This window comes from Balaenoptera ricei, chromosome 11 (genome assembly GCF_028023285.1).
Source record: "Balaenoptera ricei isolate mBalRic1 chromosome 11, mBalRic1.hap2, whole genome shotgun sequence".
Lineage (NCBI taxonomy): Eukaryota > Metazoa > Chordata > Mammalia > Artiodactyla > Balaenopteridae > Balaenoptera > Balaenoptera ricei.
This window is the reverse complement of record NC_082649.1, coordinates 87938094-88082272: the sequence shown is the minus strand read 5'-3', so window position 1 is coordinate 88082272 and position 144179 is coordinate 87938094. Positions and strand designations below refer to the sequence as shown.

Sequence of the window (144179 nt, the reverse complement as noted above, 5' to 3'; positions counted from 1 at the left end):
AGATCAGGACACATGCACGTGTGCACGTACACACACCTATATTTATGAAACGATAATTACAATTATTACTCTAAATCTGATGTTTTCCATTCTATTCTATTTAATTTTAAAAATGCCAATCTTGACCTCTAACTTTACTTCATAACCCAGTGGATCACAGACCACAGTTTAAAAACCTTTGGTCTAGACCCAAGTCCTTGAACTAGAATGTCATGTGCACTTTTGCAGCCGCTCAGATAAGAGTGAAATAGTCACTGTCTGTCGACACTTTCCTGCTTCATAAATACATGCGTGGTTTGAGGAACGAATATGATATAAATATGAATGTATTTCTAAGACCTTTTATTTCCAGGAGAGAGATGTTACACTGCACATTATGAGATATTTTCGTAGAATAATTAAAAATAATTATGCTACCAGGTAAAACGTTAAATGTATGGCATATCCCTTCAACATATGAGCAGTTTCCAAAGCCTGCACTCTTGTAAACATGTTACTGGATGCCTTTCACTCCATACTAAGTGAATTTACTGAATGCATGATTCCTTTCTCTCTGTCTCATGCACACACACACACACACACGCACACGCACACACACACATGCACACATCTTGTCTACCCCAGCTCTCAGAACTCAGGCACTACATTGCAATAGTACTTGCTATGATACTTTGTAAATTAAATGCCAATCCCTGTAACAGTGAATTACCTACTGAAAAAGTGGTGATACCTACTGACAAAAATGCTCTAGAGTTGGGGAGCTTTTGACAAGTTTACAAATTTCATATCAGATCATGCAGACAAAACCCGGTGCCTTTGAAAGGCTGCAGCCTGGCTTGAGGGGGGCTTTCTCTCAAGGGTCCTCCTGATTCTAGAACCACCACATCATTTGCATATGCTGGCTCAGCCCATCCTTATATGGATGTCTGAAGGAAGGAGGACAGACGTTGTGATTCTCAACGTGCAATTGTGGAAACTGGGCCGCAAAGGAGTTAGTCAATCTGGGTGAAACATCCTGTTTTCCATTTCCAGTTGCAGGAAGGAATCTAGCCTCAGTGCTGTGTGTGCAGTGACACTGATTGCATCATGGTTTGGACTGGAAATAAGGTGGGGTCAATCTGGAGGGAAATGGTTGAACAAATATTCGTGCCTATACTATCTATACTATAAAATATTATGTAACTATTTTAAATCTGAACGGTGGCTTAGGTGTAAAGTTACTCACAAAAAAAGGTTGAAGAAAAATTTGTTTAATATAATCCCATTTTTTAATTTAAAAAGAAAGGAGTACAGTGTATTGGGGTAAAATTACTTGCAGGTGTTCACAGGAGGCTGGTGAAAAATAAAGACAGATATATACGAAATGGTGAATATTAGTTATTTGAAGAGGGATGGGCTGTAGAGATGGTCAAGGAGATGTAGGGGTGAATAATTGTTTTGTTGTATAATTTCATTTCTTTCAAAGAGCACTACTTTTAGAATTTGAAAAATCTGGCAAAGAATATTTAAAACAATGAAAGAAAATTATCTTTCATCTAGTTCTATTTTAGGTAAAGTGACCTTCCCAAGGTCACCTAGGTTGAAAGGGGCAGCCTGAGGACTAGAGCGCATGTTTTTTAATCCAATGCTGTACCCTCAATGCTCCAGCTGTCTCTCGGAAATCAAGTGTGTGTAAAAGTTTAATCAAGTGTGTGTAAAAGTTTAATCAAGTGTGTTTATCCCCTTAAAACTAGTGTTGGGGGACTTCCCTGGTGACGCAGTGGTTAAGAATCTGCCTGCCAATGCAGGGGGACATGGGTTCGAGCCCTGGTCCGTGAGGATCCCACACGGTGCGGAGCAGCTAAGCCGTGCGCCACAACTACTGAGCCCATATGCCACAACTACTGAAGCCCGTGGGCCTAGAGCCCGTGCTCCACAACAAGAGAAGCCACCACGATGAGAAACCCGTGCACTTCAACGAAGAGTAGCTCCCACTCGCCGCAACTAGAGAAAGCCCGCACGCAGTTACGAAGACCCAACACAGCCAATAAATAAATAAATTAAACTAACAAACAAACAAACAAAAACTAGTGTTGGGTGAATACACAGAGTAAAGCACAGAATAATGCCCTATAAGAAAACACGGCCCAAATTGTTGTTGTTATCACACAGTGTTTAATGCAATGTAAGCATGCGAGTCAGGTATCACAGTAGCTCTTGAAGAAATGTAATGCTGACAGTATTTGGCAATAAAATAATAATCACTGTGTGTATCTCTGATGAAATGAGATTTAATCCATTTGAGCTCCTAATTGTCTGCCACACTACATTAAAGATGGATACAAACATTGTCTCCACTGCTCAGAAATATGAAATTCAAAGCAATATGCGCAATGTCTTGGAATCAGCTAGCTTAATGAAGCAGCAAATTAGACCTTTCTATCTCTTTATTTAACATCCAGTTCCATGAATTTATCAGAGTTCATTACAGAGGTGCAAAATTTAAAGAAATGCCGCGAAATTCATTTATGATTAGAACTAATGACTTTGAAAAAGGCTTCTCATATTTTTAGAGAGCCATTATTTATTATTGAATTTATATGGCTTTGGGTAATAAATGTTCAGTCTTCTCACTTCTGTTATTTATAGTTTGGATTTTATAATACAGCCACACATACAAAAATCTCATATAAAGAAATCAACTTTTTCCCCCAAACGCAGCAGTGACATTCAGAAGAGCAATGGCAAAACCTTCTTGTTGACCTGTTAGTGGTTTTAATTTCTGCGGGGAGGGATTGCCCCTAGGGTACATTTGGCAATGTCTGGAGACATTTTTGGTTGTCACAACTCGGGGAAGGTGCTACTTGCATCTAGTGGATAGAGAGACCAGGGAGGCTGCTAAACTTCCCATAATGCACAGACAGCCCCACAGCAAAGACTTACCCAGGCCTAAATGTCAGTAGTGCCAAGACTGAGAAATCCTAACCTATATCAGTGTGTTTCATTAAATAATGCCCCGTTTAATCCAATGTTTTCTTTTTATTTTATTTTATTTATTTATTTATTTATTTTTGGCTGCGTTGGGTCTTCGTTGCTGCGCGCAGGCTTTCTCTGGTTGCGGCGAGCGGGGGTTACTCTTCGTTGTGGTGCATGGGCTTCTCATTGCAGTGGCTTCTCTTGTTGCAGAGCATGGGCTCTAGGCATGTGGGCTTCAGTAGTTGTGGCTCACAGGCTCAGTAGTTGCAGCACGCAAGATCTAGAGCACAGACTCAGTAGTTGTGGTGCACGGGCTTAGTTGCTCCGCGGCATGTGGGATCTTCCCGGACCAGGGCTCGAACCATGTCCCCTGCATTGGCAGGCGGATTCTTAACCACTGTGCCACCAGGGAAGTCCCTAATCCAATGTTTTCTTAAAAGAGATCACTTTCCATCTTGTCCCATAGATTGAGAGCAAGACCAATGGAAAGCATGAATCTGGCTCACATGATTTGTTCCCTAATAGTTATAGTAATAATGACTTTAGCATCTGTAATAAAGATGATAGAGTTGAAGGCTAAAGTGGGACCCTTGAATGTAGATTAAGGAAATTAATTTGCACAAGCATTTATATTATTTTCAAGCAGATATCTTTTCCATTTTAAACCAAAAGCATCTGATTATCTAATAGGTTTTCAAGAGGTTAGCAGTTTGGTTCAAAGTGTTTAAAAGAAATCTGCTTGGGATTCTGATTTAGATAAGAAGAGTCTATTTCTAGAGTAAAAAATGATGGCAAACAGCAGGAAGATCTAAGGGTCTGATTCACTGTAACATGCATTTGCCTAGGACATTATTTATGGTCAGGTTCAAGGTAGAAATTCCACACTTTTGATAGAGATAGTTTTGATTTGAATTTCTTTTTTAATATTAGACTTACCTCTTGTTTTAATCTGTCTCTCGTATGCATGCATGGGGAAATCTGGTTAATTGAATGTAACTCGGTACTTTTATAATCCCTATGATAACAATCATCAAAGTTTTTATGGGTCTTATTTATTTAAAGGAAAATCTAATCATTATGAAGTGACCCAAAGAAGAAGAATGAAACTGAAATTCTTCTCATCCAAAGAAAATGACAATTAAATACCAAAAAAACCAAGAAGATTAGAATCTCAATTTGCTAAACTTCTTGAGAACTAGAGTGTTCTGAAGGAAACGTGGTTTAATATCTAACATATTCACTCTACTTAATGAGATCGAAGAATAAATGAACATATAATTGAAGCATTCATAATTTAAGGATTGTGTAATGCACTATTTCTTATGGTGAGAGGACTGGTTTAGTGGTTATGTGTTTATTGTCATTTATTTTTAGGAAAACAAATGTTACTAGCATAGCAAATGCATGATTTCACTAATATTACTGCTCTCAAAAATAATGAAGTAGTTCTAGGTGTTAGGCCCAACTAGATTTAAAGACAAATATTGGGACTTCCCTGATGGCACAGTGGTTAAGAATCCACCCGCCAATGCAGGGGACACGGGGTTCGAGCCCTGGTCTGGGAAGATCCCACACGCCACGGAACAGCGAATCCCACAAGCCACAGCTACTGAACCCTGGGCGCCTAGAGCCTGTGTTCCGCAACAAGAGAAGACACGACAATGAGAAGCCCGCGCACCACAAGGAAGAGTAGCCCCAGCTCGCCGCATCTAGAGAAAGCCCACATGCAGCAACCAAGACCCAACGCAGCCAAAAAATAAATAAATAAATTTATTTTTTAAAAAAAGACAAATATTAAGTAAGTAACAGTACAGATGGTACTCAGATGTGGTAAAAATTGTGATGGGTATGCAGATGAATGTAATCCTGGGGCAGTATTTCAAAGTCATCATTCTGAACATTTATTGTATCGCATTTTGGGTGAGCAGAGAAATAGGGGTGGAGGCATAATGACCTCAGCATAGGTCATTACATTGGCTTTTACAATTAACACTTAATGTTGATTGGGCCCTTGTGATCAAGCCCCGTAACATTTATATAGTGCTTACTACATGCCACGACGTTACTTGTTTGTTTGTTTTTTTAAATTCATTTAATCCACGTAACAATTCCATCAATTCAGTTACAGCTAGTACATGGTAAAACTGAGATTTGCACCCAAGTGTCTGCCTCTAAAATCTGTACTCTTAACATATATGCAATACTGCGTCTCTCGTGACCAAAACAAGTGCCACACGCTGTGTCAAGGGCTTTCACGTATTATCTCATTTAATCCTCACTGTTTTCTTCTGCCGAGCCCCATTATCTTATTGGATACATGAGGCTGGTGGGGAGAGCCGACTCTTTTCTTACTAAGTTGTGCAGATGGATAAATTTCCAATTACCTGAGATTCTTAAGTCAGTGAAAACCAAAGTGGGGAGGATACAAGACAAGCCACTGAGATGTGAGAAGGAAAAAAAAAGGTAGAATTTAGTTAACATTTATTTCTTATATCACTCGTTTAAAGTTCATTCTTTGTGATGGTTATAATGTCTTTATCCATCAATGCAATAGCGTGCAGCGTAATTTATAAATAGGTATACATATATTAGGAATGCTTGAGCAAAAATTTTATACTGATGAGTAAATATTTTTCAGTAATTCCAGATTTTCTCCCTACCTGGGCCATTCCCTTGGCATACACAAGTCCACTTGGAAACTTACACGGTCTCCTTAAAGCCTATATGTATGTATGAGTTCACTTACTCTGCACATTTAAATTCATTTACTCAGCACATTGTCACTAATTGCTGGGGATTATCTCAGGCATGAAAGAATATGTCATTTTAAGCTTTCATCCACAAGACAAAACCAAGCAAAATACCTAATCAATTCAGAGAAAATATCCCATTGCCTAAAGGAATCCAAGAGGGTAGATGAATGAGCCATTTGGGTATCTGTTGAACAAATATTCGTATAGACTTGTGCTAGATGTGGTGGGTGCCACACCCATGTGGCTCTGTTCTCATGTGGCTGATAGTCTAGCCCAGCCATTAAGAGCTCAAATTCCTGGCTCTTTGACCTTGGGCAGGTTACACAGCCTCTCTCTGTTCAGGCATTCTCATTTGTACAATGGATATAATAACAGTGCCCACCTCAAAGGATTGTGGTGAAGGAGTAACTAAATTAATATGCTTCAAATACTTACCAAAGTGGCATCCACAAGGCACCATATTCTCATTACTGTGTGTGGTGGCTCATTTTATGTGTCAACTTGGCTAAGCCCTGGTGCCCAGATTATTTGGTCCATCATTATTCTAGATGTGAAGGTATTTTTGATGAGATTAACATTTAAATCAATAGACCTTGAGTAAAGCAGATTATTCACAATGTGGATGAGTCTCACCCAATCATTTAAAAGCCTCAGTAGAGAAAGACTGACCTCCCCCAGGGAGGAGGAATTCTGCCAGCAGATTGCCTTTGGTCTCTAACTGCAGCTCTTCCCTGGATCTCCAGCCTGCTATTCTACCCTACCGATTTTGGATTTGCCAGCTTCCGCCATCATGTAAGCCAATTCCTTAAAATCAATCTCACAATCAACATACATACACGATATATACATGCATATACATACAACATATACATACAGTCCGTTGGCTCTGTTTCTCTGGAGACCCTGGCTAATACACCATGGGATAATGGTAGCTACCATTTATTAAGCCCTTCCTACATATTATTCAGCACTTCAAATATGATCTCACTTAATTCTTCATAAAAACCGTATGACCCCCATTTTACAAACGAGAAAACAGCCTAAGAGAGGGAAGTGTCTTGCCCAAGGTCATCCCAGCGAATCTGTGACAGAGGCAGAATTCATTGCCCTCCCCAACTCCTCTCCTCAAGTAAATGCCATCAGAGTTTAATTTAGGATTAAAAGGTTAGGACAGCTGGTTCTGGGTGGAGTGATTTGTCTTCAGCCTGCCCACAAGGCTGGGTGACAGGAATAATTACATGGCTGTTTTACAATACTTTTCAAGCTATTGAGAGATACTAAATGCCCAATAATAAATGCAAAATGATTTTTGCCCGTCACTAATTGTAATTCTTGCCAGAATTGAACTGCGGAACTACTTTAGCGAAGGCATTCACGATACCATAGAAGCCAACTAGACCTCAGAGAACATGGAGACCATCAAATCCCCCGTATTACGAGGGCTGCCTCGCAGAGGGGAGGAATGTTAGCATCTTAAGTGAAATTACGCAAGGTTTTAAGAAGACCAACTGTGGTTTTCGAGGGGAAGAAATACCTTTTTTGAGTTAGACGAAGGGATTGGGTATTTGATAATGAACTTTCAACACCTCCCCTCCACATCAGTGGAGCACATTATGGATTTAGCAAATCCAATCAGGCCTCTCCAGTAAGTAAGTCTGATTATTGAATGAAGCTTATCAGAGGGTTCACCAAGGGCATTTAAACCAGTGCTAGTACCATCAGGCAAAACCAAATTAGCTAGCATTCACAAACAATTTCCTTTTATGTGCAAAGCTGTTTCTAAAAAGAAACTTCAGAGTTCAAAAGAGCTGTGAGGGAATATTTTTACAATCTGTTCCACTGGGTAACAGATTGAATTTAGCCTCAGCTGGTGATTTTGGTCTCCTTAATTATTGGCAATAACAACACTTTAAATTGATATGGTGCTTTTAGCTTTGCAAAAGATGGTCAGGTTCATTTATCAACTGATCTACTTTGTTGTCCTGTGCTATAATTTTCAACTGATAGTCCAAGACTGCAGGCTAACACATTATAAAGAAGGCCATGCTAAGAAGTGTTGTTAGTGTCTCTTTTTTTTCTAAGCATAATTTAGGTGATGATGACATGATCTAAAGAAAATGTTGGAGGACTTCTCTGGTGATTCAGCATTTAAGACTCCATGCTCCCAATGTAGGGGACCTGGGTTCAATCCCTGGTCAGGGAACTAGATCCCACATGTCACAACTAAAAGATCCCACATGCCACAACTGAGACACAGCATAGCCAAATAAATAAATAAATAGATAGATATTTTAAAAAAAAAGAAAATGTTGGTATCTGGTACAACTTATCTAGTCCCCAGTGACATAAAATATGAAAGTAAATGAATATAGTATACTTGATAATGTAATAAAAATTTTTTAAAAATTTCACAGCACTTTCTAAGTATAAAAATGAAAACCAAAGCCAACTAGGAATGACTGAGGTACTTTCTTTGCTGTACATTTCTCTCTGAGTCTAAAGAATTGAGAATTTACTGTACTCTACCGCTTCCCTAAAATACTAGAACAGGATTAAGAGCAAGGGGCTTAAAATTGGCTTTTGAAAGGTTCAGGCTGTGCCTGGGTATAGAAGCATCTTTGGTTTATAAAAAATATTCATATACTCACCATAATAAGAAAGTGATAGTTAGGTCTGCAAACCCTTCAACTATAAAACTTGCTAAATGGTGTTTAAAACCGCAGGAGAGCCTTGGTCTATATATCTTGTATTACTGGTTTGTTTTTTTTTTTAATTTTTTTTTATTATTATTATTTTTTATTTTTTTACTTTATTTTATTTATTTATTTATGGCTGTGTTGGGTCTTCATTTCTGTGCGAGGGCTTTGTCTAATTGCGGCAAGTGGGGACCACTCTTCATCGCGGTGCACGGGCCTCTCACTATCGCGGCCTCTCTTGTTGCAGGAGCACAGGCTCCAGACACGCAGGCTCAGTAATTGTGGCTCACGGGCCCAGTTGCTCCGCGGCATGTGGGATCTTCCCAGACCAGGGCTCGAACCCGTGTCCCCTGCATTGGCAGGCAGGTTCTCAACCACTGCGCCACCAGGGAAGCCCTTGTATTACTGTTTTGAATTGTATGAGATAAGATTATATGGTATAGTTCTACATTATGTGACAAAAGAAGGCAAAATTTCTTAAAATATATGAGGCTCTGAACTTATATTTAGATATTTCACTATATAAAAAGACAAGTTTGCAAAATGAAATTAGTAGAGATATGCTTATGCAATTTTTAAAGGTAAATCAAGGAACTAAGGCTATGTGATGTGGATTTCCTATCAGGAATAAGACATGAAGATAAATTAGTCCTTGAAAGGTACCTGTATACATAAAATATGTACTGGATTATATCCTTCCATGTTTGAAAAGAAAAAGGCATTATCAAATAACTATAAATGACATATGGCTACGTCAGAATCAATTTTTATAGTACAACATTTTATACCAAAATTGCAAAAACTTCTGTCTATAATTACTGGTTTTGTGTAGTCCACTTAGCAAGAGAAAGAATCTCTGAGAAAGGGGTATAGATCAAGCAGAAGGTTGGCTACTGAGTTATCTGTGGTCACATAGATCATATTGGATTTGTCAGGAGAGTTTATATTTTCTAAGAACATTTCCATTATGTAGGAGTCATTGACCCTAAGATACTTACTCTTTCATAATAGTAAACATGTCTTCATGAGTAGATTTTATTATTTATTTTAACATATCAGCTTCCCCTCTGTGTGAGTGAATTACAGTTTCCTGCCCCATTGAAGCCAAGCGTGGTCCTGTGGCTTGCCTTAGCCAATAAAATGCTGGTGAAAATGATGGCTGTTACTTCTGAGCAGAATCTCTGAGTCATCATGTACTTTCCCCATTGCTCTTTTCTTTCTGCCATCATAGAAGCTGCATTTTAGAAAGGTCTTCCTGTAGCTTAGGTTACAGAGTGACGAGCCAGAACCAGATGTGATCATCTCTGCCATCTGAAGGGACTGTTTATCCATTAATATTTAATGTAGTTATCCACATGATTTCATTTAGTTATAGCATCTTATTATTTTTTTTCTGTTTTCCCCTCTGCCTTCTGTTCCTCTTTTTCTCTTTCCTGCCTTCTTTCTGGTTATGTTGTGGAAGCTCTTGATTCTCTCATATTCTTACAAAGAGTGTTGATGATTTTGTTTTAGCAGGCAGTGAACTTGGACAGACTCAGACTCTGAACTCTGTGTTGCCTGTGAAGGACAGAAGCTCAGATTTCAATTTTCTTCTCTTAGCCGTCCTCCAAGCTATTTTGAGTCTGCCCCATGCATACATTGTTCAGAGCTCAGAGACTTGGCCAAAGTTTATGCAGAGAATTTGAGGCTCCTTTGCTCTGGCTCTCTCTTTTCTGGGATTCCCTCCTCACTCTCCAGCGCCAGAACCTTTGGTTCTTCAGGCCAGAAAGACAGCAGATTTTCTAGTGAAGCTAAATTTAGGCCACCTGTGCTGTGACTGCAGCCTGTTGTCAGATGAAGCCATAAAAAGGGGAAACTCGTGCTCTGATGGTGCCTCTTCCAAATTTTGACTCCTTTCGAAATCTGCCTGCTTTGCTCACTCTCCACGTAGTTGCTTTTTTATGTATCTTGTTCAGGCTTCAGCCTTGTTATCTGTGGGAAGAGCAGTCAATTAGGAACCTACTCTGCCGTCCTGGAGATAGAATTCTCTAAAGCCTGTTCTGAGATAGGTATATAATGAGAATTAGAATTAAGCTTTTCTGATTGAAAGCTATTGAGATTTGAGGGTATATTTGTTTCTTCAACGTAAGTTACCCTAAACATACTAATTAGCCAGCTAGGGCAATCTGGAATATTACCAGCCATTTCACTCTTGTAAAATCTATTCAAGGACAAATGAATTTCCCCAAATCATTCTGACTTTATGAGTTCTGCTTTTTACTTATACTGTAAAGGTATTTTAAGTGGAACTCTTTCCTTCTTAATTTCCTCTGTAGTCATGAAGAATAACGTCCATAATATTTGAAAGACGTTCTTTATCCCACTTCTCTGCACTCCATCCTTATCACTGTAATCACAGGGTTTGGAAACCAGGATTCAGTATCTAACTTGAATGCATATCTACCATACCGAGTCACTCACTGGTAGAATTGGGCCTGGTAAAATTATGAAATATTTCATTTAAAATTATTGTATAATTAATTGATTTCTGCTAAAACATCTAACATAAAGAAAGCTGTAGAAAGCAGAGATACAAGCAAATTAGGCAAAGGAAAGTGCTTTTCTTGGGATTGCCATTTCAATGTTTATCTCCCCTAAAAATGATTCAGTAGAAAGTAGGTCTTTCTTCCTACAATGAAGCCAAACATGTCTTTGGCATAGATGTTGTATATTATATATGATAGTACCTTCAGTAAAAATGCAAGCTTCTGATATTCAAGCTTCAAAGTTAGACATACTTCTTCTCTCTCTTACTTGATTAAAACCATGAAGAAAAAATATATGTACCTGTACATACACACAAACACACACATACATTTATTTATTTTTTTCCCTAAGCTGATTACTTTGCAGTGTAGGATCTAATTGGTAATAAAATTTCTTCATAAAAGTCTATAGGAGAGCTGTAGATTAGAAAAGTCTTTTTGAAATGCGTCACAGTCTCTGAGCATTGTCGATTTCCATTTAAATTACAAGTCTGGGAGGCTGACCACAGGAGATGTCTTATAGTCATCCTTACAACTTGCTTCGTATTTGAACCCTCATCTATAATTATTTCATAACTAGTCTGAACTCATGTCCCTGCAGCTCAATGTACTATTTCTATTTTATTATTTTTCCTTTACATATTTTCATCAGATTCTTTCAACCCTTTATTCAACCAATATTTTTTGAATGGCAACTTTGTGCCAAGCTCTGAAAATGCAGGAATGAACAAGACAGAGTTTCAGCCTTCATGGTGCGTCCATTCTGGAGGGGAGACAGATGACAAATAAGCACACAAATTACATCATTTCAAGTTTGCAAAAGATCCTGTAAAGAAACGTAAAGCAGAGTAAAACCCACTGGAACATCTCCTTTGCCCTATAATTTCTTTATCTTTGCATCATCACTAATCACAGTGACTTTCTGAATTGTAAGTAACCCCTGCACAAGAGATTGGTGGTTTACCCACAGGTTGCTTCTACACACCCCAAACCCAACCTGCTCCATGGACATGGCTCTCCACAGGGACACCGTTTTTAAATCCGTTGAACACTTCATGCTCATTTTCTGAGTTGACTTCTCTGCAGCCTGTGACACTGTTCCCCCTTTCCTTAGAAAGCCCTCCTGCCCTGGGGGCGTCTCTGATCATGCTTTCTCAGCTTTCTTGGGAGACTCCTGTTGTCTGGCCAGCCAGTCATTATACACTGGCACCACATTTACATTCTCCCATGGGGCAGGCACTGTGTTTTCCCCTATGAAAGTGCTTGTCACGCAGCATGGTGATTGCTGTTTGTCTATCTTTCCCACTAGACAGGAAGTTATTCACTATTGTATCTCCAGCACCGGGCACATGGCTGACACAAAAGGGTCCAATAAATATTTGATGAATGATTGAGTAAATGAATACATGTTTTCAAAAGGGGATGATTTTATGAAACAGTGTACACCAGCAATAAAATTGTGCTAGTGTTCAAATATTTCCTAAGAAAGATTTAGTATATATATATATATTTTTTTAAAAACTGAAGCATGTTCCATTCTGGTTTTTTTTCTCTTCATTGTGAACCTTCATAGCAGTAAATACTATATAGTTTAATGGTTAGGTTTTATGGCTAGGCATAATTTTGGCTCCAGAGCCAGACTGCCTGTGTTTAAATCCCAGCTCTCCCATTGACCTGTTTTGGAGTGTTGTATTTGTGTGTAACTTTGACATGTACCTGGACATCGGTTTCCTCATCTGAAAAATGAGGTTAATAATACTCTCTACCTCATAAGATTGTTAAGAAGAATAAATAAGTAGAATAATTCAAGGTATTGGTACAAGGTTTGACACACAGTGGTGAGTAATTGTTGCCACTGTTACCATTATTATTTGAAGAAGGCACTTTTAGTATCACCTCCTAAATAATTTTGTAGTCCATTAGGTAGGATGTTTCTGGCTTCAGGGTAGCAAGAAGTCCATCCTAAATGACTTAAACAATAAGGAAATATATTATCTGACATTAGAGGAAAGGGTGGAACCATCAGTAGTTCAAAGATACCGGGACGGATGGCATGTGATTGGCTCAAATGGCTCAGGATTCACTCTCAGAGCCTAGTCTTGGGTTACATTCCCCTAAGTCAGGGGACATGTAAGATGGTGAATACTTGACCAGAATGTGGCTTCTGTTAGGAAGAAACATAAGAGGGAATATTGGCTAACTGGACAACCATCTATGTTTACCACATGTACTACTGCTGTCAGAAAATATGGAGATGCCCTATTAATCAAGAGGATTAATTCTAACATGTTGCACTGTGCTTAGAAATTAAGTTTCCAGATGTAAAAAACAACAACAAAAAAAAACAAGTGAAAGTATATATATATTTGTAACTATAATTTATTGAGAGATTATTTTGCACCAGACACTATGTTAAGTTCTTTACATTCACGGTTTCTTTAAACCTTCACCAACACCCTCACTCATTTAATCAGCAAATATTGAGCACTATCTGTAATCGAGGCACTGTCTAGTCACTGGGAATATAGTAATGGTCAAAAAAAGACCAAGACCTGGCCTTCAAATGCCCCACAGTCTATAAACAGGAAAGTGCAACCAAAAAGGATTGAGTGAATTGCCCTGGATCACAGAGCTTGAATGTGGCAGAGCTGGAATTTGAATGTAGGGAGTTCAACGCCAAAGCCAAGAATGGCTTGTGGCAGGAAAATATTTACTTGGCCCTAAGGGGAAATAATATAAATGTGAGGTAAGAGGTTAACTGAAATTCAGACACAGTACTTAGCCAGTGCTGGGCTCCCTTCTTTAAGCCTGTGCTTCTGAGGGAGGGCTTTCTGTGGCTTCAAGGAGATTTGGTGGAGGAGGCAGGCACCATGACCTGAAGCAGCATCACCACGGACGAGTACCCAGAACGATGAAGGGCAGACAGCAGGCCAGGGGCGGGCCCACCCACACCAGGGCTTATGTACGTGAGCAGACCCCATGAGCCCTGAGGCCCTGAGAGCTCTGCACGGGAAATGAAGGCGCCCTGTAGGGGTTCATCCTTCTTCCCTGACCCCCAGCTCTCACGTGTAGTAACTTCAGTCAACCTTCCCTGGAGCTTTGCTCTGTGATAACCGGTGCAGCCAGCCTGCTTACAAAAGAGAGAGTTTTGTGGCATCTTGGTAGGGTGAGACTTCCAGACTTCTGAGTGGGAACTTAAACTAATGGAAGAATGATACACATTTTAAAAACTTCGTCTTTCTCATAGTATATTGATCCATGCCCTCAAATTTAAGTGAGAATTGTGATAACCAACTTTGGTCATTATTTTCAATTTGTTTCACTCCACAGAATCAAACCTCCACAGAGATGAGATGCTAATTGTTACTGACTCATATGAACTTGACTGAATTCAAATGTGTCTTTTCTCTAGGACTGGTGGCTTGATCAAGTTTAATGCTGTATTCTTTTTAATTAATTAATTACTTTATTTATTTATTTATTTTTGGCTGTGTTGGGTTTTCGTTTCTGTGCGAGGGCTTTCTCTAGTTGTGGCAAGCGGGGGCCACTCTTCATCGCGGTGTGCGGGCCTCTCACTATCGTGGCCTCTCTTGTTGCGGAGCGCAGTCTCAGTAGTTGTGGCTCATGGGCCTAGTTGCTCCGCGGCATGTGGGATCTTCCCAGACCAGGGCTCGAACCCGCGTCCCCTGCATTGGCAGGCAGATTCTCAACCGCTGCACCACCAGGGAAGCCCAATGCTGTATTTTTTTAACCAGTCCTGCAGAGGTCGTCAAGTACCCACTATATGTCAGGCACTGTTCTAGGTGCCAGGTGAATAAAAGCAACATGGTTTGTTCCTCAGAAGGGGACTCTGAGACCAAAAGCCTTGTGGAAATGACTTCCTAAGGCAGTGTTCCCAGGAAAGAGGGGTGAGGAAGGGAGGGGTGTGTGGGGCTAGAGCAATGAAAGGAAGGAGGCAAGCCAGGTGGTGCCGTCAGGCAAAGCCCCGCCTCAACCTGCCCCTGCAGGGTGCTCTGGAGTATAAAGGACACCTCTGAGTTTTTCCTGACTCAAGGTAAGGGAGCTGGGCTTCCATAGTCCTGCGTTAGCAGGTCATTGGCTCCAGGTCACCCCACGGGGAAGGAGACATTCCGGCACTCCTGGCTCCATGCACAGGTAGAACTCCCTTCCAGTAGCCTGAGAGGAGCTCCACCATTCACAGCAAAGGGAGGAAAGCACAGAAACGGTACAAGTGATGCCAGGGTGGGTGGGCAGAGCCTCAGCAAGGCGGCTACCTTCTCCTTACAAAGTGTATCATCTAGTGGGGGGCTGAGACAGACCGAGAGCAGGAAACCAGATAAAAATTGTTGTCAAACATGATAAGTGCTGCATAGGAAATGAACAGAGTGCTCTATTAGAGACTAACGGATGAGTACCTAGTTGGGCTGGTTACCCGAGGCGGACATTCTCAGCCTGTCGGCACTCTTTACCCTCGGCTCCCCCCGCCTCTCCCCGGGCTGTTGGTGGAGCAGCCATCCTGCCACCATGCGGGGACATGCATGAGGACCACGGTGCTAAGGATAACTGAGCGGAAGGGGGAGGAAGCCCCTGTCTCTGATGGCATCATGGATCCAGTCCACCAGCCCTGGACAGCCATCTCCACATTCTTTTAAGTGAGGAGAACAAGACCCCCACTGGTGAAGCCAGAGGAAGTTGGATTTTTCTGTTATATGCAGCTGAATTTAGTCCTAAGCAGCTTTCAAGCCTTGGCGGAGAGTTGACCTCAGAGAGGTGAAGTGCAATTTCACAGGAAGGAAGAAACAGAGAATAAGTACAAAAGGGGGTCAAAAGTCTTCTCAAACAGGTACAGGGTTCCTATGACACTTGGACACGGGGCCAACAAAATAAGTAAAAAGACAGGGTTTATTATCTTTGCGGAAGTCTTTACCTGCAGTAATGGGTTCATTTAAATCAGGGTTTGTCAACCTCGGCATTATTCACATTTGGGGCTGGATCATTCTTTGCTGCGGGGGCTGTCTTGTGTGTTGTAGGACTTTTTTTTATATGTATATAAATTTATTTATTTATTTTTGGCTGCGTTGGGTCTTCGTTGCTGCGTGTGGGCTTTCTCTAGCTGCAGCGAGCGGGGGCTACTCTTCGTTGCGGTGCGTGGGCTTCTCATGGTGGTGGCTTCTCTTATTGCGGAGCACGGGCTCTAGGCGTGTGGGCTTCAGTAGTTGTGGCGCACGGGCTCAGTAGTTGTGGCGCACGGGCTTAGTTGCTTCAGGGCATGTGGGATCTTCCAGGACCAGGGCTCGAACCCGTGTCCCCTGCATTGGCAGGTGCATTCTCAACCACTGTGCCACCAGGAAAGTCCTGTTGTAAGACGTTTACCAGCATCCCTGACCTCTACCAACTAGAGGCCAGGTGCACCCCCTCCCCCAAGTTCTGACAACAAAAATATCTCCAGACATTGCTAATATATCCTGCGGGGCAAAATCGCCCCCGGTTGCAAAGCACTGGTGATGTGACCTTTTTCATTCAAAAAGCCATTTTTAAATCTATAAGTTTTATCTTAATTATCTACCAAGTTTATAATTAATGATAAATTATATCCAAACTACAAGAGAGTGGTGAAGAAAATAATCTTCTTTTGGTCCTGTAGACCGACCTTCTTTTAAGTAAACATTGAAAACAAAATCTGCAATTACATATACACACGCACACACACACACATATACACACACATACATATGTACATACATATCAATATATACATACATATACATACATATGTAATCTATACAGATATACACACATATATATACACACATGTATATATACACACGTATATGTGTACATATATATGTACAAATCACAGAAGAAACTCGCTCTAAGTGTACTTTAGGTAAGTCATTTCTCACTGTATATCTCAGTTTCCACATCTACAAATGGAGAAACTTATGTAAGATAAGTCATGTAAGATATCTTATGTAGTGAGCTTGTGCAAGATAGCTCAGAAGTATTTTTCTCTTTTAAAATTAGAATTATTCCATGATTCACTGAAAAAATTTCTGAGTTACCCTGGACCTTAACCAGTGATTCAGTTTACAAAAGTGGGATTTGCTTGCAAATTTTAGGTAAATAGGTCTATAGAATGAAGCATACTGTTTTTCTTTCCAAAAGTCTTGTTGAGAAATGTAATTATTTGAAGGTAGAAGAATCATCGTTGATGTATGTATTTTAAAATTCTGCAAAGTGATTGTGCCATCATTGATTCAAGGTCAGACTGGACATCGTTATCTTCTGGAAGCATTCATGATCAGGTTCTTTGCATTCTTTTACAACTGGCCACAGTCAAAGGGAATATGTCAAGAAAAGGTCAGAAAATGCTGAGGTGAATCCATTTGCAGAGAAGAAAGAAACGGAGGGGGCTACTTCCATGGCTTCTAAGAGAAACAAAGAGAAAAATGTGAAAAATGAAAACTAGTTCACAGTGGCAAACAAAATGAACTAGTCTATAAATATTTCATAATTTTAGCCCCATAAAGTCTCATTGTTTGGTGGTTATCTTTATTATGAGTAATCATGGGTTGCTTTGTGTTTGTTTCTAGCTTTTTCTGCTGATCTCTGTACCATCCGTCTCTGAAATAGCACCCACCAATTTCTTTTTCATTTACCTCATTCTGGTATAGAGAGAATATATGTAGTCATCAAGTAGGAAGTTAGAGACATTCTATCCAATTTAAACGTATAAAGTACATTTTTAGAGTCAAGGAGTATGGTCTATAAAAATGAAAAGCCAAAGATAAAGACTTTGGTAATGTCTTCCTTTAGAAATAGAATAATTTTGGAGATAGCGTCTGTTTTCCCAAGAGGTCGAGAAGGTTCTCATAGGAGCAGTTACGTTGCTTCCTGTGTCTTGGGAAGGTGCGTATAGCTCATCAGTAGCTGAGACGTGTACAAAGTATTCCTCTTGGCTCAGAAGTGGGGCACCCGTCTCTTGCCTTTACCTGTGCATATCCATCCTCTCTTCCTTTGTTACCATCACCTTTATCTTCCTTAGGAGAACCACCTGTTTCTCACCTTAAGTTCAAGTGGTCTGGTGGGACTACCCTCACACGTGTACCATCATCACCCCACCACCCCCATATCACAAGCCTGTGCAACAATGCAGTCCGTCCCTGTGGCTATAGTGATGGGTTCAGAGCTGAACACCTAACCCAGAATGGTCCACCGAGACTCAACCCTGGGATCTCTGTTGGAATTATTGGAGAGGAAGGTTTAGCCCCTGCTTTCGGTAAATGAGAAACAGAGACGGTGTCAGCCTGGAGCTGCAGGGGCCACCTCGTTCAAGAGAGCCCGACAGAGGAGACCAACTCAACCCAAAACATGACGAAGACCAGCCTGGACCCACCCCTGGTCCTTCCACTTTCTAGAGTACATAAAATCTTTCTCTTTGCTTAAGCCAGCATGAATGGGGTTTCATTAGTACTTGCAACTTAAAGCTTCCTGAGGAATTCAGAAGTCAAGTTCTGTAGAACCTGGAACTGAATAAGAACTGAGAGATGCTTGTGAAATGAAGTGGAAGAAGAGCCCATGTTTGTTTAGGGATCTGTACATCACTGGCAGAACTACAAAACACAAGCTAGGAAGTGGTTAACAAAAAAATCAGGGTGTGCATTTGGGGAGGGACACACAGGGGCTTCAGAAGCACATGCGGTGTTCAAATGCTGAAGCTGAATGATGGCCACACAGGCCCTTGGTTTATTAGTATTTTTTAATGTACATATATATTTTATACTTTTATGTTTAGATTCTATGTTTCCATTTTTCTGAAGTTAAGAAACTTGCACAAAGCCACAGGGCTTACAAGTGGGGTAATATTACTCCTTAGCTCGCAGGGTTGGGAGGATTAAATGAGACAAAGCAAGTAAGGCTTTAGAATCACGCATGACACATGAGAAGCGCTCGAGATGTTAGATGTTGGTCTAATAATAACTGTTTGGGGATGTTGGGAGGATTATAGAAGGTAGTACATACTAAACACTTAGCACAATCTCTGGCATCTAGTAAGTGCTTATTTTAATATTTGCTATTATCACTTTTATCAGAGCTGGTTCATATGTTTTCCTGACAGACACATCTTCCATAGAAGTGGGTCATCCATGGTATTTGTGGGCTGTGTATTTTTCTTCTGCCATCAGGCTCTCGTAGCTTAAGACATTTTGCTCAAAAAGGATATGGGTAGAGATATTGGTACATTTTTTGAATTCTTGTCCAGCCTTATGTTTCAAACATCTTCACAGCAGTGTAGAAAAATTGTAATTTGTGTCTGTATCATACGAAGCAGTAGTCACGAGCCACGTGTGGCTATTTAAATTTAAGTTAAATTGAAAATTTCATTCCTCACTTGCACCAGCCACATTTCAAGTGCTTTGTAAGCATATGTGACTAGTCGTACTGTCCTGGACTGCATGGATATGGGATATTTCCATCACTGGGGAAAGCTCTATTGGACTGCACTGTGCTGTATCGGGAGTGATTAAAACCAGAACTGGAAAAGCCCCAAACCCTCCATTTGCAGAACTGGGAGGGGAGGCATTTTGGGGGGAAGGCTTCCTGGCTGTGTCCCAAAAGAGGTCACAAGTTGACCTCACCTTGATTCACTGATGATCGTCCAAGGTCTCCCTGGACCTTGCAGACTCAGAGCCTGACCTATCCGCACCTCCAGAGAGGGAGCAGGGCACTTGTGATAACCAGGTCTCCTTGGTGTGGGTCATGAAGTCAGAATGCCAATCTGTTGATGTAGGATGTAAACCCTCACTGCCCAAGGACCAGCGCTCAGGCCCTCTGGCTCCCAGAGTCTCTCCTCCCCTGTTCAAGCAGAGGGCTGCAGGGATCCAGAGTGAGAGCAAGGGCAGTGGCTTGTGTGGTCTGAATGTGCTTTTTGCCAAGTTTAAGGGAGACCTGCCTGTCACTGGAGACAGACAGGCACATTCTCAGGCCGGGCGCCCTCAGGAATGATGATGGTCAGCATTGCTGAACTGTACTCTGGGGCTGTTCCTTTTCTTTTTTCCTTCCTTCCTTCCTTCCTTCCTTCCTTCCTTCCTTCCTTCCTTCCTTCCTCCTTCCTTCCCTCCCTCCCTCCCTTCCTTTTCTTCTTCCTTTCTTTTAACACCTTGTTTTGAAATAATTTTAGACTCACGAGACATTGCAAAAATAATGCAAAGGGTTCCCTACTACCCTTCACCCACTTCCCCCAACAATAGCATCTTAAATAATCAGAGTCCATTGTCGAGACCAGGACACTGAGGCTGGCGTGTTACCCTTTGCTTCTGATAATAGCAAATGTTTTATTGGGTCCTTGCAGTGCATCAGGCATATGGTTTATTTCTCGTAACCACCTTCTACTGCAAGTATTATTATTATTAGCTTCATTTTATTGATAAGAGGACTGAAGCTCTGAGAACTTCACTATCTTTCCCAAGGCTAGTCAGGTCGGAAGTGGCAGAGCTGGGACTGGACTTCATCAAGTCTGACTGCAGAGCAAACACTCTTTAAATACAAATCAATGTTAAAAAACTTGAACAAGCAGGCCTCAAAGGTCAGACCGGAAAGCCTTTTTACCTTTCACAGCCTACGTCTCTGAGTTGATTCAGTATCTTTAAATCTGCCCTGCCTCAGGAGGGGAAAAGGGGAGCTGTTGACTAGAGCCCCCAAATTTTGACAGCACATTACTAAACCCAAAATTTGCCCCAACTTTTAATAAATGTATAATGACATTTAATAAAAGTAAATAATAGCATTCAAAATATAAAGTGTACTGCAGGGTAGTTGTACATTTCAGGCTCTTTGACTTCACAAGCTCACCAGTTGATACTCCATGACTCATTATAATTGGGACATACATCCAAAAGTTAAAAAAAAACCAAAACACTAGAGGCCTAACACTAGAGGAAAACAGAAAAATTCAAAACACATTTAGTAAATAGGTAAATAATAATACAGAAGGATATGCAATGGTAATAGCTGACATTTTCAAAGACTCTTATATATGCCAGGCACTGTGCTAGGCACATAGATATTTAGATATGTCACTTCCTTTTTTTCTTACTCTGTGACATTAGCATCGTTATCATCTTTGTAATATAATAGCTAACAAACAAAGATTGGGGGCGTACTGTATGCCACGCAATCTGCTAAACACTTTACATGGTCTCACTTAATACTTTCAGTTCTTCTTGTTACTACCTACCAGTCATTTCCTACCTATTAGGTAGGTATAAGGATGCTCATAGCTTACATTTATTGAGCTCTTACAGTGATGCAGTTGATGGATCACATGTATTCCTTATTTCATTTAATTCTCATAGCAAGCCTCTGAGGAGGGAGCCATCATTATCCCCATTTTACAGATGAGGAAGCTGAGGCTCAGAGACATGAAGTAAAAGAGAGCAGGTGAAGGAGCCCTGATTCAGACGTAGACGTGTCTCTCAAGTGGTCGGGGGCTACACTCCACATGCTCTCAGATTTTAGAAGAGAAAGTTAAAGGTTGACTGCCGTCCTTTGGAAGGGAGACCATGCACAGCTTTGACCTTGAAGAGTGAATAAGTAGCAAGACAGGAGAGGGACCACCCTGCAGGAGTGAAGGCGGAAGCAGGGATGCTGATGGACGTTCCTGGCTTGTGTGACTCCAGGAAGGAAACCTGCTTGCTTAGAATTCAAAGGTGAGACTACTGAACAGGAAGGCTGGGTTCAAATCACAGGGAATCTTCCATGCTTTTCAGAGGAGTGTGGTCTTAATGAGATGAGCTCTTCGTTTAGGAAACAGTTTAGGGCTTTGAACATGGTAGTGGTGAAACTGGCTCCACAAAGAACCATCTGGTAGCAACATGCAGTGGTTGCTGGTTCTCACTGCACTTTTCTCCCTACAGGCATATAGCAGGGCCTCTGGTGAATAAAATTGCCTCTGCTTTCCCTTCACAGTTCCCACTGCCCTCTCTGCATATAAAAGAAAGGAAATCAGGAAGAATTTCATCTGACAGGATTCTGATCAAAACTTGGCTGTTCCACTAGAAAAAAAAAATTGAAATCTACTCTTTTACACAAACAGTGTATCGGAGATCAATGTACAAATCAGACTGGCAATTAATTAATTTAAAAATAACAGCTGGAAGCACTTGGTGCTGGGATAAAATTTGGGGGTTTTCATCAGCTTTGAGGACTGTGAGCCCCTCAGACAAGGCGGGGTTCTGGAGCCCCACCCACTGTACAAGGAAAACGCTTTGAAGCACCCATAACTCATCTGACCACACTCCCTGTCTGCTCCTCCATCTCCACCTGTTATGATGGCGGTCTGTTAAACAGCCCAACCCAGGAGAAAACGGGGGGGAGATTGCGGTAATGAGATCATAAAAGCGCCATTACTATGGATCATTGCTATGGCTTGGAAATACTTTCGTTATGGTGAATTGCATCTATCAACTCAAAAACATCTTAGAAGTAAACAAGTGAGTTACCAATTTACCACCTAGGATTCTCCAAGTGAGAGTTTATCCCACCAAAAGTAATTTTCCAACAAACACCCTCCCCCCATCAGCCCATGCTATCCTTTTTGCAAATTCATGGAACAAATGTTGAATATACTTATGTATACATTTAGCAAACCCAAACTCTGCCAAACTGGGTGAAGGGCAAGTGACACCAGTGGATAGAGAACCAGGGTGCTTTAACATGAATGCACAATTTGCTGGCCATCTCTCTTACTGTAGGAACGATAGTACCAATGACTGCCATGACTCAACCTACAGGGCAGGAATATCTACAACATAGTCTCCTGTTTTTGGAAAATGTGTTTATAACTGCTTTGTCGATGGGTACCCATACCTCAAAGAGGTGCATGTGTAGTCAAAAAACGAAATAAAACAAAACAAAGCACCCTGAACTAGGAAGCAAGAGAAGCATGCCCTACTCCCAGCTCTGTCTCCTTTTTCCTATGAGATGAAATCTTTTGGATTCTCAGTTTCCTCGTCTATAAAGCAAGTTAGATGAATCAGAGTAACTGAACATTCCTTGTATTTGATTGATGAGCTCATCTAAGACTGTCTACATATTCAAAACACTTATTCTAAAGTTAGTGGATTTTTTGTTAAGGCTGGCATGTGGTCAAGATAGGGGATTTAGATTTGCCTAAAATTTTATCTCTGATACGTGGGAAAAGGGCTCTATCCCCACATGTTTTGGAAATGCTCTGTTGCACCATGTTGGGCTGGTATCTTTTTGCAGGACTTCTCAGGGCCTTTAATGTGTTGATATGAATTGTGAGTCCTTAAGAAGTCTCCAAAATCATTTGATCATAAAGCTCAGTATTTTTCTAAGAAGGAACACTCACAGGCAAATGCTGTGTTAGAGCCCTCAGCCTCCAACCTTAAGCTCACTCTGCTGACCTTTCTGCCTAAAAATACAAGCAGGATGCCTTTGATAGGCTTCCTGTGAGACCAGAGGTACCAGTCTTGTCTTAGAACTCTGACAAATGAAACTGCAGAACAGAAATGTTGATTGCCTCTTTCCTTTTTAAAAAAAAATAATAGCTCTTCTGAATCTGTTTTTTAGGGAACCCTCTGGAAAAATTCCCCCTAAACACAAAGTCCAGAATTGTACCTGTTATCTGCCATTTTGTTTTTAAGTCTTGATCTCTTATTTGAGAGAGAAGAGGTTTTAAGATGAGTTTGAGGAAAATTCATAGCATAGTGATTGCTTCTTCTGGTTATTGGTACCTAAATTTTTTATGGCAATATTTAAGTAAAGCATATAAATGGGAAGGGAAGCTATAATATTGAAGTTTTGGGCATCAAACCAACTTGGGTTGAAACCCAGCTCTACTACTTAGAAGTTACTGTGATTCCATGTAACATAATTATTGTCTCCAAATCTCACTTCCCTTGTCTGTAAAATGGGGAATGTGATAGCTGCCCCATAGGGTAACTGCGGCTATTATAGAAGATGTATTGAGAATTACTGAGTGCCATCCATATGCAAAGCATGGAGAGAGCTGGCTTTACGTTTAGGAATGAAGACTGTGTTAAACTGGTTTGTGCCTAAAACTCCTCTACCTAAGATTGGTTCAAGATGGCAGAGTAGAAGGACATGTGCTTCCTCTTGCAAGAGCACCGGAATCACAACTAACTGCTGAACAATCATTGACAGGAAGACACTGGAACTCACCAGAAAAGATACTCCACATCCAAAGACAAAGGAGAAGCCGCAATGAGATGGTAGGAGGGGCGCAATCACAATAAAATCAAATCCCGTAACTGCTAGGTGGGTGACTCATAAACTGGAGAACACTTTTACCACAGAAGTCCACCCACTGGAGTGAAGGTTCTGAGCTCCACGTCAGGCTTCCTAACCTGGGGGTCCGGCAATGGGAGGAGGAATTCCCAGAGAATCAGACTTTGAAGGCTAGCAGGATTTGACTGCAGGACTTTGACAGGACTAGGGGAAACAGAGACTCCACTCTTGGAGGGCACACACAAAGTAGTGTGTGCATCAGGACCCAGGGGGGAGGAGCAGTGACCCCATAGGAGACTGAACCAGACCTACCTGCTGGTGTTGGAGGGTCTCCTGCAGAGGCAGGGGGTGGCTGTGGCTCACTGCAGGGATAGGGACACTGGCAGCAGAAGTTCTGGGAAGTACTCCTCGGCATGAGCCCCTTGGAGTCCACCATTAGCCCCACCAAAGATCCTCTAGGCCCCAGTGCTGGGTTGCCTCAGGCCAAACAACCAACAGGGAGAGAACCCAGCCCCACCCATCAGCAGACAAGTGGATTAAAGTTTTACTGAGCTCTTCCCACCATAGCAACACCCAGCTCTACCCACCACAAGTCCCTCCCATCAGGGAGCTTGCACAAGCCTCTTAGATAGCCTCATCTAACAGAGGACAGACAGCAGAAACAAGAAGAACTACAATCCTTCAGCCTGTGGAATGAAAACCACATTCACAGAGAGATAGACAAAATGAAAAGGCAGAGGACCATGTACCAGATGAAGGAACAAGATAAAACCCCAGAAAAACAAGGACATGAAGTGGAGATAGGCAACCTTCCAGAAAAAGAATTCAGAATAAGGATAGTGAAGATGATCCAGGACCTTGGAAAAAGAATGGAGGCAAAGATCGAGAATATGCAAGAAATGTTTCACAAAGACCTAGAAAAATTAAAGAACAAGCACCTAGAAGAATTAAAGAACAAACAAACAGAGATGAACAATCCCATAACTGAAATGAAAAATACACTAGAAGGAATCAATAGCAGAATAACTGAGGCAGAAGAACGGATAAATGACCTGGAAGACAGAATGGTGGAAATCACTGCCACAGAACAGAGTAAAGAAAAAGGAAGGAAAAGAAATGAAGACAGCCTAAGAGACTTCTGGGACAACATTAAATGGAACAACATTCACATTATAGGGGTCCCAGGAGGAGAAGAGAGAGAGAAAGGACCCAAAAAAATATTTGAAGAGATTATAGTTGAAAACTTCCCTAATATGGGAAAGGAAATAGCCACCCAAGTCCAGGAAGCACAGAGAGTCCCAGGCAGGATAAACCCAAGGAGAAACATGCCGAAACACATACTAATCAAATTGACAAAAATTAAAGACAAAGAAAAATTATTAAAAGCAACAAGGGAAAAATGACAACACACAAGGGAACTCCCATAAGGTTAATAGCTGATTTCTCAGCAGAAACTCTACAAGCCAGAAGGGAGTGGCACGATATATTTAAAGTGATGAAAGGGCAGAATCTACAACCAAGATTACTCTGCACAGCAAGGATCTCATTCAGATTTGACGGAGAAATGAAAAGCTTTAAAGACAAGCAAAAGCTAAGAGAATCCAACACCACCAAACCAGCTGTACAACAAATGCTAAAGGAACTTCTCTAAGTGGGAAACACAAGAGAAGAAAAGGACCTACCAAAAAAACCCCGCAACAGTTAAGAAAATGGTAATAGGAACATACGTATCAATAATTACCTTAAATGTGAATGGATTAAATGTCCAACTAAAAGACACAGGCTTGCTGAATGGATACAAAAACAAGACCCATATATATGCTGTCTACAAGAGACCCACTTCAGACCTAGGGACACATACAAACTGAAAGTGAGGAGATGGAAAAAGATATTCCATGCAAATGGAAATCAAAAGAAAGCTGGAGTAGCAATACTCATATCAGATAAAAGAGACTTTAAAATAAAGAACATTACAAGAGACAAGGAAGGACACTACATAATGATCAAGAGATCAATTCAAGAAGAAGATGTAACAATTATAAATATATATGCACCCACCATAGGAGCACCTCAATACATAAGGCAAATGCTAACAGCTATCAAAGAGGAAATCGACAGTAACACAATAATAGTGGGGGACTTTAACATCTCACTTACACCAATGGACAGATCATCCAGATAGAAAATTAATAAGGAAACACAAGCTTGAAATGACACAACAGACCAGATAGATTGAATTGATATTTATAGGACATTCCATCCAAAAACAGCAGATTACATTTTCTTTTCAAGTGCACACGGAACATTCTCCCGGATAGATCACATCTTGGGTCACAAATCAATTTTGTGACCCTCAGTAAATTTAAGAAAATTGGAATCATATCAAGCATCTTTTCTGACCACAACGTTATGAAATTAGAAATAAATCACAGGGAAAAAAACGTAAAAAACACAAATGCATGGAGGCTAAACAATACGTTACCAAATAACCAAGAGATCACTGAAGAAATCAAAGAGGAAATCAAAAAATACCTAGAGACAAATGACAACAAAAACACGGCGATCCAAAACCTATGGGATGCAGCAAAAGCAGTTCTAAGAGGGAAGTTTATAGCTATACAAGCCTACCTCAAGAAAAAAGAAAAATCTCAAATAAACAATGTAACCTTACACCTAAAGGAACTAGAGAAAGAAGAACAAACAAAATGCAAAGTTAGTAGAAGGAAAGAAATCATAAAGATGAGAGCAGAAATAAACAGAAACAAAGAAAACAATAGCAAAGATCAATAAAACTAAAAGCTGGTTCTTTGAGAAGATAAACAAAATTGATAAACCTTTAGCCAGACTCATCAAGAAAAAGAGGGAGAGGACTCAAATCAATAAAATTAGAAATGAAGAAGAAGTTACAACGGACACTGCAGAAATACAAAGCATCCTAAGAGACTACTACAAGCAACTGTGTGCCAATAAAATGGAGAACCTGGAAGAAATGGACAAATTTTTAGAAAGGTATAACCTTCCAAGACTGAACCAGGAAGGATCAGAAAATATGAACAGACCAATCACAAGTAATGAAACTGAAACTGTGATTAAAAATCTTCCAACAAACAAAAGTCCAGGACCAGATGGCTTCACAGGTGAATTCTGTCAAACATTTAGAGAAGAGCTAACACCCATCCTTCTCAAACTCTGTCAAAAAATTGCAGAGGAAGGAACACTCCCAAACTCATTCTATGAGGTCACCATCACCCTGATACCAAAACCAGACAAAGATACTACAAAAAAAGAAAATTACAGACCAATATCACTGATGAATATAGATGCAGAAATTCTCAACAAAATATTAGCAAATAGAATCCAACAACACATTAAAAGGATCATACACCATGATCAAGTGGGATTTATCCCAGGTATGCAAGCGTTCTTCAATATACGCAAATCAATTGATGTGATACACCATATTAACAAACTGAAGAATAAAAACCGTATGATCATCTCAACAGATACAGAAAAATCTTTTGACAAAATTCAACACCCATTTATGATAAAAACTCTCCAGAAAGTGGGCATAGAGGGAACCTATCTCAACATAATAAAGGCCATATATGACAAACCCCCAGCAAACATCATTCTTAATGGTGAAAAAATGAAAGCATTTCCTCTAAGCTCAGGAACGAGACAAGGGTGTCCGCTCTCACCACTATTATTCAACATAGTTTTGGAAGTCCTGGCCACGGCAATCAAAGAAGCAAAAGAAATAAAAGCAATACAAATTGGAAAAGAAGAAGTAAAACTGTCACTGTCTGCAGATGACATGATACTATACATAGAGAATCCTAAAGATGCAATCAGAAAACTACTAGAGCTAATCAATGAATTTGGCAAAGTTGCAGGATACAAAATTAATGCACAGAAATCTCTGGCATTCTTATACACTAACAATGAAAGATCAGAAAGAGAAATTAAGGAAATAATTCCATTCACCACTGCAAAAAAAGAATAAAATACCCAGGAAGAAACCTACCTAAGGAGGTAAAAGACCTGTACTCAGAAAACTATAAGACATTGATGAAAGAAATCAAAGATGACACAAACAGATGGAGAGATATACCATGTTCTTGGATTGGAAGAATCAGTATTGTGAAAAAGACTACCCTACACAAAGCAATCTACAAATTCAATGCAATCCCTATCAAATTACCAATGGCATTTTTTACAGAACGAGAACAAAAAATCTTAAAATTTGTATGCAGACACAAAAGACCCTGAATAGCCAAATAATCTTGAGGGAAAGTGGAGCTGGAGGAATCAGACTCCCTGACTTCAGACTATCCTACAAAACTACAGTAATGAAGACAATATGGTACTCACAGAAAAACAAATATAGATCAATGGAACAGGATAGAAAGCCCAGAGATAAACCCACACACCTGTGGTCAACTAATCTATGACAAAGGAGACAAGGATATACAATGGAGAAAAGACCGTCTCTTTAGTAAGTGGTGCTGGGAGAACTGGACAGTTACATGTAAAAGAATGAAATTAGAATACTCCCTAACACCATACACAAAAATAAACTCAAAATGGATTAAAGACCTAAATGTAAGACCAGACACTATAAAACTCTTAGAGGAGAACATAGGAAGAACACTCTTTGACATAAATCACAGCAAGATCTTTTTTGACCCACCTCCTAGAGAAATGGAAATAAAAACAAAAATAAACAAATGGGACCTAATGAAAGTTAAAAGGTTTTGCCTAGCAAAGGAAACTATAAAGAAGACAAAAAGACAACCCTCAGAATGGAGAAAATATTTGCAAACGAATCAACAGGCAAAGGATTACTCTCCAAAATATATAGACAGCTCATGCAGCTCAATATTAAAAAAACAAACAACCCAATCAAATAATGGCCAGAAGACCTAAACAGACATTTCTCCAAAGAAGATATACAGATTGCCAAGAGGCACATGAAAAGCTGCTCAACATCACTAATTATTAGAGAAATGCAAATCAAAACTACAATGAGGTATCACCTCACACCAGTTAGACTGGACATCATCAGAAAATCTACAAACCACAAATGCTGGAGAGGGTGTGGAGAAAAGGGAACCCTCTTGCACTGTTTGTGGGAATGTACATTGATACAGCCACTATGGAGAACAGTATAGAGGTTCCTTAAAAAACTAAAAATAGAATTACCATATGACCCAGCAATCCCACTCCTGGGCATAGACCCAGAGAAACCATAATTCAAAAAGACACATGCACCCCAATGTTTGTTGCAGCACTATTCACAATAGCCAGGTTATGGAAGCAGCCTAAATGCCCATCAACAGACGAATGGATAAAGAAGATGTGATACGTGTATACAATGGAATATTACTAAGCCATAAAAAGGAATGAAACTGAGTCATTTGCAGACATGTGGATGGACCTAGAGACTGTCCTACAGAGTGAAGTAAGTCAGAAAGAGAAAAACAAATATTGTATATTAACGCATATATGTGGAATCTACAAAAATGGTAGAGATGAACCAGTTTGCAAGCAGAAATAGAGACACAGATGTAGAGAACAAACCTATGGACACCAAGGAGGGAAGTGGGGGTGGATAAATTAGGAGATTGGGGTTGACATGTATACACTAATATGTATAAAATAGATAAGTAATAAGAAACTGCTGCATAAAAAATAAATAAAATTCAAAAAAAATGTCCTCTACCCAGATGCCTTATTATTTCACATCCTTTCCCTCAGAAGAAAAATAAATATGATTCACATTTAGGGGAGAAAAACAAATTGCTAAATGAAATTTAGTGTGGGGTAATGAATAAATGTTGATCTAGAATAATAAAGAAGTAATGACCTAGCTCTGTCTTTTATCTTTAAAAAAAAACTCTTTACTCTATGAGACTTTCTCTTTCACTCTGGAAAGTTACCAAATATGCTACAGATGTGCATAACGATCCCTCCCTTTTGATGAAATACATGATATATAAGCTTTAGCCTTAGGCCCCTCTTCAAGCTAAAAATGAATTTTAAAGACATTCAGCATTATAATGAATAAAACCTAAATCTTTTAGAAGCAAATGATCATCCTGACCCCTCATATTATTTCAAATGTATTCTATACTAATTGTTTTAAGAAAACTCTTTCTCCTGGATTAATATTTCAACTATTTAAAAATAGGTTAACTTTATTGTACATTATCACTTGAATAGACCAAATAATTTTAGTGCCTCCGTAGACAATTGGCTTTCAAATTGAAGCATAGTGATTTATTTTTAAAAATAAAGAGAAATCATCAGCATTGAAATAGATTAAAATAGATGTCTTACTTAGAATTGTAAAAGCAATTCCATTTTTCTTATGTCACATTTAAAGCATGGTTATTATTTTTTAAAGATATTTCAGTCTGATATTATGGGTTTATTAACAAGAAAAGCCACCGTGTAATAGTACAATGATAAAGGATGAAGGGTGAAAAAACAAGCAGAATACCTATTTTACTTTTTTTGAATGCATCTCAATGAAAATCATTTACACAAAGAAAAATGGGAACAGCTATTAAATTATCAGGCCCACCTATTATGCTGTGATAATTAGAAGTCATACGAAGATGATACAAAAAAAAGTAAGTTGTCAAGCAAGTTGGAATCACTTTTAAAAGTAGAACTTCATGTACAAGAGTAATGAAAGTGCTCTTCGTTTATATACGTGAGAAAAGGTTTCAGGCTCCCAGTTCAAGATGGCAGACCAAACACACATTTATTGCCCTTCTACCTCAAGTTCTACCGACAAATATATATTGAGCACCTACTATGTAACAGGCAACTGAGATGAAATTACATCTAACAAGGTGAACATGGTAGGGGTCCATCAGGAAGCTAGCACTTGGGGAAAATTCCCAAACTCAGGAAGCAGATGAATTAAACTGAAAAACCAGAGAGATCATCAAAAGTACAGCCCATAACAAGCCCAGGACAATATGGTGGTAATGAATTTGCCCTAAAATAAAAGAAAAAGGAAGAGAAATAAATTTGCCCTGAGGACCCGTAGAGAAACTCCAGACTCCTCTTCTTTATGACCTAAAGCAGGAGTCAGCAGGATCTATAAAGGACCAGATAACAAATGTTTTTAGCTTTGTGGGCCATACAATCTTCCTCTCAAAAGCACTCCACTCTTCCCTTGTAGTCTAAAAGCAGTCACAGACAACACAAAATCGTGGTGTAGCTGTGTTCCAATAAAACATTATTTACGAAAACAGGTAGTAGATCACAGTTTGCCAACCCCTGGCTATATTGTGTGAAATGGACAAATAAAAAATAATTTAAAGGGAATATATCTGGCCCGAATTTTATCTCCAGCCCAGCCTCTTCTCTGCACCCCAGGCCTGTCTGGCTGCCCTTCCCCACATCCAGGTAATTTCCTGCACCCCAGCATACCTGTCGTTGATCAGTTATACAAGGTGAATCCTGGTGGTGAATCTTGACCTTTCCTTTTCCACTGTTTATCTCGATCAATAGGAGGCTCTGCCTGTTCACTGCTTGAGTGAATCAGTTCACTTCTCTCCCTCTTTCCTGCCAATAACAGTAGCAGAAGCCCCTTGGACCACTACAGTAGCCTCCCATCAGATGCATCTTCTTCCACCCATCCATCCATCCATCCATCCGTCCATCCATCTACCCGCCCACCCACCCGTCCATCCAATCTCTTCTCCACATTTTCAGTAATTTGTTCACCAAATGTTTATCGAGTGCCTGCCATGTGCCAGCCACTCTTCCAGGCACTGGACTTAAATTGGTGAACAAAAGATATTTTTTAAAAATCCCCAATTTTGTGGAGCTTCTATTCCGGTAATGTGTGAGGGGGGCGGAGCAAGACAGTAAATATAATATATAAGTAAATAACAGCGCCAGAAGGTGTTAAGTGCCAGAGGAGAAAGCAAAATGTGAAAAGGAGTAGAGTGAGGGGCATCTGGGGAGCTGAGGCAGTTGCACGTTTATCAGGGTGGTTGGGAGAAGCCTCTGAGGTCAGGGTGGAAGGAGGGAGGGATTCAGTCATGTTCCTATCTGTTGTGGGGAAGAGCAGTCCTGACAAAGAGAAGTTTCAGAACAAAGTTCCCAGTGTGGGGGCCTGCCTGTGTGTTTTGGAGCCTCCAGGAGGCTGGTATGGCTGGAGTGGAAGAGCTGAGGCAGCTGGAGGGATGATAGGATGTAGAGGGCAAGGGTGAGACCAGGGGGCCAGTAAGGAGGCGATGCTAGTAATCCAGGCTGGAGATGATCATGGCTTCAAATGAGAAGAGTGGCCCTGACAGAGGGAAAAGTGGTCGGATTCCAGATGGATTGGACAGGGGGTGTGGGAGAAAGAGAAGGTCAAGGGTGGCTCCAAGGTCATCCTCAGAAGGTTGGAGTTGCCTTCACCCAAAGAGGTTCGGGGTAGGGGCACGAGGAGTTTGGTACTGGAGAAGGGTCTCCTTTTCAAAAGCTACTTGCGTCATGCCTGGTCCATCCTTAATGTTTTCTCTCTTCTCCAGCCATAGTAAGACTAAGATCCTCAGCGTGCCCTACAAAAGGCTCTGTATTGGGTCCCTACCACTGCTCTGGCTTCACATTTGTACCAGACTTCCCTTTAGACTCATTCTTTGGGCAACACTGGCCTCTCTTCAGCTCCTTGAACATGGATGCTCTTTCCAGTCTCCAGTACAAGCAATTCCCCTGCCTGGAATAATGCCCAGCCACCCCGCATTCCCGCTGCCCTCATTTATCTCAATTAAATCCTGTTCAAGCTTCAGATCTCAGCTTTGACACCATTACCTTAAGGAAACCTCCAGGTCTCCCCACATGCTCTCTCCTAGTGCTCTACCTGTTTCCTATAATTACATAATTGTATGATTATTTGATTCATGTCCTTCTTCCCACTAGACTGTAAAATCCCAGGGGGCTGGATTCACATGCTTTGCTCACCACTGTACCTCCAGTGCCTTACACAATATCTGCGTATAGTAAGTACTTAGTAGATGTCTGTTGAATAAATGAATTTCAGTTTACCACCCACCTAAAAGAAAATAGTTTTTACATTTACTTTTTTTTCAGAGTCTTTGTACAATTCTAGTATAGGGAATACCGAACTGGGAAAAAAACAAAGGAAAGAATACATTATCATTTATAATAATAACTAGTATCCTTCAAAGTTCATTAAGCTTATTACCAAGTCCAAAGTTGTACTGCTCGCCGCACAACAGGTCAATAAATCAAGAGACGCGTTGTTAGGGCAAGGAACAGTGACTTTATTCAGAAAGCCAGCAAACCGCGAAGATGGTGGACTTGTATCCCAAAGAACCCTCTTGCCTGAGTTAGAATTCAGGCTTCTTTTATACTAAAAGGGGAGGGAGTAAAGTCAAACATCTCCTGGTTCCGGTCAGACTCCAGAGGGGATGTGTTAATTTCTTCCTCCTTGCAGTCATTCACGGGTGGGCCTGGTCAGGATGTTCCCTGAGAGCTAAACAAAGGTATTTCAGCTTAATGCTCATTACCTGGCAGGCAGGGTTCCCAGAGAAGGGCCATCATGGATAATTTAAGCTTATAGGCAACATCCCTTTAGTGATGAACTTGTAATAGAATACAAAGGTTCTTCCCTATTACGTGCTCATTAAGGAGTCCAAGCCATGCATGACTTCTTTCCTGTAAAATATGGTGCTGCTCCCCGGATTTCTGGTTCTCCTCAGAAACCAGAGTGTATTACAGACTTGCATTGTCTGTCACCTTGAAGACAGACTAAGTCCTTTGACTTCTTCTTGGCCATTAAAACGTGAGCAGAAGTGACAGGTGTCAATTCCAGGCAGAGGCATTCGAGAGCTGGTGTGCAACCCTCCAGCTCCATTCACCTGGATTAGTTTCCTGTGGCTGCCATGAGAAATTACCACCACTGGGGGGCTTAAAACAACAAAAACTTAATCTCTCACAGTTTTGGAGGCTAAAAATCCAAAATCAAGGTGTCAACAAGGCCATGCTTCTTCTGCTTCTTTGGAAGGCTCTTTGGAAGGCTCTAGGGAAGAAACTTTCCTTGACTCTTCCACGTTCTGGTGGTTGTTGGCAATCCTTGGGGCTCCTTGGCTTGTAGATGCATCACTCCAATCTCTGCCTCCATCTTCACTTAGCCTTCTCTTTGTGTGTCTTTGTGCCCAAGTATCCCTCTTCTTTCTCTTATAAGGACACCAGTCATTGGATTTAGGCCCACCCTAATTCGGTAGGACCTCGTCTTAAATTGATTACATCTGCAAAGGACCCTACTTCCAAATAGGGTCATATTTACAGGTACTGTGGGGTAAGAACTTGAAAACTGCTTTCGGTGGGGACATAATTTAACCCATTAACACCACCCTACACTGGCAATCATGAAGCACATGTTGAGATGGAGGCTTCGTCAGCCTGAGTCCCAGAGTGACTGTAATGAGAGGTTTGTATCTCCTAGTTCACCTCATTTCAGTCACATGTCCCCTGAGTAGAGTGGCAGGCTGAATCAACGGCCCCAGGTAAAGCATGTATCCCTCTAGCTTTTTGATGACTGTATTTAATTGATTCATGTAAATTAAATGTGTCCACACTGTATATCTCTTTCTTGTAACCCGTCTCCAGACTATCCTCCATGGGATATATTCTCAGTGATCATCAGTTCCTGAGGGCCTGCCACATGCCTATGTGCCAAGAGGGGTGTGTGCTAAATTAGACACAAGGATCCTTATCCCAATGAGTGTATAATCTAGTCTGGTGAGCAAGACAGAAAAAACTATCAGTGTTGGCTGACATTATCAGAGGACACCAAAGGAAGAGACTTAATAAGAGGCAGTGCTTAACAGGGCTCCCCGTATGTTTTAAGGACGGTGCTAAGTACTTTAAGGTATTATAATCTTTAAACCCCGTGGAGGTTGTATACCTTGAGGTTGGTATTTTTTATCCATTTTACAACTAAGAAAACAGAGGCTTAAAAAGATTTAAGCAACTTGTCCGCTGGTCACTGAGAATTCCAATCCAGGTCAGTCTGATTCACAAACCTGGGGTCTGTGGACTTTCCTGTACTGCCCCTTTCAATTCAGCTGAGCCTTGATGGTCTGCTAGAACACGGGAGGCTACACTCTGAACTACACAAAGTTTGCTTCTCCTTCTATAGTTATCCCACGGCTGCATTGATCATGTGGCACAATTAACAGTAAGGAAGAGAACAGAATAGTTAAACTACTCATCAATTTCTATTTCAGTAATGGCCTTCCTAGCTGATATTTGTGAACTAATTAAACTCAACCTTTCATCTTTCTAAGATGGTACTAACTTTCAGACTTCAATTTTATAACTTGGCCATGGATGCAAAGATCTGTCATATCAGAGGCCTTCATTTCTCATCTAAAGCATTAAAACAATTAAAAGAAACAGCAGGATCAAAAGAATCAATATGAAACCAAACCAACCCTATTGTTAAGTGTTTCCAACCTTGTTTCAAAACAGCCTTATGAGGATTGTTTTCCAAACAGCAATGTATGAAGCCATCTACTTTTGAAAACTGATTTTCCTATGAATACGTATCCGGTTTTCTATGCTTGGAGAAGCAGGGAATACCCAAGCTGGCGTTCAGTAGTAACACATATGAAATAGACCATTAAAAAAAAAAGTTGTAGGAATGTTAAAATCCATGTTGACTGGTTTTTACGTTTACCCGGCAGCATTCCAATGCTAGCATTGGCATGGAGACTGGAAAAGGAAACTTTCCACCAATCTGTCACTTGCTACTGTTCCCACTTATTTTACTGTGAATCCAATTTTAACAGTTTTTTAAAACATAAAAAAAAAAAGTTTGATGCTTTTTTGCTTTCTCTTTAAAGACGTTTCTCAAACATAAAAACACGCATGAAAAAGCTTTTTAAAATCAAAGATCTAGTTTTCTAAATACTCAGCTGTTTTCATTTGGATAATTGCCTGTTTGTTTGTTTGTTTTGTTTTGTTTTGTTTTTACACGTTTAGTCTGAATGCTTTGCCATGGGGGAGCCCCACAGACTGAAAGTAACTTTGTCCCCACTCTCCTCACTGCATTTATTACAGAGACTGGAAGACGCATCTGCTTTTCAACAGTTTGTGGTCCTTTTGAGACCAGGGAAAGCTGAGGTTTCAGGAAGAAAGTTGGGCTTCCCAAAACTTCAGTGGCAGCAAGTTTGGTGTGGTCACACCTAGGTATTCTTGAAATCAATTTCGTTGAGGAAGAACAGTCTGAGATTCTTGGAGCTAGGCTCGAGGTCACAGGTGGAAGGCAAATCTGTCACTGGTCCTCTCGTAGGTGGCCTAGAACCCAGTAGGCACTCAAGTCATGTTGACACGAATGAACGAATCCCAGTACCGCCGTATTGCATCTTATAAAGACTGAAGGGTGATTATCTTGGGCTAGAAAGTAAAAGAGAGAGCTGCCTACCTAGAGCTTAAGGGGCCTCAGGCTGGCATCCGAAGCCTGGCGATCTCATTCCGCTTTGGCATCATTCTGAACTGCTCTGCCTGAAGCTGGCGCGATGTTAAAGAGAGGAAATGCATGCGAGGAAAATCAGAGAGCAGAGGGTCGGGAACAGATGTGAGCAGAAAGGAACAGCATTTGAAATGAAAGAAAGAAATTGGCCTCCCACAGCTGGAAGGACAGACCCCCTCAGTGTCGTCAGGGATGTGGGATAATTTTGCCCTCCCTTTGTTCTTCCCCCCCCTCCCCCCCCCCCGTCTTCCACGTTCCCAGGGTGTTTGTTTGATGTCTTTTTCTGTTCGGTTACTGGACCCTAAGGACGGACACAGGGGCAGTAGGTGACATACAAAAATGAACGAATTGAGCGGCTCTTATCACCTCCCTTGCTCCCCCCGTGTGTCCACAGCGCCTAGCACGTAGTAGGCGCTCCCTAAACATCTGGAGAGCAAATGAGCTGCAAGTTTGCGGCGCTGAGCACGTGGAACTGGGGAAACCAGGACAGCAGAGGAGGGTGTCCCCGACCACAAAAGCCATGCGGGCGCGTGCGGAAGGCAGCGGCGGGCGCTGCCTGCGTGGCGCCCGGGGCGGGGGCGCGGGGGCCCGCGGCAGCACATGCGCGGGGGGGCACGCGGGCCGGGTCGGGCCGGGTGGGCGCGGGAGGTGCGCCCGCGCCGTGGCCCCCGCGCGTGCGGCTGCCCGGGCGGCGGCGTGAGTCACGGCGGGACTCGCCTTTATAGCCGCCGGCAGGCTCGCGCGAGACGCCCGCCCGCCCGCTGCTCCGCGCTCCAGCCCGCGCGCCCCCAACGGCCCCCCAACCGCCGCCCAGGCCCGAGGGCGCCATGAGTAGCCCGCGCTGCGCCCCGCTGCTGCTCCTGCTGCTTCTGCCGCCGCTGCTGCCCAAGCCCCCCGCGGGGGACGCCGCCGTCATCACCGGGGTAAGCGGCCCCCGGTGCACCTGTCCGCCCGGGATGCGCGCCCGCCTCGCGCGCGCCCGAGAGGCACCGGGTGGGGGACGGGGGGGGGGGCGACCGCCACGGGGAGGCGGGGGCCACCGGGAGGGTCATCCCGGGCGGGGACTCCTGCTCCAGTCGCCCTTTGGCGCACTTGGAAAAGTGCCCTGCTCCCAAAGCCGCGGACGGCCAGGACATCGGGCGCTCCCTGGAAGAAAAAGTGACCACAGTCTCACCTCACCACCTTCATCACCACCTTCTCCCGCTTGCTTCCCCCTCTCTCCTCGTGTTTGGTCTGTTTTTCTCTTAAGCTGAAAGAAGTTTCTTTTCGCGGTTTTCTCAAGCACTTTCCCCAGACATTCCAGCCCCTATCCTTAAAATTTTAGTGTCCTGAAATGCAGAGGGGCAAGCCCAGTACCCCCAGATCCCGGGAGCCTTAATTCTGTAGTCAAGGAGTTTGCTCCCCGAAGCATCCTCCGCAAAAACGCTTGGAAATAACTTGGTCCGAGGACATATGTGCACTTTGAAAAGCAATGTGGACGCTGCCTTCTGGGTTCCAGGTTTTTTGCTTTGTTTGTTTTTGTTTTTCCAGCGTCCCGAGGTTCTCCCTGTAAAAGTTTTCCACTTCCAGTTATTGATAAAGCACCTCCAGTGCTCCGGCTTAATTATGGAATAGGTTGCCATGTAGATGTTGCAGTTTAGAGAGATGTCTTCATCATTTGTAGAAGTAGGAACTAGTTCAGTTCTCTTCTGCGTCCACCAACAATTTTCTTTGTGTGGATCCGAAGGATGAGTTTACAGCACCAGATAAAAATGTCTAGTCTACGTCAACAACGCAAAATCGCTACCATTTCCTGATTGTTAAATGCTTTACTCTTCTTTTTTAAGTCTGAAATTATTTTACACCTCCATTAAATTATTTCAAATATCTAAGTGCACACAATAGGGTTTAAATAAAACTTCTGTGTTTGAAATGATGATATACAGATAATGAAATAACATTTAAATTTAAGGGAAATGTCATTGTCTTGAGAAAATTAAGCTCTATTGTCTCCATGTTAGTTAATAGGCTTATAGCACATTGAAAGTCCTCATACTAGAACAGTATTTGGTTACAGCCAATAGAGAGTTGGGTTACAGCCAAGAGATGCTTAATTATAAGCATTGTGATATTTATTAGAATGGTTTGTAGAGATTTTTACAAATGTATTTGAATAGCTTTGTCAGTCCCTGTGGTTGAAAAAAAGTTTTCACAGGTCTTTCTAATACATGAGAATTGAAACCTGATGAGTTTTTTTTCCCCCTCTTCCCCTGCTGGCTCATTTTAAATTTCTCCTAATCCTCTGAGTCCCAGATTCCTTTGTGATATAAGTATCTTTTTGTTCCATTCACAAGACAACAACACTATTTGAATAGATCAGCAGTGGGTTAAATATGAAGGGCATTAGGAAACAGCTGTCTAATTAAAAATATATAAACCTATGCAATTCTTTGTATTTCTGAGAACTGAAGCTTTTTGTGTTACACAATGAAATTTTATCACATTGAATGTTTATCTGTTAAGGTTTAGACTGGGCTTATTATATAATTATGTGTGCTGTTTTTCTTGTTGTTTTAAATCAGTGCTACAAAAAAAAAAAAGAATTTAAAAAATTTCTCTAAAACAGCATGGCAATAAAGAAATGTAGTTATGTTTCCATGACAGGAACCATCTGGAGTCAAATAAAAAACTCAATAACTTATCTAGATACGTCATCTCTAGGATGTTAAACATCCAAGTGATTGATTGAATTTTAAGAGATTTTGGCTGAATTTTGATTGTCTTATTAAAAGAGCTAGTGGGGCTTCAGAATTCCTGCTCTTGACAAGTCACATCTGTTGAAATAAAATATTGCCTGAAACCTCCACCTTAAATATTTACTTTTTTGGGGGTAGTATATGTAGTTCTTTTTAAATTGATTTATATGGCCACATGAATTTGTTAAAACAGTATTGGAAAAGATCGTGTATTGAATGTCTCATTTATGGAATGTAATGGCTACCTATGTGTGATTTCTGGCATTCAAATAAAAATTGGAAAAGTGGGAATGTTTATATATTTTCCTATAAATGTTCAAACACCCCAAGATGAAAACTGTAGTTTAAATCCAGATATTTGTTTTAAATAGCTCGAGAAAAAATTCTTATGGAGGAAGGAAAACCAATTCTAAAGCAAGATAGTTGATCACTTTTAATGAAAAAATAGTGAATAAGAGTGTGCCCATATATTTCCATTTTGAGAAGTTATAGCTGTCCCCCAAACCAACAACTCTGAAGAAGTGTTTTAGTTGTTTCCATTAAATCTACATTTAAAATTTGTGTCTAAATTATACACTTTTTAGCTTCTTACGTATATAGTACAGGATGCTTTTACCTTATCACTAGCGAAACATTACTGCACACCATTCAAACCAAGCATCCTATTTATGGTTGGTTCTAGGAAAGAAGAATAGTTCTTCAGATCTATTTTCATGCAAATAAGTTTAGACTTCATTATTTACTTCTATTTAGTCAAGTATGGAAACTCTTCCATAGTTAATTCTTTGATTATATGTATTTACAATTTTTTATATCAGGAACAACGGTCTTGAGTAATCACTGTTGATAATTGCATCTGTCGCTTGCATTTCTAAATCTGATGGATCTTATAGGATAGTTCAGGTAACTTTGTAATGCACACATATGTATATCCTAAGCCAATAATTTCCTTTTTGCAGGTTACTTACCCGGAAAAGAGTAATATAAGGCAAAAAGTCTTGGTGTGTCCATTCTCAACCTGTGAGATTTCTTTCTTTCGAAAGGAAATGGTGCAAATCAAGTCAATGGTGTGAGAAACATCAAATCTCGTGAACCAAAATGCAAATATTTGAAGGAAAATGAGCAGTATTTTAAAAATCTACATCAGTGCCTTTATGGGTCTGGAGCATTTCATGCTAGATTTAGAGACCATTTAAATCCTTTTTAAAATTGGGCCCAATGTGTTCTGCAGTTAATAGTCATAAAATCTTGTGATTCAATTTATGTAGTTCCTAATGGCCATGTGTGGTAAAAGACTAATATAGACACGTTCTTCAAATTCAAAGCCGATTCATCCATAAAGCACAAGAAAAAGAGAGCTGATTTTGTTTTTTTAAAATCTTGTGGTTTAAGATTTTCATCATGTGTGAGCCATTATTTAGGCGATTTTTTTTTTTTTTACCCAAGTGGGAAAATCACTTCTGATCAGATTTTGTTGTAAATATGTTCAAGCAAATGAAGATAACAGTTCTTTTTTTATATGTAAGATTATTAAAATCATAGTGGTTGGATATTAAAAGGGCATTTTTTTTTTTTTACTGCTAATTTTAGATCCCCTTAGCCTGAGTCATTCCTGTTATCTGTATTTATCTGTGTGCTTATTACATTTCAGGCCTGCGACAAGGACCCCCAGTGTGGTGGAGCCATGTGCTGTGCTGTTAGTATCTGGGTTAAGAGCATACGGATTTGCACACCGATGGGCAAAGTGGGAGACAGCTGCCATCCGCTGACTCGTAAAGTTAGTATATATGTTTGTGTTCTTGGTGGTTCTCTTACATTGCAGTAACTCAACTCTGAGCAAGGCCTGTGTGACATGAAACCCCGGGTAATGTGCTAGAAGTTGGGAATCAGAGAAGTTGAAGTGGAAAACCACTTCCTCACTCCTTTCCCTTTCCATTTGAGAGAATTGTATCCTTTACCATCCTTATTCTATTCATCATTTACATATCATGCTTCTCGTGGCATTAGAAACATTTCATGAAAATAATTTCAAACACTTAAATTTGCTTAAAAAATTTTAGGATATATATATATATGTGTGTGTGTGTGTGTGTGTGTGTGTGTGTGTACTGTGTATGCTTCTTTGCAGAAATCAGAGTATGAAAGCTCTTGAAAAGACTTTTAACGTCAGACCTACCGAAAAGGCAGAAGTAAATAAGTTTGTGTTTTGGTTTTTGCAGAAACTCATCCATGATGCAATCACTCTTGTATCTTAACTTGAAAGTCCTATATTTTGACTGTCTCCACAGGATGCATTGTTCACAACCATGGAGGTTCACGATATTTAACTTGCCAATTTATTATCTAACAGCTCAATATCACAATGCCCTGAACACCACTTTTGAAAAGTTATTGCCAAGAAGTGGCAGGACCAGTGGCAGGGCTAGACAGCGCTTTAGAGGTTGTGTCCCCAGGGGTTGCAGACTCTCCTGACTGCAGGGGTCGGGCAGCTGTACGTGACTTCTGGAAGGGGGTGGGTGGCAGGCAGGAGAGAGCAGAGAAGTTTGTGGAGCCTGGAGAATCCTTGCCCTTCAGATTCAAAACGTTTGAAATACAGTATGAGTACAGCCAGATCCCCCAGGGATGCCAGCTTGCAGGTGCCTTGCTCTTCTAGTGGTACATCTTCATTTACCCAGCAGTTACGTGGGGTGCAGGGGCAGGGATGTGTGCTGAAGGACAAGTCCCAGGCCTGGTGGCTTGTTGGCGGCGAGTTCAGTCCCCTGCAGTGTTCTCTCTACACGTGGTATCCTCTCGTCTTAAAATAGGTTGAACGTTTTCAAAGCAAGCTGGATTCCACCTTCTGCTTTTTTTTTTTTTTTCCACACGTGGCTTAGGGTTTAAAACTGTAGTAGTGCCAAACATCTTTCCCGTCCTCCAGAGTTACAGATAACAGCTAATATTTTGACTCTCTTGGAATGAAATAAGGAAGGACGTATATTGGCTTGGGCTTCGCTCTGTGCGCTGTAATGGGGACCCTGGTTGATTGGACCCACCTGAAGACGGCATTGGGCTCTCCTGTGGTTTCCTTGAGAAACACTTCCTGTTGTGTTTAGACCTTTCCTCCCCGTGAGCCGGTCTTGTCGTTTGTAAGCATGATATGCACCTTTTATTCTTGGCCATTTTGAGACAGGAAATGTTTTAAACCGTTAGTTGTCTGGCTCCGTGCCAGACTCCACCCCTCCCCACCCCGGGTGGGCGGCAGGGGGGTGGGGAGGGGTGGTGAAGCCGGCCCAGCCGCCTTTGACCTTGCTCTCAGTTTTTATCATCAGCCTTATCCAATGAGAGTCATCTTTTGTCCATTGGAGTCGCTGTCGCTGAAAAGTTGACTCTTAACTCACCCTCCTTTAAGACTTACGTTGTCTTCGTACAGGATTAGTATAACCTCACGTGCCCCGGGTACTAGAATCTCGGGGCCAGTTTGCTAGAGCGAGTGAAGAGTGACACATTCTGGGGAACTATTTTTGTATGAATCGCAGTACTAGTTGCCACTCGTTGGATGCAGTCTTGTACCGGACGCTGGATCCTAAGTGTTGTGGATGTGTTTCTCATGTAATACTCCCAAGAAGCCTGTGAAGTAAGATTTAGTTTTGTCCTATTTTCCGTGCAACAACATTCAGCCTCAGAGGGGCTCAGTAAGTGGCTGAGGTCCCAAGGTGATAGGTCAGAGGGCAGGCTCTGGATTTCACTTCTGTCTGATGCTCCATTGTCTGTGTCGTCTTAACCACTATATTCTCCTACTTCCGTGAAAGCTGTCGTCATGTTTAATTTGAACATGTTTTTCAGCGCAATTAACCCAAACTGGTTTGTGTGGGGAAGATGCTCACAGAGATGAAGGATGATGGTCCAGAGTTGGCACCTGTCTCGTCCTGTAGTTCCAATGAGTTTTCCAAATCTGAGATATTTTGACAAGAGAACCAGATTCTGCCTCCCCGGTTCCTCTAGTTTCTAGTTGAGGTTTAGTGCAACGTCAGTTCTGAAAGGAAACAAAGTCATTCTCCTGCCGTAAACCCAGGTACATCTCTGTGCTGTGTTTTTATCACACTTAATAACAAAGTCTATAATAACAGAGTAGGGTTTTCCTAATAGAATTAAGTGATAAAAGAAGTGAAGTACTGAAAAAATAAGATTTTAATGTCAGATCTGAACTTACCCCCTATTCAAATGCCCACTTGAAATGTGTTTCTAGACCTCAATGTTACAGCTTTTCATACTGGTTATTTTTCTGTCTTGAAAACACATTTTCATAGGTCATTTCGATGACTGAGTTCTAGTCCCAGAGTTGTTACTTGTCTTGGGCGAAATTAATTTATGCCGATGAAAATCTAGTTCTTCCAGAGTATCTTTCAATTATATTCTATTCAAAACAACTCAAGAAAAAAAAAAGTTTTTAATAAACATGTCCTGGTGAAACTCCACTCTGAAGTTTTACAGCTCATTAGTAGATGGTAAAAACGCAGACAGAAAATTCTTTTTAATGCAATGTGTTTATTACTTTTACCTCCCTGTTTTCTTTTTGTTTGGTTAAAAAAAAAAAGTGGATTAACTCTGACTGTGGTCCCAGGTATTGGTGCTTTAAAAACACAGGCTACGAATAGGTGAGGACTATACCTGCTCAAATTTTAAACTTTCCATTCTGGTTTGGTCTTGACATTAGCCACAGATGTTTGTTTATTTTGATAAAGTGAACAGTATTTGATGAATAAAACTGAGACCTGTAAGTAGAAACTGGTGGCCCCTGAGTTTATTTTACTGTTTTGTTTCAGATGTATCAATTAACTTGTAGAGTTTACAGTCACTGCTAGGCTACGATTTTGTAACTGTAAAGTTTTTAACTTCACATTTGATAATTCAAAAATAGAATAAAATATGTCTACTTAAAAAGAATAAGATGCACATCAGATGAATGGATAAAGAAGATGTGGCACATATATACAATGGAATATTACTCAGCCATAAAACGAAATGAAATTGAGTTATTTGTAGTGAGGTGGATGGACCTAGAGACTGTCATACAGACTGAAGTAAATCAGAAAGAGAAAAATAAATACCGTATGCTAACACATATATATGGAACCTAAAGAAAAAAAAAAGTTTCTGAAGAACCTAGGGGCAGGACAGGAATAAAGACGCAGATGTAGAGAATGGACTTGAAGACGGGGTGGGGGAAGGGTAAGCTGGGACAAAGTGAGAGAGTGGCATGAACATATATACACTACCAAATGTAAAATAGCTAGTGGGAAGCAGCCGCATAGCACAGGGAGATCAGCTCTGTGCTTTGTGACCACCTAGAGGGGTGGGATAGGGAGGATGGGAGGGAGGGAGACGCAAGAGGGAAGAGATATGGGAACATATGTATATGTATAACTGATTCACTTTGTTATAAAGCAGAAAGTAACACACCATTGTAAAGCAGTTATACTCCAATAAAGATGTTAAAAAAAAAAAAAAAGAATAGGATGCATGTTTTCTAAACACATTTTTAGGCAAATAATAGTTTTAACATGTATTGATTTTTAACAATTAGTTTTTTAACAATTAAGAATGCATTACTAAATCATATGTCTACTAGGAATACTTTGCTGTTTAAGAAACATTCATTTCTATTAATACCCACACTTCTAGAGTTTATAAAGATTAGCCATGTCCATCCCATTCTGATTACCCATTGGCTTTGGAAGTTTAGAATTATGTGACTAGTACTTTTATTCTTATTGCTTATTATTTTATCAAAAAATTTTAAATTTAAACAACTATGTTTCCTTCAAAAAATTAATCTTGTTTTTAAATTTCATTCCATTTTTTATGTTAACATTTTTAGCCCTCATTTTGGTTTTCTATTTTTATTTTTGAGCTGCACTTTAAAACTTGACTAATACATTTTCCTTTCCTGAAGCAAAAAATTTCTGATTAAAACCTGGGTCTTGTTCATGTAAAAAAAAAAAAAAGAAAAAGAGGAAGAATTAAAAAGTTATTAGCTGTTTCTATTTCAGAACCAACTTATGGTGAAACATTATAGACCTAATTTCCAAATAGAGTATAAAATTTTTTAAAATACTGACTGAAATATAACTAATATAAGTGCAAAATTTAGCGAAAGATGGGTGGAAGAATACAAAGTATGCTCATTTGCTGTCACAGATGTCAAGAGCCACTGTCTGCATTTGCTCTCTCAGGACAGCTTCATGGCCATGATTACAGGTTCAGATTGGCAGAGAGACTCACAAGACATGAATATGCTTTAGTTTAATACGGGGTTTCTCAACCTGGGCTCTTTTGACATTTTAGGCTGGATGACTCTTTGTTGTAGGAGCCGCCGTGTGCATTGTAGGATGTTTATTAGCAGCATCTCTGACCTCTACCCCCTAGATGACAGTAGCACCCCGTCCCAGTTGTGCCCGCCGAAAGTGCCGCCAGACGTTGCCACGTGTTCCCTGGGCGGGGAGGACGGGGGTGTGGGAGGAGGCTGGAATCACCCCGGTTGAGCACCCTGTGTAATACTTCATTCACTGCGCCTTACAGGACACAGCGTAGGAGGTACAGCATCTTCGCCTCCTTGGGAACTCATCAGCTCCCCGAGCACACAGCTTCTTTTGCCCTCTCGTCCACACAGGTGCTGTGGCTGCCATACATGATTGCCAGGGTGTGTGTGTGTGTGTGTGTGTGTGTGTGTGTGTGTGTGTGTGTCGGGGGGTCCCCTTGACTCATAGAAACTACCACTCATTTCCTGCAAATCTTCTATGAGCCCCCTAGTCCCAGAGGCTCAAGGCTCCCCCAACTCAAGTGCAGTTTCACCCAACCAATGAGGCTGACCCACCATTCCCTGCTTTTCTTTACTTCCTCTGGGGACACACTGCAGTGGGAGGCCCAGGTCCGTGTCAGGTCGACCTCCATCAACCCAGGCCCCAGGTTACCCCTCTCCTCACAGGATGGGAGCAGATAAAGTACTGCATGATTTCGGGTTATGTGAGTATATACCTACTCCAAAAAAATTAGAAGAAACAATTTAGAACTTCACCAAATTAAGATACAGTGGCACTCTTCATAGCTATTAAAACCAGAAGCTGTGGGACTTGTCATTTTAATTTTATGCACTGTTATACCATTTGAATTTTTTGGAGCTGTGTACTTCTATTGAAAAAGTTGTAACAAGCCTGGTTTTATTAAGATTAAAATTATAAGAGAGCCAGTGCTTTTTATGTCGCGTGACTAGGCTTTTCTGCACGTATCCCATTATGTTTCCTTCTTTAACACAATTGACTCTGTTGTGAGAGGCAGCACGAATAATACTTCTGTTTCGTATCAGGACTGTTTTCTCTTTAAAGGTGCTGCGAATGTATTGGGAATCATGCCTTCTCAAGAGTGCTGAAGGTTCTGCCTCGGTAACTTCTAGAATTTGCTGGTTGGAAACCTAGACTATTAGAAACATTAGCTTGAGTGTATAGTTGATTCTAAAGTAAACCATCACGTTGGTACTGAGTGATGAGCTCCTTGGCTTTATTTGTACATCTGAAGATGCATCTTCCATGAACACTTGCTCATGCATGTGTGACTGTCAGACACCTATTAGGTTTGTCATACAGTGAATGTAGAACTAGCAGTGAATGGACCCGTCAAGAAACGGGCAAGTTATCTATGGGGTGTATCGTGTCAGAAATCGTGGTGTGTGTGGTTAAGAGCTCATAGATGGAGGAGAAAACTGCTACAGGCTGGTCCAGTGAAGAAAGGTTCAGAGGAAGGAGGGAGAAACACAGACTGGATCTTGAAAAAGCATAAAAATAGGAAAAGGGCATTCAGGTATAAAGGGACCTGCAGGACAGTCTAATCATTATGTTAATAAGTTCAGTTGGAGGAGATCTAGGTTGACGCTTCCACAATCTTGGTGCTCCCAGTAAGAAACAGAATAACACAAAGATATTTTTGAAGGTTTCACAAAGACACACGACCTAGTGAGCACGTTGCCAGGGCCCCTCCTAGACCCTGGAGGGACCCTATGTAAACGAGAGCCTTTGGCTTCCGAGTTTGGTGGCATTGATCAGTGCCAGGCAGGGGGGCTCGGGGCAAAGGGGGAGCTCCAGGACCTGAGAATGTCACAGGGAGGTCACAGCCTATGGTGGGCGCAGGAGATAGGACACACTCGAGAAAATATTTCTTAAATGCCTATGTGCCAGGCAGAGTGTTGTGTCCTCATAAACAAGAGTCCCTTTCTTCCCAGAGCCTCGAGTCTGGGCCTGGTGGTATTTGGAAGAAGATGGAGCTGGGTTTGACTGTGACACGTTCCTTTTCTAGCTAGGTGACCTCAGTCAGGTGCGTTACTTCACCTCAAGAGGAGGCCACTTGGCTTGTGTCAAAACGAGGCAGAAATCTGGCTCCCGCTTTGGTGTGACATTCATACGTGATGCCTTGATGTGGCCCGTGGCGGGCCGCCAGCGTTATTTCTTTTTTCTGCTGCTTTTGCTGAGGACGACCCACGTGACAGGCCAAAGAGTGACCATGGTGTCGAGATGCGCAGAGCACCGCACTGAAACCATGAGGGCACTTCTTAGTACCCGAAACTATGTTACTGGGTATCTGTCATTAAAGTTTAAGTTCCATGAAGGGCAGAGGCCTTTCCTGTGTGGTTCGTCACTGTATCTGCAGCACCTAAAATAGGGTCTGATATGCTGGTGACACGCGGTAAATGCCTGTTGAATGAATGAATAACAGACACATGCTCGGTGTTCTCCATGTATACAGTTTGACACCCTTATTACAGTTGGAGCTCACTTGTTCCAGGCTCCTTGGGTATCGCTGTCTGTGTTCATTTTTCTCAACCTCAGCACCGTTGACATTTTTTTGACATTTTTTTAGACCAGATAATCCTTTGCTGTGGATACTGTCCCCTGAGTTGTGGGATGTTTAGCAACATCCTTGGCCTGTACCCACTGGCTGCCGGCAGTGCTGCCTCCTCCCCTCATTTGTGACACACAAAAATGTCTCTGGACCTTACCAGATGTCCCCTGGGGGGCTGGGGGCAGAATCACCCCAAATTGAGAACCATTGGTTCGTGTAGTAGTCTGGGGCTCGGTGAAAGGAATCTCTTAGATCTCAGGGTCAAGAAAGGATCATAAAGGTCATGAGTTATAACGTCTCATACCATCCACTTGTAATTGTCCATGCCATTCCTGCTGCCTCCACCTCCTGTGACATAGTCTCGGTGGCAACAAATGAGCCAGCTATCTGTGGGCCTTTTTTTTTTAAAATAAATTTATTTATTTATTTATTTATTTATTTTTGGCTGTGTTGGGTCTTCGTTTCTGTGCGAGGGCTTTCTCCAGTTGCGGTGAGTGGGGGCCACTCTTCATCGCGGTGTGTGGGCCTCTCACTGTCGCAGCCTCTCTTGCTGCGGAGCACAGACTCCAGACGCGCAGGCTCAGCAGTTGTGGCTCACGGGCTTAGTTGCTCCGCGGCATGTGGGATCTTCCCAGACCAGGGCTCGAACCTGTGTCCCCTGCATTGGCAGGAAGATTCTTAACCACTGCGCCACCAGGGAAGCCCTCCGTGGGCCTTTTGACACACACAGTGACAGAACCATTCTAGCATGCGTCTGCATGGAGCCGATGGCCAAGGTGCCCCCAAGTAGACACTGTCATTAGAGCCTTGAAAATAATGCTCTTGCAGAAAGACAAAGGAACTGGAATGGCTCTGCCTGTTCACCACATACCTCCCCTGCCGTCCTACTGCTTCCCTTTCTTCCCTTTGTATTTATTGATCTCAACCATCTCCCTGGCCCTTCCAGAACCATTTTGGAAATGGAAGGCAGGAAAGAAGAAAGAGGAAGAGAAGAAAAAGGAAAAAGGAGGTAAGAAGAACACGAGCATGGGAGCACCCAAAGATAATGCCCAGAGTAATTAGCCTTGACCGTTGTTGGACACCCATAGAATTGGGTCCATCCAATCAGTTCAACCTAAAAATAAGGTTAGAATGGTTCTGCCACTGTCTGCAGACAGCCTTTTGTTTGATGTATAAAGAAACGATTTAGAAGGCATCTGGAAGATGCATCTCAGATTTTCTCCTAAGGACAGATCACTGGTGTGGGGCGGCCTCTTTTGGTGGAAAGAATAGGAAATATGGCTAGAATGATACCGAAGGAAGCATTTGAGTTGGGAGGCAGGAAGGATGCATTTCCATGCCTTGCGGAAACTGTAGAAGGATCCCGGAGGCATGAGTCTGTAAGAGCTGGCCTCTCTCATATTACCCTGGATCGGGTAATTTGCCATCCCATTTCATTGAATATCGATTGCCTCCAGGCCTGGGGTTAAACTTTCTCCCTGTCACTTGCAAAGCATGCAGGTTCTCAAGAGGGCACCACTCCTACAGGGGGAAGAATGGTTTTTGCTCTTTGCCTCTAGAAAGCATACGTGTTTTGAGGGTCCTCCACTTGCCGCGGCACAGAGAACCACCACACCAGTTGCTGGTTGACCCTCCTCAACCCAGCTTCACCCAAGACATGAGCAGGACTCTTAGAAATAGCCATTGAACGGCTCTTGGAATGAAGCTGACCTTTCACTGCTGGTTCTCCCTAAGCCCAGGTTTGCTTTATTGCATTTCTGCAAATCGAGCTTGCCTCGTTCCCTAATTTTCCTCTTAGTACTCCCCTTGCCCCACCCAGAATTTTGACTTCATCTCACATCTTTTTTTTGGAGGGGGGAGGAATGGTTTCTGGGGTTTTTTTATAGATTTTTTTTTTTTCTTTTTGGCCGCGCTGCGCGGCTTGCAGAATCTCAGTTCCTTGAGCAGGGATTGAACCCATGCCACAGCAGTGAAAGCACCGAATCCATCCTAACCACTAGACCACCAGGGAACTCCCTCACATATTTGCACAAATGTATGAATTTATATATTTCTCATTATCAGTGAATTTTTATTTGCTCACTGTATACATGTGGTCGTGCCCATAACGTTATGTTCTCCTCAAGGAGCTTCAGTCACAGGACGCTCTAAAAAGAATTAAAATGAGAACAAGTAGAAGGCAGTGTAGCTTGCTGGTTAAAAGCTTGGTCCCTCTGGTCCACCTGCCAGCCAGGCTTCAAGTTCTGGATATGTGACCTTTGGCAAGCTCCTAATCTCTCTGTGCCTCAGTCTCTCGTCTGTAAAATGGGTAAATTAAAGTATTTGCCATCTTCACAGAGTGGTCGTAAGGATGGAAAAGGATAATACATAAAAAAAGTGCTGAGCCTGTCGTTTGATGAATAGTTAATACTCAATAAACACTAGCTATTATTATTCAAAGAGATTTCTCAACCAAGTTGTTTTTGTTTTTGTTTTTTTAACATTTCCTGCTCTGACTCAGTTTTCTTTTTTATTTTAGGTTCCATTTTTTGGACGGAGAATGCATCACACGTGTCCATGCATGCCCGGCTTAGCCTGTTCACGGACTTCGTTTAACCGATATACTTGTTTAGTCCGAAAGTAACCACTTTAGAGGAGAAACTTTAAACGTGAACAGCCACACGATGTCCGTAGAGTCTGTTTACCTGTGATTGTACCAAACAAATAATATGCCAGAAAGAAATGCTATTGCTTCCTCAACTTTCCAAGTAACATTTTCCTCTTTGATTTTTAAGTGATGTGTTACTTTTCTTTTTTTTTTAATCGAAAGCGGACTTATGTTTTGAATAGAAATGTAAAGTGCAAGGCATTATGGAACCAGTTTCACTTCCCTGTTTGTGTTTTGGTTTGGCTTTTTTTTAATGCCAGTAACTTGTCCATTTTCACAAAAGTGCGGAGAATAGGAATTTGATATTTTGTTACAGAAACTTTTTTTTTCTTAAAACACCCCCTGCCCCACTGCGTGTGCACGCATGCACACACACACACACACACACACACACACACACACACCTTGGTCTCTTTCCCTCACTCCTCAGTGAGTTTTAAGACTCTCATTTTATTGTTTGGCATTTCCCTCTGACCCTCTAGCATTTTAAAGTGGGGATCCACATCCTTGAGCTTGCTGGCAGAATCACTGATGAGAATCAAGCTTTTTGCCTGATACTTAAACAGTGAAAAGAATGTGTACTTGAACTAGACCCCAAACTTCTCTTATATGGAGTGGAGGCAGGGGTGCTTCTGAACTTTAACTGAACCTGCTTATGCAAGTGGGTTTCAGGTCTGTGGTTTGACTAGTGTGAGGACAGAAAGAATGGGAAGTCAAAGTAATTTAGTCCAGATTTCTAGATTTGGGATTTTTTTAAAAGACTTTTCCAGTACAATATTACATTTATTTCTTTTCCTTTTTATAAAGTTTTTTTTTTTTTTTTTTTTTAACGAAAGTCTCCTAGTTAGAGATGTTCTAGAAAATGTCACTTGAAGAGGAAGTATTGATTTTAATCTGGCGTAACACTAGTTATCATTTTTAAATCGGTATTAAGTTGTCATTTAAACTTTATTTGTAACCCAAAGATCTGTTGTAATGGATTGCCTGATATCCCGTCATTTGTACCTGTATCAATATTGCTGTGTAAAAATTCTGTATCAGAATAATGACAGTAGTATATATCATTTGATTTATTTTTAATATCATATCCTTATTTTTGTCACAGCTGTCAGTTTTTATTACAAGCGGATTTCTATATAGCCCACGTTCTAAAATGGGTAAAGACTCCAAAGTTGGTAATATAGCACTAACAGTGTGTAAGTTTTCATTTTATGGACAGAAAAGTTCTGTTTGCATGAGTTTTAAGGTAGTATGAAAATAATGTGTTAAATCAGTGAGGTTTTGGAGCATGCAGGAAAATCATGACATGCAAAACTGACTGTTGTCAGGAATGGACTCACGGGATTTCACTGTCTTGATTCAGCAGATAGTAACAGGGTGTTGATCACGGGTGGTTAGGCAGGGTGCTAGGTGCTGGCCGTACAGCGATGCCAATGTAGCCTGGCCTTGAAAAACCCACCAAGTGTTGTAAATGGATTCAACGTTGCAAATAAACAACTTCTGGAATGTGTTTAACTGACTAAAGTGGCCGTGCTAACCCACTAAGAGTTGCAAAAAAAAATTGTCCATTTTGTAGTTATTTATTCAGCCAGGGCTTACAAATGCGCATTATGTGTAACTTTACCTCTGGAGTAACGTGTCCCATAAGTGTATGGGATTTTGCCGTACTAAGTACCATACTTGGTCATAGAAGGATTATTTTTGGTTCAGTTTAGTTTGGGTTCAAGAAACATTCCTTGGTCAGTTTGTTGGAAAAGAAAAATAGACTTCAAGTGGAATTATGGGTAATTTTGCTCAATGCTCTTTTTATATAATGTTCAACATGTCCTTTTTCGTAAGTGGTGAAAACTTGATTGGGTCCATCATCCGTTTCCCCCCAGGATAAAAAACATACAACTTTTATAAAATTTTGCTTTTACATATACCAACTTAATATTTTAAATCACTACCTAAAAACTTAGACTACATGTACACAGCCAAGAGAACAAATGTGGAGCTTGTGTAGAAAACTTAGAACTGTACCTACTGACTCACTACGATCCAAAGAAAAACAGAACTTTGTCATTTGTCACCTCTCTCCTTCGTTATTATTTTTATTGAGGAGTGTACCCTTCTATTTGGTTATTATTTTTTAACTTGTTACCAGAGTTAGCACCTATCAAACCATTGTTTCAAAACCCTTGTGATCATGCTTCATGGCAAGTCTTTAAAATAATTCTGTGCAAAGCACACAAAGTCTTGGGCCATAAAGATGGTGGTGCCGTTTCTTCCAGTCTCTAGGACAATCTCTCACTGAAGCTGGAACTTTGTAGGCCGGAATTTCTAAAAGTAAGGTAAAGTGAGAATTTATGCAAGAAAACTTAAGTCAACTATCTAGTCTGATATAAATATTGTGAATGGATTCCATCCTTTCTAAGGTAGAAATAGACCTTATGCCAGAAGCTACTGACCAAACTCAAATGGACCTTTGGATTTCTTGGCAAACATTGATTTTCATGAAAACTGTCATGTCTGACTTGAGCCTTTTTTTAAGAGCAGCATTTTTTTTTAACTGTAGATAAGTGTGTGCCAAAACTGTGCCCTTACAAACCCGGTTATCTAACTGAAGACCTTCATCCGTCCCAGCGTATCCCTGTAGTCTTTTGTTGGAGCTTTACCAAACGAGACCAGTGATAGATGAAACACATAGACAGACTTTACTCATCATTGGTTCTCTCATCAGAAATCTCACCCCACTCTTCTCTCACTTCATTTTTCAGAAGATTATAAAGTCAGGGACCATTTTAATGGTTTTCACAAGTGGCGTTTTCTCACGAGACTGGGAACAGGCCTGTCCCCTAGAGACAGTACTGAGGCTGGCATGAGTGTGTGTGGTTCATTCTCCAAAGCAAACAAGCAAAACAGTAACTTCTTCTTATGGACATTTTTAAACATCCACAAAACTAAACAAAATTGTATGAGGAAGCCTCTGTCTCCATCATGCAGCATCTTATCAATAATGATCATCTCAATGCCAGTCTTGTTCCTCCTCTACCCACCTCCCACCCCATCCTCAAACCTTCAGCTCTCCTGTCCTGTCTCGAATCAAATCAGTTTGGTCCCTTCTCCATAGGGTCCACTGTGAGATGGACAGGCACAGCCTTGTGTGTTGGTAGTAACATCAATCCTTCTTCTTTTATGATGGCTCTCTGCTTAGATGTTGCCAAGGCCCTTTCACTGATCAGTCTGTCCTCCTAAACATTTCCTCTTAAGACATATTTTTGAAATCCCAAGTTGGAGTTCAAAATGGAGGAGCGAAATATTTTCAGACCCAGGATGTGCGTATATGAATGAATATTTACTCTTGTATAAAATTTTAAAAGAAAATATTTGCTGCTCAAAGTAAGAAATTTTCACAATAATATTGCTAACTATGTATTGTGATTGGGTTCTGGGAGTTAAATGTAGTCTGCTATCGTTAGTCCGTTGGACAACTGATGTTAAATATTCTCTGTTAATTCTGCTGGATTCGGTTAAGGAGGGGGAAAATCCCTGAATGGAAGGTATGGCTGGTAGACTCCAATTGTCTTCCACAATTCATTCATTCATTCTCAAATTCTCTCTCTCCGCCCCTCCCCCGTCCCTCTCTCTTTTCTCTCTTTCCTCCCTCCCCCCTCCTCCCTCTTTTCTCCCTTCTTTCTCTCCCTCCCCTTGCCCCTCCCCCAAAAGGTTTTACCTGGGTACCCGGTCACTCATCCAGACATCTAGAGACTGCATTTACCAGCAACCCTTAGCCAGATGTGACTTAGCAATGGAGCGTGGGCAGAAGTGATATGCCTCGCTGCCTTAAAAGTAAATTGCACTCCCCTTCCTCTCCAGCAGGGAGATGCAGCAATGAATCTGGCTCCTTTGGACCCAGAGAGTGAAGGTAGGGCTAATCCACCAGTGGGTCACTGAACGACTTCCTGAAGCAGTCACCCAGCAGCCCAGAGAAGCAGTTCAGCCACTCCGATTCGAGGGCTCTGTTAAAACACTTCCGCTTCTCCCCTAATCAATACGAATGGAATCATTCTTTTCAAAAGTGCATCATTTGGTTAATACTTCTTTCTGTGATCTTAAAAACTTTGTCTTGGTGTTCTTGCACAGTGGTTGCCCTGCAGAAGGTGGACTCAACCCCCCATCCCCCAAATTGGTTTGGATGTTGGGACAGATGCTGCCACACACACTGGGAAGACGTGACAACATGGATGACTCACGTCGTGGGATTTTCTGGTGAGAACAGAGCAGGTGTGCGTCAGCCCAAGTGGCAACAGCGAGGCAGTTTGGTTGGTTTTAGTTTTTGGTATGGTCAGGAGGCAGGGCTGGGTGAGAATTCCTACCTGCTGGGGCTGTGGGGAGGAACAGAGAAGAGAGTGTGAGGCTGGAGCGTGGTCAGTGCTCAAACATCCAGAATGGAGTTTTCATCTTTATTGCAGTCCTGAAAAAATATCATAATGAGAAACTGATAACCAAATGGAAGAAGAATCTTCAAATCAGAAATGGTTAAATTCACATTCTTTGGTTACAAGAGCATTCCTGTTCCATACACTAGGAAAACGTGTAAATGTTTTTTTAATTTATTTATTTTGGCTGCGTTGGGTCTTTGTTGCGGAGCGCGGGCTTTCGCTAGTTGTGGCGAGCGGGGGCTACTCTTCGTTGCGGTGCGCGGTGCAGTGGCTTCTCTTGTTGCGGAGCACGGGCTCCAGGCACGTGGGCTTCAGTAGTTGTGGCGCACGGGCTCAGTAGTTGTGGTGCGCGGGCTCAAGAGCGCAGGCTCAGTAGTTGTGGCGCACGGGCTTAATTGCTCCGCGGCATGCGGGATCTTCCCGGACCAGGGATCAAACCCGTGTCCCTTGCCTTGGCAGGCGGACTCCCAACCATTGCACCACGAGGGAAGTCGCTAAATGTATTTCTTGCTTCTACTGTTTCAAACTCAAATATGTCATCTACCCACGAATTAAGAAATTTGGGAGACAGGGAGAGTCACTGAGGCTCATTACAACCGCACGTTTTCTTATGACGTTTAAATGAATTTTAATCTCACCAAGAGGTGCTAGAAAAAAAAGAATAAACTTCAAAAGACAGACTTTCAGTGAACGAAGGTGTTTTTCCAACTAGCAAAAAGTAAAGTAACATGCCGTTAGCAGAAGACTAATCACGCCTTTGTATAATTGTGTTCCTTTTAATAGAGGCAGGTATTAAATATATATCTAAAGGTGTTTAATTCTAATATCTTTATAAAACTTATACAGTAACTTACAAATTAAAAAAAAAATCTTTTGTCAGACCACATGTCACCCTACTCATAAAGGATTAGAACAATTATGCAAATCAAATTCTAGAAATAGCTTTGGTATCCCATAATTCCTCAAGATAGATATGCAAATGAACTGGATCGTGCCTGTGGGTTAAAAGAATTACACACTATACAGTTAAACTCTTTAGTATGTCACTCTCCAGAATGAATACCTGTGACAGGGGTTCTTTCCTATCTGTTCTGCCTTTTTTCTTCTACTAAGCACATTGCAATGCAAATTGGTCAGGACTCAGGGACTATAGGGGGAAAATATAACGGGGTGGGGGGGGGTAAAAGGAAAAAAATAAATACGTTAAATGAAAAAGGCGAGGACAAGTTTCATCCCCTCATGCATTTTAAATTTTATGATCGCTAGAGAATATTTTAATAAGGCATGTATTAAGTCAGCGTTGCAACTTTAATAAGTTTTCAAAGCCTTTCAAAATTACAGCACATCTACGTATCTTCAAGAAAGTGAAACCATTTATTTCACCCTCCAGGTTCCAACACAGATTCTAACCGAAAAACAGTGTGTGCTTCTCAGATATCACATCCTGGCAGAAAGCAAGATTTCCATCCCAGAAAGCTATGCAGACTGGCATAACTCAGGTAATAAAAATATCTCGAGTGATGTTTTCAAATATACACTTTCCTACCAGTTTACATCTTCTCTACCGTAGAATTGGCTGGCCAGTTAAAACTTCATTTGTAAACGACTAAATTATTCCTCCTAGAAGCCAAGTGGTAAAATAGCTTTAATTTACCTGTCTCCTTAATGTTACTGAGAAATAAGACAGTTGCATTTATGCCTTGACATTGCAGCTTAAAACATTTGTGCATGTTTTCTCTGTGTAATTTGAAGTGACTTTGAGTCTTCAGGCTTTCAGATATAAATTTCAAGCTATTTATTTATCTTAAATGCCTGCAACCAGTATTTAGGGTGAATCGAATACTTACTAAGACTTTTCTTCTCCTTTTCCCTTGAACAAAAGCACAAAATACCTTTTTCTGTAGCGTTAAGCCTGCTACTCCTCCTTTCTTTGAAAAGCGAGGAGAGTGGTCTCCTGGAGAGCTACCTGTTTGATTTCTGTTCGGTTCTGACATTTCTAATCTGATTTGCTGGCTCTCCCTGCAAAAAGATTTTAGGTAACAAACTTTCTCCATTAAAACGACCATATCCCTTACTGGCACTTGAGCATTCGCATAGAGTTGGAACAGAAAACTTTGAAGAGAGAATTATGTGGTTTTATTTCCCTTAGAAACACTTATTTTGAAAATGGACCCCAGAGTGAGGAGAATGTGGGAATCAGAAAGATGGGGAAGATGGAAACTGGACAATTTTTTGTTCCGTCTTCTGGTTTTTCCTGCTTCCCTCAGTAGGGCAACCAGAGATAGTCTGCCTAAGGGCCCTTTCTGGGCAATCGGCTGTGAGGTCTGTTCTCCTCATTATCCCGAGCTCTTTTTCTCGATCTCTCTTCTGGCGTATCTCATGTTCTGCCTTGATTTATGGTTTGGGGCACATTTGCCAGGTTTCTCCAATTACCTTGCTAACTCATCAGCAGGAGAACTGGACCTTTCTTATCCTCTGTGTTCCCCTGCACTTCCCAACATAGAAACTGGCTTCTTATTCACTTAAATACCTATGGATTAGATGGATTCATTCAAGTGGTTTTCCAGATTCCTATAACTAAATTTATCATACTAAAAGCTTAAAAATACACTGATCATGATAACAGTTTTTATAAAGTGCAATTAAATAGAACCAGCCTTGTAATAGTTATTTTTTAAAATCTTCTAGATTTATTTCAATCTAAGAAATCAAGTCAAATTTATTTTATTATTTTTTTCCAGAGCCAGGTTAATCTAACAGTTAACAGCAGGCTGAATGATCTGATAACTGGAAATGTGAATTGAATTAAATAAGTCTAATTTTTAAAAATTTGTGACTACAGTTCCAGGATATCAGGCATATCTGTCAAGGGAGTGGAGAGGATGGACTTGTTTTAAGTATTGTTGCAGTTAATTGTTGCTTCAAATAACAGGCTTTCTGAAAATATTAGTGGCTGAAGCAATAGCAGTTTTTATTTCAAGACCAGAAATCTAAAATCTAGAGATATGAGGTTGCATATTTGGGTAAGTAGATCAACAATGTTAAAACAGATGTCTGCTCTTTTCATCTTTCTGGTCTGCTATTTTCACCATGTTGACAGTATCTCTTCTCATGGTTGCAAGATGGCTGCTGTGGCTCCAAGCATTACAACCTCATCAAAAATATCCCAAAAGGAAGGAAAAGGGAGGGCAAGAGGGCTCTGTTCTTAGGCTGAGGTAGATCCCAAAAGTCTTGTCCAAGTTGGAGAAAAAGCATAAAGAACCCCGTGGACTCAGATCAAGTTTGCTTTTAATTTTGTTTACTCCAGAAACAGCTAATAAACAATGCAAAAGATAACGATATGGGTCTAGAATATGGATGGGTGGAGACAGTTTCCCATTACCTCCTTTGCCCCTCACAGAGCGGGTCTTGAAGTCCAGTGGTCTTGGAGGGTCACACAGAGTGGCACGTCTACCAGGTGAATGGAGAACAGTGTTTTGAGTCCACTGCATTCTACAACCTCAGCCATCTCAATTCACGGACAACTTGAAATGCCAGTAAGCCGGCTACTCAGCCCACCGTGGCACTCAGATCTAATGACTGTGTTTGGAGACTTGGAAAATTTTCAGGACCTGCACGGGGACAATCTCCCCTTCTCTGTAGAGGTTAGTTCACCCTTTATGTCTAAGAGTTCAGCCTGCATGTTTGAAAGCTTAACAGCAGTTGAGTTGGGAAAAGAGGAAGTAAGGACTTCGGACACAAGAAACAACGCAGCAAAGGCATGTTGGTGTGACCCAGTATGGTCTGTTCAGGGCACTGCCAGTGACTTGGAGTGGCTGGAGCACAGAGCCTGAGTAGGGAGAGGGAGGATGTGAGACCAGCGGGGGAGCCAGGAGCCCAGGTGTGCACCATGAGAGCCCAGCAGAGGGGTGACTGGGCCAAGAAGGCCTTCCAGAAGTCTTGGATCTGAGTCCAGCACAAACCTGATGTTCAGCCAAGACCCAGGGGTATGGCTGTACAGGTTAGTTATGCCCGTGCCATCCCAGTTATTACATATTGTGAATATTGCCTCTGCTCTAGAGGAGCTGGTGAGGGATTCCCCAGGCAGAGGAGGGGGACGGGCTTTCCAGGGAGAGCTTATACAAAGGTAACCAGAGAAGGGAGAGATGGAAATACAAGGGGAAGATGAGGCCAGGGTGGTGGAGGGGCCAGACCATAAAAGGCCTTCTGTGGCAAACCAGAAATTTGCACTTGTATGGGTCATGGAAAGACAGTGAAGGGTAGAACCAATCCTGCCAACCCAATGATCCATCCTGACTCAGCCCCAGGACCTGGGACCCTGTTAACCTCTTAGGGGCAGGGCATTTGAAAATGTAGATGGCTGATGGTGAGCCCAAAGCCTTGGCAGAAATGATTGTGTTGTATTTTCTTTCTTTCAAAAAGAGGAAGAAAGAGAAAGGGAAGGAAGAAAATAAAGAGAAGGAGGGAAGGAGGGAGAGAAGGAATAAGAGAGGGAGGAAGGGAAGAAAGAAGAGGAAAAAGGGAAGAAAGGAAAAGGAAAGAAAAGAGGAAAGGTAGAAACCAATATGGCAAGACTGACAAGATCTGGCAAGGCTGAATGGTGCATATGGAGGTTATTCTTCATCATTATGGTTATTGATTTGTTATTCGCTTCCCCACTTTGAGATATTTCAATTTGTAAAAAATGAACATGGTCAGGTGGAAATCTAAAAGTAGATATGTCTTTCTGCAAAGCGATTTAACATATGGTGTCAAAAGACCTAAAAATGCTCATTTTTCACCCAATAATTCCATGCCAGGACATGCAGAGATTTATAGACAAGCAATCTATTTTCTTTTGCTTCAAGTATAGACATAACCCATTTATTTCACCTGGGGAGGAGTGGCGGGGGAGTTGTGCTAAATTAACTTTTCAATGACAGAAAATGAGCTATTTTAATGGAAGTCTTCCCCAAATACATTGTTCCTGTCCTGGTACAAGGAGTAGAGTATTCTGAAATACAAGTAACCTTCTCTTGATGATTCTTTATTAATATAATTAACAATCAAAGTACAGGCTAATAAATTCAGTGATGAAAGTAGCTGTTGAGGTGCAAGGGGAGTTTTGCTCCTGCACAGTATTCCTCTGGACAGCTAGTTCCTCTGCATCTCTTGGTTCTTCTTTTTCCTTTACAGTTGGCCGTCATTTCTCATTACTTGTCACTTGAATTCTCATTAGAAATCTCCCATCCAGTCAGAACAAAGCAAAACAAAAAACAGGAGTTAGCCCTGACAGCCTAGTTACTATGCCATGGCAGGTGCTAAAAATTCTGCTGATCACATAGGCTTAGTGACTTCTGTTTTTTGAACTTCGATCACTTGTGGCCGGTGGGGGGATGTTGGATGAGGAGAGATTTACTTCCTGGGCCTGTCTTTAGATAAGATTTCTGATGGGTGGCCCTTGGATAATTAATGTCTACCCGGTCCTATGATCTGGGAAGAAACAGGCTGATAGTTACTCGTATTTTCCAAATAGGAGACTGTCTGCATAGACAGATTGACATTTACGGACAAAATAAAATAATGCTGACCATTCACCTGTGATAAATTGGCCACACCCTCTTATTATGACTTATCCATCTTGGACTGAATATTTAATAGTTTATATTCTGCGCAACTCAAACTTCAATATATTTACTGTACCCACTTTAATTATTATTTTATCAAAATGGTTACTTTGCTTACATTCATGTTTTATGTGTTCATAAAAAAGTTTTGAAGCAGTATATATATATATATACTGCTTCTTCCCTTGAAGAGAAGATCTGCAGATTTTTTATCTTGCATTTTAAGTTAACAAGCCTCCAAATGTCTTAGAAATTATGGTCAGCTAAACAGCATGCACTAAAAGGATAATAAAAACGTGAGTACCTTACTTAGACGCATATTACCACCTGTCACAGCCTCAAACAACAGGAACAAAAACCCACTCCAGAATGAAAATACTGGTATATTTATATAATGCAAAGAGAAATACAGATATAAATCCTCAAAACGGAAGATACGTTAATAAAAATGTAGCATTATAAGCGAAAAAATACAGTACTTGCAGAATTTAGTCTTTCAACTTAAGGTTACAATGCGTCTAACAAAGAAATAGTATTTAAAATTATAGTTCTCATTATTAATTTAAAATAACCATCAGGAGAACAGCACAGCTTAACCTAGCAAACATTTTAAGGAAATGCTTTGTCTCATAGAAGTAGAGTATCATTATATTCCATCCATTTATACCATGAACAAAAGAAAAACAATTTTCAAAATGGCAATTAGTTTCATAAGACAGAATAAAACTGGGCTCTTCAAAGCACAAACTGTTCCCCTAAAATTATTTTAATTTTTATTGGCAAAAAATACCTAAACAGTTTTGATTTAGTACTCTGCTTGTCTCCGAGCCCTCCCAATCCGTGAACCACCACAATACGAAAACATGCAATACTGTATCTTCTCCACACCATTACTAACCAAAACACTTTTTACTCTTTTGAAAGGTACAGTTTTACAGAAATGTTTCCACTCAAGATTGGTATGATACAAAGAGCAGTTGTTGCTGACGGGCATTTCCTAGTAGTATGAAGCAAGGTAGGAAACAAATCTTGTGTTACTTGTTACTGACTAAAAATGACTGCCTTGCTACTCGTTCCCATTTCTGCTCTTTAAATTCAATATCAATACTGAACAAAATTCTCAGCGCCTTCAAAGAACCAGAGCAGTCCAACTGACCCCACCGATGGCAATTCAGAGGGAACTTGAGACAACTTTCCCTCTTTCTCCTGCTGCCAACAGAAGACCCTCAAGAAATCGAACTTGTGAAGTCCCCCTGGGTTCCTCTACCTCACTGCAAAATGTAATGCCACTTGAGGTTGTCAAAAATAGCTTCTGTAGAAAACTGGCCATGGTCTTTAGGAAAGGTTGCATGAAGAAAATTAGTTTAGCCTTTATTGAAAAAAAAAAAGAAAAAAAAAGTAACTCATGGAATAAAAGACATCAGTGCCAGTACCAAGACTCCAGGGCCTACTGTCAGGATGAAAATATATTTAGGAGGACAATCGCAAGGAGCGGGGGTGGGGCTGGGACTTCAAAACCCTGCCCAAAAGGGGTCTGTACAATCCTAGTGATGATGCACTTCGAGAGCCGTTTTGAAGGCAGCTCAGAAAATTAAACAGGGGGCAGAAGGGGGAGAAAAGACGTCACTGTCCAAGCCAAAGGGAGAGGCCGGGTTGGGGTGCAGGTGGCGGGAGAGCCACTTACAAACCGATGCCTTTCAAGTCGCAGGGGAGGGTGGCCTGGGTGGCCTGGGGGCTCTGGCAGCAGGGGAACTGGGCCCGGAAGCAGTCCCTGAGCTCTCTGTTGAAGAGGAAGCACACGACGGGGTTGATGCCGGCCTGCGCGAAGGTCAGCCACACGGAGGCCGTCAGGTAGGCCTGGGGGACAGCGCCGGGCCGCACCAGGACCCGCAGGTAACTGGCCACGACGTAGGGCCCCCAGAGGAGCAGGAAGAGCAGCGTGATGGCATAGAACATCTTGCACAGCCTCTTCTCTGTCTTGAACTCCTCGAGCACGAGGAGGCGGCGCGCGCCGCGGCCGGGCCCGGCCGGCCGGATGCCCACGAGCGCGGGCGGCGTGGGCCCGCGGCCGAAGCCCGCCGTCCAGTTGGCGGCCGCCTGGCCGGTGGCGCCGGGGCCGTGGAAGGTCCAGTCGTGGCTGACGGCGGGCACGAGGCGCGCGGGCCGCATCTTGCGGCGATCGTGGATGAAGAAGAGCAGGCGGAGGTAGACGAGGTGCGTGGCGCCCACCACCACGGCCAGCAGCAGCAGGAAGCCCAGCGCGCCGGGGGCGCCGTCGGGCCGCTGCTCCAGGGCGCACGGCGCGTCCTCGTCGTCGCCGCCGCCGCCGCCGTCCAGCACGGGCGGGAAGGCCGCGGCCAGCGCCAGCGCCCAGGCGGCGCACACTAGCATGGCGGCGCACGGCCAGCCGGCCAGGCGCTCGGCGTAGAAGCGGTGATGCGCTATGGCCAGGTAGCGGGTGACGCCCACGCCGAGCAGCAGGAAGGCGGCGTGGAAGCAGAAGAGCGCGGCCAAGAAGGCGAGCAGCTTGCAGCCCAGCGCGCCCGGCGGCGCCCCCGCGGCGGCCGCTGCCCGCCGCGCCGCCAGCATGACGGCCGGGAGGCAGGCGAGCGCGCGCAGCCCGTCGGCCAGGCACAGGTCGAGCAGCAGGTAGTAAGGGGCGCGGTGCAGGCTGCGCTCCCGCACGATCAGCAGCGCGAACAGCACGTTGCCCGCGAGGCTCACGCACAGCAGCAGGCTGAGCGTGGCCAGCTTGAGGCCCAGGGCGGCCGCCTCACCGCCGCCGCCGCCCGGCTCGCTCGCGTTCGCCATCGCGGCCTCCCCGGGCCGGGCGCCGCGCTCCGCTCCGGGGCCGCCCCCGGCCTCGCCGCTCCGCAGGCCTGCCGGCCGGCTGGAACCCCACCAAGCGCGCGGGTCCCCGGCGAGCTCCCGGGCCGGCGGAGCTCAGCCCGCGCCCGGCTGACCCCTCCTCGGCTCCCCGAGCTGCCGCCGCGTCGCCGCCATCTCAGGAATGGTGCGCGCAGAAGGCGACGGCCACTCCCTGCGCCTCGGGCGCCGCGGGCTTCACTGCGGACCGGGCCGCGCCGCCGCCCGCAGCCCCTGCATCCTCCTCCTCCTCCTCTTCCTCTGCCGCCGCCGCCGCGCCTCTGGGCTCTGCCCCACGCCGGGCCAGCCGCCGCCGCTGCCGCCGCCGCTGCCGCCGCCGCTGCCGCCGCCGCCGCCGCCGCGGAGCCCCCTCCCCTCCGCCGGAGCGCGCCGCGTGGCCGCCGCCGCCAGCCCCGCCGAGGCATCCCGCGCCGCCCGGGCCGGGCTGGGCTGGGGGCGCCGCCGCCGCATCTGCGGGGCCGGGAGGCGGCCGGGAGGGAGGCAGGGCCCAGGACGCGAGGTGGCGGCAGGTCGCGTTTGGCCCCAGGTAACGGGGGTCCGGCGGCGGTGCCCGGCGCCCGCCCTGGGGTCACTGAGGTGGCCGTGCGCGGGGGGAGGTTGCCTGGGATGGCAGGGTCGGGAGGCCTAGGGGCGTGGGGGCGGGGTGTGGGACCGGAGGATCTGGGATGAGCCCTCTGCCCGCAAGCTCATAGTAATTCAGTCATCGTCGTGATCACAGCCTCGTAACCTCTAGTATTCAGGTCAGCACTGATGTGGGTGGCAGTGTTCTGGGGAGCTTTACGCCCTCAGCGTTCACAGTAATGACAAAGTTGGTTCTATACTTAAACCCGCTTTATATCTGAGGAAGCAGAGGCTTGGAGGTCAGGGGAGTTGAGAGCCGGTAAGTGGTAGAGCTGAGATTCAAATTTCACTCGGTCTGATTTCCACGGCTGGACTCACAGCGACCCTGAAGCATACCCTGCTCTCTGCCCCTTTCGTGGTCCCAGTGAAGGCATCTGTCAGGGAGAAGAAATTCAGCATTTTCCCTTGATTTCGAAGGTGAATCCCATGTCACCTTCCTCCCAGGCTGTCAATTTTCTGGGTAAGCCTGAAAGGGCAGCCCCTGTTCTGAACTTCAGACGCACCAAGTTCTCTCTAGGCTTTGCGTGTGCTGTTCCCTCTGCCTGGACCAGCCCCTCAACTGGCTCCGCAGCCTCTGGGCCACTCTTCTGACCAGTCTAGCTAACTCTGTACCATTGCCCATTCATTTCCTTCTTAGCACTTAATATTTACTATTATGTATTTTTATTGCTTTTGGAGATCCTGTCCTTTCAACTGATCTCTAAGCTCCAGGAAGGCAAGGGACTGTGTCTGGTTTTTCCTAACACTGTATCCCCAATTCCTAGGATGGAGAAGCCAGACTTAAGAAATATGTTCTTTCTCAGGTACACTCATTTTTTGCTTTGTTTTATGCAGAATATTATTTATTGGCATGGCAGGCCCTTTGATGGGCATTTTTAGGATGACACAAGATCATAGAAAGACTTGTCAGGCTGAGGAGTCTAAACTTTAGTCTATAGGCAGTCAGGAGCCCTTGGAGGTTTCTGAGGAAAGTGCTGTGATTAGAAAACTACTGATGTGCGTCAGGAAGATTATTTTGACAGTAGTGCTTAAGAGGAATGACAGAGCAGAGTCTGGAAGTCTAGTCCAGAGCCTTAGCCTTTAATGTGCACAGAAATCACTGGGGATCCTGATTCAGTAGGTCTGGATGTGGCTGGAGATGCTGGCTTTCTAATAATTTCCTAGGTGACACTAATGCCTCTGGTCTACAGACCACACTTGGAATAGCAAGGACCTTGAGGGCATTTGGACATTTTGTAAAACTCTAAGTGATGGCCAATGAGGGCCTGACTTAGGGCCCCTAAGTGGCCAGGGACAAGTGGCTGACCAGGCAAGTCTACAGATATTTGTTGACAGAAAAGAGAAGTAGATTTTGGAGGGTATTTTGGTCAGGAATTGCATTTTGATAATAGTAGCTCAAAAATGTACATGAGTTTATTTTCTTCATAAAACAAGAAGTCTGGAGGTTAATGACATTGAGTTATTGGCTGAAAGTCTGAGTCTCTGAAAATCTTTTAGCCCTTTCCTCATGATCAGTAGTAAGTAGGCTGCTGACACCCCAGCCATTCCCTCAGCATTCCAGGCAGAAAGACAGAAAAGAAAAGAAGAGCAAAAGTGTCCTTGCCATCTAAGTGGGCCTCCTCTGAGGAGTTTTCTAGAAGGCCTATATGATAACAGACACATATTCATTGGGTACCACTATCAGCAAAGGATATTGGGGAGTGATTTCTTACTTTGATATTTTAGAGCCAGGCACATAGCCACAGACAGTGAGTTCCAGCCTTGATGTGGACCTTAGCACTTGGGCTGCTTCTGCCCAGAGGAAGGGATGCCTTCTTTTAACGCACACACAGACACCAACTCTGGTTCCTTTATGACAGTGTTAAGGGCAGCCTGTGTTCGCTCAGCACTTGCTATGTGCCAGGCGGTGTGCTGAATACTTGACATGTGTTATCTCGTTTCATCATTCTAAGGGCCTTAATGGGGTGGGTATTGTTACAATTTCCATTTTGCAGATGAGGCAGAGAGGTTAATTTGTTCAGGCTTTCACCACAAGTAAGTGTGAGAGCTGGGATTGCAAGGCGGAAAGTCTGACTCTAGAGCCCACGCTCATAACCACCATACGTATTGCCCCTTCACCATAACTGCAAAAAAAGGTGCTACCTTTCTAAAAGCAAACAACCAAACACTACTGATATTCACAGAATTAAAGCTGCTTCAAAGAGGGGAGAGATTTTCAAAACCATCTCATCCAGTGCTTTCATTTTGTGAACATGGCTGAGTGGGCAGTAGAATCCAGGTCTTCTCACTCCTAGGTCAGTACCCTTCCCACTTAGATGAAATCTTCATATTATTTGTTCTAATGACCACTTGACATTTCGCTTAACCTCTTGGAATCTCAAATGTTCCCATTTACAAAAGGAGAAATTGGACCAAATGATTTCAGAGGGTCCTCACCTCTGAGGTTTAGTTTGTATGTGAGAAAATGAAAGGTAAATGGTTATACAATCCCGAATGGGGAGAGATTTATTCTGCATAAAAGGACCCAAAAGGAGAGACATTAGTTCCTTATGATTTAGGTTTCTCTATGTTTTCTACTTCTCTCCATCGCTCAGTATGCTTCTCTTTGGGATTTGGGATTTGGTTTAGTCATCTTCTCAGGATCAAATAGCAGAAGCAGCAATAGAAAATATATAAATCATGGCTCTCACAGCAGTTATATACCTGCTTCTTTAATTGTCACCATTTGTTCAGAAGATTAATACTTAAGGAAAAACTATTAACATTTCATTGCCAGAATCAACTTATTTTCCCTTTATTGTTTCTAGGAAGCTTCACTGAAGAATTTGAAATAGTTTCTTAGGCACCAATTTGAGTGCTAGCGTCTCAAAGCATAACAGCTCCGTGGGATTCTTCCCTCTAAGAAAAATTGCTTCCTTTTGCACATAGATAGAAAAGTTGGGGTTTCCACCCCAAATTAGTTCTGTTACTTCTTTGCTGCACATGTAGGTGATGTGAACGGTAATGGAAGTCTGCCGTTTGGAAGACCGGTTTACAGACCTTGACCTTGACTGACGGATTCAGTCAAGGGCACGGTCCCCATAATCACGGGAGCCAGTTTGGCTGATGTCTCCTGTCCAGCCTCAGGCTTCTGGTTAGTCATCTGCCAATGGGCATGTTGAGCATCAAGTTAGAGAAGGTTGGTTTGACTTAGTCTCATCCCAACTCTTAGAAAACATGAGCCAAAATCTATGTCCAATGGATGCTGAGTTATCCAAGGATATTACTCAGATTGGCCTCTCCATGGGAGGGAGTCATAACTTCAGGACTGCAAATGGACTTGGAGTTAAATATACCTTAGTTCATATCCAAGTCCCATCAATTACTAACATGTATCCTTAGCCAAGTCCTTTACCTTCTCTGAACCTCTGAACCTCAAAGGCCTTTTGCAAGGAAGATTCCATTAAATTCAATCCATTTACAAAAAAGAGTGTAACACAAGGTGTGCACCCAGGTGGTGTGTAATAAATGGTAAATACATTTTTTGCTTTTACTAGGCTATAAATACCTTGGCTAACCATGGCTTGACTGACTTTTATATTCTCAACCTAGCTTAGGAGGATGCCACACACACACACACACACACACACACACACACATACACACATGTGTATATATTTATATGTCTCAATATTTGTGTGGCAGGTGTGAATGTCAGTCTATAAAATCAAGGGTGCCAGAAATATAACTGCTTCGTAGAAACTTAATTTCTGACTGAGTTGCCATTTTGCATGGATGGTGAAGAAAAACATGTAACCTTGGTGCTTCTGGGGTTTCATCATGGACCTTTGCTTCTTTGGGATGTGCCGTAATTCCAGGCCAGTGCCCAGATTGCCCAGCACGCAGTCATTCAGGGTAGTGTGTGCATGTGTATGGGAGGTCAGTGATGTTCGGTCAGTTGTTGCCATGTTGTTTCTGTCCTTATAAGCCATTGTGGTTTGGTGATTCTTAGCTGCCTCATGCCAGACTTGGGGTGTGAGAATCGGGGCTGAGGATGTGTATCGTATTACATGCTTCTCAGCACTATGTCTGGGAAGCCCGGTGCAGATCCCCTCTCTCTCAGTACCCTCTCGCTCCTCCCTTCTGCCTTCATCTCTGGGGACTGCCTGTCTACTCCGGCATTGGGGAATACCGTTCTTTCTTGTTCTTCTGGATAGTGTAATTGGTCAGTTCTCCTGGGAATCGGTGGTCCCAGAATTTAGGTGTTTGGGAGAACAAAAGTCAGGAAGCTACCTTCTGTAAACCTCTGCTTGGCGAGGAAGCCTGGACCCTGCCATCTGCTTCAGTGTGGGGAAGGAAAGGGAAAAACAGGGAGAAAAATTATCAGGTCATGTCTCAAAATATTGTCCTTGCTGTATATATTTATTGAATGAATGACTGAATATGTCATTTATGTGTACATGCATGGCATACTGTCACACTTCTAATAAGCAAAATATGGTTTAATGAAAACTCTTTTAACAGTTTTCTCCATGTGCAAAAAAATGAAGTTGGACCCTTACCTCACAAATATAATATACAAAAATTAACTCAAAATGGATCATAGACATAAATGTAAGGGCTAAAACTGTAAAACTTAGAAGAAAACATAGTGAATTTTCATAACTTTAGATTAGGCAATCGTTTCTTAGATATGACACCAAAAGGATGAGCAAAAAATGGAAAAGATAGATAAATTGGATTTTATTAAATTTTTAAAGTTTGCACTTAAAGGAACACCTTCAAGAAAGTGAAAAGACAACCTACAGAATGCGAGAAGATATTTTCAAGTTATATTATCTGATGAGGGAATTGTATCCAGAATATATAAAGAATGCCTATGAATCAACAGTAAAAAGCCAAACAGTCCAATTTAAGATTGGGCAAAGGATTTGAATAGGCATTTCTTCAAAAAGATATACAAATGGCCAATAAATACATGGAAAGATGCTTACCATCGTTAATCATTAGAAAGATGCAAATCAAAACCATAGTGAGATACCACTTCACACCTAGTGGGATGGCTGTTATCAAAAAAGTAGACAATAGCAAGTGTTGACGATGATATGGAGAAATTAGAACCTCATACAATGCTGGTGTATAAATATAAAACGATGCAGCTGTTTTGGAAAATGTTAGGAAATTTCTCATAAGTTAAACATACAGTTACCTATGACCCAGCACTATATACCAGCACTATATACCACTCCTAGGTATATACCAAGAGAAATAAAAACATGTCCACGCAAAATTTGTACACAGATGTATATAACAGCATTTCTCATACTAGCCAAGGGGGGAACAATCCAATTGTCTGTCAGTGGATGAGTGGATAAACAAAATGTGAATTCTCCACGTAGTGGAATATTACACACTCATAAAAGGGGATGAAGTATTGACATATGCTGTGACATGGACGAACCTTGAAAACATTATGCTAAGTGGAAGAAGTCAAATGCAAAAGGCCATGTATTGTACGCTTCCATTTCTATAAAATGACCAGAGTTGGCAAATCTATGGAGACAGAAAGCAGATTAGTAGTTGCCAGGGACTTGGGGTAGAGGGGATTGAAGAGTGACTGCAAATGGGTATTGGGGCATTTGTTTTGGGGGTGATGAAGTTGTTCTAAAATTAGGTAGTGATGATAGTTGCCCAACTCTGAATGTCCAAAGCAAATAACGTAATTGTGAAAAAAAAAACCCATATTTCATATTAAAGTCAGGTCACCTCTGTAACCTTAGGAAGTATCCTTATCAAAAGAGTGCTGCCGGCCTAGAAAGTGACATGGACTCCTCATTGCTTCCTGAGTGAATGTAAGCCTTTAAGGTGTGAACTCTTGGGCCCTTCCCTGGGTTTGGTCACAGAAATCAGTATGTCTTGCCATATGGTTATGTGTACAAGGGTTGTGTCTTTGGTTTGCTTCAGTATTTACATGCTTTGATGCCAAAATGAACTTGGGAGGAGGGATTAAGAAATTCTTATTCAGTTAGTAGCTTTACAGTACAGTGTCTACCCATTGAGAAAGATTTTTTTTTTTTCAGATCCATTAGTACACCACGGTGTTTTGCATACACTGTCTAATTTACTTCTACAAAACCCTGTACCCCCATTTTACAGATGAGGAACCTTGAGTCTTATGTTAATTACAGCAGTTAATTACATAGTCTATAGTGGTAAAGCAAGGTTAAAGTCTGGTCTACCTGGCCTGAAAGCCTGAATTCTTAATAAGTACACATACAGGGCTGCGTTGACTAATACATAATTGAGGGGAAAAAAACCTATCAATATCTTATAAATAAATACTAAACTGAAGGTTGTATTACTTGGTGCAGAATTGAGAAAAACCATTATGCTGTAGGCGGTATTTTAATCGTTTGAAAATGAACACTTCTAACATTTAGAAGAAACAAAAATATACACTTGTCACCACTTAAAATCTCATTTTTGATATTTTGGTAGTATATTTTTTTCAAAGAGTTATAGCCATGGCTCCAAGTGAGAAAAAAGCCTTCTTTTATGTGGCCCCTCTCTTTTCTATTATATAATATTTAATAGCCTCTTCGACTCCCTCTAGGGTTAAACCATGTTGTGATCCTAAATTTTGCTTTCGAAAGATGGAATGCAAGTGTCAGGACAACGGTGCTACTGTGGGTGCCAAAGATGATAGGATCAACCCTGTTGCTTAAATGTCCTCTTCCTGTGTATGGAATCATGATATAATTAGTATATATCAGAGCTACTACTTCTATAATCCTCTCCTCCCCCTCCTCTCTTATTTACTCAAAAATCAAATAGTGCATTGATTGTTGTTATTTTCTATTCTAGAGAATTATAGAGACTATAATTTTTAAGATACAGATGTTTGGAGCACATCCTTATATAATGGTCTAAGCTATGGTACTGAGGCCCATAAGACACACCTTTAGGGATGTACCTACTCTTTCTTGATTTTCTGTTTTACCAGTTATCCAATAACTTTCTTGTAATGAAAAATGAAAGTTTAACTCTTTAAAATACCCACCCTCTATACAGGTTCGCATCCACACACATAAATTCTTCCTCCGCCCGCCCCAAGCTTTGCACTGGGTTTTGATTTAGATGAAGTATAGAATCTTTCACTGGCCAGAATTCTTACCACTGTTAGGGAGAGTATCTGCAAAAGTAAAAGGTGGGCTTACCTCAGAGGCAAGGCAGACTGATTTTGATGGTGAAACAAGCCACATAAAAGGTATGGCTTTGGCACATTTCTCCTTAGACTTCCATGTGATTTTAAGAAGGTCTGATTTCAGTGTCACAGACATTATGAGTAAACAGCTACATTTCTCAGAACCACCCCACCCCCCTGCTGCCACCCTTCTGCCACTCTCCTAACAGGCATAGAACTCTAATGAATACAAGTTAGTTAGAGTCAGCTTGGCATCAGTGAGCTGTGGAATTGTAGAATTCCATCCTGTGTAGTATAGTTCACAGCTGAATCAGACATGATAAGTACATTTTGTGAATTGTACACCTTTTTTGTTTTCCTTAGAGCTAATGATTGTGGTTTTTCCTCCCCGTAAAGTGATGTGTGCCTGTAACCCACTCAAACTTTTTGACAGAACCATACAGTTCCACGCACTACAGCCAAACTCATCATCCAATCAAGTGGTTGTATTTTTGTCCTTGGAGACATCTCTCCTGGAACCTTCATTCTCTTCAATCTGATCTGAACAGACATCTGCACGACTGTTGCCCTGGCACTTCCCTTCAACATCATGTTTGTCTCTTCCCTACTTTCCTATGTCAGAGCTCCTGTTTCCTGTAGCCCACATCTTTTTCTTCTTCTTTCCTTCTCTTTCTTTCTTTTTTCATTTCTTTTTATGTGGGGTATATATCTCAGTAAGATTTTACATATCTGAAAATGCACTTCTTTCACCTTCATGCTTGATTGATAGTTTGGCTGGGAATAGAATTCTCCTAGGTTGGAAATAATGGCTAATGATGTTGAGCATCTTCTCATGTGCTTATCTGCCACCTCTGTATCTTCTTTGCCGATAAATCTGTTCAATTTTTTGCCCTTTTTTCATGATACCATTTGTATATATTTTTATTATTGATTTTTGAAAGTTTTAAGAATATATTCTGGAGTCAAGTTCTTTTTCAGATATATGATTCACAGATATTTTCTCTTGGTCTGTGGCTTCTCTTTTTATTCTTTTAATAGTGTCTTTTGACAAGCACAAGATTTTGATTTTCACCAAGTCCAGTTTATCATTTTGAATTATTTTATGAATCTGATTTTGCTGTCATATCTAAGAAATCCTTGCCTAAATCAGGGTCACAAAGATTTTCTTCTGCGTTTTCTTCTAGAGGTTTTATTTTCTTAAAATTTTATGTTTAGTTTTATGTTTCATATTAAGCTAGGTCTTATAAATGGTATGAGGTACAGGAGGTATGGATTGAAGTTCTTTTTTTTTTTTTGCGTATGGATAGCCAATTGTTCCATCCCTCTCTGTTGAAAAACTACTATTGTTCACTCAATTGCCCTTGCATTTTTGTCAAAAATCAATTGTTCATATATATGTGTGTCTATTTCTGGACTCGCTATTCTGTTCAGTTTATCTACGTCTATCTTGAGGGCAATACTACACTGTATTGATTAATGTGGCTTTTCAATAAGCTTTTAAAATCAGGGAGTGTTATTTCTCCAAATTTGTTCTTTTTCAGAATGTTTTGGCTATTCTGAGTTATTAGCATTTATATATAGATCTTAGAATCAGTTTGTCAAATTCTACAAAAAAGCCTGTTGGGATTTTAATTGGGATTGTGTATAGATCAATTTGGGGAGAATTGAAATCTTAACAATACTCCATCTTCCTATACATGATCAAGGTATATTTCTCCATTTATTTAGGTCTTTAATTTCTTTCAGCAATATTTTGTAGTTATCAGTGTACAGTTTTTACACATCTTTCATCACATTTATCCATAAGTATTTCATATTTTTATACTATTATAAATGGCATTTTAAAAAACTTCCATTTCTCATTCTTCAGTCCTAGTATATCAATATATTATTGAGTTTTGTATTGATCTTGTATCCTGAGATTTTGCTAAACTCACTTGTTAATTCTAGTAGCTTTTTGGGGTAAATTCCATCAGGTTTTGTACATAGGTGATTGTGTTGTCTGTGAATAAGGACAGTTATACTTTTTCTTTTCCAATGCTTTTTATTTCTTTTTCTTGCCTTATTGCACTGGCTAGAACCTCAGTACAATGTTAAATAGAAGTGATGCAAATGGTCATCATTAGTCTCTTCCCCCATATTAAAGGAAAAGCATTCAGTTTTTCACCATTAAGCATGATATTAGCTGTAGGTTTTTGTAGATGCCTGTAGATGAGGAAGTTCCCTTCTATCTGTACTTCCCTGAGAGTTTTTTTTTTTTTAATCAGTAATGAATGTTGGATTGGCAAATGCTTTTTCTGCATCTTTTGAGATGATTTACTATTTCAGTTTGTTAAATGATGAATTACATTAATTGACTCCCAAATGTTAAACCAATCTGCATTCCTGTGAGAACCTCTAGTTAGTCATGATGTATTATCCTTTTTATATTCTACTTGCTAAAATTTTGTTTGAGATTTTTGCATCTATATTCATGAAGGTTACTGGTCTCTAATTTTCTCCTCTTGTACTGGTTTGTCTGTTTTTTGTTTCAGAGTGGGGCTTGCCGAATAGAATGAGTTGGAAAGTATTCTCTCCTTTCCAGTTTTTTTTTGTGTAGTTTGTGTAGAAGAAGAATTTATGTAGTTGGTATTATTTTTTCCTTAAATGTTTGGTAGAATTCACGAGTGAAGCCATTTGAGCCTTGAATTTCCTTTGTGGGAAGGTATTTAACTACATATTACATTTCTTTTATAGATATATGGCTATTCAGGTTAGTATCTATTTCTTGAGTAAACTTTGGTAGTTTGTCTTTCAAGGAATTTTTCCATCTCATCAGTGTTAATTCATTTTCAGAGACTTATTAATCAGCCCTTTGTTTTCTTTAGAATTCCCTTGCTATCTGTAGAGTCTGCTTGATACCATCTATCTCATTCCTGATTTTGGTAGTTTGTTTCTTCTCAATTTTTTCCTGAACAGTCTGGCTAGAGGTTTGTCAGTTTTTTAAAATCTCAAAGAACTATATTTTTGTTTCATTAATTTTCTCTGTTGTTTTTCTGTTTTCCACTTTATTGGTTTCTACTCTGATCTTTATTATTTCCTTTCTTTTACTTCATTTGAGTCCAGTTGTCTCTTCCCAGTTTCTTAACATGAAGCTGAGTTCATTGATTTGAGACCACTATTCTAAGCATTCTTATTATAAAATTTTCCCTCAGTACTATTTTAGCAGCCGCCCACAAATTTGATGTGTGTGTTTTCATATTTATTCATTTGAAAATACTTTCTAATTTCCCTTTTGATTGCTTTTTTGAACCATGGGTTATATAGAAGTGTGTTATTTAGCTTATATATATTTAGAGATTCTCAGGGATATTGCTGTTATTAATTTTTAATTTAATTCCATTGTATCAGAGAACATACTCGTGTGACTTGAATTCTATTAAATTTATTGCGAGTTGTTTTATGGCCCAGAATATGGTCTGTCTTACTTAAATGCTCCATGTGTACTTGAAAAGAATGTGTATTGTGTGGTTGTTAAATAGAATGTTCTATAAATGTCCGGCCAAGTCAGTCGATAACGTTGTTGAAATATTTTATACTCTTAGTGATTTTCCGTCTACTTGTTCTATCAGTTATTGAGAGAGGGGTGTTGAAATCTCAGACTCTAATTATGGATTTTCATATTTCTCTTAGCACTTCTAACGGTTTTTTCTTCGTGTATTTTGGAGTTCTGTTATTGTCAGGAGCAACATGTTTAGAATTGCTGTGTCCTCTTGATGAAGTAACTCCTTTATATTATTCATTGACCTTTGTCATTCCTGGTAATATTCTTTGCTCTGAAATTTAATTAGTGTGATAATAATATAGCCACTCCAGTTTTCTTTTGATTAGAAGTGGCACAGTATATCTTTTATCTACTCTTATTTTTTTATTTAAAAAATTATTTCATGGTAGGGTATGCTCATAAAATCAAGCTAAGGATCAATGTAATGTCTAATTTTGCTTACAGTCTATGCCTGGGATTTCAGGATGTCTGCTTGTATGTTTGTGTTTGCGTGTGTACATGGGTGTGTGGTTTCGAATGAATTCTTGAAGTTCTTTTGCTTTCTTAACAGTTTTTCTCATATAGTCTTGGTTCATGGGAGGTGCTCAGTAAATATTTGTTAAGTTGAAAGTTTTTGTGTATTACTTGCAGAAAGAAAAATAGACTTTCTATCCTTTTTACTTTTAACCTGCTTCTGTCCTGTTGCCTTTCTGCTCTTTTTGTTGTTGTTGTTGTTAAGGTTTGTTTTATGTCCAGGATGTAATCTATATTAGTGAACATTATAGAGCATTTGAAAAAAATGTGTATTCTGCTAAAGTGCGGTATATCTCAGTTAGATATTGTTGACTGATTTTGTTGTTCATTTCTTCTTTACCCTTGCTGATGTTCTGTCTCATAGTTCTATCAATTGCTGAGAGTGGAGTGTTGAAGTCTTCAACTATAATTGTGGATTGCCTTTCTCCTTTCTGCTCTTCCAGGGTCTGCTTTGTGTATTTTAAGGCTCTTTTGTTTGGTGCACACATATTTGGAGTCATTACGTCCACCTGGTGGGTTGATCTTTTCATCCTTAGGTAATGTCGTTTGTCTCTAGTAAACTTTGCTCTGAAATCTATTTTTTCTCATATTAGGAGAGCCGCTCTTACTTTTTTTTTTTTAGATTAATATTTACATGGTATATCTTTTTCCATCCTTTTCCTTTCAATTTAACTATGTTGTATTTGAAGTGAGTTTTTTGTATATAGGATATTGTAGGATCACGGGGTTTTTGCTTGTGTCATTGTTTATTGGATCCACTCTGCCTGGTAAAGGTAGAAGCCTCAGCTCCCCTCTTGGCCTTGCTGGCTTGGGTAGGTAGGGTCACAGTCTCTCCCATGGTGTTTGGTTGGTGTAGAGTAGTTCTTGTCTAAAAGTTTTTATCTTGCTTGGCTACTCCTTTCCGTGTCCTTTGGTTAGGGAGAAAGGCTTTTGTTGGGGCTTTTCTTGTCCGTACCCATTGTCATTTCCAGGTTGTCAGCTTTTCCAGCTCCAAATCTGGGATGTACGTGGCCAAAAAAAAAAAAAAAAAAAAGAAGAAGAAGAAGAAAAATCCCAGGGAACTCGCCATCATGTCATTCCTTGGGTCCCAAGGTCCCTAGCTGGTGTGCCACCTTCTTTAAACCTTCTGTTTGTTTCATATATAATGTTTAGGATTTTTCACTGTACTCCGTGAGAAAAACTGAGAAAAGCATTTCTACTCCATTTTGCTGGAAGCATATTTCTTCTCCATTGTCTCTGAAAAGATGTGTTACTGGACATAGAATTCTAAGATGGCATTTTTTAATTTCAGCACTTTGAAGAGATTGCTCCATTATCCTCTTGCTTGTATTATTTCCCGTGAAAAATCTTCTCTAATCCTTATTTTTTTTTCCCTGTTCATGGCGTATCTTTTTCCTGGTATTGAACAATTTGATTATGCTCTGCTTTGGTGTGATTTTCTTCATGTTTTTGGTGTTTGGAGTTCATTGAGATTCTTGGATCTGTTGGTTTGTATCTCGTAAACAGTCCCTCTCTAGAAGCAGATGGTTCAACCAGACTTACAGCAAATGCTAAAACAGCTGTTAATTTGTAGTTGAACTCTGATGTTTACTAGTCCCATATTGTTTATTTAATAAGCATATATAGTCTTTGTACACTTTTTCCACAGTGTTCTGTTTTTAGCATTTGGGAGCATAACTCGAATCCTTCCCTAAGTCAAAGGCCGAGCTCATTTTTCATATGACAGAGAGACGTCTTCAGGGAGGTGAAACTTGTCCTCAAGTGAAGAGTTTGTACATATTAGGAGCACAGGCTTGGAACCAGACTGACTTGGGTTTCAACTCTGTATGTCTTGCTGTGTAATTGTGGGAATGTTCTTTAACCATTTTGAGCCTCCAGTGTGTAAAACGGGGATGATAATTGTTATCTACCTCATAGGGTTGATATGTGGAATAGCTGAGATAAGTAAATGTGGAACATAGTTAAGCAGTCATGAAATTGTAGCTATTATTGCTGTTGGTATTTTTTTTTAAGTAGTCTGTATTTTTTAGTGCAGCTTTAGGTTGACAGTAAAATTGAGAAGAAAGTACAGAGACTTCCATTACTCTTACTACCCCTACATATGCACTTCCTCCCCCACTGTCAAAATCCCACCCAGAGAGGTCCATTTGTTACAATCCATGAACCTACATTGACACATCATTGTCATCCAAAGTCTGTAGTTTACATTAGGATTCAGTCTTGGTGCTGTACATTCATTGGGTTTGGACAAATGTATAATGACACGTATCTACCATTAGAGTACCGTACAGAGTAGTTTCACTGCCCTAAAATTCCTCTTTTCTTCGTCTATTCCTCCCTCCCTCCCTGCTAACTCCTGGCAAATACTGATCCTTTTACCGTCTCCACGTTTTTCCCTTTTCCAGAGTGTCATATAGTCGGAATCATATAGGACGTAGCCTTTTCAGATTGACTTCTGTCACTTAGTAATATGCACTTAAGCTTCCTCATGTCTTTTCATGGCTTGATAGTTCATTTCTTTTTATCCCTGAATAATATTCCAGTTAATGGATGTACCACAGTTCATTTATCCATTCACCTGCTGAAGGACATCTTGGGTGCTTCCAGGTTTTGGCAATTATGAATCAAGTTGCTATAAACATTTATCTGCAGATTTTTGTGTGAACATATTTTCAACTACAATACTTTGGCTAAATATCATATAATATGATTGCTGGATCGTATGGTAAGAGTACGTTTAGTTTTGTAAGAAATCGCCACTGTCTTCCAAAATGGCTGTACCATTTGCATTCCCACCAGCAATGAATGAGAGTTCCTGTTGCTCCACATCTTCATCAGCATTTGGTGTTGTCAGTGTTTTGGATTTTGGCCATTCTAATCAGTGTGTACTCGTATCTTGTTGTTGTTTTGATTCGTAATTCCCTCATGACACGTGATGTTGAGCATATTTTCATACGCTTATTTGCCATCTGTATATTTTCTTTGGTGAGTTGTCTGTTCAGGTCTTTGCCCATTTTTAAATCAGGTTGTTCATTCTCTTATTGTTGAGTTTTAAGAGTTCTTTGTATATTTTGGAACTGTTGGCATTTTAATTTGAATGATCATCGTCTTAAGTGCTTGGACAAAGGCTTTGTTGAGACCTCAACATTCTAGGCTGCAAAACATGAAAAATCTTTTTTTTCATCTTTTGGAAGGAGGTAGAGAAATTATCTTCACCTGAAAAAAATTACAAGATGTTCCCAAAGGAACATCTTGATCCAAAAAGAATTTCCAGCTACCTCTTGGATGTACTGTGACTTCATGGGCCTTCCATGCTGTGACTCTTTCCCCACAAAATTAGCTTGTACCATGTGTTTCTTGATGATTGCCTTACTAAGTAGTGGGAAATGACTGCTCATCACAGCCTTGCCTTTCTTCTGTGTCTTTCTTACATGCATGTCAACAAGGGCCTGTGCTGTAATCAGCAGCAGTGACAGTACACCTGTTAACAAATCACCCCAACTTCCAGAGAACTGGCCTAGATCATTCTGTAAAAAATAGTCACTAATGCTATAGAAGAAAAATATGTCCTGTTGTTAATGAAGGTGGTATTATATTGTCTGATTTCCATCCTTCACCCCTTCACTGTGCATCAATAGATTTATATCATGGGATTCATTTTCATTTTATGCCTTTTATTTATGCCCCAGTTCTTTTGAAAGTAATTTTAATTCTCCCTTTTATGAGAGTGAGGCTCTGTGTCTTTGTAGTTCTATATAAAATAAAGGGAATGATTGTTTTTAATGCAGATTTGAAAGAAATATAATGGATTTCAGCTACAACAATTTCTCCCCATTTAGAGGAGATGAACACCTAGTTAGATGAAGAACGTCATTCCTAGTATAATTTGAATACATCCTGTTTCCATGACAACATGTACTTACCAGCTTGCCTGCAAAAGAAGTGTTTGAATTCTTTCTTTGATAAATTATTTGACCAGACACTGGGGTTCCATTTTTTTAAATTCCAATAATTTCATTCCAGTTTGGGACTATTTAATTTTTGACGTGGGCTGCTTCTGAGGGAAAGAAACCTAAAGACCATTTTGGAGGTAACTTCACCTTCAGAATAAAAGGAAGGGGACTCACAGGGCAAATGTTAATGAGCATGGGAAACGAAGATATTTTTGCAGGTCATAATCATTTTCTCCTCTCTTCCAGTTAAATTAAATCAACAGAGATGATGCAACAACTTATTAAGATGCTATTTGATTTGACAGAGAATGATTCAGTTATTCATTTCCATCTGGACATTATAATCATTAGGCTTGTTTCCTTACTGCTAATGTATGTCTTGCCTTTATGGATGGTTTGTGCCTTCTTACTGCTAAATTTCGATTCTTGCAAAGAGTATGGTCTTATTAATGTTTTTCCCTCAGAATGAAAGATAGGAGATTATTTGCATCATTGACTATGCTTTTGCCACATATGAAAGAAATGATACTGTATTTTATTGACAAGATTATGTTTCATACAATATAAAAGATGACCCTTGGGTATTTTAGGAATGATAGAGAATCAACTCAAAGTTAGGATAATTCAGAGTTTAGTTCTGAGGGATCTAGAAAGTTTTGAAAGGACAAAAATGATTCTTAATTATCTCCAAGATCATTGTCAACATAGTAAATATTTATGACATAAGACACACGTGCAAGGTGATCTGTGGGCTACCATGTTGCTCATAACTCCCACTAGGGACCACATTTTGTAACACACTTTGTGTAAATAATATGTGCATATCCTTCGCTTCCCAGAAAAAGGCACCATCTTACCATAAAAACCAAGAAACTTTTAAAGAAATACCATAACGTGCAAATTAACATTATCTACAGCATATGTAACAAATGAAAATCAACAGGAAAGAAGTAAAAAACTGACAATATCTTTCTTTATTGGGAGCATGCAGTTCCTGCTGATGGTAAGAGATTAAGTGACTGCAAGGTTTCATTGGCCTAAAATGCTGTTTGAAAGCATCTTCGTGATTCCTAATTTAGCACTTTGCACACGGTAGTTATTCTAAGAATTTTATACAATTACAGGTTTTTTTTTTTAGAAAACAAGTAATGTGGTTTCATTTCAAAAATTGCTTATTTTCCTTTTCTAATCGCCCATCAGTTGATAATAGCTTCTCAAATTTTAGACTACTCAGCTCTTAAGAAGTAAATGACTTATAAAACATTTCATGAATGTTTTAATCACACAGGGATTCGTCATCCCAATATTTATTGAGTATCCGCTACACGAGCCATCTGTTCTGTGGAGACCACAAAAGTAGGCTTGCCACCCTCAAGGAACTTAGGCTAATATGGAAAATAAGGTACAGGTGGTCATTTCGTAACATGGCTCATCACCTCCTAATAGTTTGCCGAGGAAGTTGATATGCTCTATATCAGGATTTCTTAAGCCATAGAATGATGTGATAAACATAAAGCTGGGGAAAGCACGATGCCCTTCCTCAGAATACTGGCTTGCAGAATGCTCCCCTTAGTGATATCTGAGCCCTAACTGACAGCGCAAAACGAAATCGTATCCGTAAAGCAGTGAGCTTCTTAGCCGTGAAGAAGTGACCGGCTGGTTGCTGGTCACTCTACCAGCAATACACTCCCACTATACCAGCAGTTTTCAGCCGCTGTGGGGACTGGAGGCCTCCGTGATGGACGTGGCAAGCCACGTGCAACAGCCCGTGCTCCGGGGACGTGCTCCTAGCACGAGCAGCCGCCCCGGTTTGCCGGGGACCGAGGAGGAGTTTTCCAGGACTTTCCGTGCCCCAGTCCTGACCGTCTCAGGCAAACCAGGACAGTCAGTTGCTCTACACATTCTTCTCTAACTCTCCAGAGTGCAAAGGAGCACACCCGTGTTCAAACCAGCACAGGAGGTGTGCGGCTCTCCCTGCCAGGAGCGGTCATCAGGAAACAGCGCCCAGCACTCGGGGGGCATTTTAAGGGCTCTCGCAGAGCCTCGCCTCCAGACAGCTCTGTGAGGCAGGGACTAGCGCGGCACTCACTGTTCTAATGAGAGAAAAGGAGATGCAAAGGGCTTGACTCAGTTTTCCAAAATCACCCAGCTGTTAAGTGTGGGCAGCTCACCTTGCCTCTCTACTGTCCATCTTTTCCTCTCCTTTAAAAACTTCCAAAGACCATGTGGAAGCCCGCTGGCCTTCCTCTTCAGGTCCAGTTTCTTATCTGAGTCATCCTCACCTCTCTGGTTGATTGATTGGCCTGGGGGAGCATTAGTAACTACTCTTTGATAAGGAGTCAGTGGTTTGCAGAGTATATTTATTGCAGGGAGGGGAGGGCACATAGTGGAGACAGACCTTGGTAACAATTTAAATGCCCAACAGTAGGAGTTGCTTTTTAGGAAGACTAATGTGCCATCCCCACAAAGGATACACTGACCCGGGAGAAAGTCTAGAAACTGGGAGATGAATGCACAGACTGTTCCCTTCAATCAGTAGCTGTTGCGTACCCAGTTCATTTACTGAACAGATCCTGGTGATGTGTCATACACATGGCCGGCCGTGGGCACAGCAGAGCAGAACAGGGGCCTGGCCCTCTGGGACCGGATGTTCTGGTGTGGGATGCGCTAGGTCAGTGCGGCTGGGACACGTGCTGGGAAGGAGGTGATCAGGGGTGGAGGCGACTTGCTGTAGAGCGGGAGGCTGCCCAGGAGGCCTGCATGGGAGAAGGGGCAGCTGTGCAGAACAGAGGGGCTGGAGGTTCAGGAGAGGAACCAACAGGGGCCGATGCCTCGACGCTGCCACGGACTTGGAAAGGCAGGAAGGATCCAGAAGATGCTGAGCCCTGGTGGCCACCGGAAGGAGTCTGAGCTTTCTCCCAAGAGCTGTAAGAAGCCAGTGGAGCCCTTTAGACATGGTCAAATGGGTGTTTGGGGACAATTGCTCAGGCTGCTGTCCCACAGCGGGTTGGAGGGGGGCTGGTGCCGGAAGCAGGGAGACTAGTGTGCTTGGCTGGACCTCAGCAGATGAGGCCCGGGAGTGGGTGCTACCCCTGGGAGTAAAGAGGAAGACCATTGCAAGGGCAGGAAGAACAGGGCAAGGACTCTGGGGCTGATGGGTGGACAGGAAGGTGGAAGGTGGGACAGCCAAACCTCAATGCCACAATTTCCAAGCCCAGTGACAGGGAGGACCGCCATCTCCTCATCTCAAGGGCTTTAATAAGTGCTCTTTCCCTTACCCCTCTCTCTTCCACTTGCAACCCTGAACCAGACCTTCAGGGGTCTTTTAGATTCTGTAACATTGCTTGAGCTTTTTCGATGTGCAGCTTGCAAGGTGCCTTAGACATGTTTTCTCATTGCATGCCTCAAAGCAGCAACAAGAGGGAGCTCTTGTTATTTTTGTTCCACAGGAGAAATCTGGAGCTCAGCAAGGTGAATAAAACTTCCCCGGGTCACACAGCTTACCTGGGGCAAGGTCTTGGTTAAGGCAGGATTCAGTCTCACTAAAGCAATCACTCTTACACCACACTACAGTCTCCCCTTACACCCCCAGTGTCCCAGAGGCGTTTCTAGTCTCCCCCACCCCTCCTAGCCTTGCCCTGGGACGGACCAACTGCAGCCCTTGCCTTTGCTGGAAGTGTCTGTCAGAGTCTGTGCCCCTGGCCCGTGCCTCCAGGCCCAGTATCTGGGGAGACAGGTCTGCCATCTAGTGGCCACTGCCTTCCTTTTTCCTCCGAGCTTCTAAAAGAAAGGAAAACGACGGGAGTTTCCACATACAAGACAGGCCTGCATATTTATAGCATCACGCCCTGTAAACAGGAAACTTCTCAGTCTTAGAGAAGGAGCCCAGTAACATAAACATAGCATATTGCCAATGAGTTTCTCCACCCATTCAACAAACACTTAAATAGATATATGTATTGTGTGTGTGTGTGTGTGTGTGTGTGTGTGTGTGTATCAAATATTCATTCCACTGGAAAGTGTGCTTCCTGAAATAGGGATTTCTTTTGTCTGTATTGCTCGCTAATGAATCTCAAGAGCCTAGAACAGTGGCATTTACATAGCAGACATGCAACAAATATTTACTGAAAGTGCAATAAATGACTACTTAACATTTACTACATCTTTACTGTATACCAGGCACTTGATGTGTACGTTTTCTCGTTTAATCCTAATGACATCTCGAGAGGGAGGGACTATCAGGATGCCCATTTCTTTTTTTTTTTTTTTTTTTAATTTTTAATTTTTATTCACTTTTGTGTTGGGTCTTCGTTTCTGTGCGAGGGCTTTCTCTAGTTGCGGCAAGTGGTGGCCACTCTTCATTGCTGTGCGCGGGCCTCTCACTATCGCGGCCCCTCTTGTTGCGGAGCACAGGCTCCAGACGCGCAGGCTCAGTAGTTGTGGCTCACGGGCCTAGTTGCTCCGCGGCATGTGGGATCTTCCCAGACCAGGGCTCGAACCCGTGTGCCCTGCATTAGCAGGCAGATTCTCAACCACTGCGCCACCAGGGAAGCCCCCAGGATGCCCATTTCTTAGATGTGGAGACAGAGGTGCAGAGGGATAAGAAGCTTTCCAGGTTTGGGGGGAAGTGGCTTTTGACTCAGGTGTTCTGACTTTAGAGACCCTGTGTTTCATACTGTGTGGAGTGCCCCTTGTGTGCCAGGCCTCGTGTGCAGAATTGCCACCGTTTAGACAAGCGGTAGAAATACCTCCTGGGGACCACGTGCCATTCCCCTGCCACGTTTTGTCTTTACTGAGTGAAGCTTCCCTTTCCACAGTGCTGTGACAGCAATAAATGGAGTGAATTCAGGAAAGACTGGCTGACCAACGAGTCCCTGTCACTAGCTAGCTCTGTGGCTGTGTCACCTTGTACAGTGGCCCCGAACCTCAGTCAAAGGAGGAGACTGAGTTCGGATCCCTGCCTTCCCTTCCAGCTCCAACATTCTACTGTTCCTGTGACTCCCAGGGAGCCGGATGTGAGTGGAAGACAGAGGACCACTTGTTACTAGGCAACCAGTACCCACCTCACCCATGTTGCCATGGTGATGATGAAAGTCGGGCCGATGGGATTACCAGCTCCTGTTAATTGCATATGAAAGCTGAAGGTCTCTGTCTCTTTCTTGCTTGCTCTCTCCATCTTACTTTCTTGTTCTTCTAGGAACTGTGGAGAGATCTCCTCTCCTCCATCTGCAGTGTCCCTGAGGCAGCCGTAGTGCAATGGAAAGCAACTAGAAATGGAGACTGGCTGTGCCTCTGAGTAGCTGTGTGACCTTGGGCAGGTTACTCGGCTTCTCTGGGCCTCCATTTACCCATTTGGAAAATGAAGGTGTTGGAGTAGTGGTCCCTGTCTAAGGCTCTTCCCGGCTCTCAAATCCTTTTTGATGCCTAGGGAGCATGTCAGGGGAGTAACAGTGTGGTTACTAGGCAACCAGCAGGCACCCTGCCCAAGTTGCCTTGGTGACTGGATGCTGGAAGGGAGGGGAGTAGCTGCTGCAGCTAATTGCTTAATTATTTATGAGTGCCTCAAGTCTTTTTTGTTGCTTTCATTGCTAGGGGCTGTGGGGTCACCTTCTCTTCCTCCCTCCTGCCGCCCCAAGCTGTCTGAGTTGCGTGTTATGCAGTGGGAGAGCACATTGGCCTGGATCTCAAGCTACCCACGTTCTAGTCCTGCCTGTGTTATTTCCTAGAGCTGTGCCCTCGGGTAAGTCACCTCACCTCTCTGGGCCTCAGTTTCTCCATTTGTAATATGATGGGTGTGCGTAGGTAATCTCCCAGTTCCCTTTCTACCCTGAAATTATTGGAATTCCTGCTGCCCAGTTGCAAAGTGGGAAAGATGAGGGGAATTTTCCTCTTTATCGTCTAAGGATGATTCTGAAGAGTGATAACAAGAGTGAAGTCTCTTACACGTTTCAAACGGGAAGGGAACGAAAGTAATGCCCATTGTTCCCTCCTTGCTTCTCACCTTAGTCATGTTGCCTGACTTCTTTTATTAATCTTAAGGTGATTTAAATTTTATATTGTTTGTATATCACCTGCTTCCAAAATAGATTTGAGGGGTTCACGGTATAAGATGCACACGTGCAATTGGATCATTAACATAAAAATAGGAATATATTAACATAAAAATAGTGATGCTTCTTCATTGGTTAATATTGATGTTGTGATTGAACAGCAGATGTAATTTCGAGCATCCTGGAAGCCAAAGCAAAAAGAGAGGGAGGTACATAATTGATATTCAATAAAGACAAATTGCCAGACTGTTCCTAGTTCTAAATGCTGAAAGTAATTTATCATGTGGTGCATACTCTCTTTTAGAAACTGCAGATAAAACTTTTAAAATATCCCTTTCTTGCTGAGAGTATTGTCACAGAACATAAGGAAAAGAAGCTAAACTTGACAGTTTGACTAGTTCTAATCAACAGAAAGCAAAAACTCCCTTTCTACCAATGCCTTAGAATTTTATATAAAGATTAAAGATGTCACTAAGTAAATATAAAATTTCAGAATCAGCCATTATTTATAAATCAATTATATATAAATGTATGTAACCATTTGCATGGTAATTTAGCAATGTAATTTAGCAATTTTAGACACAGGCAAAAATTCTTCTTCTCCAAACTTATTCTGAAATAAACTTGTGCAGATGAGGAAAGACATTAAATATAAAAATGCTTATGGTAGCATTATTTATCAAAGAAAATGACTGCAAACCAAATAAATCTTGAGGGCTATTGAATTAAATTACATTACTTCTTTAGAATGGATTACTTTGCAGTCCTTAAAATGAAGTAGATTTATATGTTTTGATATGAAAGTCTTCAAATATATAATGTCAATTAAGATAAGGAGGTGCAGCAATGGTATAAAATGCTTCTATTTCCTTATAAAAGATATAGGTAGGTATACAATTTATATATGTAGATATATGCCTTTACAGGCATACTTGCACTTTTCTGGAAGGAAACTGTTAACAGTGGTTTCCTCTGGGCAAGAAGATTGATAGCCTTGGGAGGGAAGGAGACTTACTATTCATTTTCTTATTTTTACTATGTGGACCTGTTAGTTTTCCAGTTAGAGAGGCAGTAGAGACTGGCAGTTAGAAGCCTAGACTCTGGAGCCTGAATACGTATGTTCAGATCCTGGCTCTCTCACTAACTGGGTGACCTTGGGGTTAATTTAACTTCTCCACTTCTCATCTATTAAATGTGCTAATAATAGTATCTTCCTCATTGGATTTTGTGAGGATTAAATGAGTTAATAAGGATAAAGTGCTCAGAATAGCTTGAACACTGCCATATATGCATTTTCTGGAAAAAATAAAAGGAGAAATTAACCAACCCCCAAAATGCATCTAACCGAAAGCGCCCCTTGTACCTCAGAGGTGGAAGGGCTTTTAAATATGTCACTGCTTCCAGCATCATACGTTGTATAAAAATTATGTTCGAAGCAGGGATAGCAAAGCAGCGGTTGTGTTTCCATTGTGGTCATTTTATCTGAACTTGAATACCTTTTAGGGAAGGCACCTACCCTGGGATTCATAACAGGTGTTTACCATGCCTGTGAAACCCCCAAACCCATCTAGTTTTGTAGCTCCTCTTCTAGTCCATCGCAGAGATGCTCAGGCTAAGAGCGGAATGTATGCTAGGCCACGGAGAAAATCTTTGAGGAGACAGAACTCTACATCCACAGCTGGTAAAGGCCAGAGAGGCACTATCCAGAAATTCAAGTTTAAGGAGGGTGTCCATGTCCATGCCAGTTATGACATGTGTGTTCACATGCCCTCATGCGTCTCCTTTTCTTTTGAAAGAGAGAATGATAGACACTTGCCAAGGGGTGGTGCTAGGAGGCTCAGGAATCTTAATGGCCCCAGGGGCTTCCTCTGTATTCAAAGGTGCAGAAAGCGGAGGGCTGGGGTCCTGATGCCCAGTTTCCTCCTCCTTCCTTGTGGGTGCTTTGGGGCAAGTGTGGAGACCTTGGGCTGATTTTGGGCACCCTCATTTAAAGTTGGTCATACTCTGGGCACCTGGTGGCTCCTTCAAATCAGCTGAGTTAGGAAACATGCAAAACTGACCTGTAACAACTTCATCCCCCGGTCAGTGGTCCTGGTTGTCTGTCTGACCCTTTCTTTCTGCACTCTTGGGCACTGCAGTCTCTATTCATTTGGCCAGCGGTTCCCTGGGCATCTGTCTCTCACATCCAACTGTGCTTCCATCTGCCCTTCCATCCCTCCACCCCTCCTCCAACCATCTGCCAGCTTTCCCACCCATCCATCAGACTGCTGGTATGTCTGTCCACCCCTCCTCCCCTCCCACCATGTGGGTCTGAGACTCCATCCACTGGACCATCCATCCGTCCATCCCTCCATCTTTCTGTAGCCACCCATACATCTTGCTCACCTCCTGTCTGGCTGCAGAACCCACCGCTTGACCCTTCCTCTGTTCCCCCAACCCCTGTAGCCTGGAATCCGTCCCCGCCGCTGCTCTGCCCTCCCCCAGACCCGCGAGTCCGTCAGTCCCCGCACGCTGGGTCGGTGCCTGCGCCGAATCGGTCCCCGACTCGCGTGGGCCGTGCTTTTGTTCGGCTGCCCCAGGCGGGCCGGGCCCGGGCGGCCCGGCGGCGCGGCTCCCAGGCCGGGCGGGCGAAGGGCCGGGCCGGGGCGGGGCGCGCGCGGGGCGGGGCGGCCGCGGCGGGGCGGGCGGGGGCCTGGGTGACTCAGCCGCCGCTCGCTCCGCGGTCCGCGCGTCCGCCGGCCTCGCAGGCGGGGCGGAGAAAATGGCGTTGCCCCCGGCCGCCGCGCCCCCCGCCGGGGCCCGGGCACCGCCGGGGCCCCGCGCTGCCGCCGCCGCCGCCGCCACCGCGCCGCCGCTGGGCCTGCAGCAGCTCTCGGAGCTGCGGCCCGAGCCGGGCGGGGTCCCGCTGCACTCGCCCTGGACCTTCTGGCTCGACAGGTGAGGGGAGCGCGGGGCTCGCCGCCGCCTGCGCCGCCGCTTTGTCTCGGGGCCCGCCTCCCCCGCCCCGGGCCGGGTGCGCTCGGGCGGCCCGGCCCCCAGCCCCGGGCCCCGGGCGCCGGCCCCGCCGCGCGAGCTCGCGCAGAGCCGGCTCGGAAGCCGAGGGTTTTGGGCCGGCGCGAGCGGCTGTCGGGCGGCCTCGCCTCACGGCCGGGAGAGAAAACACGCAGTCCCCAAAGTTTCGGCAGCACTTTTCCTCTTTCTTTCCTTCCGAAGAAGAAACGCCGGCGGGCGGGTATCCTGGCTGGGCAGTGGGAGATGCCGGGCCTGGCGGGGGTGATCGGTCCTCGCTGTAAAGTGGGGCGAGTGATGCTGTCCTGGTCACCCCCCCCACGGGGCTCTGGGGGAACTCGGGACACGACCCTCGCTGTGACAGCGCTCGGGAAAGTCGACCAGTCCCCTGGGAAGTGTGCGGAGGTGGTATTGCTATGGCACAGCGGGCGCCTACCCCCGCCCACCGCTGCTGCCTTTGAATTCTTTCTCATCCACTGGGCAGCTGTTTCTTGAGCACTTACTGTGGAGCCACACGCCTGCTAGGCGCTGGGGATTCAGTGGTAAGCCTTGCCTCACCTTGTTGGTCAAGTGGGCACAATTATAGCTTTCTCAGGGGACAGCTCAGGTACCTTCTCAGAAATGCCTACAGGACTGCCGCGTCTAAATTAGCACCCCTCCTCCCTCCCATCACTCATGTCCTCCCTGTTTTTCTTCATAAAGTTTATAATGCTACCGAGTTGTGTTGTGTAGAAAACTGTTTATTTTTCCTTCTGTCTCAATCCCTCAACATTACCCTCTCTGTCACGGGCCAGTGAGCAGGAACTTTGTGCCTGGCACCTAGTAGGAGCGCAAGAAATTTTTGACAAATGAATAAATGGATGAATTGCAAAGTCCCTTCGTAGTATCTGTCACCCAGCCGGTGCCCAAGGATGACACTTCAAGGTTGTCCCAAGAGCTTATGGAAGTTTTGATGACACTGTATCTGTATGGTTAAGTGTTAGGGAGGTATGGATGTGTCAGTTTCCTGTGAAATTTACTCAGTAGACGCCAGTCTGGTTTTTAAAAGCCTTGCGTAAAATACCTGCAAGATTTTTAAAAAGTGATATTCATCTTTTCTTAGGGAGACAAGCTCATTCCTTTCTTCCTGTTGGAATTAGCACCCATCTACAAGAATTGACACTTGGAGTCATTGTCTTTTCCGGGGACACAGAGAAGTTGGGGGGTGGGGAAGATACAGTGAGTCTCGTTTTTTGTTTTTTGTTTTTCTAATATTTTCACTTTCGTTATGAGATGCTGAGAGAGCGTTTTACTGTCAAAACAAGAATGGTTTTGGCACATTGTAGCAGAATGAAATCATGTGTATCTTTGTTTTCAAAGGTGTGTTGTAATTGCTGTTACCTGGTATCTGTTTTCAAGGCGTTAAATCTGGACCTCTGGACCATTGGCTACCGGTGGGCTGCTGGAAACAGTATCAAGGGAGTGTGTTTATAAACAGGTCAAAGATTAGTCTCCTTACAGGCACAACATTTTTAAGAATGGCCTAAGATACTAATACTATATAGCAACACAACTTTTAAAGAATATCTGGTATCTTTTTTTTTTTGGAAGCATAGTTGGTATACAATATTATGTAAGTTACACAGTGTACAATATAGTGATGCATAATTTTTAAAGGTTATACTCCATTTATAGTTACTATAAAATATTGACTCTATTCCCTGTGTTGTAAATATATCTTTGTAGCTTAACACAACTTTTAAAGAATATCTAATATCTTTTAAGTTAAGACCATGGTAACTCCAACGAAGACAGACTGTAGCTTTTCTACTGTGTGTTTGCACATTTTTGTTCTCTGAAAGCCAGTAATCAAATGAAACATGTTACTGCCACCACGTCCAAATCTTCAACAGAAGTGGCTGTATTAATTTAGAAATGATATTTAGTTCCAGCATTGCACATACGAATTCATTTTGCCTGATCAGTCATCTCATAGCTACTATTGAACTTGCTCCACTTCCCTGGAGATGCAGGGTACCCCTGTTTCCCTCAGGGTTGTGAACACATTGTCTTCTAGAGGTTCCCTTGTATCTTTTTTCCCCCCAGACAAACAAGATTGTAGAGAGGGTGGTAAGGCTCTCAGGAGAGCCCTCCAAGGGCAGCCTTCACCTCAGGTAGCTGATGTCTGCTGCCGATGACATCAGTCTCGAGAACCACACCATCCAAAGGTCTCCTGCTACTTGAAAGTCTTTGGCACCTACCTCTTGGCCTGTCCTACCTTCCAGCCTACTCTCTGTGATGATGAACAAATGATCTAGCCTCACTAGGCCTCACTTGCATGGTTTGTGAAATGGGGATAAATAATCATAGGATATTCTGAGGGCTACATGAGTGCTATGAATGTAAAACACCAACGAGTGTCCTAGCATAGACTACGTGTACAGTAAATGCTAACTACTAAAATTATTATTCAGTGCTCCCTAATTACCACCCATTCGCCCGTCAGTGGTTCCCCAGAGCAACTTGTCTGAATTTAGTGTTAGGAAACCAGCATCCTAATTTATTCCCATCATGGATGAATTTGAGAGTCCCCCCAGTAGAGTTATTTGCAGTTTCAGTAGTAAACTCCAGTAAGTCTTTTATTTGTTTTGTTTTGTTTTTTAAAATAAATTTATTTATTTATTTATTTATTTATTTTTGGCTGTGTTGGGTCTTCGCTTCTGTGCGAGGGCTTTCTCTAGTTGCGGCGAGCGGGGGCCACTCTTCATCGCGGTGCGCGGGCCTCTCACTGTCGCGGCCTCTCTTGTTGCGGAGCACAGGCTCCAGACGCGCAGGCTCAGTAGTTGTGGCTCACGGGCCTAGTTGCTCTGCGGCATGTGGGATCCTCCCAGACCAGGGCTCGAACCCGTGTCCCCTGCATTGGCAGGCAGATTCTCAACCACTGCGCCACCAGGGAAGCCCGTGTTTTTTTTGTTTTTTAATTAGACTTTATGGCTAAGGATTCAAACATTTGGGGGATAATTTTGGCTGGGGGTATAGGATGAAGAGTTTTCCTCCCCTTTTCTGAGTATGTAAAACTCGGACCTGTCTTGATTCTTGGAGGCCACTCTTGGTTGTGTGCCTCTGACTGCTTTGTTTTCATCGCATGGTGACCCCCCTCTCCTCTAAGTTTTATACATGGGCTCAGTGCTCAGGCCTCTTCTCTTGTTCCCATCCACGCCAGTGATCTCATCCAGTCACAAGGCTTTCAGCTCCATCTGTGCGCTGGTGATTCCCAAAACCTTACACTCATGCATCCAACTCCTCCTCTCCGTCTCCATGTGGATGTCTAATACACATCCTTACTCAACACGTGCCAAACCGCTTCCTCGGCTGCCCTCCCCATCTTGTCTCCTTCGTCTGTGTCATCTCAGACCAGAGCAGTTAACAGCAACTCCATCCTTCCAGTTGTTTGTCGCCCCCCTCCAAATCTTGGAGTCATCTGTGATTCTCCTGCTCTTCCTCCTTACCTCCCCCCCTTTTCCATCCCCTTCCCCACCCTTCTTCCTCCTGCTACATCCGTTAACAACAAATGCTATTGATTCTACCCTCAAATGCATCTAGAATCCAATGTATTCTCACCACCCACATCCCAGACCCTGGACCACACCACATCTGTGACCTGGATGAAGGCAAGAGCATCCTAACTGCTCTCCCTGCTTCTGCTCTTGCCCCATACAGTTCATTCCCATCACAGCAGCCAAAGCGGTCCCTTTAAATACCACAGTTAAAACGTGTCACTTCTCTGCTCCCGGGTCCTCTCCGAGCAAAAGCCAGAGTGCTTATCATGGCCCTTGAGACTCTGCAGCATTTCCTGGCCCCGCCTGGTACACCTTTCTCCTGCTGTCTCTCTTGTCACTCTCCCTACTGCACGTGCCCTTCTAGCTTGCTGGACCCCTGGCTGTTTCTCCATCATCCTAAGCATGGGGCTTTGCCACTGGGGGGTCCTTCCTCCTGGGATGCTCTTCCCTCGATCATCTGCTAGGTCTGCGCTTCCCTTACTTCCAGTCTCTGCTCGAATGTCATCTTCTCAGCAAGGCCTTCCCTGACCACTGGTACAAAATGACCCGCATCTCCTGACACGCTCCCCGAGGCCCTGCTCCTACTTTATTGTCTCTGTGGGGTTAACACTGTTTGTGTGTCTGCTCTTCACCAGAATGGACACTTCCCAGGGTTCTTTTCCCCACCACTCTGTCCTCAGCTCCTAGATCAGAGCCTAGGACAGCTCTATTCAGCCCACACTGAATATTTAGGGGGCTGTTGAATTCTACCCACAGTGACTTTCCCTTCTCCTGTGGCGGCTGATTTTACTCTAATTATCAGTTGCAAATCTGCATCCTAGCCCTGACCTCTCTCCTGTGTTCCGGACACACACGACCTACCCTGTTATGGTCAACACCACCACCGTCCTACCTGGAATCCCCTTCTCTCTCACATACCCTTCCCTGTCCAGTTCTGTACTTGACGTTGCTCCAAGGCTAAGCCGTCCCGTCTTCTCCGTGTCCCTCCCTCTGCACATCCTGGGCCCCTCCAGCCCCAGTCACACGCTATAGCCTCCTGCTCCCAAGCTTGTCCCTCCCCAAGCCTCCCCGACCTGGGCTCACAGGTTAGCCTTCTAAACTACGCCTGGTCTCGTCGTTCCAAAACTCCCCTGCCCCTCTCCTCTGGCACGGCAGTGGATTTTGACTTTGTGTCTCTCACCACCTTAGGGTGCCTCTGTTGTGGGGTTGTGTGCTCCAGCCAGGTGCAATTGTGGGTCTGCACCCCTACCTTTACCAGCAGGTCTGATTGACTTTTGTGGTACAAACTTCTGTATTGCTGTTTTTAATGTGAAACCCACCTCCTTTTCAGCTTCATCACCTGTGTCTCCCCAACTCCATTATACCGCTCAGTCTGCCCATTCTCTCTGGTAACAACAGCAAACGCCTGGCCCTTCTGCTGGATAAACCATGGACTTGCCAGCCTCTGAGATTTGTCTTGTGAAGTTCCTTCTGCTTGGGTTGCCCTCCTCCCCTTTGTCTACCACACATCCTTCGAGGCCTTCCTGAGTTGCCACCTCTATAATTGTCCTTAAAAGGACTTGGCCCAGGCATGATTAAGCCCACCTCCTTTGTGGTCCTACCGCATGTTTATAGCCTGTATTTGTATTAAGGATCATTACTTCCTCCTCCGTCCCTCCCTCTTGACCATGAGACACATAACTGCCTCGTGTCTGCTCCCGGAAGTGTGCCTTAGAGTGTGCATAGTAGGTACCTAGTGAGTGTTTGTGTTCTTGTGGTTTGAATCGCAAAGGTGGGCCCTCACTACATCGCCCACCAACCCCACCCCATCAGGATTTAGCTCCACCCACAGTGTTAAAAGATACAGCCTCCCAACCCTGCCCCAGACCTGCTCCATCAGACCTCTGGGGTAGAATGTGCATCTGTAACAAATGCCTCAGGTGCCAAAACTTCACAGTTACTGCTCTGTTTGTTGGTGAGATTAACGAACATATTAGTCGCCAGTCACTGTTGTAGGTGCTGAGAATGCGAAGATGACAACATGGGCCTGGGCCTCCCAGGAGGTTACACACCATCTGCTCCAGTGGCATCAGTTCAGCCAGGTACTGAACTCTAGAGGGACCCGCCTTCCAGGGTAGAGTACGTTCAAGTGTGTTCCAATGGTGTCTGCATAAGAACACGTCTCATGGAGGCGGGGTGGGACCAGGCTTGACAAAGAGGATCCGCAAATCATCCTTGTTCATCCCAGAGCGGCCTGCTGGGTGTAGGTGAGGGCAGGGGGCTGCATGGAAGGCCGTAGGTGACAGGGAGAAAGTGGCTGGAGTGTCGACTTTTCCTGTCCTTTTTCCCCATTCTTGCCTTTCTGAACCCACAAGCTCTCTTAATGACCAGGATTTTATTTTCTGTAAGAGGCAAAGGGGTCCTGGGTACTTCAGGCAGGGAAAGGCCCTGACCTAGGGGATCCCAGCCTGTCCAACTGTGGGTCAGTAGCTGCTTCCTACAGACAGGCCTGAAGGCCCTAAACGTCCTCACTCAGAAAGCTTACTAGTCCTTACCTGGTACTAGCTTCTCGAAAATATATTTTCCTGTTTTCAGGATTACAGATGCCATTTCCTTATTTCCAAACCTAAGACAGCTGGCAGGACTTCAGTGACCTGGCCCTTCTTAGTTCCGTTGTCAGCTCTGTAACATTATTACACTTCTCTTTCACCCAGCCTCCGTGTACTAAAGGATTAATTAGATATGGAGATGAAAAGAGTCCCAGTTGCTACCAGCAAGGAGCTCATAGGCCAGGAGTGACAATAGACAAGAGAAGGGGAAAAAATCAAAATCAAATAAACCTGCAAAAATAAAGCATTTAGATTATATAGATAGTTTCAATAGATGCACTATTAAGTGTTATTAATAGGCCCTGGCCCATTTTTGCAGGTGACTCTTTCTCAAACAGGAAGCTGGTGTAGCCACAAGCCACAGATCTATTTAAAAGTGATTAAAATGAAATCATCTTTAATGGAGTGAATGATACATACAAGGGATCCCCTTCATCAAGTATCTGGGCTTGTGCAGATTTTCTCTCTGGCAGCTGAGCCTGATGTTAGTAAATTCAACAAGACGACGGGCTTTTAGGAGACATATCCCTGGCTTTGAAATTTTCCCCGTTTAGGTTATTCTCTTGGCTGAAATGAACTGATCTCTCATATAAGGTGAAGTCATCATTCGTTTTTTCACCAAACGTTTATTGTGTGCATGTCCCCTGGGCATGTCTATCCATAACTTGGCTATCCTGTAACATATGTAAAGTTGTAAACATTTTTTTTTTCACTTTAACCTATTAATGTTCACAGCTGTTTACTTCAGTACACTGGGCACTAGACTGGAGCTGTACATAATTTATCCACAGAATCCTCACCATACTGAAGTAGGCTGTACCAGCAACATTTTACACATGAGACAGCTGAGGCGCGGACAAGTACCTTGCCTGAGGTCACACAGCTAACGTAGAACAGAAGCGGGATTTGGGGTAAGGACTGTGTGACCCCAAGCACTGGCATCCCTCACCCCACTGAGCACTGCTTCCCTGTGCGTATGAACAGTGAATGGGACACAGTTCTCCCGTATTTCATATCCTCGAATATGGGAGCTGGGCAGGACTCGAGAGGTCATCTGGACCTGCCACTGAATTTCTCAAATAAGGAAACTAGGGGCCAGTGTCACAGGAGATAATTAAGCCAAGGACTCCCTGCTTTAAAATTGGCAGAGAAAAAGAAGAGAGCCCCACCTAAAACCCATATTTAAGTGCCTTTATAGGATTGTCCTTCACATTTAATGATAACCCCGTCTTAGTCATCTCTTTGGGTGATGAAGAAAATGCATCTGTGAAAAAAGATGATATTTTTTTACATTTTTCCAATGATGTTGTCTGTATTCCATTAGCTTTTATTTCCCATTTATGGTGATTTGCTTTACATGATATAAGTCAACAAACCTCAAACTTTAATGTATAGACAGATCACCTGGGATTCAGCAGGTGTCAGGTGCGGCCTGGAGACTCTGCAGCTCTAACAAGCTCCCAGGTAATGCTGCTGGTTGATGGACTATATAAGTGGCAGGGATGTGGGCAGGGTTTGGGGAAACGTTTTCAGCTTCTTTCCTTTGTAGGAAGCATCTCCAGAAATCCAGGTCCCTGGTAAGTGGTACTGTGGTCTGCTGAGAGCTAGCCAAGGAATGGTTAAGATAATTTCTGGGGTACTGACAAAGGCATCTATCCCCATGAATTTTATTCCTGAGCTTAGCCTGCAGCAACCAGGTGGGGTTTAATGGAGAAGGCACATTTGGACTGCTGGAAAGTCAGGGTTGAGTGTTGCAAGGTGCAGGAGAGTTGAGGATGTATTTGGTGCAGCGTTGTGTTTGCAGCACCAAGCAGAGTAGGGGGTCATGCTGGAAGTGATTAGTTTAGGCTCCTGACAAAGAGCCAGGTTGCCAGGGACCCTTGGTTCAAGTACCAACTCTCCTATTAGCCAACTGTGAGCCTTTGGGCAAGTCGCCACCCTCAGACTTAGTTTGCTTATCTGCAGAGTGGGGTTGCAACCGTTATTTACCTCATGGTGTTTAATTAATAATGCATGCATGTAGCACACAATGTGTGATCTTTTCACCTACTGGGAGCACAGTAAACATCTCTTGAATAAGAGGGAGTATAAAAATGCTTTGAAGCATCTCAGACTCAAATTGAGCTAAATGAGTTCTGTCTTGTGAAGATTCTCAGGAACCTGCTTTAATGAATTGATAAAGATGATTTGTAAATAACACATTGAATTATTGCATGTAAATGGTGGTTATGTGCCTGGAAACCATTTAAGTTGAATAGTTGGTCCAACTTATTGAACTTCCTGCCTTCTCCTAATTCCCCAAATGAAAAGTGATTTTAACCAGTTTTACATAGAGAATCTTAAGATGCATTTGCTCTAATTCCGTGATTAAGTTGAAGACACACAAGGGCAATATAAAGCTGGACTTGGGGATTTTGTAACATTAAGAGTTCCCCTGACATCTTACACTAATCGTCTACTTGGCAGACCTAGGAGGATCCCTTCCCACTCCTGCCTTAACCATAACAGCTTCTGGATTCGCCAGGTCCAAGTGGAAGCAGCTCCTCGAAGCTGTGGCCTTAAGCCCAGAGAGACTGGCACCGGATGGGCTTTCTTTCCTGAGGATGGACCCAGGAGTTTCTCAGCTCTGTGTCACTCTCACAGACTTCTTGGGATTTTTGCCCTCGGTCCCACAGATTAGAAAATGTGCTCGGTGTCTCTTAGTTGTGATGGGTTCCCCCTCTGTTCCTCTTCCGTTCTTGCTGCTGCTGCTGGTGACGACAGCAACTGTTGCTTGTTAGATGCCAGTTGCTGTGTAAATACTTCATGCGCCTTAGCTCTTGCAGTCTAAGTAGCAGTCTAAGTAGGGGTAGAGACCATTCTCAGAAAGGGGAAGCGAGGGTCAGGAGAGTCAGGCTTGTCACACAGCGGGTGGCTGGCAGAGCTGGAACTCAGTTCTGTCGATTTCAAAGACCATCCTCCTAAGCCCTCTGCTTTCCTGCCTTCCTGCCACAGCCCAGCTTGGCTTTTGTTTGGTAAATTATCTTCCTCTCATGTCCAGCCTCCGAAAATGATGACCTGTAAATGCTTTCTTCCCGAATTGTGTTCCTTGTATCACGTTTTGGGGTATCGTTATTGCCAAGGGTTCTGGTGGCGTCTAACCCTGTCCCACGTCTCTTCTTCCCCCTCCCCCCAGCCCCTGCCCCCCAGCAGTGTGGCTAAATGGGTAGTGGTGGAGGAGGGAGTGAGTGGCAAGGGCAGTGGGTGGGCCCAAGGATGGAGGAGATAACGTAAGAAGGGCTGAGAGGGGGATTTGGCGGAAGATGCGCTGTCTGTGACCACCCATGCTGACAGTGACTGCTTGGTGTTTTACTGAGAAGCGTCCTCCTCCAAGAGGAAGATCGTGGGCCTCAGAGCCAGAGAGACCAGGAAAAGAACCCGGATCTGCTCCTCAAAAACAGGCTCACTGAGTTTGTTTCCTAGTCTGTAAATGGAGATAATGATACCAACCTGGCAAGCTTGCTGTAAGGATTGGAGATCTATATGCAAACCCCTCTCATATAGTACGTGCTCAGTAAAAGGAAGCCATTATTATATTACTGTCATTAAATTAAAGGGGAAACTCCTAGTGGAACAATTCAAACTCCTTAACCTGATCCATCCAGGAGGCATTTCTTGTTCCATTGCTGTGTTCTCAGCTCCAGCTGTATACTGTGAGAGGGTGACATAGTAGTCAAAGAATGTGAAAGTAGGTCCTGATTCCTTGGTTCTGCGATTGTCCACATTCAACGTTATATTACTGGTATATTCCTCCCTCAACTTTTTCTCACACTTCCTGCCTCCCAGGCCAACAAAGAGGAACCTAAACATTGTTTCTTTGCCTTTAGCAATCTGGGAAATTCAGAGAGGCAGGGGTGCCAGTTCTAGAGCATACACTTCATGAGGACAAGGGCTTCATCTCGAATGAGCACTGCTGTGTCCTCGTCAGCTAAAAGAGGTGTGCAATGAATCTTTGGTGGTTAAATAAATTATAGGTCTTCTTAGGCTGTTTGTTGCACGTACACGGCAGGGTTTCTCAGCGTGGACTCTTGCCATTTTGGACCTGATCACCCTTTGTTGCGGGTGCTGTCCTGTCCAGCCCTGGCTTTGCCCACTCGATGCCAGTGGCACCCCTCCAGTGGTGATAACCGGAAATGTCTCTGGATATTGCCAGATGTCTTCTCCTCAGAGGCCCCATCACCTCTACCTAGATGAGCGCCCTTGGTCTGCAGAGAGAGGGTTTGGTTAGGGTTCTGTTGAGAGGTTTGGGTTTGTAACATGAAGGAAGTCAAAAGATTTTTTTAAAGATGTGAGAATGTACTGTATGTATGATACCAGTAAAAAAAAAAAAAAAAGTTTCTTTCATTGAAATCCACTACACACACTTCCCTTCCAGTTGCCGCAACTTTCTGTTAGAGGAAAAGGGAAGAGAGGGTTGCCGGCTGCCTGCTGCCAGGGCTGCAGCTTTGCCAGCAGCTGCCCGCACTGCTACTTTAAGAAACAGTAACTGTAGATGGTACGGCTTCCAGTTCAACTTTGAATCAGCAAGTCCAGTACAGACTGACCTGTTTACAAGGCAGATCATTTACAAATCTCGGCTTGTTTTCCATTTTAAAATTGATTTTGTGGATATGGCCCAGTTCTGTTTGCTAAAGATGGCTGAGGTTCAGGCACGAGGTACAGGCTTTTTAGTGTCTTCTAGTGACTGTCTGGATCAGATTTGGCTTGCAGGAGAATGGCTTTCCTTGCGCTGGCCAAGCCAGCCAACCATTCACTACTGTCAGAAGGTCCGACAGCATTTTTCTTATTTTGACACCTGGATATTCATAAAACTGTCCAGCATCTGGAAGGAACCTTGAAAATGAGAGAATCCAACCTCCTTCATTAAGAAATTAGGCAACTCATGGCACAGAGAGATCAGCTCGGTGCTTTGCAACCACCTAGAGGGATGGGATAAGGAGGGTGGGAGGGAGATGCAAGAGGGAGGAGATATGGGGATATATGTATATGTATAGCTGATTCATTTTGTTATACAGCAGAAACTAACACAACACTATAAAGCAATTATACTCCAATAAAGATGTTAAAAAAAAAAAAAAGACATTAGGCAAGTCATTTTCCATAGAAGCTGACACGTTTCCTTTCAAACACCAATACATCAGCATCCTAAGATGTTAAGCAGGATAGAGCTGTTGTTGAGCGTGATCCTGTTGGTTTTAGGGAGGACCTTCTCTACCTTGATCTGATGGAAAGACTATTCGAAGAACATAACGTGGACACAATCTTGTATTAAAAGTAGGATTCAGCAAAACGGCAGCCTTGATGAGAACACACCAAGAGTCAATTATAAAACTCCGTTAAAAAATGTAAGTGTGTAGGGGCTTCCCTGGTGGCGCAGTGCTTAAGAATCCACCTGCCAACGCAGGGGACACGGGTTCGAGTCCTGGTCCGGGAAGATCCCACATGCCGTGGAGCGACTAAGCCCGTGCGTCACAATTACTGAGCCTGCGCTCTAAGAGCCCGCGAGCCACAACTACTGAAGCCCGCGTGCCTAGAGCCTGTGCTCTGCAACAAGAGAAGCCACCGCAATGAGAAGCCCACACACTGCAACAAAGAGTAGACCCCCCACTCGCCACAACTAGAGAAAGCCCGCACGCAGCAACGAAGACCCAACGCAGCCAAAAATAAATGAATAAATAAATAAATTTATTTTTTAAAAAAAGTAAGTGTGTATATGGCTTGACTGGACAGTTTAGCAGTGAGGGGTAAAGAGCAGGAAGTCTCAGGTCACCTGTATGCAAATCAGGTTTCTGTGGCCTGAGGCACCTTATCAAACCTCTGTAGGCACCAGGCTGCTCAGCTGTAAAATGGTAAGAAATAATAATGACATCTGAATATGCAAGCTTGCGAGGATTCAGTGCTGTGATGAAGGTGACTTGCTGAGCACACAAGCAAGAATTCAGTCCATGCACATCAGCCCCTGGCATTGTTGTCGTATGAAGCGCTGCCTCCTTGTTTCATGCTAGAGCCCTTCTTGGACTCTGGAGACTATAGAGGTTTCTTCAGAAACCTCGTGCAGTGAAACTGAACAGACCTAAATGACTTTGTATAATTGTCTCCTGCTAGAATATGAGTAAAAGACCAGAACGTGGAGACAGAGGCATTTAAAAAGAGGCATATAAAGCAAAGGTTTATCAGTGATTTTTTTTTCTGGGTGAAATGGTGGTATTCTCATGTTGTATTTGCTTAAGTTGACATGTTGTATGAGGTGAACACTCAAATTATACTCATGCTAAACCGTCATAAATTGAATGGTAGTTTTAAAAATTAATAAAAATTCAAAATACACAGTTTTAAAAATGAAAAAATGCAAAGGACATTTCCTACCTTTGGATCCTTATACCACCCCCTCCCCCAGTCCCGCTAGGGAAAGAACCCTGTATATATTCTGCTATATGCTTTGGGCAGCCAGGGGTATATCTTCCGGGCACATTTGGTGGAGAAGTCAGCTAAACTCTTCAAAGGAAGAAAAGTCAGTATTAGAATAAATGCCAGTAGATTTTCATAGAAAGGCAATAGATTGTTCATGTGAAAACCTACTCAGAAAAGGTTAAGGTTTTGGGGGATTTTTTTAGTTTTTTTCCCCAATCCTTTTGTAATTTAAACCCCAAACAGCATAAAACCTGTATCAAATAGCAAATTAGTATTTATCTAAGTCAATACAGTCGTACCCCGGGCAGTCCAGATAGAGCGACGGATGCATCGTGGGTCAGACGCCACCGTCGCAGGTGCTGATCCAGTGCCTTGCTCTTCATCACGTCCTGCAACGTAGCTATTTGAGGCTTCGGGTCTGGCGGCAGAATGCAGTCATGGTGGTTATCGTGGATTTGCGTTTGTCAAACAAACAACGTCCGGCACACTCATAATAACTAGAAAAGAGTTGTAAACCTGGTGCTTTGGGGAAGATTTATTTATCAGACTCCCCCCGCTCAACAGGGTCCCTTGTTTGCCTCCACACTAGTCCGTAATCATGCTTCCTTGTGACCTCCAGGCTAGGGAGCTGTGTTCAGAAGTGCGTCTTTTATATCAGGTTCAACACCCAGGTCCATATGACTGGTCCATAATTCCAGGACTGCTAGTCTGCAGAGCTGTGCCCCTGGTGCCTGATGCTTGCCGCACACCTGGGCCTCGCCCTCTGCTCTGCCATCCCCTCCACCTCTGAGCGGGCTCAGTTTTGTGCACATGTCTTGCCAGGAAGTTCACCATCTTGAGGTCCCCTGGGGACTGTGTCTCGGAGGGTCAGTGGCTGGTAAGGAGCATTCCTTTTATAGATTCCAGATCCTGGTGGGTCAGCTGTGAGCTGGTGCTTGCTCCACACCGCCAGCCTCTTAGTTCTTACAGCCAGACATGGGGCTGTCAAGCATTACTTGAGTTTTTCAACTTTAGGCCTGATGTCACTGGACCCCAACATTCCTGAGCGAGACCTGCTAATTCAGTGTAGGGAGAAAGGAGAGGTAGCAAGGATGGAGAGGCTTCACTTCTGCAGATTGATGAGACCACGTCCTGTTACCCCCAAACCCAGGACATGGTGCTGGGTAAAGCCGGTCACAGTGGATGGCTCTTCTGGTGAATAAGCTGGTAGTATGTTGCCATCTAGTGGAACATACGGCAAACTAAAGATGAATGTATTCTGACCGCAGAGTTCAGCAGAGCTAATTAAATCCGCCAGAGAAAATAACTGAAAGTATTTTCTAAAGGCAGGTGTTTTGGAAACACGTGCAAATTCAAGTGAGGCGAAGGGTGACTTTTAGTAATCATGTTTTCTTGAAGTTGGCAAAAGGTCACCCAAGAGTTCATGAATATTTACCACCAAGGAACTAACAAATTTTTCAAACATATAACCAGGTCAGGACCCTGCACTGTCATTGTCATCTATACAACAGGCCCAGTTTCCTATCGAGAGTCCTAGGCCAAAAAGGCTTGGTTGCAACATGGTTATTTTTGTATTTTTTAAAATGTGATTTTAAGGTTTCCAATGTGTTTCTTACATTTCCAGTTTTCCTGTTAAACCTCCACAGGATAAATATGCTTATTTTTAGGAGACGCGAACACCTGACTTGACAAAGTAGGAGTTTCACATTTTAAATTCTAACCAGCATCCCAGAAGTGTCCGCGTCTGTGGTTTCAGACCTGATTTGTGTGAAGACCTGCAGACTTACATTACACTGTGGAATGTTTCATGAACACTGAAACATTTTCCTTGTTTCTTTGCTCTTTTGCTTCTGTTTGCTTAGATCCCTCCCTGGTGCCACAGCAGCTGAATGCGCATCAAATCTGAAGAAAATCTACACAGTACAAACGGTACAGGTAAGATCAAGAAACCTGCTGTACGTGGGACAGTTAATCATCCAACCTGAGACCTGTGGTGTGCTGGCAGCGCCCACCCGGGGCTGTGCCCTGACCTCAGCTCTCATGTCCACTCTGGCAGAGCAGTCCTCAGCCACGTCTACCCCAAAGGCCAGCTGAGCACATGCCCGAGTGGCCTGCTCTTCTCTTGGTGACGTGTGGAACCTTATCATCTCCCAGACCCTCGTGCCTCTGGTGTGGGTTTGACGATATCGCTCTGTGTCCTCATTTAAGCACCAGCTCAGCCGCTCCCTCTCTGGGCTCTGTTTGCCATCGGTGAGAGGCCCTGGCACCCACTTGCAAGCTTACCGAAGGTCACACGGCAGGATAGTGTTGAGCCTGAAAGTGGAAGGTCTCGGACCCGTGTCCTACTCCACGTTCAACTTCCATCATCCTAAACTGGGCAGGGATCAGCCCTTTAATTTGTGTAAGACTGGTGTGATGGTAGCACCTGCCTCCATGGGTGGGTATGAGGACCGAACGAGATGATGTCTTTATCAGGCTTAGCAGGAGACCTGATACATGGTAGGTTGTCAGCAAATGTAAGCTCTTAGATCTCTTAGTTCTTTCTCTACCCAACTCTTAGGATGAACATTAAAAAAAAAAAACAAAAAAAACACCTGGTTTATTTAGTTGATCACATTACTGTTTTCTTCCAAAGCAAATTCTATCAAGTTTCTCCCCTTCCTCTAGTTTAATACATTGTTGTACACAAGATAAGTCTTTTAAGGCTGCTTCATACTTGCATTGACTGTGTGTCCTGAATTTTCTAGAAGGGCCAGTTTTAAATCGTGTGTTCTGCCCTTAAATCTTTTAATGTCTTAGAAATTCCAATAGATCGGTGTCTCTTTGGCAGCCTCTCACTTGCACAGGAGTTGTGCAGAGATCTTTTTTCAGACACTTCTCCCAGTATCTGGTTCAGGAAATTTAGTACTCACGGTTATGCAGCCCCAGGAATCTGATTGTAAGGTGCCTCGTGTGGCCACAGAGGGCCCTAAGCCGGGTGTAAAGACGCAGTCCCTACCACAGGCTGTCTCTGAACTATTTGAGAAAATGACCTAAGCATGTGGAGAGCAGAATAACAGTGCTGTTGTAAATAAGCATTCAGTGCCAAGTACAAGCAGTATCACAAGACAGCACGTGGGCCACCGTCCAGAGGGACAGATGCTCTCAGAGTCCCGGAAGGGGTCCCCTTCACTTCTCCTCGTGGTGACATTATGGACCTTGTTACCTCTTCCCAGCACCGCTGTGTAAACCTCAGAGCACTTGATTCTAAAGCCTGTCCTCATGTAGAAGTTCTTAGAGCCCACTGATTTTTTTTTTTTTTTGAGGTCCTCATTAGACTTTTCCCACGCTATTGTGACATTGGATCATCAGAACTGTGCCTGGGATTCCAGGAAGACATTGGTAAAGTTACACCGAGGGATTAGTTTGTTTCCCTGACCCTGTGTGATGACAACAGAGCATTGGTTGAGCCTTGGTATCTGGCAGCAAGCGACATAGGGTCTTCAGGGACCAATTTAAAGTACCCAGGCCGGCACATACTAGGAAATACCTTCTTAAAAACTTCATTGGGATATAATTTATTCGGTAAATGCAGGTTTCTTAAGTGTAGAAGTTTGGTAAATTTTGACAAAGATACGCAAACATGTAACTGTCACCCGGATCAAGATTAAAAAATTCCATCCCGTCGGGAAGTCTTTCTTCATGCCCTCTTCTTACCAGTCCTTCTTTTCCGGAAGCAACCACTATTCACATTTCTGTCACCGTGCATTGGTTTTGTCTTTTATTGAACCTCATATAAATGGAGTACTATATTGTGCCTGGTTCCTTTCACTCCATACATACTGAAGGATCCAATGAATGAATGAGAAATTAATAAATGAACCACTTTCCTGTCACAGCAGACTGCTCACATAACGATCTGTTAAGCTGTAACCACACATTCTCAATGGTGACAAAAATTGATGCTTGGTGTGGCCAAAAAAATCATGCTGTTTTTATGTAGAAAGCACAGATAGGCATACAGTACATAAAGAGATATATAGTGGTGGTATTAAAGTTTCACAAGAAAGTGTTTAGGAAAAGGACTCCTTCAACATAGGGGGATGATAATGAAACACTGCCCCAAGGGGTCAGGAAGTTCTGTCGTGTCTCCGATGTGTCTGTCCTCCTCCGTTTCTCCATCTGTAAAACAGGTGGTAGCAGTTCCTCCTCCCTAGGGTTGAGCGAGGGTTAAATGAGATTGCGTAGTTCTTACTAGCGCTTGGTACTTAGTAAGCCCTCAGCTGTTGGCAGCTTTTACAGAAGGTTGGATTCTACGCTTCAGCTTCATCGGTTGACCGGGGAGGTTGTGGGCCTGGGTGTAGGGTGGTCACACTGCCTGGGTTGGTATCTCACATCTGCAACTTAGTAGCTCAAGCAAGTTGCTTAACTCCTCTGTATCTGTTTGCTCATCTCTAAGATGGGAATAATTGTGATACCAACTGCATCATGAGGTTGTGAGAATGAAATGGCACAAGGACGTAAAAATCACCTAGTAAGTGCTGGATGATAATAATGAATTCGTCTGCCGTTATTGGCCTGCTTCTATTGGAACATCTTCTTGTACATTCCTCAATCATGTTTTAAATCACAAAACTGTGTACCACTACTTCTAGATGATTTATTTCAAGCAGTCATTCCCCAGATTATACCACTGCAAATACCTCTACTTACGAGAATGTATTTAACTTGTCGATGAGTTTGGGGATTTCAGCCTGTGTCCTTAATATCTGTGAATAGTCCTTAGTATTTGAGAACTAGCCTGGGTGCTGATTTTAAAGTCATTTGAGGATATCCTTTTGCCCCACTGTCTTTTTATTTTGTAGTTATATGTTGATTCCTGAACTCTCGCTCTGTCAGCACTAAAAAATTACATCCCTAATCGTGTCTGTTTTTCCCTCATCTGTGTTTAGATTCAGTGTAATTATCATGTGGTATTAATGATTGCTTTCCGTAAGGACATATTGAATAATATGTCTTTTTGTACTTTGAGGCCCTCAGCAAATCAGAGATGCTGATGGGGGTGGCAGAGGAATTGTTATCCCCGTTTGTTAGCTGGAGGGGCTGAGGCTGGGAGGGAAGTGGCCCGAAACGTGGTAGAAACAGCCAATCACGCTGTGCTCTGGGACTGGAACTCCCTCCTTTTCTAGGTCCGTCCTCTTGCTTTTGGTCCACCCTGACTGAGGAGTGAGGGAGGCCTGTGTCTCCAGCTGTCCCACTGACCCCTGCTGAGGGCTCTCATCACAGCTGCCAGTAATGTCCTCTGCTTGGAGTTAAATTTATTCCCTCCTTACCTGCCTTTCTTGGAAAATCCCATGTTTCATCTAGATGTGTTTTCCAGGCACTTAATGATTCCTTTTACCCTTTTGTAAACATTTCCAAATTTTCCACATTTCTTCTGTGTTTTTAAGTCCTAAATGCATGCAGCGCGGAATAGAACACAGCTTCTGAACAAGCCTGACTTTACCTGTGGGAGAAGGCAGTTACCGGCCAGATACGATTTGCAGGGGAGTGCCCCCTTGCTACCACAAGACCAAAATTCCAGCCCTGAAAACTCATTCCTGTGTAGCATTCTAACCCACCTCAGGTATCACCTTCAAGGTTTTGCCACACTGCGTCCTGTTGTTCTGTGTCCTACGCAGTGGTCCCATAAATTGACCGACTTTTTACTTAAATTTACGGAAAACAGAAGCTTCATATTTCTTCTGTAAATGGATATCCAGCATCATTTATCATAAACAGAAGGTCTTCAGAGAAATATAGGTACAATCTCTTAAAATGAAGAGACTCTTCCTTCTATTACCTGTGTATGGCCGGTGATATCAAGGCATCATCCCTTATCAGAAGGTTGTGGAGCTGCTGTGCTCTCGCAGGTCATTAAGGTAGGACAGCAGATTGCTTTGCAAATCATTGGGAAAGGGGGGCTGTCCCTTTTGGGAGGAGAGGCTTTATAGGTCAGGACCGATCATGGAGAATGATAGAAAGATTGATTCAAAGTCCTCGCTGCCCTGGAACACAGCAGGGCAGCCCACGGTGGGTGGCATCCTGCAATAGAATGACCTGCAGTGAACCATTTGGGTGAAGGGATAGGGTCGAGGGAAGAAAGAGAGAAACTCCCTCCTGAAAAAAGAGAGGGAAAGCCCTGCAGGCAGGTCTACTTCATAGTTCTGTTTAGTGAAGCTTAGTATCGAGAATAACAGGATTATGTAGCTGTCATTTAATTTATTCATGGGGTGCGTGATGGGATCAACATTATAGTCACAACCCAGTTGTGCAGAAACAGAACTGAAGTCAAAGTACCTGGGTCCTCTGTCTGCTGACATGTTGGCAGTGGCAGCCGTTGTGCAGGTGGGGTGGGGTGGGAGGTTAAATCTTGCAAAGTGAAAGTGATTCAGTCACTTCAGATGTAAAACTTGGTCTCTCAAGGGGGATCAGAATATGCCACCCCAAAAAATGTCACTTTAACTTAAGAATTACTTTGAACTGAAGGCAGTTGAAAAACAGCAGACCCAGGAGGAGCTCTCTGACCTCCTCTATCTGCCTGAAATCAGGGCATAAATTACCCTTTTAAAGGTGACATAAATTTACATTTGTAAAGGTATCCCTTTTTCTTACCACTTGAGTCTGCATGACAAACCTACTAAGCAAATGTGTGTACCCTGTATTTCCTCAGCACAGTCACACCATATACCACCTCTAGGGGCCCCAGACCCCCTTTCCTTTGTCTGGTCACTCTCCACAGTTTATCATCCTTTGTTAAAATGGCGTATAAGCTTCTGAGTCCAATCACGTCTTTGGGTTTTCACCAAAGTGAAAGCCCTGTGCACTGAAAAATATTAACATCAATAAACATATACCTATGGGCCTTCCCCAGGAAGCCGAATACACACTGCTCTGCTGTTTCCCCCAACTTTTCTCCTGTTCTCTCAATGTGTGAACCCCACTTAGCTCCCTAACTCGGACTTTGTTTTTCATTCATTGACTTAACTGCGTGGTGAGAAATTGCCCACTCCCCCATCAGTCCTCCAATTGCCCACTCCCCCATCAGTCCTCCAAACTTTGGTTCTCACTTGAAGTCAAGCCCTCTGGAATGCAAAGCAAAACCCATTTCTCTCTCCACTACCTGGCTCTCCCAGGCCAGAAACACTTTGCTTTCAGCCTGTTGTGTCTGCTGTGAATTAAAAAAACATCCATTAAGCTCTTCTGTTGCCTTTCTTCTGGGCTCTGCCCTTCCCATAAACCATTGCTTCACTTGGTGGGATGCAAGCCCCAGCCAATTAGAAATACCTAAGGAATGAAAATGTTTGTTTAAAATTTCAAAAATACTTTCAAAGATTTATATGCTATGACCCTCGGAAGAAATTCTGGATTTCTTGGGTTTTTTGGAGGTGTATTTGCTGGATGTTTTTCTTTTCTTTCTTTCTTTTTTTTTTTTTTAACACTGTGTTGTCTGTCACCACACGACATCTTTTCTTCTCAAGTATTTTCAAGTATAGTCTCTTTTTTTTTTTTCCTTCAGAACATTTAGTAAAAAAATGAGGAAATTTGCCAGTTTTCCTGGTAATGATTGATTATCTATTTGGCAAAAGACCGTTGGGAGGAGCATAATTGCTTCAATCAGGGCTGGTAGGTTGGGGATTTGTTAAGTGGACACCGTGGTCTAGTGAAGCTGACCACGTCTGGGACTCATCACAGCACCTGTCTTCCGTGGTGTCCTCACGTGTTGACTGAGTAAGTGATGCCTGACTTCCCTCCCTCTCCTCGGGTTGTCATTAAGGCTTTTGAAAAAAACGCTTCATTATTAGTAATAAACATTGTGCTTAGTTTTACTGAAATCTACTGTTTGCAGACCACTTAGAATTAATTATAAGTCTAAGGGCTTTTGAAATCTGTTTGCAAGGTTCTATCTGTAGTAAAATTTAGATGCTTTAACAAACATAAAAGGATGTTACAGAGCATATGACCAGGAATTATCACGTTTCCAGTGAAACAGCGCTTTCGCTTCCGCAGGCGAGGAAGGAGGTCTAAGGAGCTGTGTGGTGCCAGGTTCCTTCCTTCAGCTCTTTTGCCATCCTACATGCTTGACGAATATTCCACACACTGCGTGAGGTTTGCAATATGGAAACAGACCGACTTAGTGCCACGGACTTTCATGGGGCTCTTTTCAATGAGGTCACCGCATATTTCATTCTCATTTTGTGTTCATGCAGAAACATGCAAATATGCACTTGAATAAGTACGTTAGGTCAGGGTGAAGTCTCTCACTGTATCTTCTTGGGCTGTAATCTCCTCCTCTCAGATTTGCCAAGACTAACAAAATCAGTTGTCTGGGTTTTCAAGAGAAGCTTCTAAAGCTACACACTGTAGCACGATCCTTAGTGTGATTTTCTCACCTTTGGAACGGGAGAAGCATTTTGTTGTGTTTTCCAAGGTGCTTCAAACACTGGGTGAAAAGTTAGGATTTGAGAACTTTGGCAAGGGTGTGAGGGCAGGTGCTCTGGCCTGGTATGCCTTTTAGGAGACTTGAAGTTTGCTGGCACCAAAGTCCTCTTGGTGGAAGCAGAGATGTATATTCTAGCATAAGTGTGTCCATAAATTCTGCACAGGTCATTGCCACATCATTGCAGAAGTCCTAGGCTAGAGCTAAGGCAGTGGCATAATCAGTGTGATGAAGGGCACGTGCTGGTGGGAAAACATCTTCAACAGGTGCCCCTCACTCTGTGACCTCATCCATGACCTCGTGACCTGGTCCATGGCTTCTAGGACTGGAGAAAGATGTGCCGAAAATATGTAGTAATATCTGCAGAGGAAATAGCTTAGTGGGTAAGGATGCAGGTTTTGGAATCCAACTGCCTGGCCTCAAATTCCAGCTCTGCCTATTCACACCCACACCACAGGCTATAACTGAAATATTGCGGTAATCTTATCATTTGCACTGATAGCAAACCATTTATAAGGTGGGTATCTCCACAAAGACAGATGTCTGAGGGTCTACTGTTACTACAGAGCTATTTTCAGTTACTTCCTACATTAGCACCGTTTTAGTATAAGGGACCCAAGGTATTCTTTTTGTTTATTTTTTGTTTTTTTCCTGACATTAAAAAAATTTTTTTCCTGTCATATTCTTTTTTAAAATAACTTTTATTGGAGTATAGTTGATTCACAATGTGTTAGTTTCAGGTGTACAGCAAAGTGAATCAGTTATACATATGTCCACTTTTTTTTTTTTAAGATTCTTTTCCCATATAGGCCATTACAGAGAATTGAGTAGAGTTCCCTGTGCTCTATGGCAGGTTCTTATAAGGTATTCTTAATAAATCTATTGTCAGGTGGTTTGCCTTTTTTTTTTTTTTGCCTTCAGTTTTATCTGATCATTCCCTGGTGCTGGCCTTGCAGTTAATTTGGCTTCAGTTTTTTTACAACGTGGGCTCAAACAACCCATAAGGATTATCATTCAACATCGATAAAATGTCCTTCCACCTATGCTGCTCCATTCATGATGCCCTTGGATTCATGTTTCTAATTGTTCTATTGCTTGTTCTGGTCTCCTCAGATACACTAGGAGACCCAGACAACCACCCTTGACTTACTTCACCACGCAGAGTGATGTTTTTCATTTGTATAGTAATTCTATGCGTAGAGTTCGTAGCGTAGAGATTCTTGATGCCATTCCAAACAAACTGGGAAGGGTTTTCTTCTTCGTAAACTCACTTCTTGTCCTAATCCTGATGGTCATACCACACCGTGGTGCTTGGGAGGATGAGTCTGTGTGCCTCAGTTTCCTTATCTATAAAACAAGAATAATAATTGTACCTCCTAATTAGGTTGTCGTTAAGATAAATTACAGAAACACGTAAAAGCCATAGACCAAATCCTGGCCCTATTACTGTTGCTTCTGTTACTCTCATTGTTACTATTACTCTGTTATTTTTATGTAATCTGTTTCTGACTACCAGCCACCCTGCGTCTTAGTTCCAGCTGTTATAGCAGAATACCATAGACTGGGTGCCTTCAACAACAAACAATGATGTCTCACAGTTCTGCAGGCTGGAAGTTCAAGGTCAGGGTGCCAGAATGGTCAAGTCCTGGTGAAGGTAGTCTTCCTGGGCTTATAGACAGATGGGCATCTTTTCATTATATCTGCACATGGTGGAGAGAGAGGGCTAACTCTCTTCCTTTTGTTGTTGGGACACTAATCCCATTATGGGGGGTGGGGGGCCGGTTCCATCCTTATGGCCTAATTATGCCCAAAGACCCCACCTCCTAATTCCATCGTACTGGGGGCTTGGGTTTCACTCTCTGAGTTTGGAGAACACACAATCATGGAATTCCTAACACCGTGTATCTTGGGCAACTTGTGGCTTTGGCAGCTGAGGTATTCCCTTTTCCTTCTGGGAGAGGAAAGGAAGGGGGACAGAGCACATGAGGTGATCCCTCCTTGCCTCCTCTGTACCCCATCCCCCAGTCCAAAGTGTAACACACTCTTTCTAGGCTTAGAAAGAAGACAGAGTCTGTGTCATAAGGAAATATGGTTCAGTACATATATTCAGCACTACAGGCTTTATTAGATGCCATATACCTGTCAGAAAAATCATTAGCAAGATCCTTACCCTGTTTTATGTGGAGACACATTGCATAGGGATGTTTGCTAAACCATAGCTTCCTGAAGCGTACAACTTAGCCTGCCTTCAGAAAAGAACATTCTTTAGTGTTATGTTACATTTTCTAGCAGAAAATTACAAGGAATACTGAGAAAAATCTAGTTTGAATGGATAGGACTTAATGAGAATCTGATTTTTCTTTAATGCATTATTAATTTTATAAGCTAGAGGCACAGTAAGTCAATACTGGGTGTATTAAACAAAGTGTTTTTCTTTTAAAGATATTCTGGAGTGTGTACAATAATATTCCTCCTGTGACTAGCCTGCCTTTGAGATGTAGTTATCATTTAATGAGAGGAGAGAGGCGACCACTTTGGTAAGTGTCTTCTGTATAGTTTGAGGTTAAGGTGGGAGGGAAATGGTTGTGAACGTAATAAAATAACTTCATGCCAAATTGGAACGCCAAAGTAATTTTCTCCTGGTGGTGTTGCAGAGTCATTTTAGCCATGATTTAATTTTGAAGTAGACCCCTTCCCTCTACCCCTTTCCCCGTGTGCTCCAGAGTGATGACCAGGTGTCTCAGCCTCCGCACATGGAGGACCCCATTGCAGTCTCACAATACATAGGTCCTCATTAGCTCGCTGAAGGTGCCATGCAGGTCTTTGTATGGGGGTGTGGCATAATTTGGGTTTCTTCTTTCACTTGTTCAATAATGACCTGGACAGTGGAGTGAAAAAGCTTATAGGCTGGAGGGGAGATGAGGGAACAGATGTGGTACCCACATCTATTTTATGAACAAAGATCATATAAACTCAGACATACCTCATGTGGACCACATAGAAAGTGTATGATACCGATCATGGCCCAGGGTCGAGGGGACGGTGTCTTTTCTTCTTTAATAGCTGGAGTAGTGTTGAGGGTGGAGGACAGTAAGCCAGTTTGCCTAGGCTGGAGTCCCAATTAGTAGTAAATCCTTGCATCATGTCCCTCAACTGATCTAAGCCATTTACTGATTAATAAAATGGGAATATATCTTAGCTCTTTGGTAGCAAATGGCAGAAACGTAAACTGAGCCAAAAAGAAAAAAAGGAATCTTTTGGCCTCTGTAACTAAACAGTCTACCGGGAGGGCTGATTTTGGGCAGATCTGGGTGCTCAATTCTTATTAGGAATCTGACACTCTCCCTCAGACTTGCTTTGCTTTTCTCTGCCTTGTTTTAATTTTCAGGCAGGTTCTCCCGTTTGTGGTGACAAAATGGCTTTTATAAGCTCCAGTCTTAAGCCCTACAAGTTTGTCAATGTCAGCATTCACCAGCTCCAATAAAATGCCAGGGCAGGCTCTCATCGGCCCAGTGTGGGTTGCCTTTCCATCCCTGGCCAATCATAAAGACTAGGAAGCAAACCTGGGTCATAAGCCCACCTTTCAAGCTAGGATATGGAATCAGCCATATCAGAAAGGGTCTGGCATAAGAGTAGGGGACAAGTAGCTCCTTAAAGGGAAATTGGGGTGCTCTTGCCAGAAGAGGGAGCAGTTACTACACAGGGAAACAGCAGATGTCCTCTACCGGGGCTGAGTCCCCCATTAGTCTTATGACACAAGATTGAAATGCGAATCAGATGAGGCGATGTCAGGAACATGACATTGAAATGTAAAGGCCTTCACACATGTGAAGCACTTGTATTAGTTTGTACCCCCCGGGTGGTCTAGGGAACCTCTCATCACCACCTCCTTGCGGATGAGAACCTGGTGCCCCATCACCTTCCCTACCCTTTTGGCCCCTGAATCCCACTTTCTTCCCTCCCCATCTCCATCCCCTTCCTTTTTCTTTCATCTGCTTCTGTTTCCAGTAAAACGAACCGGGGAGAGTTTATTGCAGAATGCCCCATTGTTTTTTGTTTTTAATGTCATCCATTGTTAAACTAGATGTATGTAGCACTACTTAATCCGTGATTGTAACTGTGAACATTGGTCTTTGATCCAGGGAAGAGGAGAGTAATGCAAAGGGTGGCGTATGGAAGATGAAAGTTCCCAAGGACAGCACGGTAGGTTTGTTCTCATCCTTTTCTAGAAGCTAAGTTCGGGGTTGTTGACTGCTTACGATGAACCTCTTGTGCGTTTTAGACAGTCCGCCTGGTAGACTCAGAACGGGACTGGGGGTGAGAGATTCTATTCTGACCTTGGTGGTTTTCTGCCTCACACTGTCACCTTGAAAATATATTGTGAGTCTCTGTAGAAATGGTGTAATAGTGTGACTGTATCTTACAGTTCTGAACAGCGACATGCCTATAAACTTGACAGAAAAGCTGATTAGGGCTGTCACGTCCTCCACAGCCGTAACCGACATGTGGAAGTGGGTTTACGTTGTGAGAAGCAGGATCCTTCCCAGCAAAGGCTCGTCGCTTCCCCACCGGGGCGACAAGCACTTCTGAGAATGACCGTGGCGCAGAGAGTGGGGATGCGTGGGAGGCCTTGAATCTCACCGCTCTTTGGGGTTTCACGCGAGGCTGTGTCCAGTCTCCCTCTGGGGTTGATGAAACCCTGGTTGATGGCACGGCCTGCTCAGGTGCTGGTTGGCAGTGGTCAAGCCTCAGAAACCTGGGTTTCCCAGGAGTGGGCTGTAGTTCATTGTACTGACTGAAAAGAGCATTCAGATCTATTCTTAAGCCGCCTTTGAAGATGGATGAAAGGACACATGCTGCCCAGTCTAACCTTTTCATGGTTTCTTGCATGTGGATGAGCTCAAAGGACTGAAACATCTCCAGGGACCCATAGGCTTGACCTTGCATCGTTTCCCGATAAGCACAAACCTAAAGACATGACCCAGTTTGTTTGTTAAAGGTGCAAACTATCGTTAAGATGCGTAGCTACGAGATTTGGCTAGTATTTGGCATATATAATTTTTAAAACGTCAGGGGAGCAAACAGAAAACCAAGCAAGGCCTGTGAAGCTCTTCCTGCCCCCCTAAAAGGAGAGAAAGTTGGTTTGAATTTCCATAAGAACACGTTTCCCTTGCCATGTTCTTTATTTACTTGCAGTAGACATTGACTTCTGGTAGAAACAATCATGATGTCAGCGTTGGCTGAAAGGTAGCTGAAAGACAAGTTTGTCCTCCCTCCTTGTCAGCTCACTTGACCACATTCAGTCGCAAATAATAACGCTTTCACATCTGCACAAGTGTCCTCATCCCAAGCGGCTCAGCCCTCTCTTTGTTGCTGGCCAGTGGGAATCCGGTGGGTCAACCTCCTCGGAATTCACAGCAGGAGAGGGAACGTCCCCTTCCCCTAACTTGCTCTCAACACTCATCTTTGTTCCTAATAGCGTAAGAGACTGCAGACGAGACAGATAAAAAACAGAAGGGATGGTTTCTAGGTGGGAGACAGGTAGACCAGACGGAGGGTCTAGGAAAGAGAAAAAACCCTCCTTGAGAGTGAAAAGTCATGCTGGTTAACTGCTATGGTCTTGGTTAAAAATTCAACGAGGCTGCTTTGAGCTCATTAGAACTTGATAATACATACTCTTATTATAGTTAATATATAGTGGGCGCCTGGTCCAGAGCAAACACACAGCTGTTTATGGAATGGATCTTACATCTCCAGTGCTGTTGTTGCAATCACAGTACTGAGCCCGTCGAACGCAACATTTGTTGACTAATTTGATGGTCACAACAGCCCTGGGAGGTCGGTCCTATTATTATTCCCTGTTCGCTGAAGGAAACTGATGCTCAGAGAGGCTAATAGCCTGCCCAGGGTACAGCTCTAAGCCGGCTATCAGGATTCAAACCCGGTTCTGGTGGAGTTCAGGGCCTGTGAACCATGACAAGGAAGAGATACGGAACCAAGAACTTTTCGAGGAGGAGTGACTAGAAAGAACTTGGAGGCCTCCAGTTACCTGTGCGTGGATGCTGGCTGTTGATTGGACGGCATTAGGGGATCTTGGGTAGAAGAGGCTCAAGGTTTTCTCATAGGGAAGAGGTGGAGTAGTGCGTGCACTGATTCTTCCAGGGAAATGCACACGTGCGCGCACACACACACACACCACAGTTCAGTCACTTAGCAGAAACAAAATACCTTCAAGTGAATGGAAATCTGCAAATCTCTGGTAGTCAGTAAACCAGAAATTTCTTTAAGTGTTCTTCACTTGTGTAACCTTGGAAGTACCTTATAAACTGCAGGAAAAGCAGGAAAGGGTTTTGAAGAGAAGGATGGTCCTAATAGCATTCACTTATAACCAGCTGATACATTTTGAATCAGTGAGAGGCAAAGAAATTGGAAAAGTGTAGGTCATTTGAATGCATTTTTCCCACGTTGTTCTCAACTTCATCAGAGGTGGCAACTAGAGATTAGTTTTGTGGCTTCGGACCCCACAGTTTTGTGGACACAGAGTTTGTGACTTGGGATCCCTTGTATCTCTCTGTGCAAAGCGATGTGTAAAACAATACAAACATATGCCACCACGTGGGCGTTTACGCCTGTGATTCAGCGATGTCTGCGGGCTCCAGATACGGGCGTGGAAAGGGCGTGAGAGGTTAAAGAAAATGTGACTTGGGTAGCTCCTGAAGATAATTGTTTAAAAATGTGTATGTGTTCCTTTTCTTTGGTTTTCTTTTGTTTTGCTTTTTATTCTTTTCCCGCACCAGTCCACAGTTTGGAAAGAGTTGTTGTTAGCAACTATCGGGGAACAGTTCACAGACTGTGCCGTCGCAGGTAATGAGACCCTCAGCTCTGGCCGTCCCCGCTCGCGTGTGCTTGGCTTGTGCTTGTTCCTTGCTGAGCTTTGTTTCTGTGTGTTTGCCTTTTTTACATATTTTGGAGTTGCTTATTTTGTAACTATGAGGTTACTTAGCTTTTTCCCATGTGATCGTGGCGTTTTCATGTTATATGTGTATGTGCATATGTATATTTACATAAGTGTATATTACGTGGATATACATATGTGTATATGCCTATATGTTTTTTTGCACTTATAGCTCATCTTCATAGTATCCATGACCATCTGTCTAAAATAAATAGGCAGAAAAGAAGGAAAACTTTTTTTTTTTAATTGAAGTATAATTGACATACAGCCTTATATTTGTTCCAGAAGAAAATGAAATTTGACATTGGGCTCCTAACACCACTGGTGGTGGGTTTCCGTCATCAGTTCCAATTCTTCCAGAAGAGCCCAGTGCCTTTGTTGTCACCTGAAGTTTGTAGTTAGGTCGGCACAGTCCTTTCTGCCCCTCTCAATTCCTCGCCCCTTCGTGCTGTCCCTCTCTTGGTCCCTTCTCCTCGAAGTGAGAGATAAAGGGGAGGCGGGGATGAATCACTATTAGTGCCTGTGATCCGACAATAGGGGCTAAAATGTTAAGTCTTCAGGACTTTACTTTGAAGACTTTACTTGAAGACTCACTCTGTTCTCAAATACTGAGTGAGTTTCTGAGAGCCCTGTGAATACATTTATTTTGCTTTTTTTGTTTGTTTGTTTAATTGAAGTATAGCTTATGTACAAAACCCGTAAATTATAGGTGCACAACATAAAGAGTCACAATTTTCAAAGATTATACTCCATCTGTAGTCATTACAAAATATTGACTCTATTCCCCAAGCTGCACAACACATCCCCGTAGCTTATTTTATACCTAATAGTTTGTACCTGTTAATCCCTTACCCCATTTTTATGTTGCTTTGTTTTTGTCATGAAACCACTGAAAGAGGAAAATTGAATTGCTAGTTTAAAGTTTTGTTTTCTTCTTGGGTAGTTCCTTCTGAATGCTTCTGAGGTAACATTTAGAATGACATTTTTCCTGTTCAGCTTTCAGCTACAATTTTTTTTTTAACTATTTGGTATTGATTGATTTGCCCTCAGGCTTCTTAACTGGTTCTGTCTTTGGGAACCCTTATAGGCCTAGCCAGTGCCAAGCAGGTTTCAGATTTACCTCACTAACAGTTTCAATCATTCTACTTTTGTTTTCCTTAATTCTTACACCTCTTTTTATTCACTGAAGACAGAACCTGGGTTAAGATGAAATTGTCTTAAAAGTACAGATTCCTTCTGTTTAAATAGGGGGTAGGTAGCAACTTTACAATATGTAGTCAAAAATGCATCTTTGATGTAATTATAAACAAATAAATCCCTGGGAGAGGAAGTTTTCTGTATGAATTATTCCTGTTTCCAGAACCAGGGAAAATAGTCTAAGTAATAATGAATAGGCAGGATTGAGCAAAGAAGACCTATTGTTCTGCGGTTGACTTTGGAACGAGAGCACCATTAAGTATTAACTGTTCGCTCTTAGTTAACCCAGCTCCACCACTGCAGCAGGTCAGCTCATCTCTCTGGTCCTCACGTCCCCCATCTTCAAACAGTGGCTCCTCCTGGCTCTGACGTCTTGTGCTGCCAGTACCCTAAAATAATCAGGGTTTTTGCTGGTTGATTCTGCTTATGAATATTACACGTTTGCCGGTGGATCTCCTTTTGCATACGGGCTGCAGCCTTTTTACCATGCCCTTTCTGAATGTGCTGTGCTAGGAGGTTACACGTAGGTACCAAAAGCCAGGCCAGACTGAAATATTGACAGTTCAGCGTTTTCAGCACCCGTAAAGCTACAGTACCCTCTGACCAATAGTGTAGAAATGGGCAAAACAAAAAGACTGGAAAAGGCTGCTCTTTTCCTGAAAGGCTGAGCTAGTGTCTTCATGACTCTTCTTGAAAGTGGTAAATGCCAAAGCTTCCCTCTTCACTTGATGATTTTTTTGTTCACATAGAATTTAACATTGAGCTGTAGCAAATATACTTTGAAGATAAACGAGAAAACAAGAAACATGTACTTATATAAGACACATTTCTTGATGGGATAATCAGTGTCTGTGGATAGCCATGATCAGGTACTGTTTACTCTTTTGGAAATTTTTGTTTAAATGTGACATGTATACAGAGAAGGACACAAACTATTATGTGTATACCTTGATACCTATTCTCAAAGTAAACAGATCCCTGTAAGTGGCACCCAGATCAAGGAACAGAATGTTACTCGCCTCCAGAATCTCTCTCCACACCCTCCCTTCCCGCAAAGGTGGCCACAAGCCCAACTTCTGACACCTTCGACTGACTTTGTCTGCTTTCAAACACTTCTATATATGGAATTATTCAGTGTCACGTCATACACATTTAGCCAGAGTCAAATTTATTTACAAAGGAAAGAAAGGAGAGAGGGAAAAAGGGAATGAAGGAGAGAAGGGAAGGACGGAGGAAAGAGAGGAATTACTTTACCGAAGATGAACTCCTTTAGTAATTGGACAGGTCCTCATTTAAATTATATCTAAATGCTGGAACATTTTAACTTCCAGAAGACACACGGAAAAACTGATAGCAGAAATACTGAGAGGTACAGATTTATAGTAAATAAGGAAAATTAGGCAAAACATATTAACTGAAGCAAAATTTCCTAACTTTGATAATGCTCATCTTTCACGTTTCACTCGTTGATGCTGAGTGTGCAAGGGCAGAGGGTGACCCTAGTTCAGTAAGATGCCGCAAACATGCATACCAGGAGTCAAGTCTTTACTCCTGTCATTTTGCTGCAAATTACTATACACAAAGTGGCTCCGTAGGACAGTACACAATCCTACTTACGCAGCCAGCGTTCTCGAATACCTACAGGGCAGCCCCAAATCCAGAATTTAGTTAAAAACAAAAACAAAAAACAACCTACATTAATCAAAGTAGATAAATGCTTTCCTGCCCATTTGCCGAAGTGCTCTAATGACACGGCCACACTTAGAAGATACTTACTTTATACACAGGGCCAACAGATGGTCATTGATTCTCTAGCCCACAGTTAAGATGCCCAAACCAGAAGGGGAATGGCTAGGGAGAATCAGGCAAGAGCAGGGATGATTAATAGGAAAGGAGCAGTCAAGCAAAACCACAGAAAGCAGAATGAGCAACTCGGAACACACAGTCTGGGTCCAGTTAGTGTTGGGGCCTAGAGCACTAACCACCCGAGATCTCTGAATGGTTGGCAGGAAGTCGGGAGAAATACTTGCTGTTCTTAACAAAGACAGCCAAGCATCGAGGAAAAGTTCATGTGAGTTCAGTTGGCTTTCAGAGGGCCGATCATTATGCAACTTGAAAAAGTCTCATCAAAACAGAGTAAGAAATAGTCCAAAGCTTCGGTAACATGTTAAGAAGGGTAAGTTACTTGTCTGGAAAATTTGTTTGGCCGGGACACTCTGTTTATCTAAGTCGCCGGATAAATGTGATGTGACTGCTACAGCTTTTGCCCACTAACTTGCTTTTGTCCAACGACTCCCCTTAGAAACAGTATTTATCACGGGTTCTCTCGTGCCACCTTGTCTTGATCATCTTCTCTGCACCTTACAGATAAAATGATAAGTGTTAAACAACCGACTCCAGCGGACTTGAAATTATCACTCATTTCTTTCTTCCCCCTTCCTTCCACTCAGATGACGAAGTAATAGGAGTTAGTGTCAGTGTCCGGGACCGCGAAGACGTCGTCCAAGTCTGGAATGTAAATGCCGCTGTAGTGGGGGAAGCCACCGTTTTAGAAAAGATCTATGAACTCCTGCCCCACATATCTTTTAAAGCCGTATTTTATAAACGTAAGTGCTTCATTTCCAGTTACTACTTTCTAGCTTATTCTATCATACTTTTAAAGCCAGAAACCGTGTTGCCAATGAGGTGCAGGGAGAATCGCTTGAAATTCTATAATCCAATAAATAATTCAATAAAATACATTTTAAGGGCGTTTAAAAAAAAACTTTAGCCTCAGAAATTAAAGTGAGATTTCAGTTGTCGCCTAAACACACGGATCAGAAAAGGAGATACTTACTGTTTTTGTTATTTCAAAAATTCAAACCTGATCTCAAACTTGTCACTCTCAGAAAAAATTACCTTCAATTTGAAGCAACAATAACAAAAAAAGTTGTTATATGAGCTGGCAGGTAGATTTTCAATCATCCCTTCACAAACAGGGATTTATAATGTATAACATCTGTATTTGTGGAGGAACTCGTTCTGCGCACAGGCATGATGGAATGTTCTACTGAAATGCTAATACGTCCTCATTACGGATGACTGTGACACAGAAGAGAATGCACGCATAGTGGTGAAGTGTTAACAGTATGAATAGGTGTGTGGACCCATTGTTTCCATCATGATTCATGTTCATTGCTTTTGTGTGCTCTTTTGAAAAAGTCATCTTTTTCATAATGAAAACAGCTTAGTGCTATTAAACCAATGTTTGGTAGATCAAACTGCGGGTTACAGTTTTACCAGTGAGTTAGAGAGAAGGATTGACAGCCCTACACGTATATGATGAATTTCCTATTCCCCAAACTATTCCAAGAGTCAGTAACCCAGTTTTTTTAAACCACGGTATTTCATTGAATCTAAGATGCCCTTGATGATAAGTATTATTTTAGTATTACTAAGAAAGAAAAATACAAGGCTCCTAATTAAACTATGGCACATTCTTGATTCCGGGGGTCTTCATATGTGCAGTGGGGAGGCAGGGTGGGGAGTGCATCTTAGTATTAGTGAAACATACTCTATTAGCGTTTCACTTTTCCCAACCCCTTGTCAAAAAGGAGAAGAAAAAAGTCAAATTTTGCTTTGTGATTGTCTTACTATGATATGAAGAGTAAGGCCTCCCTCTAAGCAATCATATAATCACAGGCCCAGTGATTTAGATTTTAAGCAGTGGGACAGACCTGCTGCTGCAGATATTCAGGAGATGCTTAGCATCTGAATTTTAAATGAAAGTTTAAATAAAAGAGACAGAGGATGGCACTGCAGAAGTTGCTTATTGATTGTGCCGTGTGGAAGTCGCACATTTGTAGATGTAATTTTGACTCCATAGGGAACATTAATTGTATTTTCAGCCCAGACATTAATTGAAAGTTCACCGAGGGTCTGTTTTTTGTACTCCACGAGACTAACTCCAGCAGAAACTCTCCAAAAGGAAGTATGTTTCGCCGCCATTTATGAACGGGGCGAACACATTCTTTACCTCCTTAGAACCTTCTCCACATTTGACTCCAAAGGGGAGAAAAGCAATTTGGAGTGGTAAATACAGGCACTCTGGATTTTTGTCCCACTTCAACACTGTGACCTCGAGCAAGTCACGGTTTCTCCTCCTTTCACTTTCCCATCTTAACTATTGAGAAGGTTGGTCTTAAATGATCTCCGAGGTCCCTTCTGCTTCAAAATTCTAACACGCAGGGTAGCAGCAGGCTCAACACATGATAGGAGTGTTTAGGCCACAGAGGCAATCGGGCCACTGAGCGGTTAGGCTAGTTTTTAGGGCAGTGGCAATAATGAGGTAAGACTAAGCAAGGATGAGTCATCACTTCATTGTTGTGATGGCTGGGGTTGGGGGAGGGCGGGGGGAGAAAAAAGCCAGACAAAGGAGGGGACGTTGCAGCTCCCCAGATCAGGAGCCCTTTAGGGCGTCTACATTTATGTAGAGGCCATAGTGACGTTCATGAGTTAGGCAGAACTGGCTGCGGGTCTTAGTAGAAATGCATATTTTAAGGGCATAAATTGACATTTAAAAATTCAAAGATTATTCAAATAAAAATTGGAATTGGACAAAACAAGCAATTGTCTTTATTTTATATAAAGCAGGCAGTCCTTTACTCAGTAGGGTTATGCACCACATGCTGCAGAATTGATTTGGAAAAATGAGGTTTTGGGCAGAATTGTTATACACAGCTTGATAAAGAACAGATAGGGTGTTAGGTAGGTGGGTAAAGAACAGGTAGGGTGGTAGGGTGAACTAGGTCAGAAATGGCCAACTCCACGCTTTTCCTCAGTCTTGTTACAGGAGCCACGTGACAGGGGAGATTTTCCCGCGTAGAAAGAGCCCTAATGAATTTGGGCAGGGCCTCCAGTCGGGTGGCTGAGGGTCAGGCTGTTGATAAGTTATCTGTGTGTTAGATACAGTTCGGTTACTTGACTGGGAAACTTAAATGAATGGAGACCCCCTCCCCCCGCCAAATTCTGTTAGGTTCTTCAGAGCAGCTGAATGACAAATGTCTTCTGATGGGAGAATTGTTTAGAGCAGAGTTTGGCAAACTACACTGTCAAGCCAAATCTGCCCCCTTCCCACCTGTTTTTGTATGGGCTGCAGCTAAGAATTCCTTTCACATTTTTCAATGGTTGGAAAAAATCAAAAGAAGAACTACGTTTTGTAACATATGAACATTGTATGAAATCCAAATTTCAGTATTTGTATATAAAGCGTATTGGTACCTAGCAATGCCTGTTGGGGTATATATCATCTGTGGCTGCTTTAATGTTACAAGGGTAGAGTTAATAGTTGAGACAGAGACCCTGTGACCTACAGAGCCTAAGCTGTTTATCCTCTGCCCCTTTCCAGAAAAAAGTTTGCTGACTCCTGGCTTTGACCTTTTCTATATTCCCTTTCAACCAAGGCTAACCTAAGGCCCACAGAACTTTTCCCTGTTCCCCAGAACTCTCCCGATTATGAATGTTCTGTTCCCATCTCCGTGACCCATCAGGATTGCACTGTCTTAACTATGACTGCCCCAAACTGTCCCTCACACTGAGAAGTAATAAAAATCTGTGGACAGTTCCTATCTCTTGATTTATCATTTGGGGTCCAGCATCGCTAAGAGGTCTGTGGGCACCCCCACACACTTGACCCAGTAGCAATGATATACTTCATAGAAGAGCAGGCCACATTTTGTTCGATGTCTGTCTTAAAAATCTTTCTTAAAAAGAAAAAAAAAAATATAAAAAGTGAAATATTTATAAAGTTCTACATGTGAGAAATGTTCAATTAAGTCAGCTTGGATTCCTGGCCACCCTTGGGAATTGGGCCAACCTGAGGTAACCCCGGGAGCTGTAAAGTGTGCTTGTCTCAGTGTTTTATCCAAGTAAAGATCAGGTTTGGGTGAATAACCATGATGATCCTAAAGGGCACATGGTCCTGTTCCCCGCCTCACCCCTACCACACACTAGTCTGAAGAATTTAGTCCATCTTAAAAATACAGACTTAGGAGGGGCTTAGAAGGTGAGATGGGCCAGCCCATGTCTGCCTTCCTAGGACATCCTTCCTAGGGTGGGGCGGGGGGGGACAAAGCATGGGGGAACCTGAGTGGCCTTTGGCTTTTTCAGCCCCAAGTCAGTAACTTTTCCATTTGAGAGAAGAGGATCTGCCCTTGCTTCATGATGATGGATTTAACCAAGTCCAGGAAGTGGATTTTCAAACTTGGCCTTTTGCCTTGGAGGAAATATTTTATATTTCACAGGTCTCCCAATTCCCACCTCCACTTTATAAAAATTTAAGTCTTTGGAAAATATTTTTCATAGCATCATTTTTTATTCTGAAGTTCCTAATTTTAATTAGTCATTTTGCAAGCCAGACAGTAGGGCTGGAAAAAAAGAAGAAAGAAAGAAAAAAAAAAAAAAAAACGTGATTGGGAAAAATAAAAGACCCATCCATTTAATGAAACTTCATTGCCCACAGAGGGTGTTTAAAGGTAGGGGAGGACCTAAGAGAATGGCTACCCTCCTTGTGTTGTTCTCAGCTTGGTTTTACTTTTGTTTTGTTTTATTTTTAAAGATAAGCTTGTGAATGGCCCTGTCTTGGTTCTGTGAGGCCCCCCCCCAGCACTGCGTCCGCGGGGCCGTTTCCCTACAGAATTTGCTGGCAGCCCAGCGTGTCCTCTTCATCAGCTTGTTGGGATTACTCATCCTCTCCGGCACTGCAAGAAGGAACAGGCAGCATGCCCATTGCTTGTTTATTCCTTGTTTTAATTTTCATTATTACGTTTCTCAGGAAATGCACGCCTTAGCTAACAGTTACTGGCACACAAAGGTATTTGAGTTCTTGCCAACATTTGGGGAAACTGAATGAGATGCCTTAGAGGAGGGTTGCCCCATCCTTTGCTTAAAGTTTTCTTTCCTTTTTTTCTTTTTTGTTTTTTTCTGTCCTTTAGCCCATGAAGAGCATCATGCTTTTGAAGGTGGACGCGGAAAACACTAATTGCACTCTGTAAAGAATTCTTTGTCCTTTGCTGATTGGTTTTGGAAACGGTCTTAACAGGAGGGAGAGTGAAGAGAAGACTTGCCGAAGCCCGATGCTGGTCCATTTAGAGTGGGTTTCTGCCCTTGCAGATTGAGCAATTAGGATTCAAAGTGGCAGGTGGGGTGGAGGGAGATTGTGTGGGTTTTTACCGTCACATTACTTGCTTTTTTTTTTTTTTTCTTTCTGAATTCTCTGTTCTTTTCACTCCAATTTTTTTTTTTTTTTGCCCTTTTAAACTCCTCATTCAGTCTAATTATTGTTTTCTATACTCCCCTTTCATTGAGGCACAAGAAATTGGTTTCCCTTTAAGTAGCTCTGCTGTACCTAGTTAATGAGAATATGCATAATCGTGACAATACTGCTTTTGAAAACCACACTGTCCTCAGAGGAATACTAGCTCGGTGAAACCTGTCTTTTGATTATTTGTTGTGACACATTCCTACATACTGTGCACTGGGCATTGTTTTTTCTGTCCCAGGGAAAAGAAAAACCTTACTTAATCTGATTTTTCGCTGAGAGCACACACATCTTGTATTTTTCCTTTTTAAGAATTTTTTTTTTTCCGAGATGAAAGGAAAATAATAGTTGGGTTGCCAAACATGAAAACTATAATCGCAGTTGAGTATCAGGATATAAATCAAACTGTAGATCTTTGGACCCTCTGTGGAAATATTTTCCAACCAGAATTTCAATTTGGCCTTTTCAGAGGGAGGCGCTTAGAGTGGTAGCAAAGGGTTTGTCTCAGTAGGAAACCTTATAATTTCTGATCTAAAGAGAAGGTGATATTTTAATTGTTTGAATTAAGCTGCTTCTAAATTTTGGGTGTGTGTACCCACTTAGGGCTTTCCAAATCAATTCAGACACATTTTGTTAAATGATCCCCTTTTACTCTTCGTATTGTGTGTCGTTTCCAATAATCAATCATTCTCCGGTCTGGGCAGCTTTCCCCTGCCTTTTTCATTTAGGAGCAGAAGTTAAATCTCATTTCCAGGATGAATGTGAACATTCACAAAGTTGAACTCTGAATGCAATTCTGTTCACATTAATTTTTAGAATTGTTGAGATACATCGTATTATGTTACCAAATAAATACCGGTTTTAGTAGAAGGAAATGACCACCCTCTGGAACACTCAGAATGTTCTGATTTCCCTCCCTCGACTCTGCCAAGCCTCCTGCTGCGTCTACCTGAAAAAGGCAGGGCCATTTGGAGACGCTTCCTCCTGCTGGCTTTTCTCTGGACTCAGGGGAGCTAGGGCATGCTTATACATTTCACAGAAGGGCGGTGCATCCAAACTTCATTGCACCCAGGAGTTTTAATTCCTCTTGCAGTATTGACCAGCAGAGAGAGGTGGGGCCACTTCCAGCCCGCAACCTGTGTTTGTAAATAAAATCCTCCATGCAAACATTTTAAAGGATTTGAAACAATATCTTTTTACAAAAGTCCTGCCCTTCACTTGCATCAGTAACTACATCAACCATAATAACAATGATCATGGCTTTTCTTTTTTTTTTTAATGCTTTGTTTCTAAACTTGAGTTTCTCCAGTGATTTCAAAATGAGGTATAAGGATATCAGACCCATTTTTCAAAAGCCTGGAACTTTTATTTTTTTAAACATTGTACTAACATCCAACTTGTTTTTAAATTATTGATCAAGGATTTAAAAAAATATTCTGGGCATGAATTTAAATTCTTTTTTATAATATAAGTATTTTTCTGATAGAGTAGAAAAAAGGATATAATTGACTTATCTTCATTATAATTGTCATATATATTTCCATAAGTAAATGGATGTTGAAGTATTTTTATTTTTGAACTTTATTTAAAGCATTGTGATGACGTGTTCAAGTTTTGCATGTATGTAGCTTTTGAAGTAAAAAAATAAAAGGAATAGGAATGTTAGGCTCCCATTAATGTTTTCTAGTTTCTATTGTTTATGATCACGAAACATGGCTTAACACACAAAGTAGGTTTTTTTGTCCCAGAGAACTTGTGCCACTCTTTCTGACCCTGTGGAAAATACCAACTGTGAGAAGGGTTTAATTTGCCCAAGTTAAAAACCTATCATCTAAATTACCCTAAGAGAGGATTTTGTCAGATTTTGCTTTGGAAATTGTTTTAATTGAATATTTAGTTCTTAAGAGACAGTGTATGAACTAAGCTGATGTAATCAGTTTAAAAACCTCTCATTACCTTTTTGGATTAAAGAAGCTAATACTCTCTGTAGATACAAGGAAATGTTTTGTGGGGCACGTGACTTTAGTGTTAGGGTGGCGTCCCCCGCTCGGCCATTGCTGGGGAAAGGGGGCACTTGCAGTAGAATCTGGGTGTCTTTCAGCCAAGCCAAGCCTTTGCAGGTGTAGCCTGGACTCTGCATAGAGCCATCCAGAAGCCAGAGAGCTTGCTCTCTGGTCTTTGTCATTCCTATTAAATAAGGACAGATGGTACTCATTGAAAGTAACTTGTCTGTATTTCAGTTCTCTTTTGTAAGCGCTTTCTGAATGCCAACTCACTCCGTTTTAATGTTCCTCCCACCCACAATGTTTCTGCATTTCTGAAGTGAGGGTGTAGTTTACAGAGGACACGTCCATTTAATATAACGTGCCTATTAAATTCAGGGATACAGTTGATGGAGAAAAAACATGGAAAGGAAAACACAATTCTGGTAAACTTTGAGCTTAACTTGACTCTGACCTTCTCCACTTTCTTGAATTTAGCCGATGTCTACATCATACATATAGTCACAAGACTTTGTACTTGAAAGAAATTTTGAACATAATTGGGCCCACTAGACATAGTGTATAATCTACCAACAGAGAGATTGTCCTTTGTGAAAGGACAGGGGACTAGCCAGCGTGATAGAACTCGGCATTGAAGTCTGCAGGCTACACCGCAGTCCTGGCTTCCTTAAACAGGGAACACTCAAAGTCTGTCCCCCTAACGCCAAAACATGTCACCCCGATCACGCACTAAATATCTGATCCAATCTGGCCATTGATACACTGATACATAATCAGATGCCCTTGTTATAAGCAGCTCTCATTCTCTGCCTGTCACACTCAGTGACCGAAGCAGTGTCACACTGTGGTGTTAGAAAAGAACCTTATTATTCCAGGAGGTGGGCATTTTGCTACACAATGCCCAACTCTGAGAGGATCCCAACTTTTGTATTTACACAAAGCTGACAACGTTTGGAGCGATCACATGGTGGCGCTGCTTTCCCGCCAGCGGTTCTGCCTCAGCAGCATAATGTATCCAGCTCTGTCTGTTTGTATAATCATTTTAAGATTCCACTGCCTGTTGCTCTTGTGGTTTTATAAAAATTTGATGAGGTACTACCAGTAGAAGTTTAGCTCTCCTACACCTAATAAAAATGTGTCAAAGATAGAGCACTCCGGATATGCTTTAAAAAAAAAAATCTCAAATCTTAGGCTCTCATTGAGCCTATAAGCAGTTAGGAAGAGAAGGAATGAAATAAACTAACATATAGGAAATACCAGAAATATTTCATCAAAGTGGGCAAACCTTGTGCCCAAAGGGAGAAAAGTAAAGTTAGAGTTTGATTCTTTTTTCTTTTCTTTTTTCTTTCTAAATATGAAACTCCCCTTTAAAAATGTAAGTCTGCTGTTCACCTTTCCTAGATTGATGTTTCTGTCACGTTTCGCTCGTTACCAATGAAAGTAGAGGACTGCCTGTAGACAGTTTATTTCTTCAAAGAGGATATTCAGACCGATGATGACAAGTTACTTAAGAGTTTGGTGACTCAGGATGGTCAATGCCTGGAGAGCTAACTGCTGCAACAGCAGAGAGGGGTCAGAAGGTGAGGAGGAAAAGGATAGGAATGGAAGTGCAGTGAAAGCCCCCTTGGGGTCTCTTCTCTTATGCAGCAGTTAGAGTGGGGCTCTTCCTCTCCATCTCCCGTGAGGAAAAAAGCCCAGATAGATGCCTCACACATCTGATGATACAGTTCTGTTTTTGTTTTCTGCTTTTACATTTGCATCGAAATCTAACAGCGCTTCTCATTTAGGTTAACCCATTCAGGCTCAGAGTCACTCTCTTAGAGATCTGGCTGATGCAACTCTACTCCTAAAACTCACAGACTCTTAGAATTTTAGAGTGGAAGGGACCTTTGAGATCATCTACCAGGGCTTCTCATCCCTTAGCATGCAGAAGAATTTACTGGGGTGCTTCCTTTCTCGACCCCGAACCTAGAGTTTCTGATTCAGATACCTGCCTTTTTAGCAAGCGCCCCAGCGGTTCTAATGTGGATGGTCCTCAGACCCCCCACTTTGCAAACCCCTGATTATATCCAACCCCCTGATGTTTCAAATGGGGAGAGCCTCACCGCCACCGCCCCCCCCACCAGCTCTCTCAGGTGACCTGATTTGGGTGTATGATACCAACAACCTTCTGAAGGCTGGAGAAAGCCATTATTACTTAGACTTGAGAAAATGATGTTCATAAATAAGAACTTTATGGCTAGGACCCCAAGCAGTAATAGGTAGCCCACCTCTGGAAGTGCATAATATAAAACCTTTAATACACAATGGTGGTTTTTCTCTTTTCTAGATACCATTTCAGCCTGTTAAGGGAAAAGAAATTAATGTTCAGAAAAAGTAGGTACCCCATATGTGCAGTAACTCCTTTTCCATAATGTCTTACGGCATCTGGGGTTCAGCATCATTGAACGAGATTAAATGAACGTTATAGAGCTATAAAATTGCATGTAAAATAACGCAAAACTGTTCAAATGACTATCAAAGTAGTCTGGGAGTGAATTTCCACTCAAATTAATTGTCACTCCTAGGTGTGGCTTAGCAAAGCTGTTACTAAATTGGAAGGATACTTTGATACATGGAAGTATCCAGAAAAATCAAAGTATTCCCTAAACCATGTGAATGATAAGCAAAAGTCATTGTGAAGTCAGTATTATTTTGTTCATCGTTGCTACTGAAATTGAGAGTCCCATTGTATATGTGTGTGTTGAATGTACCTTACTAGAATATCCAATACAACAGCCTTTTGGATATTCTATGCTCTTGTGTCCTTCAGAAATCACAATGTTGAAGAAGTCTGTCTTAAATGTTTTTGTTTTGGTTGCTGCCTGAGAAAAGTGATCCACTCATTTAACGAAATGCACGATCTCTTTATGACAGTTTCAACTTCTCAGGTTGAAGTCAGAGAATTTTTCTGAAACTTCTATTTTGGAACAAGTGTTTGAGATTTATTAACCTGGCAACTTTGCATGAGAGAAACAAACGAAGTAAATATCAGCATTTCTGAGTTCTCTATAGAACTTTTTTTTTTTTTTTACATACAAAGAAGCGACTTTTAACGAAGGTTTAGGAGGTGAAAATTTTAATTTTAGCAGTTTACATAAATGATGAATGGGGAGTATTAAAGGACTTCGAGCATTTAAATTAAGTTACAGGGTTTCTATTTTCGAATAGAGCGATTAGCTTTGTGAGTATACGTTAAATCCCACCCCCCCAAAAAAAATTTCTGAGCCCTTAATCAGGTAAGATGGCTGACAGCCATTGTATGGTTTTTCAAAAAGTTTTAACTATCTTCTCAGTAATTGAGTAATAACAAGTCACCATCCCTTTGCATGTCCCCTCACCGAGATTTCAGTTTCATTGAGATTGTTACACAAAAGGATTTCTGAGCTTAAACTACTGGGCACACTTTACCTTGCCACCTCCAGTACCCTTTGTCCCAAATTTAAAATCTTATCAGCTGCATTCAAAATTATTCATTCTTTTGAACTGTGTTACCTGTGTAACTTGAAGCAGGTTTATTTGCCTGATGTTTTGGATCTGCCTGTGCCCCCTCCTCCCCGTGGTATACCATCTGTGCCCTGTGCATTTGGGGCCCTTTCACATATGGCTACAAGCTGGTGTAATGCCCTTCCTTTTGATCTGGCTTCATCTAGTGATTTGCTCAGTATTTTTAAGGTCAGACTGAAAAGTTTTCTGTTCCAGTTATTTTTGATTTTATATTGTGTGTTGTGTTTGATGTTCAGATACATGTGAAAGTTGCTTCTCTAAGTCAGTAATTTTTATTCCAGCCTTTGGCAGCCATCAGGTAAGACTAGACTGTACTTTTCTTACTTGAAAAAACATAGTGATTTATGTGTTTCGTGCACATGTTTGGACTTTTCATGCAAAAGTTCTTGCCGTTTTCTAATTTGGGACTATATTGCTGTGAATTGGTGCTCCTTCCTTTTTTGAAGTTAGAACTTTGTGGGGTTTGTTTAAGTGTTCATTAATCTGCAGAGCTTTATGTTGAGATCTTTCCTAATCTGTTGCCGTGGATTCTCACGCTGTAATTGGGTTCTATAGTATAGAAATGTCGTTCTACTCCCTCAGGTTTAGAATTTCATGCAATGTTATAAACCACACTGCTTCATCTTGATAAGGTTCCAGGTATACGTGTGGTGATTGTCAAACCCTGTTTATTCCAGCACCTACTGAAACTTTCTATCCACCTGTTTGGATGCGTGTGAAGCTCCTAGCATGCTGTCTGACACCTAGTAGGTTGCCATGCGTCCTCTGGCAGGAAGCAGCTATTCCTGTTTTCTTCTCCTCCCTTCTTGAATGTATTTGGTGATAGGGCTCATGTTGGTGTCTTAGAAAACACATTTTATTTATTTTCATTCTTTTTCTTTACCCTTTACTAAGAATGGTTTCCTTTTAGAATAAGCCAATCATGCTTGTTTCTCTTTTGTCCCCCAATTTGCCCGTAAGATTCAGTTGCCCCTTATTTAGCCACGTAAAGTTGATTTACTCTTGCTTTCTAGCTGACATATCCCTTTAAAAACAAGCAAAATACCAGCACTCTTATTTCTCCCATTCATCTGCAGACTCTTCCTAACTCTCCCTGTAAAAGCAAGCAGTTCAAGATGGTGTGTATGATGCTCAATTAATTTTAACACAGTGAATTAAATGAAATTAATTAATTAAATGAGGAGCAGGGCATAACACTGTGAAGGCTTTAAGATTTCCTAATATCTCCTCCACCCATTTGAGTCTGATTACTGCAGCCATGTATTCAGCGTGTACTTTATCACCTACAGGTTATCCATGCACTTTTGGAATGTGTTCTTGGTTGTTTTATAAGCATAGGCTCTGCCTTCCCAACTAAAATTCAGTTTTTTCGAGGCCAACTAGTGACTCTTTTAGTGTAGTAACCGCTGTTAACAGAATTTTTAACTGCTTTCACTAATGAATGTATTTTTTAAAACTCTCTGGAATTCTACAGGAAGTTAGGTCTTTTGTTATAAAAAGAAAACAGTAGCATTTACAAGGCTCAGCAAGCCTTAAAATGTGTATCATTGAAATATGTATCTATTTCCCATCATCTGGCTCAGCCATGGTGCTGACTAGCGTATTTCTTGCCAGAGAAAATAAGTTTAAATCATAAGCATATTTAACTAGCAAGCATAAATCATAAGCCTTTCCAGTCATAAGCACGCTGAACTCTGGTACCGTTTGTACAGATGGTATGGTTAAATGTGTGTGCTCCTCCCAGCCTCAAAGATGTGGACAAGTTTTTACTCCCCAATTTCCTCTTTCACTGGGGGAACTTAAATCATTTGTTTTTTGTGCACATAGAATTCTAGAAAGCACAGACCTAGAGGAGGTTTCAGGTCCTAGGAAAGTTTTGGGTTTTGTGACTTACTGGAGAATGAAGGAAATGAAGGTTCAACACTAAAGCAATAATGCCCCCTTTTAAGGCAGACGTAATTGGTGTTTCGTGAAGATAGTCAAGTTCTGAAGGACAAGACTTTGATTTTCAGAGTGTATCTTTAAAAAAAAAAATCACGGACTCAGAAATAAAATTTTAACAGAAGTCCCTTGGCTTTCAAAGAGTGTTCCCCAGGTGGCTGGTTCTACAGAAATACTTGTAGATACTGCAAACAAAGCTCCTATTGTAAAATATATTTTTAAAAGTCTAGTAAAACAATAGCACATCCATACTGACGTGCATTGCGTGGCAAAACGTTAACATTTTGGAAGCCAGTAAGCATAATTTATGTGCTCATTGATTTTGTTTTATGAAACATCACTTTTAAGACCTTTTTATTATAAAATAAAACAAAGATATAGAAAAACCACCCAAAACAAACGTGTAGCTTAGTGAATTGTTATAAGGGGAAGATTCTTAGCTCAGCACCCAGGTCGAGGACTGGTGCCCACTACCCCAGGAGCTGTGCCCACTACCCCAGGAACCCCGTTCATGAGTACCCTCCTGGTCACAGCCCCACCTTCCCCATTAAAATAACCTTTATCCTAACTTAACAGTAAGCACTTCCTTGCATTTCCTTCTGGTTTTATCACTCGAGTGATAGACCTCACTTTTATCTTTTTATGTAGAAGCTCCTCTACTAATGAAAGTTGAGGTCAGAAAAATTATTTATAAGCCCTTTCAATGATACGTACAGAATGACCCTCTACAAACAATTGCTATCCCCGCAAGTCAACAACTGGACAGACTCTGATGTGCTTCTGCTGAGGTTTGCTGCTCTGGTCATAGCTCTATTATTAACAGCAATGGCTAATGTGTATGGAGTTCCATGCCCTCTAAGCACATGGAATAATCAATGTACTTCTCTCCAAAACTCTAGGAGGGAGATCCTCTCATTGTTGTCCCCATTTTCTGTTGTGTGGAAACTGAGGTTCAGAGAGGTGAAATAACGTGTCCGAGGTCACACAGTCAGTCTGTCTCAGAGCCAAGTTATACCCAAGGTAATGGCTCCGGCCTGTTCTCCCAATGCTGTGCTGCCTTGATGGAAGTTGAAGATTCCGACGCACAAGAATTTTGAGATTCCATATAAGAGTTTACCTCTAAAGGAAAGGATCTACAGCTTTAAGAAAAAGATGGAAAAATTGCTGTCCTAGATCACCTTTTTTCCTTTTACAGATGAAAAAATGACCCAGAGAATATAAAGAATTTGTCTAAAGTCACACAAACAGTTGGTGGCAAAATTACAGACAGATCCCCAAACCTTCCAGCTGTTAAAATCAATGATCTTTCCTTCATTCCATACCTTATGTGGCAAATAGACATTTTCTAATCTGCTTTTTTTGCATCATTTCCACAGAGCAGAGTTGACTTGAAACCAGTTTATAACTAGGCCGCACCACCCACTTGCTTATTTTCTCAAGGTTTTAACTGGGAATTAAAAAATTTGTATCTGAAGTTTGCTTCCCCGCCGCACTTACTGAGTGCCCGATCTGTGTATGCACGTGCCTCACTCTCTTCTCCAAAGAATGTACAAGAATAACACATTTGACTGTTGTGGATGGCAGGTGAAAAAGAATTACTGGTATAGTGTAGGCCCTTCAGCATGTTCACGGCCAATTCTGGATTATCCCAGCACAGATGGAGTGTGCAGAATCCCTCTTCTGCTTCTTACTGGTGACCTTTAACTATTTGTGTTTGCAAATGCCTCTACCAGGATTGCAAAGGAGAAGAGCAGAGAAGATGGAATCTGATTCCTTGAGCAGGAGGTTAGGCATCCTGGTAAAAGGTTGGGAGGTTTTGGTGGCAGACTGTGGGATCCTCCCTGGGATGCCCGACGTAGCCTTGGGTGTAAACCTTCAGAAGAGAGGCAAACTGGGCATAATGCACGGAGCTTAGTTTGAAATCTGTGTTACTGGGTTGAAATCCCGTTAGCTTGTGCCTTGAGCAAATCACTCATCTTCTCTGAGCCCCGGTTTCCTCATCCTTAGAAGGGAAGAAGGTGGAGCGTCTTCAAGGCAAACGGCATACTTAGGCAGCCAGCTCAGTACTTTGCTCATGCAAAGCGTTTGTAAATGGTACTTCCACTGGTTGACTGTATCCATGAAGTAGGTCCGGTAAACAGAATGAGCCGAGCCAGTGAAACTTGGGCACTTCCCTCTTGAGGGACTGGCCCAGCTTCAGCTGTTTGAAGTCCTGCAAGTTGTTGCTGGCAACACTGGCCAAACCCGCTAGTCTCCTAACTGCTTGTTTACTGGTCTTTCCACCTCATCACACCATATTGGGGAAAACAAATCTACCTGCTTCACTTGTGCTCTGTGTACCTGGCTTCTGAGTCCATTTGCCATGAACCAGTTTAAAACCTGAATGAACCTTCCAGTTAATTATTTTTTAAGGTCATGACTGCCATCATTACTCAGGAATATGTATTAAGAAGGAAGTTTGGTTGATGAAAATATTTCCAGGCCGAGCAAATTAGTATTGAAGCATGAGTCCCGTGTTGTCCAACGTGGATTGCAGGCACGTAAACGTGACACTGGACGAAGATTGTAGCAGGCTCCCAAGAATTCCCTGAGTTACAGGCATAGTCTTTGAATCCTGGATACCTTAAAGGAACGTTGATAGGCATTAATATAGCTGAGATAAGGTTATATGGGATACTGACTCATTCAGCAAGTATGTATTGAATCTTAGTTAAAGTAAGTATTGTATCCTAGTTAAGATGTACTGGGCACTGGGGATACAAATATAAACAAGACATCATCCCTTCCTCCTGTAGCTTACAATTCAGGGGATTGGTAAATATCATAGAACTTCTGAACTACTCCATCCTAAGAAAGACAGGAAGTAGATCTTAAACATCTCTGCGTTCCAAATGCCTACACATACTGCAGACTCACTGCAGGTTTGAATGAAGGAATGTTTGCATGTTACCCTAAGCAGAGGTGGTTTTTTTTTTTTTTTAATCAAAATATCCTTAGATTTCTAAAGCTGAGTGTTTTCACTAATCTCAGTATTGTTTTAAAATTCTCTGGTAATAGTTTTGACAATGAATTCAGTAACCACAAAGGCTGTTTATAATTTGTTGGTGCTTTTCAAACATCTTTCAAAGCCAAGCGAGCCCCTGACTTTTGCTCAGTAATTCACTGTGTCTTTCTGTCTCTACCTGAGAGGTAACCATCATAAAACGGCCTGTGCACCAACATGTTAAATATGGGCATTCTTACACTGTGGAATGTCTAAAGATTGCTTACTCTGTCATTTTTAAAAGCCCTGTAATTCCTTATAAAGCATATATAGCATCTGAACAAGAAATATGACACTAAGTCTAGGATTAAATAATATCTTGGGGCTGCTACCTTATGCATTTTCAGCAGTTTGGGAACTCCACTAAGTGCAGGTTAACAAGACCAGAGCATCATAAATGAGCATCTGTCCCATGACCCAGCTGGAGACCCCTCCGATTATTCATTCCAGAAGCACGTGCTGACACCGAGTTCAGCCCTCTCGGCTCTCCCACTCTTAGTGGTCTTTTAAGATTGGCAGGAGGTCAAATCCTTCCAGCCCCACGCTTTGTGGCATGACTAAATGTTCTCTGGGTCTTGCTTTGTAGCCCTGATAACTCAATTTTCAAAATTAAAGTAAACAAAAGGAGACCCTGGCCAGGGAGCAATCCAACCCTGAACGTTTACGTGGAAAAGGCTGTGTGTGTGTGTGTCTGTGTGTGTGTGTGTATGTGTGTTTTAAGTGTTTTAAATGAGAACAGGCAGCTCTGCGGAGAAGAACGTGTTCGATTGGGCACCACTGCTGTTTTGCCCGCTGACCCGGGCTTTCGCAAGCCCAAGTTCATCCTTCCACTTCAAAGGCCTGGCTCTGAGCGGATCACACATTTTCCTTGATGACAAATTAATCAAACTTGATTTCTCGTACGAGATGGATACAAAAGAACTACAACTCCCCGAGGCCCGAAAGTCAATATAGCCCTTCTGGCTCTGATTAGAGTAACAAAAGGATATCTGAAAGGCATCTTCCTCCTGCTCCAGGCTGTGGGACGGAGCTGAAAGCAAGCCCGGCTTGTAAAGGAGAAAGGCCTTATTAAAACACATTTCAGCTGCGACTGAGTGCATGGCGAGCCCTCCTGACAGAGAAAATGACTTCTTAGTAGATGCTCACCTTTACTCAAGAGCAAAGTTTCCGCTTAGAAGGACTGAGAGGAAGTAGTATATTATGAATCTGAAATGTTTATAGATCTCTCCTTTTATGTTTCTGCTGTGAAGATGAGGTTAGAAAAAAAGAAAGAAAGAAACGGCTCTGTGATATCTGGCAAGCGTTAGAGATAGCCCTGAGTTTGGATAAGGAAATTGACTTCTACCTGGCTAGAAAGGGAATTCCCCGAGTGCAGGGGCTTTATGTACCTGTGAAGGCAGGCCTAGGACAAGGTGAAGGAATGGGCTTCAAAATGCAATCGCTGTGGGTCTGCGCCGACGCGCACTCAAAGGAGAGAGTGAGAGAAGCCTTCTGCTGAATCGGGGAGCACAGGATTGCAACGCGAAACCCTCTTAGCAGCTTTGTCATCTGCCGCTTCTGTGGGGCATCCAAGGACAGTTTGCATCCTTCTTGTGATTGCTCTGCCTTCTAAATTTAGAAGAATTGCTGTTGCACGGAATATGGTCCCCTAACTGTCCTGGGCGAGCTTTACGCTTCTCCCAAAACGCCTTCACAAAAGGGAACGGTTCATACCTTGAGATCACAATTTTGGAAAGAAGTCCCGGAAGGTTTTTTTCTTCCCCTTTAATAATGTAGGCAAAACACGCACAACTACACACGGCGGGGTCCCCTCCTGTGAGTTTGTAGGGTCCGCTTGCCCAGAGCCCCCTCCCGCCGCCCGACGACTGATGGCTGATAAACGTGGGTGGAGGGAAGTGGGGTCACAGGGGTCCATCTCTCACGGCTGACACTCGGTTTGAAGATCCCTCCTCCAAGTATCTTTCTGATCCTGACAGGTAGGTTTCAGAATGTCTGTGGCATTCCAGGACCCTTAATAATTTAAAGCTGTCGTTTAGATTCCAGCAACGGGCAAACTATACTGAGGGTTCTGCCGCCCCCCCCCGCCCCCCCCCCCCCCGTGAGCTGAAGCCGCCCTCACCCCTGCTCTCTGACATGCAGGCTCCAAGCTGCCAAACCCTCCGCCCCCATCCCTCCCTGCTCACCCCTTTCCGGGGCTCTGGGGGCGAGCCCAGGCCCCCTCCCCCATCGAGCCTGCTCTGAGCTTTCCAGCTTGAGCGGAGGAGCCCTCCTCTCTCGGGATCTAGGAGACACTTGAGTCTCTTCTACTCCGCACACCCCACCACCGCCCGCCCCCCGTGGCCCTTGGCTCGTCCTGGTGTGCGTGTTCATTTGTCAGGCGTCCCCAGGCCTTGTCACACTCCACGTCACCCAGAGCGCTTCACGCGGGGGCTCTACAGTTGGCTGAGCCGAGAAGCCACCTTGCCACCAGCCCATCGGAGATGCTGTCTTAAGAAACGCGTGCGCCATTCCTGGGGGACTGCTTTTGTGGCTGGAAAGAGCACTGCCTTTCGAGCACCCTACCCCCCCACCTGCTCGTTTTGCGATTTCGAATGAACCGCCTGACTTCTGAGCCTCCATTTGCTCGTCTGGGTAACAGGAAGGATGAACGCCTCCATCACTGGGTGGGAAGAGCAAATGAGAAAATTACACATGAAGGCCCATTACCAACTGTTAAGCGTTGTTCTTGTGTAGGTTTCGATGTTAATGCCTCATGGGACTGCGGTGTTTTGGTCAAGGTAGGCCTGGGTTTTTTGTTTTGTTTTGGTTTTTTGGTATTTGGCTAATTGTTTTAAAATCACATTCTAAAGTAGAGTCCAGAAACCCTTTATTTTTATAAAAATTATTTTTTTTTAGGATAAAAGTAGTACATGCTCATTTAAACAAACGTGAACAATAATAATAGTAGCTGGCCGCCTCGCCATCACCTTTTTTATTCCTAAATGATTAGTAGGAAGTAACAGTGTTTATGAATATCTGAAGATATGCAAGAAAATGGGGCTGCTTCAGGCCAGGGTTGGGGCGAGGGGAGAATGCAGAGATGTAAAGAAAGTAAGGGATACTGAGTAGGAAAAAGGAGGGACCAAAGGAATGCGGTGAGCCTGGCGAAGAGGCGCCGCCTTACCTCAGGTGGTACAAGAAAGTAATTTATTAATAACACCTGTCTCTTCCCCGTGTTTAAGAACGTCTTTAAAGGAAGCGTAGCTCCACCTCTTAACTCTGCTTCCGGAGGGGAGGTTTGACGGCAGAGAGAACCTGCGAGAGCCCCCTTGCACTTTCAAGGGTTTAGAACGCCCCCCAAATTAGAAATTAAGTCGTCACTCACACTGATCGACAAATCCGCATCATCTTGCCACCAAGAGGCAGAAATTTTTGGCCCTGCAGAAACTTCAGTGGAGGTTTGTGGTCTTTCATTCTTTTTCTTGTCAATGTTGTATCTCGTCTTTAAGAATGGCTTATGCCTCTTGTGTTTATGTTGCTGAATTCTAGTCCCCATGACATGAGTTGTGCGCTGTAAATTGTTTCTGCTGGACGGTTGGCTAGAGTTGGAGAATGTGTCGGATTCTAAGAGGATGAAAATGGGAGTTACTTTGGTCTTCTCCTTGTTTGGTTTTCCTCAGCGGGTTGTTACGTCTCTTTGCCCACGTGGAGCCCCCAGACAGAGCAGCCCTGGAATGTCATTCACATGAGATGGCAGAGGCTGCAGTGGTGTGAGAACTTTGCCAGGACTGCGTGTGTGTGTGTGTGTCTTTGTGCCATGGGAGCTGAGGAGATGCCTTCTGCCTGTGGAAAGGCATCAGTGACTCCTGGTTATAACATACCCTTGTTCTAACAAAGCTCAGTTGCCATTTCACATATCCATTTCATTTTGTGTATTTCATTTTTTTTACAAAATTTTAAATCTTGTCTTTCAGACAGAAACACCTAGTGAGTTCCTAGATTGAGCTGTTGGAGGACAAAATGTGTTTACCTGGGACAGAACACAGGTTTTGAAAGCAATTTGCATTCAGAGTCTGTTACAGTGACTGTCTTCTTTATCTCCAGTTCTTAGAGATACTTTCTTCATTGAATGAAGTTCAGAATAGATCAAAAGTATCTATTTTTAAAAGCTGTAGAAATTCTAAGGTTAATTTTTAGCAGAATAGGTAAACAAAGCACTCAGCTCATCAGATGGTTTCAAATTCACTACCCATGTGTAAGCCGCCAGCGTCAACCTTGATAAACTACCCAGTGTGGTTTTCTTGAGACCCTTGCGGGCCTCCTCCCAGTTAACTAGATGGAGTCATCAAGAGACAACGAAGACCAGCTGTGCCTTGGAAACTCGTGGTGAGGGTTCGTTCTAGAGAGATTCCACGGTGGTGGAAGGTGAGCCCAGGAAAGTCCTCTCTCTCCGTTCGTTAGGTGGTAAGGTGTGGTCTCCTGAGCCCAGTAGGACTCAGGCAGGTTGGAGACCCTCTCCCAGCATTGCCATTGCAGATTTCCTAGATCCAATACAAGTTAGGTCCTCCGGGGTTGTCAGTTACATAATCCCACCTCTGTGAGCGCAAGAGCAATGATGAACCTTTCTCAGCTGCACCTGCCAGACACAGGTGTGGACCTTGTTGGAAGGAAGATAAACTGCCATTTACCTTTGGATATGAATGGGCTTCCTAAATCCATGCTGGTCATCCTTTGATGATTCAAGAGCAGTCACTGACCTGAATCAGGGTCCCATCTAGTGACACTCCCTTATTTCAGCTGAGGGTGCTGAAACTTAGAGCGGAAAGGTCCCTTGTCCAAGGTCGCAGAGCTAGTGAGCCTCACAGCAGGATCTGTACCTCACTCCCCATATTCCACATCCAGTTTCCTTTTCTCTAGGCTACTGTAATTTTGTAGTTGTTTAAATCACACATCCCTGTCCTGTATTCTGCCTTTATTTTCTGAATTCTGTCTATTCCAAGACTGAAGTTTTCACTGAGGAAAAAAACATGTTTTAAAAGTAAGAATTAAGCAAAACACCAAATTAACTTCAGTAGTTTAAAACATTAGGAGTACAATGAGAGAGGGTCACCATAAGCACCATTGCATTAGGGCTACTGCATTCCAAGTGACAGAAAAACCAACTGAGACTGTCTTAAAGAAAAAAAAAAATTATGAATGACATAACTGAAAAGTTGTGGAGGAATGGCTTTAGGCAGAGTCTGATCCGGAGACCTGTTGTCTTGGTTCTTATTTTTCTGTTGTCTTCATTTTCCAGGTCTAAACCTATATCCTCCCAGTTTTAAGTGCAAAAATACAGACTTTTTCTCTCCTTCTCTCTCCGGAGTCCTAGTAAATCCCAAGGTTGTGTACCATTGACTCTAACTGGTTCTCATTCTTATTCCTGAGCCAGTTACTGTGGACGGGGCACAGCTATGTGGTGACAGGGCCGGCTTAAGTCACATACCCATCCCTAATGCCAGAGTGAGGTCATGGCGGTGGTCCCCAGAAAAGTGGGTATTGATACTGGATGACAGAACCCCAAAAGCTCCGCCACAGCCTCCAGTCCCAGTAGCTGCATGACCTAAGGCGTGTTTCCTAACGGCACAGCCTCCCTTTTTTCAGCTGCAGAATGGGGTTGATAACAGCACTGCCCTTATTTTGTGTAGTAGTCTACGCTGCGTCAGGCTCAGTAAATTTTAGCAATTAGCATAAGCTGAGAAGCCAGGGGGCTGGGGCTGGGCAATGCAGTGGCTCCCAGTTGCCATGGGGATAAAGCCCTGACTCCTTGATCAGCCCACGGGGAGCTAAGTCTCCAGCCCTTCCTGGAGCCACTCCCCTTATCTCTCCCCACCTCCACTGCCCCTCCCTGGAGGTGGGTGACTCTCCCCTCCTCGTCTTCTCTTTAGAGCAGCACACCTCTCCCCACAGAGCTCATAGCTACCCAATGGAGATGGCCTCCTTGTCTGTCCCGCCCACTAGACTTGGTGAGGATGGAGACCATGACTGTCACTCAGGAGGCCACTGGCTCCTAGCAGGTGTTCAAAGGATCTTTGGAATGTAAAACAACCAGGGGTGAACACTAGGCCAGCCGATGGGGCATCTCCCAGGTGAAGGCCTGGTTGGTCCTGAGGGTTTGCTGCCCGGTGGGTGAGGGGGCTTCGTGCTGACCTGTAGCTGCGGTCATCACCCCAGATCTAGGCCGCTTGCCTGGCACGGGCTCCTACAGATGCCCAAGGAGAGTGAGCTGGACATGGAGTGAGTGCCCTCACCTTCGTACCATCCCACCGTTGGAACAAACCCCGGGGCCCTGCCTGCACAGACTCTTAACAGTCCATGTCTAGGTCTATAGGCCACAGGTTATTTTGTAATAAATTCTTTTTTCAAAGGAAGAGCTGCTGCCTGATGCAAAAAGCAGATTTTAATCCACAAAAGAACTTCCCTGAAAGTCAGGATTTACTTTCTGTGTTAAAGCGTTAGAGCTGCTCAAAGTAAAAATGTCTCTGACTCTATGTTAAAGGAAGTTGGCTTTGGTAGGAGAATCAAAAATGTCAAAGAAACAGAAATTTGGAAATAACACAATGGTTGGTGGGACCCGCCCTCTGCCGGCTGCCCCCTCCCCCTTGTCAAGTACAAGAGCCTACTGTCATCGTCCCATGCGGCTGGCACTTGTCAGGGAGGGTCTTGCCAAAGGTGAAGTAGGGAATATAATTCTTCCTAGTCAGGTTGCGTTTTGACTATTCACAGGCTAGAAATCCTTCCTTGCTGTAAATGCTGGAGGTGAGCTAAAGGATTAGACCCCAGCTGCAAATGCATGCCGTATGTCTTAGAAATGAATCTGGGCAACTGTGCTCGTCAGCTCGGCTTGCACGCCTGCTTCCCTCTCTTTCTGCCGCCAAATTTCCTCTCGTGGAGTTGGTCTCTCTCTTACTGGAGTATTTCCCATGTGTTTGCTAAAGGGAAATCACCACCAAGACATCTGCAAAGTCTCCAGGCTTTGAAGTACCCACAGGAAACTCGGCAAAGAGAAACCCAGAGTTACGTTGAGTCTCCCGGGTGGGTGGACATACTGTTTGTTTGGTTTTGGTTTGGTTTGAGAGCAGCTGGGGGTGAAGCACAAATCCAGGGCGCTGGCACCACCGGAAATTAAAGTGTCTTCATTCTTCTCCTACCTGAGACAGGAGCTTTAAAGAAAACTTGTTGTTTTTTTTTTTTTATTCAACGTAATGAAAAATAAAAGCACGCATAGAAAAGTGTTTAGTTTCCCCTTGTTCAAATGACAGTTCAGACCCGCGTGTGCTTTGAAAGTACGTGTTTTGAACGCATAACCGTTGAAATGTATGTAGCATGTAAGAGTTGACAAAGGGCATTTGTGTACATTAGCTCAGGTCACCTTTGTAGCAAATCAAGGTGGTTAGCGTATTAGCATTATTCTGGTGATGAGTTGACTGAGAGGAAGATGGACAGACTTGCCTAGCATCACTTTGCCAGTGAGTGGCAGCCCGCGGTCCCTCTGATTCCAGAGGGAGCGCTGTCCTGCTGAGAGACTCTAACTCAAATTACTGGGGGAAAGTGGCCTGACCCTGAGCTGTTTTCCCCTCCACATCGCCCTCAAATTGTGGAGTCATCTCTTTCTTTGGGGGTGGAGGCCAGTCTTCATGGCTCCCCAGATAAAATTAAAGAAATTAAACAATAATCACAGTATGATTAATAACATTTGTCGAGCTCTGTGCCCAAATCTGTTGTAAATTACATCTGTGAAGTTGGTTGAGCCTCACAGGAACCTTCTGTATACGGTGAGGTCAGGTGACCTGCCTGCCTGAGGTCAGTTGGCTCGAGGTGGTGAGCCAGGATTCAAATGCAGGCGGTCCCCCAGCAGGCTCTTCCTCTTAACCCCTGTCTCTGTATAACCCGTACTGAGCACCTACTAATGCCAGGCCCTTTGCACTATCTCATTGACTCATCACCATCCCCATTTTATAGACGACGAAACAGAGGTTCAGTGCGATTAAGTGACCTGCCCAGGTCCTGAGACTTCAGAAGAATTGGAGTCAAGAGCTGAGCCAGGCTGTTAATCTCCAAAACCCAATCTCAGAGCCTCTGCTCCATTCCATGCCAAAAAAAAAAAAAAAACTATCGACACTGCAACGCGTAAAACGTCAGAAGAGCCCACTGCGGGGGTAGGCGCCAGAGGCTGTGCTACCCAGTACAGCAAGAGGGTCCCAGCTTAGAGCCCTGCCCCAAGCAGACGGTGTGTGTCATCAAGGCATCAGACAGAGGGATGCTGAGGCCCAAGGAGGCTCATTCACTTGCACAAAGACACTTCCATGTGTCTCACTGCGGGCTGGCACCAGGATCTGAGGACAAGCTGTGTGCTGAGGGCCCTGGTCTAGGCAGTGGTGACTTTGACAACATTGAAC

The 144179-nt window shown here is 42.8% G+C and overlaps 3 protein-coding genes across 7 annotated transcripts in view; 2 read left to right on the top strand and 1 right to left on the bottom strand.

Annotated features, from left to right (window-relative positions):
* The window catches only part of PROK2 (prokineticin 2), a 411215-nt gene extending 359458 nt beyond the window's left edge, over nucleotides 1–51757 (top strand). Inside the window, exons 1-4 of one of the 3 annotated variants that reach the window (XM_059940188.1) lie at nucleotides 37534–37629; nucleotides 41093–41218; nucleotides 49256–49318; nucleotides 50828–51757. In XM_059940188.1, the coding sequence (XP_059796171.1) occupies nucleotides 37534–37629; nucleotides 41093–41218; nucleotides 49256–49318; nucleotides 50828–50932 (390 nt within the window). In that variant the 3' untranslated portion in view covers nucleotides 50933–51757. Of the gene's footprint in view, nucleotides 1–37533; nucleotides 37630–41092; nucleotides 41219–49255; nucleotides 49319–50827 lie in introns of those variants that run through there. The other 2 variants (XM_059940189.1, XR_009505932.1) reach the window with 2 other exon arrangements.
* A 9424-nt stretch (nucleotides 51758–61181) lies between these two features.
* GPR27 (G protein-coupled receptor 27) lies at nucleotides 61182–63817 on the bottom strand. The gene has a single exon (XM_059940184.1). The coding sequence runs from the start codon at nucleotides 63795–63797 to the stop codon at nucleotides 62667–62669; it is 1131 nt and encodes a 376-aa protein (XP_059796167.1). The 5' UTR covers nucleotides 63798–63817; the 3' UTR covers nucleotides 61182–62666.
* On the top strand, nucleotides 63617–126902 carry EIF4E3 (eukaryotic translation initiation factor 4E family member 3). 3 transcript variants are annotated; one of them, XM_059940187.1, is made up of 7 exons: nucleotides 63617–63635; nucleotides 103185–103257; nucleotides 112223–112317; nucleotides 113923–113983; nucleotides 116578–116644; nucleotides 120383–120538; nucleotides 124904–126902. In XM_059940187.1, exons 3-7 carry the CDS (start codon nucleotides 112292–112294, stop codon nucleotides 124948–124950), a joined length of 357 nt encoding a protein of 118 aa, XP_059796170.1. In that variant the 5' UTR covers nucleotides 63617–63635; nucleotides 103185–103257; nucleotides 112223–112291; the 3' UTR covers nucleotides 124951–126902. The 3 variants fall into 3 exon arrangements, with proteins under 3 accessions (XP_059796170.1, XP_059796169.1, XP_059796168.1); XM_059940186.1 differs by lacking the exon at nucleotides 63617–63635 and adding an exon at nucleotides 85279–85426; XM_059940185.1 differs by lacking the exon at nucleotides 63617–63635 and adding an exon at nucleotides 88498–88673.
* Nucleotides 126903–144179: the final 17277 nt, after the last annotated feature.

Excerpts from the sequence above, each read along its gene's own strand:
- GPR27 (XM_059940184.1), bottom strand. The coding sequence starts at position 63,797 with ATGGCGAACGCGAGCGAGCCGGGCGGCGGCGGCGGTGAGGCGGCCGCC.
- EIF4E3 (XM_059940185.1), top strand. The coding sequence starts at position 88,498 with ATGGCGTTGCCCCCGGCCGCCGCGCCCCCCGCCGGGGCCCGGGCACCG. Across the intron at positions 116,645-120,382 it reads CACAGACTGTGCCGTCGCAG|ATGACGAAGTAATAGGAGTT; the intron begins GTAATGAGACCC and ends CCTTCCACTCAG. Across the intron at positions 120,539-124,903 it reads TAAAGCCGTATTTTATAAAC|CCCATGAAGAGCATCATGCT; the intron begins GTAAGTGCTTCA and ends TCTGTCCTTTAG.